Consider the following 123,544-nt stretch of genomic DNA (forward strand, 5'->3'; position numbering starts at 1 on the left):
ATGGAAACAGAGCCATTGAAGATCAGCCGCAAAAGGAAACCATGAATGAGGCAATCGGCTAAGCAAGGAAACGAGAAAGAGAGAGGCTAGGGTTCGGTTGAGGGAGAAAACACCAAGAGAAAGGGTCACATAAGGGCCTTTTATATGTGGGCTTAGGGCTTAGGAGATAATGGGTTTTTGGGCTCAGAACAATGGGCTTCCTCCCGCTTGAGCAAATGGGCTAAGGCCCATTTCTCCTCTAAAGTGGGAATAGGGCTTGTGGCTCGGCTTCTAAAATGGGCTGCCTAAAAATGGTGACAAACTTGGGTTTTTCAATCTTGGGCTGAAGCCTATGAAAATAAAACCCACCCAAAAAAATTGTCATAGCCTTGGGCCTCATTAGGAAACACAAAACCAACAATCTCCACCTTAATTCCTAATGAGGCCAGCACACACAGGCAACATGCAACAAATGCACAATTTAAGCAACACTGGCATGTATTAGCAACAAATGCCTACTCATCCACACGGGAAATAAACATGCAACAAATGCAAAAGATAGGCAACAAATGCTTACAAGCAACAAATGCATGAACTTGCATATTATCCACATAGGACATGCAACAAATGCATAAACTTGCAACAAATGCATGAAGAGGCAACAAATGCATAAAATATGAGCTAGCTCTCCATCCACTTAGGTTTGGATCTCACTAATCCTCCCACTTAGGGTAAGATTTCTCTCATCCTCCCACTTAGGCTAGAATTCCTCCGCCTAGGCTAGGATCTACCTCATCCTCCCACTTAGGCTAAGATTTCTCTCATCCTCTCACTTAGGCTAGGATCTTTCTAATCCTCCCACTTAGGCTAGGATCTAACTCATCCTACCACTTAAGTTAGGATCTCACTTTAAAATGAGTTGGCTAAGACTCTCCACCTTGCTTGAGGTTCTATTCATGACACTTAAAATGCTCTAAGAGTGTGAACACCTCACCAACCTCACCAGGGTCATAGGAAGTCACTACATTAGCCTCTTCTTTTTCTTTTCTCGTTTGTTTGTCCTTCTTGACATAACATTCCTTAATAAAATGTCCGATTTTCCCACAACTATAACACTTCTTACTCTTCCCTTGGGTTTTGGACTTTGACCTACCTTTCCCTTTCTTGCTACCTTTCTCTTGACTCCTTAACTAAGACCTACCCCTCATCACGTGAACCTCACCATATTTTCTCTCACTTTCAAGTTCCATTTCTTTACTCCTAAGAGAATCTATGACAATTTTTGGTGTTAGTGTATCCCTACCATACTTAATGGCATTTTTTACCTCCTTAAAGGCATTAGGAATGTCATTCAAAAGAATTACAGCCTTATATTTCTCACACTTTTTCACCACAATTCATGATATTTGAACCAACTTGTTAAAGACATCTAAGTTGTCATCTAGGTCCCTAGAAGGGTCAATCTTAAAACTAAAGAAACTTTCAAGCAAATAAAGCTTATTAGGAGTAGATTTCTTAACATATAATTTTTCCAATTTTTTCCAAAGTTCTTTAGTTGTGTCAAGTTTTCCTACTTTCCTTAACACTAAATTAGAGAGATGCAAGATTATAGAAGTATAGGCAAGTTCATGTATTTCTAATTTCCATTCAGCTATTGTGTTTTCAGGATATTTGTCATCTATAACTTTTAATACTTTTTGTTGAACTAAAATCCCTTTCATTTTCTGTTGCCAAATAAAAAAATCCCCCTTCCTATTGAACATCCTCATTTCAAAATGTGTAGCCATGTTCACAAAGAATATGTTTAACACACAAATAAGAAGTGCAACCTACAAAACACTAAGTTTTTCACACTGTATCCTAAACAATGGGTATGCACAAAACAGATTCAATCAAGGGGCAGATTTTTAACAGGGATAATACTGATTTACTAGGCACAGTTTTAAAGCACTGAGCAGTTAAAACAGTCACAAGTAAATCACACATAAAATATCAAAACAAACACTAGATACTCACTAAGAGTATAAGAAAATAGATATGCAACCTAAGAAGATTTAAAAAAAAAAAACACAAAGTTTTAATTTAAACAAAACTTAGGCAGCAGATTCACAAAGAATCAAAGATCAATTAGAAACAGATTTTTCAAGCACTTAGCAATTTCAGTAATCACACAAATTAGCACAGATTTACCCAGTAATATCTAAAAAATGCACTAAGCAGTTTAGATAACAGTAAATAAAAAAGAAAACAGCCACTAGAACCCACAAAGGATCAGATCTGAGAGGATTTACTAAGCAGAATAATGAGGACTAAGCAACAACAAAAAAAAAACAAAACAGCCACAAGTAAATGCAGGTTTCACAAATATCACAGATTTACTTAGTATTAATTAAAGACACCAAGCAATTAAATAATCACAAGTAAATCACAGATAATCCTAGTTCTAGTAACAAGCAATGGTTACCATCACAGGGTAACCCCAAATCTAATGGCCACCCACATACGATGGCTGCTAGTTGCTGAAAATTTAACTAGGGTTTGGAAATTTCTCATCGAGCGGCCTGTTTTAACAATCCGTAAGTTTGAACCACTGCCTTTGCTAGAGCCTACTAGCATAGTCGATTAAGGGTTTCCGGTAATGGGCTGTTTCACCCCCAAATCAAGCCCTACACACAGCAACAGACGAAGAACAGATTCGGTTTTCAACGTAAAACCCTTACCGGAAGAGGTTTCTCAATTAGGTCTTGATTTCGAGTAACCCAGGAGCCACACAAGGCTCTGATACCATTTTTTTGTGGAAAATCTCTTCAAAACAGAAAGTGTTAGTGCAATAACATCAAACCAAATTTAATTGAACATAACGACAATACACAAAGTACTGAAAACAACAACAAGAAGATGAACACGAAGTACAAACTCCCTGTTTAAATACGTTCAAGGCTCAGATCTGAAAAGTCCATTCACTTTGGTAACGCCAACGAATAGGAACCACAAGCCACAACGAAACCCTCAAACCAACCCAGAAAGCCCAATACCTCTCGACCGAACTCAACCGAAGCCCTCTTTCACCCAAACGATCAAAGCCACACACAGTAGGTTACCACAGGAGGTAGACCGGTCACAAAGACAGAGGGTAGAAAACACAAAGTAAAGAGAAAAGCTTCCCGAGAATGGATGATCGAAACCCCCTAAATAAGGCATGCGACACCAACAAATCGGCCAAGATCAACAAGGACAGATGTTGTCTCTCAACATGGAAAGAAGCATTGGACCGACATGGAAACAGAGCCATCGAAGATCAGCTGCAAAAGGAAACCACGAAGGAAGCAATCGACCAAGCAAGGAAATGAGAGAGAGAGAGAGAGAGAGAGACTAGGGTTCGGCTGAGGGAGAAAACACCAAGAGAAAGGGCCGCACAAGGGCCTTTTATATGTGGGCTTAGGGCTTAGGAGATAATAGGTTTTTGTGCTCAGAACAGTGGGCTTCCCCCCCACTTGAGCAAATGGGCTAAAGCCCATTTCTCCTCTAAAGTGGGAATAGGGCTTGTGGCCCGGCTTCTAAAATGGGTTGCCTAAAAATGGTGATGGACTTGGGTTCTTCAATCCCGAGCCGAAGCCTATGAAGATAAAATCCACCCAAAAAAATCGTCACAGCCTTGGGTCTCATTAGGAAACACAAAATCAACAATCTCCTCATTCGTTTTTATTGATCTCTGGATTTCCCAACAGATCAATGGTGTTACTTAAACCAATTTCTTCACTTGTTAACTCCAACAACACTTCTAGAAACTCTTCCCAAATCCACAAAGGCAAAACTAAGTATGGAGTTCTTGTAGATTTCGTATACATAATATTCATAATATAACACAAGTCGACCAATTACATTCCATACTACTTTAAACCAACAAAATAAACCATACACGACACATACGATTTCATATACATTATCTATGCTTTTTGTAACTATTCATCAGACCATGGAATATCCAAGTCAACCCAGTTATCTAAAGGAACTCCAATGGCCTTCCATACGGCTTTAGAAGCATCGATAATGTTATTAGGACAAGGGTGCTGATAATAATGATCCTCGTCACATCCCATGGTAGAGTCACACTCATCCAACACCACCACCATGGCCACCGCGGTCCTTCCATTGGCATTGATGGCAGTGTGGTTGAAGCACTTGTTGTCGCCTTTGTACCATCCAGTTGACAGTGCCACAATTGGCAAGTCATCGGAGTGGTAGTTGTCATCGCACTCATGAGGGCCGCCTACCATCTCCTGTTGAAAATAAATGATTCAGCATATAGTGTCACAAATGTATTTTTAAATATGTAATGTTATCTTAAAGTTTAGCCAATTAAAAATAATCTATAAAGTTTAATTTTTTGAGTTATTGGGTATTAAATTATCATGGAATTAATTTGTAGAGACAAATTATATTTATAAATTGATGAGGGTGCAATTTGAAAATATTAAAAACTGTTAATTGCTTTTACCAGTTATATATGGGTTATAGTCCTCAATTGATAGTTAATTTTTAATCTCTCTACATCTCCATCAATAGATAAATTTTAAAGAAATTACGAATCAATTGTAAGATCAAAATGCCCATTTTTTTTATCAATCATAACAATGGATGTAGGTACGATTTCACTTATTATTTATTTTATTCTTAGTGATTTGACATGAATGTTTTTGGGATTTGGGTGATAGTTCTACAAGTGGTATCAGAGCAATTTTCATGTTGAATCATTAAGAATCGTATTATTTTTTATCCATGATTTACTTTTAATGTTATGGTATTTGAGTTTTTTTATGGATTCAGTTTTTTAAAATAAAATTTTACATTCAGTTACGGTGCAGGCTTCTGACTGCACCGATAAGGAATAGCCGCGACCATCTGGCTGCGGCATGAGAAATAAAATGGTTTAAGGTCAACAGTTTAAAAAACAGTGTAGCTCGGTCGTTTGTGGTCATCTGGCCACGACATTGTGTTGGACCATTCCCTACAGCTTCTTAGAATGATCAACAATATTTTATATCATTCATAGACGATTACTCACGTTATGGGTACCTATATCTCATTCATGAGAAATCTCAGTCCTTAGACGTGTTCAAAGTTTTTATAGCTAAAGTTGAGAATCAACTCAACAAAATGATTAAAAGCATCAAGTCTTCTTGTGGTGGTAAGTATTACGACATATATGATGGTTCAGGTGAATAATGTCCAGGACCATTTGCTAAATTCCTAGAGGAATGTGGAATCGTCCCACAATACACCATGCCAGGATCCCCTACAATGAATGGTGTAGCTGAAAAACGAAACAGAACTCTTAAGGATATGGTAAGGAGTATGATAAGTCATTCTACCTTACCAAAATCACTCTGGAGAGAAGCACCAATGACTACAGCTTATATTCTAAATAAAGTACCAACTAAAGCAGCTGTCAAAACACCTTATGAACTTTAGATAGACAAAAGGTCTAATTTAAAGCATTTTCATATTTGGGGATATCTAGTTAAGACGAGGCCTTATAGGCCACATGAAAAGAAATTAAACTCTAAAACAGTAAGCAACTATTTTATTGGTTATTCTAAGCGATCTAAAGGCTACAAATTTTATGATCCCACACTTCGGTCAATTTTTGAAACGGGAACTGTAACATTTTTTGAGGATATTGAGTTTAGGGGGAGAAATAAGGTTAGAGACATTGTCTTTGAGGAGAAATTGGTTTCAATTCCTACTATTATTTTTTATAAAGTGCAGGCTTCTATACTTGTCATTGATCAAGAAAAAAATCAGAAACCTCAACAAGACAATGTTGAACAACCTCCCATTCAAAATGAAGTAATTATTCCAGAAGAACAAACTCAACAACCTCAAGAACTAAGAAGATCTATGAGAGAAATGAGAAGTGCTATCCCAGATGATTACATATGTAACACCCCACTTTTCCCAAGGCGTTAGATAACATAAGATTTCGGGAATATATTTTTCCTACATAAACTCCACACAAATCGTTCCCCGATAATCCCGTTATATCTTCTCAGTATATTAAACTTAATAATTAATAAACTAAGGCAGGTAAATCATCTCAAATGCGAAAGCTAAATCGAAACCTCAAATAAAACATAATCGAAACCACTTTATTTATAACACAAAGCTGAACCATCGTTTTAACATGACATCACCAAAATAAAATACATCATAAACTAACAGTTATGTTACGTACAATCTACTAACAACTGTCACTCCTCGACAATTCTCTTTCCTTTTACGCTGCTGCAATCACCTGGAACGTTTGAATATTCTAGGGATATAGTCCAAAATTAGATGTTGAATCATCTAAGTGAGAATTCAAAACATTTTCATGAATGTATGGAAAACCATAAAACAAACTAAAATATCACGATAAGACCCAACCCAAGAGAATCTCACACAGCACTTAACCCTAACCGGGGAAAATACAATCTCTCTAAAGGTAACACAATCATATCGACACATTGACACAACATCGTCCTAGCTTAAGAGGGGCAACATCAATGCATGAACTCGGGAATCACCCCATCATCATTACGTTCCCACTCAGAAGCATTTTGAATCACGTCAACATAAATCCTGGCCACATGATGATCAACACTATCCCTGAGAATCAACGTACACCTTGGAAACAATGTTACCGCTTAAAGGCCCCGAGGTGGTGTCCACTCATAACCCTGCCACTTAAGCCGATCCGGGGTAGTGTACACTCTCAGCCCCGCCACTTGTCAACTCGCAAGGGTAGTGTGCATTCTCAGCCCCTATCACAAATAGGCATTAATCCTTGGCACGCTTCCCTAGTGCTATCACTCAGGTGCCACATCACAAGTTGACATCCCACATCCCACATGGATAAACACAAAAACATGTCAATGCCACGTACCATAAATCGATGCATCATATAAAATAACATTTCATGTACATAATTTATCACATAAAATTCAATGCACATGCATAAACATTTTAGGATGAATCTCCCATATGAAAACAACCATAACAGGTTCACATGCAATCAAACCGTTTGCATGAACTAAATCAAGTTTAGGAAGAACCAAAATCAAGTTTAAGGGTAGAACCACTCATAAGTCAAAACATTTGTAATAAACTAAAAACCAAGTGTTGGATTGAACCACTAGAAGTCAAAACCAAGTTTTATGTAGATAGAAACACTCACCTTGAACGAACTCAAAACGCCTCAATTTTCATGCAAATTCTCAAGTCTTTTGACCAAACCACCTCCTCACACTCCCTCACACGCTGCCTAAGTGCTCTACGTGTGTGGTGTGCTTTACGTGCTTCTCTTTCTCTAGGAACAAAAGCCTTCAATCCACTAAGCTCGAATCTCTCTCATCTAGCATGAATTTACCACAACTTTTAATGAGAAAACTCTTAGCCATAAGGATGTTATTTATAGTGCTAGAATTGAGTAGTAATCATAACAAATCTTTCCAATCAAATTCTATCTCTAAAATCATCATGAGTTTTATCTTCAAGTGGCCAATCATATGTCGCCACCTTATAAGATCATTATGAACCTTATCTGCCACCTCAAGAGAGTCTTTATGCATCATCATGAGTGCTTACCACATGTTCCTGGCTTGGTGACTAAGCAAACTTGAAGGCTAAGAAAACTTCTATAGCCAATCATGCGTTGCCACCTTGCAAAGTCATCATAAGTCTTATCCGCCACCTCAAGAGAGCCATTATGCATCTTATCTTCCACCTCAAGGATCATTATGAGCTTCTATCCTATCACCAAAGTCATCATGAGTGATTGCCACATGTCCCTAAGTTGGAGACTAAGCAAACTTCTATGGCCAATCACATCTTGCCACCTCGAGTCATCATGAGTCTTTTAATGGTTAGTTGGCCCAATTCGCTACCTTAATGATCCAGTCACGAAGTTTCAATAATTACATTTTAGCCCAAATGTTTCAAGTAATTACATTTAGACCCTTTTCAACCTGGTGTTGGGGCCAATTTTTAATTGCATTTTGTTAGTTTCAAATGATGGAAAATATATCCCAAGAGGGGGGTGAATTGGGATTGGGGTAAATTTTTCGATAGTTTAAAGACCTATTGATTGCAAAACACTATGTTTCGAAATATCAAGGAGTTTGTTTCAAAATCAACCTTTCTATTAAGTATGTTTCGAAACCTATTTGATATGTTTTGAAACCTTGTTATCTATTTTTCTTATTTTGAAACTTTTAGCTTTTAAAAACGTTTCTTTTGAAAGCCTGAACAATGAGAATGGACAAGTAAAATAGTAAAGCAAATGCACACGAGATTTATAGTGGTTCGACACCCACCTAGTCCACTACCTTCAAGCTTACCCACTTGAAGGATTTTCAAACACAATCACTTTTACTAGTGATCAACCACAACAAGGGTTTTATCACGGTTCACTCTAAAACCTTATACATGATGAGTTTTTACTCAACTTAAACCTTACACCACAATAAGTTTTACGGCTAAACTCAAACCTTACAATCAATAATAAGATAAATAAAACTTATCTTTTACAACCCAACAGATTTAATGTAATGAAATATCTTACCAAATGGTTGTACAAACCTCTTGGTATGAGGTGAGAAGAGCTTAGAAAGATGAGACGTCAGTTTCAGTTTGCTTCTCCTTTTCACACCACAATGCACACCAAGGATTGATTAAATGGATCTTCTTTGAGAGCTTGTCGAAATGATTTCGTTCACTTGTACTTGTGTATGTATCAATGTCTCTTGTATGTGTAATCTCGTGTATGTGCTTGTAAGTAGTGCTTCTTGTCTTCAAAGAACTGATATATATACCAAGAAATAGAATTTTGGCTAATTATAATCGTTAGAGACAAGATGTTAAAGTAGGTTTCAAAACACAACTCATTGGTTTCGAAATAACACACTTTTACACTAAGGTTTCGAAACATACATCACATGTTTCGAAACATCCAGCCTTCACAGTTGTTTATGCACTTAGAGACAGAATGAGTAGGAGACAATGTTTTATACTTGATATGATTTTATTTTATTTTCCACTTACATAATTTGAAATTGAAATTATGGAGATAAAACAAAAGGTAAGCTTTTTGAAAAACTTTTGAATATAAAAAGAGTGAAAAGCAAAAGCATCTCGGGTTTTTAAATATTTTGCTATCAGAGACAAATGTTTCGAAACATGATATGAAGGTTTTGAAACATACTTCAAAAACATATTTCAAAACATATGCAACACATTTTTTAAATGCTCTCCTTTTAGAAATGATAGAGATTTCGAAACATATGCTTAAATCTCAAACAGGTTTTGCAATCCTAACAAACATTGAAACCTTATCAAAAAGGCATTTCGAAACATGTATAGAAATATGGCAGAAAGATGTTTTGAAACATGGAAACTAAGTTTCGAAACATGATACATGAATTTTGAAATTTTCAAATATTTGAACATTCGCGCCAAACACAATTCATGTATGTTTCGAAATATGAAAATCTTATTTCAAAATATGAGTTTCACATAAAAGATTTTTCATTATAAGATAAGTTTTTCATCTAACACATTTTCTCATATATTAAAAAATATGATACAACACATTTTAGTCCCTGGAAAAAGAATTAATTACGCTAATACTCCTGATTTTTTGGTAAATTATACTTTTACTCGAATCTCAAAAATTAAGATTTTGCCGCTGGCTCAAAAACTGAATTTTTGTCTCCAAATTTCCACAATCCCTTGAAATAACCTATTTCCTCAAGTATCTGAATCTAAAAATTTTGAGTATTACATCCCTTATGATCATTCAATTTTTCAAGCTGAAAATTAGCTCTATCAAAAACTATCTCTGTTCTGATTGCTTTTAGTGTCATAATTCTTGTCTCAAGACACTTGTCAAGGACATACCTTTGTTCTTAGATATTTACGTTCTGGGGTATTCCCTTCCATCGATTCGGTAATTACTTAATTAAATTCTCAAACTGATTTCTAATTTCTTGAACTTAACACTACGAAATATGGGGTATTACAACATAGTATTTCTCCAAGAATGTGAGAAATATATTGGAATGGTGGATGATGATCCGATCAACTTCTATCAGGCCATGCAGGGTTCTAACTCTCAAAAGTGGATTAATGCCATGAATAAGGAGTACAAGTCTATGCAAGATAATAAAGTTTGAGATCTTGTCCCACCAGAAGGTGAGAAGTCCATTGGTTATAAATGGATATTTAAAACCAAGAGGGATTGGAAAAGTAATGTGGAAAGATATAAGGTTCGTCTTGTAGCTAAAGGTTTTACCCAAAATGAGGACATCAACTACAAAGAGACTTTCTCTCCGGTTTCTACGAATGACTCTTTTAGGACTATTATAGCGCTTGTTGCACATTTTGATCTTAAGTTACATCAGATGGATGTTAAGACGGTGTTTCTCAATGGCAACATTGATGAAACGATCTATATGGTGCAACTAGAAAACTTTGTGTCAGGAGACCCAAAAAAATATGGTTTACAAATTAAATAAATCCATTTATGGGCTCAAACAAGCTTCCCGTCAATGGTACCACAAATTTCATCAAGTAATTATCCCGTTTGATTTTGAGGTTAATGCTATGGATGATTGTGTGTATCAAAAGTTCAGTGGGAGTAAGCATATTTTCTTGGTTTTATATGTTGATGACATACTGTTTGCCACTAATAATATAGGCATGTTGCATGAAACCAAGAGATATCTATCAAAGAATTTTAAGATGAAAGATCTTGGTGATGCCTCTTTTATATTAGGGATTCAGATACACCGAGATCGTTCTCGGCATACTCTTGGATTATCACAAAAGAGTTATATCAATAAGGTGCTTAAAATATTTGGCATGCAAAATTGTAAGCCAGGTGACACTCATATCGCTAAGGGAGACAAATTTAGTCTCAATCAGTGTCTTAAGAATGACCTTGAAGTTAAGGAGATGCAGAAGATTCCTTATGCGTCAGCTGTTAGGAGTCTAATGTATGCTCAAGTTTGTACTTGTCCGGACATAGCATTCATTATTGGAATGTTAGGCAGATATTTAAAAAACCCTAGCATGGATCATTGGAAAGCAGCAAAACCGGTAATAAGGTACTTGCAAAGAACAAAAGATTACATACTTAGATATAGAAGGTCGGATCAGTTGGAGATCATAGGGTATTTAGACTTCGATTATGTTAGATGCCAAGACAGTATGAGATCCATTTTAGTCTACATTTATCTGCTAGCTGGAGGAGCCATTTCTTGGAGTGCTAAGCAGACACTCATAGTATCTTCCACCATGAAAGCAAAATTCATGGCATGTTATGTAACACCCCGCCTTACACGACCGCGTCACTATAAGGAAATTCCTGGGGATTTTTTTTTTTTTTTTTAAGATGTCACACGCGGCGCCATGAGAACAATCTTTACATCCAGATCAAACACCCGTCACATACAATGGTCGACGCCCGCGATGATTCCAAGAGCAATCTTCGCATGCAGGTAAAAACCCCGAGAACCCCAATTTTACTCGTTTAACTAACAAGATCAATAGACTTAAGACTAAACGAGATATGATATAACACAGCGGAATAAATACATCAAAATGTCGTGGCCTACCACGAGTTTCATACAAGGTATTCCCATACCGAAATATGTAATACAAATTATCAAATGATACAGCGTTGTCATACAACTGTTTATACATATACCAAAATAAATACTCACACTCCCAAAATGGTACAACGATTATCCACTAAACACCACTGGCCCTACCGGCCATGTCCTCGTTTTCGCAACTGTCCCTGGCTGGAACGTTGAATGTTCCAGGGGCATAACTCAAGTTAGATGATAAAAACATCTAAGTGATGGCATGAAATAGTTTATACAATGCATGAACAACACATGAGCATGGCATATACAAATAATGACAACATGCAACATGTCTAACTTGAGAAATCTCCTTGATATACTCAACCTCCCATGGAAAATCCATTCCACACACCGTTGGGGTTGACCTTGCCGCGACATACTTAATCTCTCGGGTGCCCTACCGTGTCACCCGTTCACCAGGATTAACCTTGTCCTATTCTCAAGAAGACCCTATCCTGTCCCATACAGACCCAACAACGACACGAAAATCGACACCCCGGTGATATGAAAATACACACCATGCACCGACTCGTTTTAAAAATAAAAACAGTTGATGCAATATTTCACATGTTAAATATGCAAATGATGCCACAATGTACATAAGTGTAACGCCTTTGAAAACAACCCAGGTTCAGGAGGGTATAACCGCTCACTAGAACCGGTCCGATCATGTGAATCCTAAGCTCGGGAGGGTAAAATCACTCACTGAAACCCACTACACACACTCCAAAACACATTCAAGACAAGATAAAGCTAGAATCAAACCACTCACCTTAATTTGGAAAAATCTAATTTTTGCCTCGAAAAATGTGTTGCATCTCGAAAAACGTGCAATCCTTCTTTTCAACACACCAATTGTCTCATATTCACCATTAGGACCTTAGAAATCAATATTTTTATTTTTCCTTAAATTTTCCTATTTTTTCATATTTTTCAAACATTTTTCTCTCTCGAAAAATTATATTAAATACCAAACATCCATTTTTCTCAAATATTTTTCCATAAACCATCCTAAAATAATTTTATAAAAATTATAAAATTAAAATCAAGGAAAACCTGGATCTCATGCGCCCTCACGCGTTGGCGCGTGGGTGCGGCTAGGGCCCGCGCATGCACACGCGCTGTTGCCTTCTCCGGTCTTCTTCTCCGGCCATGGCGGCTCTCCGGCGATCTCTTTTGGTCAAAACAACAATGGGGTCTTGAAGATCTCGATGAGGCGACTTCAATGGACCCCTCACTCATCGGAAAAAGTCGCTGGAAGGGGGTTTAAAACCCAGTTGCAGGTCTCGATCCGGCGGGTCCTGATTTTTCGACCAACTCACTGAAATCCCTCCAAACGTACACGAAACTCTTCGAAACTCTCCAGAAATGATCCTTATGACTTGGAGAACAAAAGCCCTCTAACCTCTTTGCTCGATTCTTGCCAAAATGAGAGAAATTTGATCAATTTGTGCTTTAACCCTCTCGGCCGAGAACTCCTTTTATACTCGACCTCGACCCAAATTTCCACCACCAATCGATTGCTCTTATCCCCTTAACCCTAGATCTAGCCTCCAAACCAATTAAACCACCCCAAATCACGAGCTACAACCTCGAAAGATTCGGTCAAATCGGAATTTTCTTCCGCCATTAAAACCGGTCACCTCAATGCTTTTTTCGGCCAATGGCATGCTCCAATGGTTTCATCATCGCTTGGGGCTACCCTAGCACCTCCCAGGCGACCTTCCCGATGCCTCAGAGGTGGTCGCCAGCGAGCACAGGGCGGTCGGTCAGTTTCCCACTATGCCATTTTTGTTTTTTTGCAGTTTAGCCCCCAACAAACTTCTATTTGCATTATCTCCCCATCCATAGCACCCCTTAACTTCTTGTTAATTCCTTAACTGCCCCCAAGTTCCATAGTTTCCATTTTCCTTAGAAATTTCTGAAGAATTCGTCATTTTGACCTCCATCAGGTAGTTTACAAAATCTGCACTTTTGCCCGAATGCCCCTAATTGCATGTTTTTTACTTCAAACCTTTGAGAATCTCTTGATTTTGTCGAATATTGCTTATCCGAACATTTTTACCTTTATGGGCTTGCTTGACATAGTCCCTCAACCTTCGGTTGTGTTTTGAATATTACACCAAAGCCCAGAACTATAATTAAATACCAAATTTGATTCTGTAATTCCTAAAAATACTTTAATATTAAACATTGGGTATTACATGTTATGAGGCATCCAACCACGGAATTTGATTGTGAAATTTTGTCACTAGCTGCGCATTTTTTATGGTATAGAAAGACTACTTAAGTTATATTGTGACAATAAATCGACAGTTCTGTATTCTAATAACAATATGAGCTCATCTAAGTCTAAGCATATTGACATAAAGTTCCTAATTGTGAAGGAAATAGTATAGAGTGAACAGATTTTCATAGAACACATTAGAACAGACTCTATGATTGTGGATCCACTTACCAAAGGAATACCACCTAAGGTCTTTCATGAGCACACTATTCATATAGGTGTTGTATTGTGTGAGGATGTTATATTTTAATGGGAGTTTGTATTTTCGTTGCTTTATATTCGATTTTGGAAACATTTTTGTATTTGGATATTTTTCTATACAGAAATGAAGTATTTGGTTCATTTCACTCCGTTATATTGTGCTCAGTATCGATCTCACTAAGGAATAAGGTAGGACCAGTTAGAAATAGACATATTTGTATCACATCACATGTAATTTCCATGCTACACATCCATGATTGATCTATGTCATTTGGTTGTATTGGTATACTTGACCATTGATGGATTTTAGTCACATTGAATGTGACGAAGATCGCTTTAATCTTATATCAGTATGATTAATGGACAAGATTGTTCGAAAATACCCTTAATGGTGATAGCAAAATTTTGGAGCTCATAAGGCTGTGCACATTTGTAAGATTATATATGTGGCCCAGTGGGAGATTGTTGAAAATAAATGATTTAGCATATAGGGCCACAAATGTATTTTTAAATGTGTAATGCTATCTTAAAGTTTAGCCAATTAAAAATGATCTATAAAGTTTAATTTTTGGACTATTAGGTATTAAACTATCATAGAATTAATGTGTAGAGAAAATAAGTTATATTTCTAAATTGATGAGAGGCTAATTTAGAAATATTAAAAACTGTTACTACTTTTAGCAATTATATATGGGTTATAGTCCCCAATTGATAGTTAGTTTTTGATCTCTCTACATCCCCATCTATTGTTGTCAAAAATACAACAATTATAATTTGTAATGCAGGAATGCTAGAGTCGCGGTAGAGCGAGGTGAACACCTGTCAGGTGTTTGCTTGTGGAAGTGTACGTTAGGTAGCTCCGGTCTCTTATTATCTCTTTAGGGGTCTCGAATAAACCCCCGAGGGTATTTTTGGTAACAGATTAATCCATCCGGGAGTATCCTCCTGTGTATTTAGAGTATAATTGCGCTCACAAGAACAAGTTAGAAGGCACGCAGGGATTCCTCACCCACGTATGCCCTCCAATGCTTAAGTTAGTACGAGAGAGAAAATAATACAATAAATAAAAGAGATGATTAACAAATATTAATGTGTACCCTTCCTGACAAGAGAGGGTTTAATCATGTCACGAGCACTCGAGTGGGCTTAAGAGGAATCCCCCTGGAGGGCTGAACTACCTAGGGAGTCCTCTAGGAGAAGGTGGGCCTCACGACGAGTTGTTAGAACAGATTCTTGGCCTCTAAGGGGCCTAGTCGAATGAAGCTCTAGGTTGACAGAATACTTATAGATGTTGTCTATTACTCTAAATTTGACATATCTTCGAGATGAGATCCCGATTGTATAAGGTGAGGATTAATTCCTTTAAGAGGAGTCACAATATGATTAATTAACTCTTCCCCACTTAACTTAATTAATTGCTTGCACCATATATAATTAATCAATTATATTCATGTTTGTACATATATTTAAAATAAAGGGCTATTGAAGAGTGCATGGACCAAGCCCAAAGCGTAGGCCCATTGGACACTTAAAATGACTTGATAGACACAAGCATGGTCCATGCACATTGTGTATTTTACTAACCACTTCACATTATGGATAATTTTATATTTGCATGACATATGGGTGTGCATGGTGGGTGAATTGCAATTGAAGGTTATAAGGGATAAGCCACATAGCCATAGTCGTGGGGTCCCGTGGGCACTTGCCTAAAGAATTGGATTGCATGTGACCGAATTAAATATACTTAAATATATGATTGTATGCTGAACATATTCAAATGTGATTTAATATTTATATATTGTTGAGATATTGTAATTAGATAGTGGCAGCGAGCATGTGATATGCCTATAGCCCAATTACATATTATATTTCCAATATACATGCTCATGGGTTGCTATTTGAATATTGGCATATTAATATACACCTTCATGGGTTGCAAGGCATAATATACATTTTTAATATAAGTGCATCCCAATTGCTATTTGAATATTGGCACATCAATATTATATTTGAATATTGTTGAGAGATGCAACAATTGTCCAGAGATTCTGGCCTTGCCAAAAGGAAATAATCATCTTGCCGAGAGGTTATTTGCTGAAAGAAATTGAAGTGTGTTGCAAGGAAATGCTGCAAGCAGGCAAGGAAAATCAATGTCGTGAGGATGAGTTGCCACAAGGAATGCTGCGAGAAGGGCTGCTGCAAGAAAATTTGTTGCACTGCTACCAACCAAGAGTGCTGTAAGGAGATGACTTAGTTGCTGCAAGGCATCATTGTGCCGCGTTGCGGGAAGAAGTGTTGCGGCACACTGCTGCAAGGAAGAATGCTGGTGTGGCAAGAAGAAGGATGTTGCGGCACATTGCCGCAAGAAAGAATGCTGGTGCGGCAACAAGACAAGGAGGTTGCAGCACACTGTTGTAAGGAAGAATGCTAGTGCGGCAAAAAGATAAGGAGGTTGCGGCACATTGCCGCAAGGAAGAATGCTGGTATGTTGCGACAAGAAGACAAGGAGGAGCTTTGAGAACCGTGTCAAAAAGCCCCTTCACTGTTCATTTACTACGCAATTTATAGGGAATAGTGCCACATTTTTCCTTGGACCATTTTGCCCCCAAAATCATGAATATTTGCATTATAAGCGTTACTTGCCATTTAATCATGATTTATTATTTGAAAAAAATACTTTCACTTGAAATTATTCATTAAAAATACACCCGCTTGGATTTATTAATTAGAAACATCCCAGGTGGACATTTTTCGAAAAATCTATGGCACAACACCATCAACAGAGAAATTTTAAAAAAATTACGAATCAATTGTAAGATCAAAAGGCCCATTTTTTTATCAATCATAAGAATGGATACAGGTATGCTTCCGCTTATTGTTTATTTTATTCTTAGTGATTTGACATGAATATTTTTGGGATTTGGGTGATAGTTCTACATCTCCATCTTTCTCAAAGCTGTTAAGGGTGAGCTTGGCTTTCATGTGCTGGGGAACACTTGTATATGGTGTACATATGGCCTTCAACATAGTAGTCTTGAGTCATTCTCTTGGTTGCATTCGTTTGGAGGTGGCTTTTTTCCCCTTATTCTCCCACTTGGCTTACATACGACTCTGCCATTCAACATGCAAACAAGCTGCAATTGAGAGAGAGGCTAGCAGGAGAAAAGATGTTTTGGGGCAAAAATTCTTCAGTCTTCTTTCTTTTGTCCATTTTGTTTTGCAATTTAAATGCTTGACATGTTAGTATTAGTGCCCAAATGCTAGATTTACATTACATGAGATGTATGTATATGGCACCAATGATGTAATCTTGTTCATAAATAAGAGGTTACATCTTCATTCATACTCTCTGTCTTTCTTTATGAGTGAGTCCCTATACTTCTTGATAAAGATTTTATTCTTAAGTGTTAGGAATATGTGACAATGATTTTTAGCTCAGGATTTCTTAAAGTAATTTTCGGTCCATAGATTTATTAAAAAGGGAATATGATTTATCAATTATGGACCGACACATGGACTACTACCATTAATTAGCATGAGAGCTAATGATAATGGATGATGAGACATGTTATATTGCATGAGATGCAAATAGTAGACATGTGGGTAAGTGTTAGTTGAACATCTACTGAATTTGATAATAAATCTAATTACTTTTAAAGAGTTTTGTTCTTTAAGCAGAGTTTTTCAAAATTGACATATAATTTATTTAAAGCATTCAACAACTCTTCATTTGTAAAAGTATCATGATAATCATTTTTAGCATTCAAAGAACTACACTCATGATCATTTTTAATATCATCATTATCATCAAAATCATAGGTAAAAGTAGAGGTTATCTCATCTTCTTCCTTAACCAAGAAGCACAGGATGGGCTTTGAGTTTTCTTCCTCCTATCTTTGTTGATGATTGAATGAATTTTCACCTTGCACAATTATTACTTAGGGCATGTTGTAAAATATGCATAGCTCTAATATTGAAAGAAAAATTCTTTTTGTCATGATCATTTCATTCCATCTTTGGTTTTGAAACAAAATCATTTTCACAATATTCCACAAATAACAATCAATGGATGTCATGAAAATATAAATTCTTTTTCTCCAAAAATCATAAAATGAGTCATCAAAATAGTAAGATAACCTTCTTTAAGAACCATGGATCTCTCTTTAGGTTGTTAGACCTTGAAACAAAGAGTTAGGCTCTAATACCAATTGTTAGGTTTGAAATGCTATGGCACACACCAAGAGGGGGGAGAATTGGTATATAAAAATTCTTTTTCCTTAAAAATTCTTTTGATAAAAAGGAGATGTTATCTATGAAGACCACGGTTTCGTTAAACCTCAAGACCTTGAAATGGCACGATGAGGTATCAACTGTATAAAGACAATCTCGTCTTAACAATGGAGAACACAAGATTGAAAAATATGAAATCTTTTTCAATTAAAGGTTAAATATATTAAGCAAGTGAGGAATATAGAGATGCTTAAAAAGATAAATAACAAATAACACAAGCATAAGAGAACACAAATGATTTATAGTGGTTCGGCTTAAATCAAGCATAATCCACTACTTTAGTTCCTCACTAAGAATTTTACAAACCAATCCATTATAATCTCCTACTTGACCCTAAATAGGCCCTCTAGTCCAAGACTAGGAATTATAATCTCCTACTTAAACAAATAGACCCTCTAGCTACATAAGTTAGGAAATACAAGAGTTGAATAATAAGAGAGAATCTAAGAAATGAATCTCTTAGTTACAATGATCTCTTAATAAAGATACAATGCTTGAATCAAATAAAACAAATTTAGTACAAAGCCTTAGGGAGAGAAAAATACAACAATGAATCACAAAACAATAAATAAACACTTTAGAGCTTGTAGAAATATCACTTTACTTCATTCCCATCCATTAGCCTTCTCTAGATCATCATTGATGTGTGTTTATAGGTGTCCCACAAGGTTCAAGAAGAATATAGTCATTTCTACCCGTTTGGAGCCATTGGGATTTGAAAAAATAGTCGTTGGAGACTTTCTACGAATAGATTTGTTGACAGATGAGATAAAACTGTCAACAGTTTGATGACAAAACATTCTGTCTATCGACAGTTTCTTGACAAACTATTGACAGTTTCATATAAACTGTTGACAGTTGCATATAAATTGTTGACAGATGCTTGCCAAACTGTTGACAGTTTCATGGCATTAAGGAATGATTTCTTTTGATTTAAAAGATATTTTATTGGAAATTCATTTTGAATCAATTAAAACACAATATTCCAAAAAGTCATAAGAATTTTATCACAAGATATTTTAGCATTGGATTTAATTTTCATTCAACAATTTTGATCAAATAGAAATATAATATTTCAATTGTCATCAAGATTTAATTGTATGATGAAATTAATTTTGGTTCTTAATAAATCATATAAAAGAATTTTAGAGCACCAAGATAATAGCCATAGATAAAATAATTTCATCATTAAGATGCAATTGATTTTTATCATCTAAATTGATTTTTGTTTTCAAATCATATTATCAATTTTGTTTTTCATTATCAAAACTAAACACAAGATAAACACAAGAGTAAAACATCACTAGGCGCTAAGCGCTAGGCCTCAGTCTAGTGTGCAACTAGCGCTTAACGCATTTTAGATCACTGTTAATATGTATGGGATACCATTAAGAGTTAACAAGGCACACTATTAAGAGTTAACAGGTGTCTTGATTTCATTAAGAGTTAGTGGAAGGACTATTAAGAGTTAATAGTAGGGCCTAAGTGCAATATATAAAATAAGTGGTGGAAGCTGGCATAAACAATCAACAAATGATGGCGGGATTAATCCTACATGCTTTTAGTTTTGGCCACTTTTGTCGCATCACAACATTAATTGCTCTGATGCATTATTTATTAAGAGAGAGGGTAAAGAGAAGCTTAGTACAGAAGAAATCAAATTGGATGGTATTTTTCAAGAGAGTCTCGATTGCAAGGCTCCAACTGCTTCTTCTTCTTCTTCTTCCTTGCTTCTTCTTTCTCCACTGGTTCAACTTTCTTCTTTTTGCTCCGAGAAGCTGACTATCCCTTTCTTCGTCTCTCTTTGTTTGGTCTAGTTGCGAGACAACCATTTGCAACCCGAGAGGAACCATCACAGCTCTTGTTCACCTTCATCGAGAGGGTCCTAGCATGGCTCCTGTGAAGGGTTTCGAGGCGGCTCAAGTGTACACTAACTAGGTCCTCCACGGTTGAGGAGGCGGGCTCATCACTCGAGCATTATAGGTAAACAAGAACAGATTGGGCAGCAAGAGAAGCTATTGGGAGCATCTATCTCGTTGGATAACCAGCTACATAAATCATCTATTGAAGTATATTGCTAAACCCCTTGTGGATGGCTTTTCATTTTGATGCATATGGATGTTTAAATATCGAGTCTTGCAAGGGTTTTTTGTAATCATTTCCATTGTGCTTTATGTTTGGTTTTGAAAAAGTTTTAAAACTGGTATCCTTTGCATTAATCCACAAAGTGTTAGCTTTTTGGGTTTGTCCCCTTTCATAACGCAAACCAAGTGTTTCAAGGGGAATTACATAAGATTGCCTTAGGAAATGACCCATATTTTGCCCAATATTTACAAGTATACTAATGGGTTCACCAAAAATTGATAGAGTTTCTGAAATTATAAAGAGGACACGCTGCTTGAGTTTCAATCCGAGATAACAAGTAATTAACGAAAGAAAATGGGCGTTCGAGAGGCCTAGACTCTCCTTTGTTTATACTCAATTTCAGGCTACCTTCTCTTTCATTCTCCACCTATTTATATGTTCTTCTTACCCTCTCCCCTACTCCCTATAACAGAATTGGTTGTGCACATGTTGATTATTACACCAGCATGTTGTATTACTATTCTACCCCTCATGCATACACTGATTGTTACACTAGCACATGCCAAATCACTATTCTACCCTCGATACTTGATGTTTGTTGCGTCTCTAGTAGGTTTGATGCACTTTTGGCCTATCATCACTCCTCTCCTGAACTTTCACCTTATCCTCAAGGTGAAAAGTGGGAAATTGTTGTTGAATCATGATATAGGGCTCCCAAGTTGCTTCTAATGGGGGGTAAATCGTTCCATTGGATTAAGACATCCAGACCATGCAAGTTATTACCCGTTCCTAGCCTAACTCCCAACACAGCCTCTAATTCAACCATCATCTCCAGGTTTGCACTAAGTTGACTAGGAATTTCCATACCAGCTTTCGACTCTCCTTTTGCCTCACCTTATGTAGCTATGACACATGGAAACTAGGGTAGATATTGCAGTGTGACGGTAGTGCTAATTTGTAGGCCACTGGTCCAATCTTTTGCTCAATCGCAAATGGTCCATAGAACCTAAGAGCCAGTTTCTCGTTTGGACGAGCAGCCAACGTCATTCGACAATAAGGCCTTAGCTTCAGATAGACTAAGTCACCAACCTCGAACTTCACATCTCTTCTTTTACTGTCAGCCCCCTTCTTCATAACAATTTGTGCCCTTAAAAATTGTGTTTTGAGTTCTTCTAGAATTTAATCCATTTCAACCAATTGTTGTTCAACTGTAGAAATGGGAGTAGATCCCTTTTTGAAGCTCAATAAAGCTGATGGTTCCCACCCGTATATTGCTTGAAATGGAGTTAACCTCAAAGCGGTGTAATATGAAGTGTTGTACCATAATTCAGCCTAAGGTAGCCATATATATCACACCTTAGGTTTGTATGAAGCAAAACAACGTAGGTAGGTTTCCAGGGTTCTATTAAGGACCTCCATTTAGCCATCTGTCTGCAGGTGGTACGCAGTGCTGCGATTGAGTTTCGTGCCTTGGAAGCAAAACATTTCCTCCCAAAATCTGCTCATGAAAACTTTATCCCTATCCGAGATAATGGAGCGGGGCATGTCGTGAAGCCTCACAACCTCTTTGATAACAATTTCTGCCACTCCTCCTGCTGTGAAATGGTGTTAGAGGCCAATGAAATGTCCATACTTACTGAGTCTGTCCACCACCACTAAGATTGAGTCCATATAGCCTGACCTTGGTAAGCCCTCAATAAAATCCCTGGCAATGTCGTCCCAAATTTGATTTGGGATAGGAAAAGGTTGTAGAAGTCCTCCCAAAGTTAGGGCTAAGTACTTGTTTTGCTGACAGATAGCACAACTGCTCAACATACCGATGAATGTCATGTTTCATTCCAGGAAAATAGACATTAGCTACAATCCTCTTATATGTTTTCAAAATTCTCGAGTGCCCTCCTACATTTCCATCGTGACCATCATGAAGTAATAGAGGGATTAGAGAAGAACCTTTAGGTAGAAACAACCGCCCTCTATAAATGAGTAGGTTGTCCACTAATTAAAAGTCTGGTCGGGAAGAAGGGTCACGCTGGAGATCCCGGATACCCCTTGCAAATGGTCATCTTTTTCTACTTCGCAGGCTAACTGGTTTAGTTGAATTGCTTTAGGAACTGTTAAGGCTAACAGGGTTGCGAAATGACTGATTCTGAATAGGCTATCTACTGCTTTATTTTCCAATCTGAGGCGATATTGGATCTCAAACTAAAACCCCATTAACTTCAGCATCCATCTCTGATATTCAGGGCTCGCTAACTATTACTCTAACATAAATTTGAGGCTCTTTTGATCGATTAGCACCACAAATTTCCTACCCAAAAGGTAATGCCTCCATTTTTGTACCACAAACACGATAGCCATTAGCTCTCTTTCATAAATAGATTTTTTCCTTCTCGACTGATTAAGAGTATGGTTGAAATATGCAATAGGCTTGTGATCCTACATTAATACCGCCCCCAATCCTTGCCCCAACACTTCTGATTCCATCACAAAAGGCTTGCCAAAATTAAGTAAAGTTAAAACTGGGAGAGACTCTATTGCAACCTTGAGACATTGGAATGCTTGCTCTGCTACATTATCCCAAAAAAAAATATTCTTCTGTAGTCTCTCCATGAGAGGCCATGCCAATTTTCCATAATCCTTCACAAATCTTTGATAATACCCTATGAGCCCTAGGAACCCTCTCAACTCCTTCAATGTTGTAGGGCTAGTCCAATCTACAATGGCATGCACCTTGCTGCAATCAGCTGAACTCCCTACTGGGATATGATGTGGCCCAAATATTCAATCTCCAATTACCCAAATAAACACTTCTTCCTGTTAGCAAACAATTGATTTTATGCCAATACCTTCAAAACACAACTCAAATGTTGTTTATGTTACTCAAAATATCTGTTGAAAACCAGTGTATCATCGAAAAATACCAACACAAAGCACCTCAATTGCTCCTTGAATATGTCATTCATTAGTGATTGAAAAGTGGTTATCGCGTTCATCAACTCAAAAGGCATGACAAGAAATTCATAGTGGCCCTCATATGTCCTAAAAGCTATTTTTGGAACATCTTTTCCTTTAACCCAAATCTGATGATAACCCAATTTTAGATCGAGCTTAGAGAAAATTGTGGCCCCGTGTAATTCATCTAGCAGCTCCTCGATTACTAGAATTGGGAATTTGTAGAAGACCGTCACTTTGTTCAAGGCTTTATAATCCACGCAAAAATGCCACCCCCCATCCTTCTTCTTAACAAGCAACACAAGGCTAGAGAAAGGGCTGGAGCTCGACTGTGTAATCCCGCCCACTAGCATTTCTTGCACCATCTTCTCAATTTCATTTTTTTGAAGGTAAGGGTAACGATAGGGCCGAACACTGATCGGAGTAGTGCCGGGCAGCAAGTTGATGAAGTAGTCTTTGTTTTTGGGAGGAGATAGTCCATTTGGGTTTGCAAACACCCCCTTAAACTCAGCTAACACCTCTTCAAGACAACGGCGTTTCTACCTGGAATTTATTGAATTTGGCAGTCAACATCCCTAATTCCAACAACACTCCATCTCCGTTTTCCTTAAGGGCCTTCATCATTGCCTTCAAGGAGACCAAGGTCTTACTCAAGTTAGGGTCTCCCTACAAGGTTACTACCATTCCTCCCACCTAAAATTTCATAGTCTAAATATATTGAAATTTCATAGTCAAGGTTCTCCAATCCATATTCATCTTTCCCATAGAAGCTAGTGACTTCATCCCAAGAATCACATCAGAACTCCTTAACTCAAGTTAGAGAAAATCTTCCACTACCTGCAGATTGTCAAGGGTCAGCTTCACTTCTTTACAAATTCCCACCCCTTGCACTACCATTCCCATACCCATTATCACTTCATATCCTACCATTTCAATCCTTGGTAGGCTTAACTGCTGCACCAACTCAAATGCTATAAAACTGTGTGTAACCTCTCCATCAATAAGAACCACCACTAGCTGCCTCTTTATATGTTGGAGAGATTTTCAAAAGGAATTGGTTGTAACCTTTGGTGAATGGTTGTAACATTATCTATAAATATATTGATGTATTCTTGGATTAAAAACACTTGAGAATTCATAGTGTTTTTCTCTCCTTATTCTTCTTACATAAAACCTCATAATTTTCATGCATTCAAAGATCAATTATTTGTATTCTTTTACTGTAGAATTAGAATACAAAGTCTCTTGTTTTGTTATAAATTCCTTGTGTTCAAGTCTATTATCAGAAATTGCACGTTCGCCAACAAACATTAATTTTGATTTCATTGTATCTTGGAGACTTGTTTGGATCCCTTGTGCATTATATTTTGGGACAAATAGAATCTCAAGGAAAGTGAATTTTTGTGCCTTGGAATTTTTTGGTTACTACAACATATTTTCCATTACAACACCACAACTCTTCAACACTATATGCCCCCTAAGTTTCATCGTTTGGGCATAGTCAATCCCACCACAAAATTCATTGAGAGTTCAATTACCTCACCTCCACGCACCAGCTCTTCTTCTACCACCTCCAATGTTTCCCCTCAACCCTAGCTTCTCCTACCTCTTCATCATAGATCATCATGACCCGGAGTTCTTTTTTTTTTTACACTTGTGGCCTATAGAATACTTCTCATCACAGCGAAAACATAAGCCCTTCTCGCACTTGGCTTTCCATTTAGCTTCATTGAGTCGCTTAAATGGGGGGATTACCGATGCCTCCAATGGCTTGAGGCCTAAGTCCTGGTGGGGTCGTGGTTTTGGGGGAGAAAATTAGGCTCCTAGCTTAAACCGTGGAGAGTCAAGTGGTGTTTGATGAAGAGAAGTAGGAATACTTACCCTTTGTTGGCCCAAGTAAGCTAAAACAGTTTTGGAGAGCAACATTCTTATCTTCGATGTTTTGGGCCATTATCATGATCTGCTCCAACCCTCAAGGTTGCAGTACCCGTATCTCGAGTTTGAGTCCATTGATGAAATGGCCTTCCAGAAACACATTCAAAACCTCTACAACTGGCACGACCAACGTCTCAAATAGCAATTGGTAGTCTCTGACAGACCCTTCTTGCCGAAGAGCAAGAAACGCTTCTCTAACGTTCCTTCTTGGGTGGAACGAAACCTGCTTCGAATCCCCTGTTTGAGTTCTTCCCAACTCTAAACCCATTCTGTCTTGTCTCCCATTGAAACCACGCAAGAGCTCATGCTTCAAAACACAGAGCATCCGTCTCGACTTTCTCCTCTTTCGACAACTGATTTACGGTAAAATACCGTTATGCTCGAAAAATCCATTCATTAGGATTTCCCCCCTCAAAAATCGGCATCTCCAACCTTCTACTGTGAACTTTCGGCTACCAATTTCCTCCGAATCCGCCCTCAAACTCCCTACTCACTCCAATGCCCAGTGATACCTCAAATTTCTGTGTGAATTTCAAAGGTCGCTCCCCCCTCTTTCCTCTTTCTTCCTCTCTCTTTCTTATTCCTCCCATCTACTTCTCATGTATGCGAACTAATCCAACATGATTGCAACATTCTTCTCCATTGTCTACACCTCTCCTCTCATGACGTCAACTCCCTTTTACATACCCTTCATCTTCACCTCCAATTCCCCAACTTTGTCCATTATATTCACCATTGGGATCGTTAGGCTCTGATACCAAAATGATGGGTTCACCAAAAATTGATAGTGTTAGTCCCCTAGGGTATGGCCACTTAAGAGGGGAGAATTGAGTAATTAAATTTTTTTTCAATTTTAATAAATATTCTCGATTAATAATTTTATTGAAAAATATATATTTGATAAATATAATAAATTATATTTGAGATTAATAATAAATTATAATAAATGTAAGCCACAAGATATAACAAAAATAAATACAATGAGGCATAAGACAATTTATAGTGGTTTGGTGTTATTGTTGCCAAAATACAACAATTAAAATTTTGTGATGTGGGGTCCACTCAAGCTCGGTGTCGGGTGAAGTTAGGTTGCCGTAAGAGATGTTACTTCAAGGGAGATTGCCATTAGGATGCTCGCCGCAAGGATTTGCCGCTAGTTCTCACCACTAGCTCTCGTCACTAGCTTTCGCCACGAGGTCTCGCCACTAGCTTTGCCACAAGGTTCACCACAAGGCTTCGCCACTAGCTTCGCCACAAGGTTCACCACAAGGCTTCGCCACAAGCTTCGCCGCTAGCTTCGCCACCAGCTTTGCCACTAGCTTCGCCACAAGCTTCGCCGCTAGCTTCGCCACAAGCTTTGCCGCTAGCTTCGCCACAAGATCTTGCCACTAACTTTGCCACAAGGTCTTGCCACTAGCTTTACCACTAGGTTCGCCACAAGACTTCGCCGCTAACTTCACCACAAGCTTTGCCGCAAGCTTCGCCACTAGCTTCGCCACAAGCTTTGCCGCTAGCTTCGCCACGAGGTTCGCCACTAGCTTCGCCACGAGCTTTGCCACAAGCTTCGCCGCTAGGTTCGCCACAAGGATTTGGCCCTGTTAGTGCTGAGAAAATAGGTTAGAAGGCTCGCGGGAATCTTCCCCGCGAAGGCCCTCCGATGCCAAAGTCAGTCCCGAATCCCGATGAATATTCACGAAAAAAATAGTCAAAGTGTATTCAAAGTGATAAGATTTACCGAAGTTGGAGATCCCCATTAATGTCCTATAGCTAGGTATTTATAGGGCACGGTTCTCAAGGGTGTCTGGAGCCGACACGTGGCGATTACTAAATAGGTTGGATTTAACAGAAAATAGGGGGGTTATTATTACGAAGCTGCCATGAGGCAGCTAGGCCTCATGGCAAGGGCTGCCACTAGGCAACTTGTGCCTTGCAGGCAAATGTTGCCGCGAGGCAACTGTGCCTCGCAGCAGAGTGCCGCGAGGCAGCTCGCGGCTGCACGCCGCGAGCCTCCTTCTCGCGGCTAGCAGCCGTGAGGTTGCTTTTCACGGGCCACACGGCCGCGAGCCTCGCGGCTAGCAGCCGCTAAGCTGCGCCTTGCGGCATGGTGCCGCGAGGTGGGCCCTTGTGGCCAGCTCGCGGCTATCTTACCGCGAGCTTTCACTGGTGGGGTTGGCCCTTGCGGCCAGCCTTCATCTTTTTTTATTTATTATTTTTATTTTATTTTTTTTCTCAATTTCGATGGCACAACAATTGCCCCCCACTCTTCTGTTTTGTCTTTAGACAGAATTGAATAGTAGAATATCAGTCAAAAAGCCGGGCCTGGCACCTGAATTCAATCAAAGGTTCCGAGATGCCCGAAGATCTAATTTCAACCAGGGGCTGGAGTACCAAATTATCTCTAGGCAACCATGCCCTTGATAGATAGACTTCACTGTGGAATTCTTGTCGGGTGTCCGAGCTTGCCGAGAGGTCTAGGCGTCGGATCAGCTAAGGAGTCGGGTCTAGCTCGGGAGCATAGCACCGAACTCAGTCAATGGATCCCGACGAGCCCACGGGCACAATCTCCGGAGCGTCCGATGATACCATGATAGGTCATAACGCTCTGGCTATTGTGTTCTCCATGTCCGTCTTTCAGGGTTAGCCTATTTCAGGGAATCTGGGTTTAGCCAGTGGTTCAGCACGGGATTCCTACCAGACATCCGAGTTTGCCGGGAGACCTAGGCGCCAGATCAACCAAGGAGTCGGGTTTAGCCAAAAAGGCATAGCACCGAACTCAAACGAGGGATCCGGGTGAGTCTGCGGGCATAGGCATCGGATGTTCTGGTGATCCCGGGCCAACTCGTGGTCATAAGCACCAGATTCCACCTGGATGTCTCAACTCTGATAAGCGGGGTCATGATAGAGTTGTCACAGGGTTGTTGTCTTTTCATGCCTTCCTTGGGCCAGTCTACCTCAGGGAATCTGGGTTAGGCCAGTGGTCCAGCACGGGATTCCTACCAAACATCCGAGTTTGCCGGGAGACCTAGGCGCCAGATCAACCAAAGAGTCAGGTTTAGCCAAAAAGGCATAGCACCGAACTCAAACGAGGGATCCGGGTGAGTCTGCGGGCATAGGGATCGGATGTTCTAGTGATCCCGGGCCAACTCGTGGTCATCGGCACCAGATTGCCACTAGACGACTTGACCTTCGGGAGCGATCTTATACTGGAGCTATCAGGTGATCACTTCTTTTCCGCCTTCCTAGGGCCAGTCTACCTCAAGGAATCTGGGTTTGGCCAGTGGTCCAGCACGGGATTCCTACCAAACATCCGAGTTTGCTGGGAGACCTAGGCGCCAGATCAACCAAGGAGTCGGGTTTAGCCAAAAAGGCATAGCACTGAACTCAAACGAGGGATCCGGGTGAGTCTGCGGGCATAGGCGTCGGATGTTCTGGTAATCCCGGGCCATCCCGTGGTCATCGGCACCAGATTGCAGCTAGGCGACTTAACCTATTGGAAGCGAGCTATGCTTGAGCTGCCATACCTGCAAGACACATACAAATAATCTGGGCTCCTGTAGATTTTACGTGGTTCGGCTTATAGTTTTGCTTACTCCACGGGAATACATGGGATATATTCTTTTATTTATCGGGGGATGTCATTACAATGGAAAATTCAAAGATAATTCCGGCCTCTAACTGGGTCGAGGAACGCTTCTGACAATAGGCTTGACTCTATGTCTCATGCTTCGTCCTTTCCCTTGGGGCTAAAGCCGGGAAGTACCTTTCGAGGTGCACGGTGTTCCGAGCTTTTCCTATCGCCTTGCTTTGTGGTGTCGGTAGTGTGTACCTGTTGGTGTCTACCATCTTCTGGATTTTGTAAGGTCCTTCGCACTTCAGGCTGGGTTTCCCTTTCTTTTCTATTACCTTCCCCTGAGTCCAAAATTTCTATTTGGGTGACAAACTGTTCTGCTCAGTCGAACAACTCAGTCACCGAATTTGGCTCGGAGAAGGCTAAGGATCTTCTAAGCGGGGCGTAAGTAGTTCCGTTTAGCAGGGCTGACGCTGCCAATCCGATTGGGAGATCCCTTACTTCCTGTGTCGCAACTCTAAACCGCTCGATGTATTGCTTTAGGGATTCATCCAACTTCTGCTGTAAACTCATTAGATATATTGCACTCTTCTTCTTTGGGAGATAGTCGGAGAATGCATCTAAAAATTCTTTCTTCAACTGTTCGAATGATCGTATACGTCCTGCTAGTAATTCAGTAAATCACTGTTGAGCTTGTCTACCAGGGAGAGTGGGAAAGCCCTGCACCTAGTGACCTCATTCTATCCATGTAACACGGCCACTGCGACAAAATGTTGTATGTGTTTTTCGGGGTCCTCCCTTCCTGAGTATACCGAGAGTTGTGGTAGTTCAAACCCTGGTTGCATCGGTCGCCTCTGGAGTTTCTTAGATAGAGGGAATCCTTTCGAGGGAGTTACCTTTGGTATCATCATTACCTGCTTCTGTTCTAGCACCTCTTCTATGAGGCGTTTAATGTCAGATACGCTGAGTGTTTCTTGCTTCTTTTTATTCTGGCAAATAGATGGGTCTTGAGGCACTCCCGAGTAGGTGTTTTCTACTGTCTCTCTATACTTGGGAGCTTTTCTCGCCCTCCTGCAATTTTTCCTTCTCGAGTCCGTTACTTCCGGAACTTGACTATTCAGCCCTGGAGTTCTGATTCTTGTCCCCTGCCGAGGGGTTCTTGAAGGGTTGTCCTGGAATCTCCGATGTTCTACCCCTGTATCGATTTGTCCCATGTGGAGAATACGAATGTCCAGCCTTAGTTCACGTAACAAAGCAGTGACCTCCTGTAGTCTTCTCATATTCTCCTCATTGTTCACCCTGAGCTCATTATTCTGCTGCTTCAGCTCCTCAAAGTTCTTCCGCAATAGTTCATAATCTGAGAGTAAGACTGTGGGTGGAGCTATTCTTGAAGTTCCCACGAGGTTTCTATTTGGAATTGAAGACTGTCCAAATGAGTGTTGTTCCTGGTTAGCGGGCGCTGTATGTGGGACTTATTCCCCTCGCCCTGTAGCGTATCCATCTACGTGTGCTTCTTCTTGCTCTGAACGCTCCATGCCCCCCAGTCCGGCGATATGGTTGCATTCGAGCACAGGAAAGTTCCCGGAACGCACTTCGTTGTTAGGGTGATCTACTGAAAATTCTGGTACTGTAGAGTTCGCCTGGTGGGAGCTTTTCGTGGCTCCCATCCTGGTATGAGCGCTCCTTCGGGTGGGGTCAGGCGGGCTCACCCGACTGGCTGATCTTGTCCCTCTCGGCATTTTATGTTGAAATTGGCTTTTTGTTGCAGTTTCTCACAGACGGCGCCAAATTGTTGTTGTCAAAATACAACAATTAAAATTTTGTGATGTGGGGTCCACTCGAGCTCGGTGTCGGGTGAAGTTAGGTTGCCATAAGAGATGTTGCTTCAAGGGAGATTGCCGTTAGGATGCTCACCGCAAGGATTTGCCGCTAGTTCTCGCCACTAGCTCTCGTCACTAGCTTTCGCCACGAGGTCTCGCCACTAACTCTCGCCACTAGCTTCGCCACAAGGTTCACCACAAGGCTTCGCCACAAGTTTCGCCGCTAGCTTCACCACAAGCTTTGCCGCTAGCTTCGCCACAAGGTTCGCCACAAGCTTCGCCGTTAGTTTCGCTACAAGCTTTGCCGCTAGCTTCGCCACGAGGTTCGCCACGAGCTTTGCCGCTAGGTTCACCACAAGGTCTTGCCACTAGGCTTCGCCACAAGCTTCGCCGCTAGCTTCGCCACAAGCTTTGCCGATAGCTTCGCCACAAGCTGTTAGTGTAGGTGCTCTAGACCCAATAAGATTGGGCATGTTGTACACTGACAATTGTAATCATGTTATTATTTGAATAAGGAGTTGTTCAAATTCACAAGAAGTCATTCTATTAGTTTCTTGTTATTATTGTAATAACCGAATGAAACTAGATAGAAGTCCATATGATGTATACTGTGAATAATCTATAAAGATGTGAGATGATGCATCACAGTTTCTAGACATCATTAAACGTCCTAAGTCATAGCAATGTCAAGAATGGACATTGACAATTGCGGTAAGACTTGTAGGTGCTATGTTTTTGCTATGTGATAGCAATGGGGGTCTCACACCCATAGGCATGGGGATGCCTAGACAAGTACATAGGTGACCAATGTTGGAGAACGTGTCACTAGACATGACTCGCCATGAGAATCCATTTTGGTTATATGTTGATGGAATTCTTATACGAGATGGGTGTAACTAATCCTTGGACCTGAGGTTGTCATGGTCATCTCATAAAAAGACCGATATGCTTTGACATCGTTTCAATGGGCCTAAATAAAGGCTGCACGTGGGCGATCGTTGGGCATCTCGTGAGGCTTATGGAGATGGGTGCATAACCAAGATGGGACTCGTCTATCCCTTGATAGAGGATGATGTATCTAAGGCGCCTTCGATGGATATTCACTTTAAATCCATGGTCATGGTAAAAGAGATCAATAAGGAGTTATTGATTTACTTTCTATTAAGTGAAGATATCCAGAAGACCGAAGAAAACTCATGTGATCGTTATCAAGCAACACATCGCCATACTTGAGATCACATAAGATACATTGACGAGAGGATCGAATTACACGGTAACCATGCTCGTGAAAGGTTATTTGCGGATTATGAATCCTTCTGAATAATTGGGTAGGCATGATGCATTGCTAGAGGCCAATCTTGTCTTATGTGTTTGTACCGACACATTGCCAACATATTCGGAAGCCTAATGAGTCATACGCAATAGGCACGGTCCCTGGCTTAAACTAGGAAAGTGGACGTATGGTTAAGTGGGACACTTCGGTAAGAAGTTATGCCGTCGTAGGTTCTCACGGGAAAAGAACAACTAGACGTAATGACGTCGATATGACGAGGAGTCGTCATAATGGAAAGAGTTTCCTAAAATGGCAATTGATTAAATTAGGAAAGAGTTTCTAATTTAATAATTTTCTATTTGTTGGAGTGGCAAATAGGAAATAAAATATTTTTGGGCTTAAGTTAATATTTGGACTAAATTAGATTTGGGCCAAATATTAAATTAAATATTATATTTGGACTAAATTGGATTTGGGTCAAATATTAAAATAAATATTGTATTTGGACTAAATTAGATTTGGGCCAAATATTAAATATTATATTTGGACCAAATTAGATTTGGGCTAAGTATTAAATAAAATATATTTGGGTTTGAATTAGATTTGAGCCATAATATTTTATTTAACCTGTAAAAGGATTGGGCCATTTAATTATATTTCTAGTTGGACTAGAATAAGCCCACTTAAGATTCTAATTAAATTAGAATTAATGGGCTAGCCCAATCCATTAGGGTTTTAGAAACCCTAGGATATTTCACTATAAATATCCTTTTATAGGTTGCCCATGATTGTAGCGATTTTTGGTGTCGTTTTTCAAGAGTTGAAAAACGTATTGCCGTTCACTCTTCTCGTTTTTTTTTTGCATCAATTTGAAACGTGGGCGTTCTTTTATCGTCCATACACAAGCCGCGCAAAGGAGAAGGAGCTAGCACTCCTATTCCGCTCTCCTTGCCAACGGACGCGTGCCGCGTATCACGAGTTAGAGGCCGGACGTTTGGACGGATCGAATCCGCGAACGACTCGGTAATCTAAAGGTTAGATTTATTTACTTGTTTGTGAATGATTTAATTTCGACGTTGATCCAATCGCCGGGATCGGGGTAAAGTTCAAAATTTTGAACTACGCTGCTTGCCCCGTAGCGATCTTTCTTTTCTTTCACAAGCTTCGCCGCTAGCTTCGCCACAAGCTTTGCCGCTAGCTTCGCCACAAGGTCTTGCCACTAGCTTTGCCACAAGGTCTTGCCACTAGCTTCGCCACAAGCTTCGTCGCTAGCTTCGCCACCAGCTTTGCCGCTAGCTTTGCCACAAGCTTCGCCACTAGCTTCACCACAAGCTTTGCCGCTAGCTTCGCCACAAGGTCTTGCCACTAACTTTGCCACAAGGTCTTGCCACTAGCTTTGCCACTAAGTTCGCCACAAGACTTCGCCGCTAGCTTCGCGACAAGCTTTGCCGCAAGCTTCGCCACAAGCTTTGCCGCTAGCTTCGCCACGAGGTTCGCCACTAGCTTCGCCACGAGCTTTGCCACAAGGATTCGGCCCTGTCAATGCTGAGAAAATAGGTTAGAAGGCTCGCGGGAATCTTCCCCGCGAAGGCCCTCCAATGCCAAAGTCAGTCCCGAATCTCGATGAATATTCACGAAAAAATAGTCAAAGTGTATTCAAAGTGATAAGATTTACCGAAGTTGGAGATCCCCATTAATGTCCCGTAGCTGGGTATTTATAGGGCACGGTTCTCAAGGGTGTCTGGAGTCGACACGTGGCGATTACTAAATGGGTTGGATTTAATAGAAAATAGGGGGGTTATTATTACGAAGCTGCCATGAGGTAGCTGGGCCTCATGGCAAGGGCTGCCGCGAGGCAACTTGTGCCTTGCGGCAAATGTTGCTGCGAGGCAACTGTGCCTCGCGGCAGAGTGCCGCGAGGCAGCTCGCGGCTAGCAGCCGCTAGGCTGCGCCTTGCGGCATGGTGCCACGAGGTGGGCCCTTGTGGCCAGCTCGTGGCTATCTTGCCGCGAGCTTTCGCTGGTGGGGTTGGCCCTTGCGGCCAGCCTTCATATTTTTTTATTTTATTTTTTTCTCAATTTCGATGGCACAACAGGTGTCTTCACATACACCTAGTCCACTCTCCCAATGTCTAATCACCTTTGGGGTTCCACTAAAATAATTTCACCAAGATTTCCACACTACCTTACCTTGGAAACTAGATGCATACCTAGATTACAATGGGTTCTAAGCAACCACTACACCAAGATTTTCTCCTTAGGTTACCTTGGATACTAGATTTACCTAGATTTTAACATATCTAGGAAACCTATACAAGCCACAATAGTAATCTAAATGTTACAAATAATTTATCCACACTTTGACACAAATAAGCAATTAAGAACAAATTATACAAGGCAATAATATTTAAATAAATAAATAAACGATGACCTTAGTTTGAATGGAGAAGATCGGATTCGGTTTTGCGATCTCTTTTTTTCCTTTTGCCTTGTGTCTCTTTGATAGATGAACAATGAATTTTTGAGAGCCTTGAAATGTTTGGAAATTAGTTTGAGAGCTTTGGATATGCAATATGTGTAATAGATACTCAAAAAATAAGTTTAGAGGTATTTATAAACATTTTAGCCATTAAGAAATGATTAATATGAAGTTTGAAATTCAAAAAATGTTTAGACTTTTTCAAACAATAAAAAAACATGTATCACCTTTAATTCAAAATAAATTTACTTTTTGCATGAGAAATCAATATTTGAAAATTCAAATATAGACTTTTGAGACATAAATTATTAAAAGAAAAAAACATGTTTAAAGACAATCCACCTTTAATTCAAAATAAATTTACTTTTTATACCTACATTTAATTCAAAATAAATTTATTTTTTTTATATGAGAAAGAAATACATTTATATCATGAAAATATTTTTGTTAATCATCAAAATTTAATTAATATGAATAAGTTGGCTCAACAGATAGAATTTTTGAAAATGTAAAAGGGACACACTGTTTGAGTTTCAATCCGAGACAACAAGTAATTAACAAAAGAAAATGGGCATTTGAAAGGCCCAGACTCTCCTTTGTTACACTCAATTATAACCTACCTTCTCTCTCATTCTTTGCCTATTTATATGTTCTTCCTACCCTCTCTCATGCTCCCTATAACAGAATTGGTTGTGCACATGCTAGTTGTTACACCAACATACTGTATTACTATTCTACCTCTCATGCACATGTTAATTGTTACACTAACACATGTCAAATCACTATTCTACCCTCAATACTTGATGATTGTTGCGTCTCTGGTAGGTCAGTTGCACCGATGGCCTATCACATACCTGCAACCTTCCTATACTTGTCTCATTAGGACTATGGTTTCCAAATGATAGTGATAGTCTGCATCCATCAGCATAGTTGTCAAGCCCTGCTGAGATTAATGTATTTTGATATGTTTTCCATTTTGTGGAAGCTAAGGCCAAGGCCAACTTAAGGGTCATGAGCTATGCAGCCAAAGAAGTCATAATCCCAGTCTGAAATAAAGAAGAACTATATTTTGTCTGTTGTGATCATTAGTTGATTTAAGATTAAGGACCTTTGACCATCTCTTTTTAGAAAAAAAGGGACACTACAAATTTCCCTTCCAATTGAAGACACGACACCTATCACAATCCTCGTATAGCAACAAATCATTTAGCCACAACGAACAAGGATTAAAAAAATAAATAAACTCTACATGTTCTCATCCTTACCCGCCATATAGATAAATCAATGAATAACACATTGCAGCTTGTATGTCTAGTGAAGGTTTCTGCATTTACTTGAGTGATTCTTGCATTTGGATTACATAATAAATATGTGTAAACATTTCATTGTTCAGAAAGAACTATGCCATGAATTTTGCATTGGTAGTTTGCATATTATTGAGCGGGTGAAGACATAAATACACCATTCTAATTTATCAAAAAAGTATTGTGGCACCCTAAATTTTCAAAACGTCCTACTAAACACTTGTAGTTCAAAAAATATCCCATTAAACACCTGTACTTTAAAAAGGTGAAACTATTAAACACCTCAAAAAAATAAGTGAAAACACGCGCTAGTGATTACCAACACGTTCTATTTACACCTTCACTCGATCCAATAGCCATGTTTCATGCGCTCAATAGCGCATGTTTTCACCTACTTTTCTAAGGGGTTTAATAGTTTCACTTTTTTAAAGTACAGGTGTCTAATGGAAAGTTTTTTGAAGTTCAGCGTGCCACAATACTTTTGTAGTAAAGTACAAAGATGCATTTATGCCTTCACCCTTATTGTGGCGCCCCAGCCCCCACTACCGGGTGTCACCATAACCCACAGTTACAATCCTGGCCTATCTCGAAGGACGGTTATACCCTACCAACATCAAGTATTAAAATAATATGGACGCTCTGAATGAGTTTCAAGCTTTGTTGCCTTTGACTATCAAGAACTTGGGTTTAAAATACATAGGCAAATAAAATTTACCTGTTTCTCGTGCTTGATTAGGCTTTTTAAAATTTAAATCCAATTTTTGCAAAAAAAATCAAAATAAGTACCAACATGCTTAATAAAATACTCCAATAGTCAAGCATATTTTATAGTCCTGATTGCAACTGACCGATTCACATTCCCAACAAAACGCACACACTGAGTTACTCATGCCATGAACCTTAATTTGATTTTAATCAGATTTTATTTAAGTCGTAGTTGTATTCTGTAGTCAAACACAAAGCGCGCGCACGCGCACACACACACACATATATATATATATATATTACAAAAATGACATAAATATGACCCACATCCTCACTGTCTACAATCACTGTTAACCAGCGACTCTTCCACCAACATTGTTTTCCCTTTCTTAAACCCCAAACCATCTGTTGGGTTAGTGGGAATAAAGGGGTGAGTCCTAGAACTCAGTAAAGGCAATATGCAATGCAGTAAATTAATGAGCATAACATTATAAATAAAAATAAAGTGCAGTGTGCATGTCCATCGCACCTATCTCAAGCTCTAAGTAGCCCCTAGTGGTTCCCTCTATGACCCCGTCTTAAGACTCTCACGATCAGAAATCTATCGCCCCATGACTAGTCACTCCCTTAACATCTTATACAAGCCATGCTAAAAATAATTTACACACAAAATATATTAAACTCTTATCTCAAAATACGTGCCCTGATAATTTTTTAGCTTCAGCATACTCTTCTAACCCCAAATAAATTTTCAAAATTTTTTGAAATTTTTCAAAAGTTTTTCCTTTTTTTTTCCATTTTTCCTCCATTTTTTTCTATTTTCTTTTCTTTTTCTTTTTCTTTTTCTTTTTCTTTTTCCTTTTTCCTTTTTCCTTTTTCTTTTCTTTTCTTTTTTTTTTTTTCTTTACTTTCTTTTCTTCCTTCTTCTTCCTTCTTCCTCCCTACTTCACGCACGCACAGTGCACTGCGCACACAACCACCACATGCCAGCCACTACTCCACCAGCCTCACTAGACCACGTCCACACGCCCCTGCAGGAGCCCACTGTCGTGCTCGCTTACTGTCGCGCTGCCATCACCGCCATGGCCGCCGCTGCACAGCAACTTGAAGCTACTATTGCCATGGCCGAATTCGGCCATTCCAAGCCACATCCAACCGTGCCCAGCCATCATTGCACCACTATTCCTCGCAGCTGCTTCCATGGCTGACATCGCATCTGTTGCAACCGACCACCTTGGTTGTTGTCTGCCCGACCACTCATCTCTTTCTTTCTCTCTTTCATTTCTCCTTCCACTCCCTCTTTGTTTCTTCATTTTCCTCCTTAATTGCCCCTATTCACCCATATTTATACATACATTTTACTTCGGCATCACTTCACATAGCCTATGAAATTTCATATGCACACGGGCACCCAAAGACTTTGGCCACACATATACATATATAATTAGATATTATATTATATTATAACTATATAATATATTATGTAATATGATATCCTTAGAAAATTATTCGTTTAATTCCCAAATTTCTTTATCATCTTGCTTGGGTATTTTCTCTAATTATAATTATACCCTCAAATATTTAATTAATTCTCATCGAAATACTTAAAATTCAAAATTAATAATTCAAGACTTACTCGATAAATACGTTTTTGCGCCAGTGTTCACACAGGACCTTTGGTTCATCCCTAAACCACTTCAGAGTTGATCTTACATAAAATCGGAGTCTCCTCAAAGTTCCGTTGACTTTTCATAAGTCTCTTACGATCATTCAGTTTTTCAGGCTACATCACAATTGTATCGAAAATTGTTCCCATTTTAATTTCTTTCAGCGTCATAAATCTCGTCTCAAGACGCTTGTCAATGTCTTACTATTTTTCATTAATTTTTTCAAAACCGCACATAACTTAATAAATCACCTTAAAATTCATAAATTAATTATTTTCAAAGCCAAAGATGTTACACTTATTGAGCTCAAAAGTTCTAACTTATAAATGCTATCTTTTCCTAATCTCCATTCCTGACCACTGAATGAAGCAACAAATCTTTCTCTAGGAGACAACGCAAGTAAACATGGTAATCACTACCACAAACATGAAAATATTTCTCCATCTTTTCCGTCAAAAAAAAAAAAAAAAAGCATTTCTTAAGGGGTTAAGCAGTATTTATCTTGTGAGAGTTGTAACAAATAAGTAGAGAATCATAGATATAGAAGCATATGCGACAGGTTGAAATGCATGCAAGCGATAGATGGTAAGAATATTCAGCCAATACAAGGGTTGCTTGCATACAAATTCAACCATTCGAAACCAGAAATGTGAAGACTTCATTCTCATTGTGTTTTCAACTTATAAATTCTAGTTTACAGCATCACCCTTACCTTTATTCTAAGGAGGAGAGCTTACCTTTAAAAGGCGACTGTTGCCCAATGCAACTGCAACTTGAGAAATTTGCACTGCCTGTCTTGTCTCTAGTGGGCCAATAGTGTTGGAATCATACCACGATTCTTACGAATCAATCATATATAAAAACGCAGCGTAGCATACAAGGTTGGACAGTTGCATGCTAAAATTTCAGTATCAATAATCAGTAGACAAAGAGAGTAGCGCTAGGGAAGGGTCGTTTTTCTTACGCAGCCTCCTTTTGCAAAGAGAATGTTTCCGTTGTGGACTGATCTAAATTGTATAAAATTTACCTGTGCGCAGATTGATCTTCTAGATTTGGCCGACTGCTTGTTGCCTTTTATGGCCTCAGCAGTCCAATCCTGAGGGGAAAAAACACAAACACAAACCTTTAACACTGTATTGAAACTAGGATTTGGAGAGAGAGAGTGAGAGTGAGAGAGAGGGAATTAATTCCAAAGGGAGGATAAAGGGTATTTAATCAAGAATTTATTCAGGACACATAAAATAGTGTTCTAGTGTTGTTCATCTGAAATTGTTGAACAATAACTTATGATGCTGCTGAAATAGTTAAATAGGTTAGGATTTAATGCTGACATGGAATTAAAGTTGTCAAAGTTGTGTTAGTCTTGATCTAGTCTTCCAGCTATTTTTTAGAAATTTTATGTTCTGTAACGTGTAACAGATTTGACTGCTTTTATTATGTTTTTTATGTTTAAATAAGCTATATAAATAAGTGATTGAATACTCAATAAAAATTAGCTCCATCCTTTTCTTCTTTCTCCATAAAGAATACCAACAGAGTGATATCAGAGCTTTTTTCTTGAGGGACCTATAAGTTGAGAGAAACCCAAAGAAAAAAACATATTCACAAACACTCAAATTCAAGCAAACAATCTGCAAATATGGAAGATTATGTAGTCGCTGATTTGCCGACCAATCCAACTGTAAACCAAATAAAGATTCACAAGGAGAGGAAGACAAGGAAGGCTAAAGCCATGGCCTACTTGTATGCTATAGTTTCTCCAATATTTTCACAAAAATTATGAACCTGCCTTCAGCAAAAGCCATTTGGGATCGTCTCAAAGAAGAATACCAAGGCAATGAACGAATGAAGAATATGCAAGTGTTAAACTTGATCAAAGAGTTTTTTAATTGCAAAGAATGAAGGAGTCAGAAACTGTGAAGGAGTATACTGACATGTTGCTTAGCCTTGCTAACAAAGTGAGGTTGTTAGATAAGAATTTTCCTGATCAAAGAATCATTGAAAAAATACTTGTTACACTTCCAGAGAGGTATGAAACCACTATCTTTTCTCTAGAAAATGCAAAAGATCTGTCAAGCATTTCCTTGGCAGAGTTACTTAATGCTTTACAGGCTCAAAAACAAAAAAGCTTGTGAGGATAGGAGAAGCCGTCAAATGAGCTTTGCAGGCACAAACAAGGCCCACCAGTGAAAAAAAGGTTTGGAATCACAACAAGAAACTTGCAAATACTAGAAACAACAATATTGGAAATTATCCACCTTGCCCATATTGCAAAAAAACCAATCATCCACAACACAAGTGTTGGTGGAGGCCCGATGTAAAGTGCAACAAATGTGGTCAATTAGCTCACATCACAATTGTGTGCAGATCACAACAACAAGAAGGAGAAGCTAGAGTTGCTGCTGACCAACATGAGAAGCAGGAGTTATTTTAACTCTACTCAACAAAAAAAAAAAAAAATCATATCCATCCCTATGCCCCAAAAAATGCTTATGCCCCAAAACTCATAACCATACATATGCCTCATAACTATAAATCATAAAATGCCCATATGTTATATCCAAGATATGCCAAAATTAAAATGCTTTGCATTTGCAACCTCAAAGTCAAGGCAGCAGTGTTGAATAATGACTTATGATACTGCTAAAATAGTCAAATAAGTTAGGATTTAATGCTGATATGGAATTAAAGTTATCAAAGTTGTGTTATACTTGATCTAGTCTTCAGCTATTTTTTAGGAATTTTCTATTATGTAACGTGCAGTAGATTTAGCTGCCTTTTTTATATTTTTTTTGTTTAAATAAGCTATATAAATAAGTGATTGAATACTCAATAAAAATTAGCTTCATCCCTTTTCTTCTTTCTCCATAAAGAACACCAACAGTGCATTTTATGATTTAGCTCATAACTCTTTAGATCCCGCCTGGTTTTATGCACATTAGGGTCTCTATCAAGTAAGCTAAGGGCACCATATCTGTCACTTGATCCTCTTTTTGCCTTTTTTTGTCCTATAGCACATGCTTCCAATGCATTATATTAGTCTCAACCTTACCATCACACCCAAAAAATATAGTTGTAGAGTTCTTGTTAGGTTGACAGTACATCACTATACTTTTAATCGTGTTCAGAATTCAACCATAAAAATAGTTTCATTAGGGAATTTAGGTTGACAGTACATCACTATACTTTTAATCGTGTTCAGAATTCAACCATAAAAATAGTTTCATTAGGGAATTTTCGAAGATTTCCTAAACATAATTATGCATAATACAACAAACAGTCCACCGATTCATTCCATAGACCTTTAGAATACAAAACAACAAAAAAGAACACAGTCAATACACGTATGATTTATTATACATGATTTATGTTGCAAGTAGATATTCTGAAACTATTCATCAGACCATGTTATATCCAAGTCACCCCAGTTATCTTCAGGAATTCTCAAGGCCTTCCACACAGCTTTAGAAGCATCAACAATATTGTTAGGGCATGGGGGTTGATAATCATGATCCTCGTCACATCCCTTGGTAGAGTCACACTCATCCACCACCATGGCTACCACGCTCCGTCCATTGGCACTGATGGTGATGTTGTTTAAGCACCTGCTGCCGCCTTTGTACCACCCGGTTGACAATGCCACAATTGGCAGGCTTATCGGAGTGGTAGTTGCCATCGCACTCACTTGGGCCGCCACCATCTCCATCTTTCTCAAAGCTGTTAAGGGTGAGCTTGGCCTTGGTGTGGCTTGAAACTGCTGGGGAACACTAGTATGTGGTGTACATATGGCCTTCAATGCAGCAGTCCGAGTCATTCTCCTGGTTGCATTGGTCTGGAGGTGGCTTCTTTCCCCTTATTCTCCCGCTTGGCTTACAGCTTTGGCCTTCAACATGCAAACTAGCTGTAATTAAGAGAAAAGCTAGCAGGAGAAAAGATGCTTTTGAGCAAAAATTCTTCATTTCTCTCTATTCTTGTCCTTTCCCTCTCTCCTACTCGTTTTGGACTTTGAATGATTGATGCATGGAAAGTGTTTCAAGGACCCATATTTGTAGGAATTGCCTTAGGAAAGTACCCATAATCTGCCCAATATTTACAAGCATACCTGCAACCTTCCTACACTTCTCTGATTTGTATTTAGTTGTTAGTACTTCTGCCAAGAAAGAAACAAGTCAAAGGTCAAACTACAAAATGTGATTCATGGATTTCAAATGATAGTCATAATCTGCATCCGTTGGCGTGGATGTCAAGCCCTGCTGGCATTACTCCATTTTGCCTCTTTTGCATCATGTAGAAGTTAAGGCCGGTTGAAGGGTCATAATTTTTGTAGCCTAGAGCCAAATGAGCAGTCTCTAATAAAGAAGTGTTGAAGAATGCATATTTTTCTGCAGATAAGAATAAAAAAATCAAAATATGGACAATTTTTTATCAAGATATGATTTGGTTGGGTTTGATCAAGTCAGTAAATGATCAGATCAGATTATATGTTATTTTTTCGGTTAGATTTTGAATTAGGATAGAGTTTCTCCATGTTAGTTATTTTTCCGTTGTATAAATATCAGTTTCAATCAATGAAAAGAGATCAATTCAGTCTTATTTGTGGTTTTTTTGTTGAGTTTTCTGAACTAAGAGCCTGCAAGATGTGTATTGTCTTTTGCCATAGGTTGATTTGCGATTTGGGAGCTTTAACCATCTTTTGTAGAAAAACAGAGACACAAATTTCTCTTCCAAATAAAGATAGGGGACATGTCATAATCCTCAGATCAAAACAGATAATTTAGCCGCAACCAACAAAGAAAAAGAAAAAAAATAACTCTACATGTTCACCTACTCACCATGTAGATAAACAAATGGACAACAAATTAGTTAGCTTGTAATGTTCAAACTTATTATTGCTAAGAAAAGATTATGCCTAGAAAAGATTATGCCTTTTCACCAGTTCTAGATAGTTAGCATATTATTGGGAGCTGAAAAGTTCAGAGTATAAATGTTGTCTTTTCCTAATCTCCATTCCTGATCAATTGGAATCACTGAATGAAGCAACAAAATATTCTTTCGGAGACAATGTAAGTAAACATGATAATCAGTACAATGAAATATTGAAATGACATATTTCCCTCACCTTTTCCTTCAAAAAAGAAGCATTTATGAAGGGATTAATTAATATATATCTTGGGAGAGGTGCAACAGAGAAGTATAGTCATAGAAAGAATCAGATTAATTAGCAGAAATACACAAAGAACATTCAACCAGCAGGTAGCTGCTAACTTACAAATTAATTAGCAGAAATACACGAAGAAGCTTTAAATTTACTGCTTCATATCTTGTTTTTCCCAATATTCATTTTCCCATATCTCCACTTGCCTTGTTGACTTAACCTTCTCATCAAAGAGAACTTTGAGAGCTGCAGAATCATAGGGTGGAGGCAAAGTGCATGGATCTGTATTACTGGGAGACTCCTCCAATGACTCCATCATGAACTTCTTCCACACACCATCGGCTGCGCACACCATTGCCTCCGGGCAGAGTTCCACTGCTTGCGGAGGAACAGATGGCTTGAACTTCAACAGCTTTGCATACTCATTCAACAGGTGAAACATGTAATCATACACATACTCCATCTTCAAATCCTCTTGGATATAGTTGCCTGATGCTTCCCCAATTGCCTTAGCCTAGTAATTTCCATAGAATTCAACCATTCAAAACCAAAGTGTGAAACATGAAGAATCCTATATATGAGGAACTTTGATGTATAATTCTAACTCAAGAAAGACTTCATTCTCATTGTGTTTCCAACTTTGAAATTTTATTCTACAGCATCAGCCCTTACCTTTAAAGGGTGACTGTTGCCCCACTCAACAGCAAACTTGAGAGATTTGCACTTCTTGTTGTCTCTGATAGGCCAGTAGTGTTGCAATGGTACCATTCCTCTTATGAAGAAATCATAGTACCGCGGTGTAATATACAAGGTTGGGGAGTTGCATGCTAAAATATATTTTTCACTCACAGACCACGCCCATCCTTCTATGTATATCTTGTACCTAAGATGCACAGGACAATGTCAGTATCATTAATCAGTATACAAGGAGAAAAAAGCTAAAAAAAATAGACATCCCAGTGCCTGAGACTCCCCACTTCACCAGAGTCTAGAGAAAGTTGTTTTTTACACAGCCTTTGCCCTTGCTTTACAAACAGACAATTTCCAGTGTGGACTGATCTAAATCATGAAAAACTTACCTGTGGGTACATTGATCTCCTAGATTTGACTGCTTGTAGCCTCGCAAGGCCTCTGCTTCCCAATTCTGAAAATTAAATAAATAAATAAAATTAAACTTTTAACACTACATTGGAACCAGGATTTGCGGGAAAAAAGGAGAAGAAAAAATAATTAATCTCAAAAGGAGGATAAAGAGTATTTAACTAAGAATTTACTTGAACATATAGAAGAGTGTTCCAGTCTTGCTTATCTGAAACATTACACCTCATAAGATCCTGCCTGCCATTATACACATTAGGGTTCCCTCTCCAGTAAGCTAAGGGCACCCTATCCTCCCATTTGATCCTCTTGTTGCCTTCTTTTATGTCCTTTAACAAATGTTTCCATGGCTTTATATTAGTCTCAGCCCTACCATCACACCCAAAATAATTAGTTTCAATTAGCAACCAACCCTACATATTCACATAAATTTTTCATCAAATTTCAAATTCACATGTACAGATTTGATTAAGTCAACAGTGGCCCAAGATAAATCCTATTCCATCTTCAAAATTTGTCAAAAAATAGAGGCATGGCTGATGGCTCTTTCAAAAATATCTGGACACATTACAAAATAGAATTAAAATACAAAGTCACTTTTAAGTTGCATTTGAACGGAGTAATTTCAAATTTATGTTATTTAAAAATTGTAATTTTAAATACTTTTATTATTGAAAATGACAACTATACATGTAACATACTAAATTTTTTTTTTTTTTTAAATCCGCCCTTCATTTGGACCAGAAATCAAATGTTTTTGAAAAATGTGTATCCAAACAATGAATTTGAAATTCCAAATTCAAACTGATATGGTCAAATGGGAAAGCTTGATAAATTGATATCACAGTGATATTAAATAATTTTTCATAAAATTGAGTACCATTGCAAAGGAGGAAAAAGGTTCTAAATTTAAAAAAAAACAAAAAAAAAAGAACCCTGGAAGTATTACCAGCCCCAAAACGACCAATCTGGGAAGACAATGTCCAAACTTCCCCAATCCGAACAGTAACGGAACAGCGGCGGCGGGGCGGAATTCGGGGCACGATAGTCCCTTGCTCGGACGACCGGCCGATCGTCACAGTCGAACATCAGCTCCAGATCAGGCAATCTTCCAGGGGTACCATCGTAGCAACTGTGTGATCCCCCACAGGGTAAACAAATCTCTGGTCTGGATCGACTTCCTGAACTTCTCGACGTAGGCCTTACCGTCGACGATGATCAGTCTGAAGTGGGCGAACCTACGTGCACCCTCCACCATCTCCCGCGTGATTCCCCGATCTCTCCAGTGCCGTAGATCTTCGTGGATCCAACGGAAGTGATTGGGGCACGTGTTGTTTGATGAAGGGTGGAGATTGGGGGGTTTGTGTGCCGTTGGATGGGCTCTGGGGCATGTTTCTGTCCGGTTCCATGCAGTGCAGTTCAGCGGAGATAAGAGCTGCTCTGGAAGTTTGGTTTGAGAGGGATGATGGGCTGAAAATATTATGGCCTAAACGAAACAAATGCAAGATAATTAATTTTAAATAATAATTTATTGATCAACAATTCAACGCAATGCAATACTAATAATAAAATACGATTCATAAGCTTAAGCCCACTCACTGTTACATTGTTATTGTTTTTCAGCCATTTTGTACTCAAAAATCAATTGAAATTGAGTTTTTTGAGTTTGAGTTTAGGTAATTAATTCCATGCAAATATATTATTTTTTTGGCTTAAATATTTTATATTAATTAAAAAACACAACCTTGAAATTTCACTTAATGACAGTTTACTCCAACAATTCTAAAAACTATACTACTTTTTCATGGGTCAAATATTTATGTAACTTTATAAAGTTTTAGGTACAATTCACTGGGTGACATAAATCTAACAACAATAGCAAAACCAATGAGTGCAATTTCTAAAAGAATAAGAGAATCAATGTCACTCTCATTGTAATTAAGGGGTAAAGACTAAAGGGCATGACTTTTTGAGTCTTGAGCCTTTTTTTCTTTTGGGGGGGGGGGGGGGGGGTTGTTGTGGCAAAATCCAAAGTTACAGTAGTAACGGAAACAATCAAATTATCTCTTACTGATACACCTAGAATTCTTAGTTGAATTACTAAAGCAGCTAACGATTAACAGCTTGCCTCTTCTTAATTGAATGAAAGGATTAGTTAATGCAACAGAGGGGCATGCAGATGCATGGCGAATTAAGGCTTTCATGGGGAATTAACTATTCATTTTTAATAGAACAGTGGTGCTTACAGATGCAGAATCAGTCCAGCTCCGGCGGTAGTACAAAACCAAGGCAAAAGCAGCAAAGAAGAAGAAGAAGGCACAGAAGGCAACAGCAGCAGCAGCAGTGGTTGAAGAAGCTCCCATCTTCTTCTGCAATGCCGGCTGCTGCTGCTGCTGCTGCTGCCTGCTCCTAAATCTACAAACCTGCCTTAGCATCTTCATATGCTTCTTCTCTTTGTTCTTGTTCATGCTGCTGCCTCTCTCTCTCTCTCTCTCTCTCTCTCTCTCTCTCTGCAGAGCTCAGTTTGTCAAATTTCCTTCACGAAAAGATGGGTCCAAAGCTTGCTCAAGAGCCTACCACATTTAACACTAATGGAAACTGAAGGGAGAGGAGGAGAAAAACGAGGCCTACGGCTTTCCTTGCTTAAATTCCAAACCTTCTTGAAACCCTTTTTTATTCTTTTTTCATAGTTGGGATATATATATATATACATACATATATGTTAGGATAATTGGTTTATAATTCAATTCCTTTTGTTCTACTTCAAATTATTTATAATATTGCCTGTTGTCATAATGTTTTTAAATGAAGATATATGTTAATAATTTAAATTTTTTTCAAGTCAACATGTGTGTGCATAGATATATTGGACAGCAAGGGATCTTATTTTCAAATAATAAAACCAAACAATGCATATGGTAACAAGTTTTTAAATGTTCATTCATTATTATTATTAAATTAAAAGCCTTTTGGAAAGATATATATATATATATATATACTTTAAGCCAATATGGCAACTCGTAATTGGGTCAACATTTAATAATTAGGCCGTACTGCAAAATAACTCTAACCAAACCTAGTTAGGCGGGTATGCATTAATCAAAGCTTCCGGTTTTTCTCCAATATGGGCCTCCTTTTCAATTACTAATGCCTAATCACCTATTCATCTCTAGCAGTCGCATGCAAAAGCTTCAAAAGAAGGCCACTGGCCAGTCAAGTCAGCCAACCCCCCTGCTCAAATTTTAACCAGTGATGGTTCAAATTTAACTCTATATTTCGACCCAATAACATAACAAACTTTAAATCCTGCTATCTGGTCGGTTACAAGAATTCTGATTTACAAACCATTTTTTATCTGGCCTAAATTAAGTAAATGGTTCGCAGAGGATCCATGATGGACCATGCCCATGCATGCTAAAGTTTGGCTGCAAAGCGACTTTAACCGCAACTGATAATTTGAGCAAGTCCCGTCACATGGAGGGTTCCCTGCAAATTCAATATCAGAAGCAAAAACATGAAAGGAAATGTGAGAGTGAACCCCATAAGAGGCACAATTTCTGTGAACAGGGAAGCATGTATTTGATCCCTCTCGAGTGACGATCAGTCACAAGCTTGTTGTGTATGTATGCATTCATTATCTATACACAACCCATTTGTATTACTTATGCCTAAATACATATATGTGCTTTTATAGGTGCAAAGTGAAAATGGAGAGTGGGTACTTTCATTTACTCCGTAGTTTGAGGTGTGTATCATTCGCGTTCATGGACACGTGCATCATTATAGAATTGAGTAAATTCAACTAAATACGCCTTATAAGAATTCATTTCTAACCCGTCCAAAGCAAGTTTGGACTCAACCAGGAAATAAGGAATGCCCATTCAGATATACATGAACTTGGAACCCTTCTACCAGACTCAGGCTTCTTGACAAAGGCCTGCCTTTTCTCCACATGGGGACTAGTCTTAAGATTCTAGGACTTCGAATGAATACCCAAAGGAATGAATAGTAAAGTAATCAATGTGTGATGAGGCAAAGGTAGCATAATCACTCAGCTACAATTGTGCTAGCTTTAATTGCTGTACCTATTCATCTTTTCACCATAGCTTTAAAAGTTGATATTTTTTTTTTTTTTTTTGTCTAAAACATAAACACACCAACCCATCGGGGGGGTTTGGCAACATCAATTCTTCTATCCATTACCATATCTTCTTCCAGTTCCATGTTATTAATAACGAAATCATATCCCTGACAATAGCAGAGCGGGCAGGCAGGAAGAACCATTGATAGGTTTTTGATCAATCGCTAATTAGTTCCACATGTTTAGAACCTCTATTGAAACTGTTAACTACTTCCAGAAAATCAGCTAATTATACATATTACAACTCACCTCACATGAAGAAGGCCTCAAGGTTTAATGGTTTCACAAGCCAAGCATTGAAAGGCAGACTTCCTCTAAAAGTTTTTGAAGTCAAACAGTATTCTTTAGCTCTTTCCTGCAAAAGGGTTGACAATTCAGACTTATGAGAGACGCAAACTACCATTCAAACTTTGATTAGGGGGTGGAAAGTGAGGCGAAATTCCAATTTCATGAAATTTCAATTCTCATCCCACTCCTTAGGAATTCCTATTCCTTAATTTCAAGAAAAATCTTCACTTTTTGAATTAAGATGGAATTTGAATTCGACGAAATTAAAAAACTGTTTGATAGAATTTCTTAAAATTTAGATGAAAAACCCTCATTTTCCACCCCTATCAAACGCACCAAAGAGTCTTATCCTATTCTAGGGTAAGGCTGACCAGTGCACATTCAAAAAAGTATGTGTGACTTTTCATCCATAGAAAATAATTATGTACGCACAAGTAATACACAATCACAACTATATTTGATAACTTGTCCAATACACCTTCAGAAGGTAGTACGTGCGACTTTTCATCCATAAAAAAATAATTATTTTAGTTAAAGATACATAGTTGTAAGATTTTCTATCCCAAAGATAATTATTTTAGGGGTTTCGCACCTAAACCCGAAACAGTCACAACTATATGATTGGTAAAATCAATACACAACCAAAAAACGTCCTCCAATCTAAATACATCTTGAGACAAAACTTCAGAACCTGTGATATAAACATCAAATCGAGAAAAGGAAGACTTAAAAAGAGTACTTGATTCCACAATGCAATTGCAGAAATATTACCACCAGCTGAGCCCTCCAATTTCAAACTACAAGATTAGGTTATAGTAAGATGTCAAATGGGTTGGGCGGGGCCATGATGGCCCAGCACTGTGCGAGCCAAGCCAGACCCACTTTTGATAGGGGCCTGGCACAGCCCAATGGCAAGCCTGGACCAGGCTGTGGGCCTTGGCAGGCATGCCCGATCTATTTTATTATTTTTAAACTATTATAAATTTTTTAAAAGGATAAATTACCACCAAAAAAATAAAAAACTTTTACCCTTTCCCTAGTTTGGATTGAATTTTTAAATTTATCAATAATAGCATCCAACTTTAATTTTGTTTCAATTTTCGACTGCCGTTTTACTTCCGTTAATAAAAACTATTAAACTCTGACATGGCATAAGAAGTTAGATTAGCTTTGCTGCCATGTTAAATTAAAAGGCTGACGAGACCTAAATAAATATAATGTTGACTAAAAATATAAACCAAATATATATAAATTAAAAACAATGCATCAGCGGTGTCCAGTCAGCCACCCATTTACAATGAGGGTTGCCCCAATGAGTAGGGGTGAGCAAAAGTTCGGTTAAACCGAACTAACCGAACTAAATCGAAAAGTTCGGTCGGTTCGATTCGATTTTTCAAAAAGAGCAGTTTGGTTCGGTTATATTTTTCTTTAAAAATCGATTATTCGGTTCGTTTTGGTTATTTTGATAAAAATACTCAAAAAACCGAACCGAACCAGATGCGTAGCAAACTGCAAATTCCCAACTGAACCAGCCACACCCCCTGCACAGACCAAACTGGCCGCCCCCTCACGTGGGCGCGACACCTCAATGGGCCTCTGTACTTGTCTTCGTTCTTCTCTATCTCTCTCTCTCTCTCTCTCTCTCTCTCTCTCTCGCGTCTCGCCATTTCGTCTTCTCTTCCCCTCGCTTACCCTTCCAGTCCACTCCGATTGAGTCTTCACAGATCTGGCGATGGCAAAGACGAAGGCTCGTTCCCCTTCTAGATCGAGTCTTCACAGATCTGGCGATGGCAAAAACGAAGGCTCATTCCCTTTCCAGATCAAGTCTTCACAAATCTAGCGATGGCGAAGACGAAAACAACGGCAAAGACGAAAGCTCTTCGATGGCGATGGCCCTTCCATATCGAGTCTTCACATATCTGTGTTTTCTTTCATCTCTTCTCCCTGCCTCTTCATCTTCATCTTTTGTCTCTCCCTCCACCATCCATCACTGTCACTGATGGCGAAGAAGAAAATGAAGGTCGGAGACGAAGACGACGCCGATGGTTTTTTGATAAGTTTTCCGATTACTTCTCTTTTACATTGAAAGTTTGAAACCTAGATCTACTGAAATCCAACCATTAGATCCTTTTAATTTTTTGGTATATGAGTCCGTGGTTGGGGGAATCCGATGATCAGTTCCGATCATCAAAATCGTCGGCCGACAGCAACAGCAAGGCCGGTCTCTTGGTTATTTTGTGTTACCAATTCGATTTTTGGTTCGGTTAGCACGGTTTAGGTTTCGGTTAGTTCGATTTGATTAGTTCGATTTGTTGGGTTAGTCAGTCGATTCGGTTCGATTATTGCATATGGTTCGATTCGGTTCGGTTCATAATTTTTGGTCGATTCAATTCGATTATAACCGATTGCACACTCCTAACAATGAGGCAAATGCTGTTGTATTCTTTTAATTGATATATATATATATATATATGCGTGCATGTGTGTGTGTACTTTACATACAAATTTAGTTTATATTTTTGTTAAAAATATATTTATATTTTTAGTATTTATTAGTTTAAACAATTATATATTTTTAAAGGGTAAATTACCACACAAAAAAAAAAAAACACTCAAACTTTTACCCTTGTTCAATCTTGGAATGAACTTTCAATTTTATTAATAGAAACACCCAACTTTAATTTTGTTTCAATTTTAAACCAAACATTCAATTTTGTCAATAATAGCACCCAACTATAATTTTGTTTCAAATTTTTACTGCCAGTTTTCTTCTGTTAATAAAAATTATGACATGTTGACATGACATACGAAGTTGGGTTAGGTTGGCTGCCACGATAGATTAAAAATGCTGACATGACCAAAATAAATATATTTTTAACAGAAAATATAAACCATATATATATATATATATAAACTAAAAACAAAACACCATTTACATAGATAGATAGATAGATAAACCATATCTATCTATCTATCTATATATATATATATAAACCATTTACATATATATATAGTTTATATTTTTTGTTCAAAATATATTTATATCTTTAGTATTTATTTAGCAACATTTTTTTTTTTTTTATCTAAGGTGGCAGTTAGCTAATCTATCTTCGCAGACTATGTTAGCATTTAATAGTTTTTAGTAATAGAAGAAAAATGGCAGTTCAAAATTAAAAAAATAAAATTAAAGTTGAATGCTACTATTGATTAAATAAAAAATTCAGTCCAAAATTAGAAAAGGGGCAAAAGTTGGATTTTTTTTTTATATATAAATTACCCTATTTTAAAATGACTTTCACCTTAAAATTTAAAATTAAATTTTATTCCCATATTTAAACATTTTTTTTTATCCATAATGGATAATCCATTTCAAATCTTTCGTATTATAATTTAAGCCATGTATGTGCAAGTATAATAAACTAATTAAGACTGCGAAACTTACTTCTCCAAAAAAATATGTATTATAGTTTCATGATGATGTGTAAATATTGTTTTATTACTTTCTAGAATTGAATAAGAAACGTGCATCAGTCCATCTACATTCAATATAAATTTTTGTTGATTTTTCCAAATTAATAGTTAACTTTGCTTATAAATCATAATAAAATTAATGATAAGTTAGCTAACAACACCATAAAGAATAAAAGAATTTGTTAAGTGAATTCATTTTTATTATTTTTTTCTAAATTTAAAATTGGCCAAGCTCATGGGCCATGCCACCGAAGCCTAGAACCCCTAGGCTAGGCTAGGCTAGGCTCAGGTGGCCCGGCCTGTTTGACATCCCTAGATTCCACGGCCTATGTTAATTTAGATTACCCTCCAAAAACACAAGGATAGTTTCCACAGGGCTCATAGCCCAATTGTAATCAGTTTAAAATTTCAATTTCACATTATTATTACTTTTATTACAAAAATTCAGCATACTCCATGATACTTTCAGCATAATCTCAATTTTCAGGCTGTCTTCACTGCCTAAAGTATTCAAAATCATAAGAAAAGCAAAAACTAGTTCTAAAATTATGTAAGCGCACATTCTTTGATTTAATAGTTTTTTTTTTTTTCTTTTTCTTATAGTTGTTTATCTTATAGCCAGCATTTACGTTATTAACTTTAATAAGTATTCCTATGACTTCTTTAATTTAGATGGATGGATGACATTAAAAAGGGCTTCTATCTGATCACGGTTGGGAATCTATATCTGCTGTTACGCTAGGATAAATAGATAGTTTTTTAAGGCACTTCGAGGTGTCATTGTAATCCGGGCCCTGCCCAGGATACCTCACCAGGGTATTATTGGGGTGGGTCGAGGACGGGCAAGGTCACCCCGCCCCATTGCCTACACTATTTATGGACTATGAACCAAAAACACGGATACAAGGACATGGGATATGGAGACCACGACACTTTTCACAAAAGTAGGGGCACGAAACATGATCGGGATACATTAATTAATAAAGTAATTGTTGATAGTTTTAATGCTGTAATAAAGTATAAAAATTATATTCAAATATGCATTTAAAATTCTTAAGCCAAAATTCTAAATAAATTACTCTAAAATTTAATTATTAGCAATCAACTCACAGTCAGTATTCTTTGTCTCTCACAATCTAATTGATATTTATTTGAATCATGCTAGATGTACATCACTTTTGTACATCTTGAACTACATAAGGGAGTATTATGACCTAAAATACTCTTCGTCTCACGCGTCTCATGAAGAACTTTTTTATCATTAGTATACCTTTATGTAATCCAAAATGTACACAAAAGTGTACCAATAGCATTTTCCTATTTATAAAGCCACGTAATAGAAGTGTGAAGGGTATGAAAATTGATTGATTACGCAATCAAAACATAGGAAAACAAAAAGAATCATATAATTGCCAAGTTGGAAAAGAGTAAAAAAGAAAGCATTTTTTAGTCTTTTTAAGTGGTCTCATAGGGCACACACGTGTCCTACGAGTGTAAATTTTAAAAGAGTCAAAAAGAAAGCCCTTTTTTAGTCTTTTTAAGTGGTCTCGCAGGGGACACACGTGTCCCCCACCCATAACTTTTTAAAAGAGGGTAAATTTCACACTACACCCCTAGCTTTAGCCGAATTGCACCAACTACTCCTGTGTTTTTGGATGTTAAAAGATAGCTAAAGTACCTTTTTACCCTTCTTTGTATACTACCTACCCCAAGCTTTTTCTCTCTCTTCTTCGTTCTCTCTCTCTCTCCCCTCTCCATCTCATGCTGACGTCCGGCCAACAAGTCTCTGTTCTGAACTCTCTCTCTCCCTCCTATCTCTCCTGTCATCTCCCTCTCTCTTCTCATGAAACCCCAAAGGGGTTTCCGGTAAGCCCATCAGCGATGGCGTAGAAAGTGACAATTCAACAGTCTCTTTCTTTCTCTTTCTATGTCTCTCTCTCTCTCTCTCTCCCCTTTCTGTGTCTTTCTCCCTCTGTCTCGTTGTCAATGGATTTCTCTCCTTCTTTGTCTCCTTTCTCTCCCTTTCTCTCTCTTTATATGTGACACTCCATAAATTTATTGATAAACATTGGAAGAGGGTCCCAACATGACACTTCAAAAGGTGAGGAGCTATTCTTAGTGGCTGAAACAAAATACGGAAGGTAGCAGCCAAGCAGGTGAAAAACCTCAGGTAAGCATCTGAATTTAAATCAGTTTTTGGGGACTAAATTAAGAGATAAATATCTGCATTTTTAATAGTTATTAGGCATAAAAAGAGGATTCCAATGATATGGAAAACTAAGGGGATTATGGTTAATTAAGCAAGAATTAGTGAAGTTCCAGCTATGGGGAAACTGCAGAAGGTTTTAGAAACATGGTGAGGTGGCTGAATTGCTGAAGCATATAGGTGAGATGTCTTCCTACAAGAAAGGCAAATGCCACCCAACAAGAGCCAAGTGGCAGCCACCAGTGCTTCAGTTGAAGGTGGCAACAAGAAAGATAAAAAGGTGGCAGCTGCTTCAGTTGAAGCAGATATAGCTGGCTGTCTCAGCAGGAAAATGCCACCTAACAAGAGCCAAGTGGCAGCCACCAGTGCAGCCATGTACTCAGCTCCTTCAGCAGAGTAGGCTGCTTCCATGGCCCATAAATAGGCCAGACCACCTTCACTTCAAAAGACAACTGAAATGAGAGTGAGAAGATCTCCATCAGAAAAAGTGCTAGAGTGAGAAAGTTGAAGCAAGCAAGTTCTGCTGGAAAGTGAGGAAGGAGCTGATAAATAAGAAAGACCTGCTAGAAAGCTCAAGGAAGCGTTAAGAAACTAAGACTTAAGTTGAGGTAAGTGCATGCTTATGGTTACTCTATGTTGGTATTATGCATGAAATGATTTTATGGCAGCCTAATGCATAAAATGACGTGTTCATGATATGCGTGCATAATGTGGGCATGTTGCACAAAAGTATGAGTCAAGTATGCGTTGTTAATGAAGGTTCAAGCCATAATGTGCTGTGTAACGATTGATGTTAATTTTGGCCAAGGGTGGAGCCTTTAGGTCATGTGAATGATGCCAAAGGATAGTGGGAGGGCTTGAAACTAGGAGAGGGAGCAGCTGGTGACGGGAAGAAGGGTATGATTTGGGGCTGCCTTCATGAAATGTGTGGATAATATTATGAAGGTGTGATTGCGTTGCCATGAGATGCCTTGTGGAGAATTATATTCTAATGCATTGCATTTCAACATTCCAAACCATGCAAGGGATGGGGAGATCGACACTAACCAAGGATTAGAGGATGAAAGGAAATATACAAGACGTTATGTTTCTACTTTTGGTAGAATGTTTTGTACAACTTAGACGCCGTTGTACATAGTTGAATATGTGATAAAAACTACTACGTTATGGAATCATGCTTGGAATTAAATTACTCTTATCACTTATGAGTAAGTTTGGTTGGAAACCGAAATTCGAAACCAATAGAATAAAAGGGGACATTTCTATGAAGGAGATGGAGCAGGTCTTACTCAATGAAGTAAGGACTTTTCATGTCAACACAAGTCAAGGATGTACCTTGGTTTTGTGACAGGTGGATCAACGGGACATGGTAGGTTACGACCAAGCTGATACACTCAAAAGTAAGTCAAATAGGAGACATACCTCATCATGGAGACAGGGTGCCACATTATATTTCTCTATCAATTTCTCATCTCTGTATCTCCATCCCTCTAATATGGGTTTCAATCGCACGGCTCCCATTTCCAACAGTCATCAATGAGGAAAGAAACCTCATCTATCTATCTCTATATCCGTCTCTCTCCCAATGCATGTCCTCTGTGTGTGTGTGTGTGTCTCTCTCTCTCTCTCTCTCTCTGGGTTTCAAGTGATGGGAAGAAACACTATCACTCTGTCTTATCTCTCCCCTTCTTTATCTTTGTTTCTCGGGGTTCCCTTGACGATCGAGAAACCCAACCTCCCTCCCTCTTGTTAGCGAACAAATTAAACTATAAAGAAAACTTGGACCAAAATCACACACACAAAAGACCAAATTTACGTGGTTCGACAAAAAATGCTTACATCCATGGCCGCACTAGGTGTTTTTCACTATTTAAGAATGTTACAATTACAAAAATTATACTCACGTATTTATATACCAAGACTAAGATAAAAGTAAAACTCCTAATTTGAGCCTGTTTAGGTTTCAGGACTGTTTACCGGCTCTGCTTAAGTGTCATAAATTGAATAAGGCTCCACATCACCAACACCTCTCCCTCTCTCTCTCTCTCTCTCTAACATGGAGGTGGTCAGCCAGCGATGGCCATTCCCAATATTCTGTGTTAAAAAAATGCTAACAGCCGTTATTTAACAGAAGGGGGTTTAATGTTACGCAATATAACGTCAAGGGAGGTTAATGACATATTTGAGAACACAATAGTAGTTGGGGCAATTTGACCAGACCTCAGGGGCAGTGTGTGAGATTTACCCTTTAAAAATTTTCAAGAAAGTGTTAGACACGCCACATTGGCATGTTCGACACATATCAAAGGCGTGTCAGCATGTCGGAAGTTGTCAACATTGATACAGCAACCCCTAGGTAGTGCTCGTGGTTTATAGTTTATGGGCTTTTTAAGGGAATCACCTCCCATAACAGAAATCCCAAGAAATTACAATACTTGGCATGACACCCCATACTTATCCATGATTCGGGTTTTAAAATGTTTATAATCTGAACATATGAAAATATTCTCTCTCTGATTTTTACCTAGGTTCTTAGTAGTATATTTCTTATGCAGCTTTTGGGTGCTACTAAGCTAACAAGTCTTGGTTACTACTGCAACATTATTTCGGTTACTGCTGCAGCTTTTTAATTCTCTGATGATATCATTCAACATGTGCAAGCATGTAAATTATGGTGTAGTTAATTTGAAAAACAATCAGCAGGTGATCCAAGATGGTAAAGATTACCTTGATTTCTCTATAAGAAATCCTATTTGTTGAGCAGTCAGCTGCCAAGTCATGCTTTAGTGACCAAAACAACTCCAATAATCGCTTCCTGAAACATTATTAACACAGATGATTTCCCCATCAAAAGGACAAAAATATGATAACAATGATGATTTCCTATGTGCTCAACAAGTAAATTCCTGAGCATACATTTTTTGCCATACTTGCATAAAGATGACTCAGTAGAAGGGTACATTGCTCCTTTTGCAGAGGTTCCCTGCTTCCTGCCAGTAGTTCCAAGAATTACTTCATGCAATCCAGACTTGTTCCAGCATATCGAATACCTGCAAACCAAAGAATGAATAAAGCAGTCTATCAAAAGGGTATATACCGACTTCATAATTTCCACATCTTGGTCTAGTCAAGAGAAGTAAGCTTACCCACATGTTAAAGTGGTCACAGCAGTCTCAGAATGCTGGAACTCCACTGGTGGTCTAGGAGCCTCATAAAATAGTGGCTGCCAATTGGTAAAATACAATCCATCAGTTGTTCACTTCTCCAACACAAAAACTGGTTGTGCACATTACCACCTTGTTCACTTGAAAAGGACTCAGTATTCTGTCTGATAATGGTAGGATTCGCTCATATAAAGCTCTTCTCAAGTGATCCACAACAGGAATATTTTCAGATGTGCTACAGATTTGCCCCACGGTTATGGAAGAAAGGTAAACTGGGTGAAGAAAGTAAGAAAGTAAAGCTCCTACAGGAAGAGAGAAATAACTTGTCATTTTGCAAAACAGTTACAAATCATCCATGTCATTAATGTAAGTGGTAAAACAATCTAAATTTCCAAATATCAACTGTATTGATGTGCAGATAAATACCCAATTCTGAAAATCTATAGAGCATCATAATTGTACTTAGATACCAAAAAGAAATGAGGAAAACACACATGTTATATACTTTAACACAAAGCTATATCATTTTGCAACAGTCTATTAAAACAAGTAATTTTACTTCAATGGACATGTCTGGGAGATAAAGCAAGAAGTAATAAAATATATGTAAGTAACCTTCGCCCTCTCACCCCACCCCCACAAAAAAGAAAAAAGAATACAGGTAAGTTCTGGATTTGGATAACAGTAACAGAAGGTGGGTACAATTTTTTGTTTGAGGTGCAACATGACCTTGTAAGCAAATAATAATGATTAGGTTAAAACCGTAAAATTATTATTTTTTATTTACAATGTACTATTACTTTTGTTTGCATCATTACATGTAGGAGCTAGGAAATGAAACAGCAGGTACAATTTTAGTATGAAAGATAGATCCTAACACTAGACCTATGTATCAGTACTCACAAAGGATAAGAGTTTAAAATCAAGAAAAAATGAACAATAAACAAAGAAGAAGACCAAAACAAGTAATGAACCTTGTACTCCAAGAACGTTCCATCGGGCAATCTTATCAGAGCAGCTTACAGATTGAGTTGTATCGCCACGACCAGGCTTCCTCTGAACCATGCCAAAAAGGTTTGAAAGATCACCTAACATGAATCCACCCATATATACCTTCAATTAGTAAATAATGGATTGCTTGGTTTTTATCATATTTTCTTAAAACTAGCATTGACTACCAAAAATATGCATTCATAGGAAAAAGCAATCAACCCAAGCTAAAACTCATTCTCACAACCAGTTCAGGTGAAGCCAAGAAGAATAACCCATATAAAGAAGCAATATATTGATAAATCAAATCTTAACAAGAAATAAATCTTAATATCAGTTTTTTTCTCCATCACTACCATTTTTCTCCAAAAGTTCATCTGAACTATCAAGTTTAGTCATCGAAGACTGCAAGCCCCTTTCTTTCAAAGTACTGCATGAGGCATCCCCACCTACAAGAAAGAAGGGCAACAATGTACCAACCAAAAGAAAGGGTTAAACCTTAATACAATAATAGAAGGGTACAGGAGGTATCAAACCCTACTTACATGGCAATTGGGATATGTATAAATGTAGTTTCCAACCTGCTCTCATTTTGTATTTACTTTTACAAAGGCCATCTGTGTCCAAACAAAAAAGTGAATTTTTGGCATCGTGACCTTGTGACCGTGCGCTGCCATTAGTAGGTTGCAGTTTACTGTTAATGTTTGTCAGGCAGTGAATCTCTGCATAGAAGTACCTGGTAAAATTTGAGCATTCCTTTCGATCATTTTATTTGGCAACAATTAGTTTCTTTCTCTTTGCACCATCAAATATATTATACATCTCGAAATTTAATCGTCAATGTTAAATCACATAAAATAAATAGAATAGTTCATGAAAAAGCTTCACCAAGGATCAGAAAAAGTGTACAGAAAAAAGAGAAGAACAATATAGTATATGCCTATAAAGGTCTTCTTAATTTTGAAACAGCCATAAAGCAATTGAATTCTGCTAAAAGAATTGGTAAATTCATGCATGACCATAGGAGCCATGCAAAAGAAAATGCCCATCAATCAACTGAATAATTTTGAATTTGTATAAATTTGTAAACTAATGGTCAGCCAACTAACCCTCAAACCAAATCCAAAAGATCGAGACCAAGCTCAACTACAAAGCAAACAAGGTCCAAGGACTCAGAAACATGGCCTTAAGACTAGGACCCAGAGACTATCCCAAGGGTGCAACCCAATGGCAAACCAATTAAGGTTTCTAAGCTGCGACAGGGATTCCTGACAGAGCTCTCTGCAATGTAGAAAGCAGGCAGCAGGAAGAATTTGGCAGTGGCCACAACACAGTGCAGCAGACAAACTACAAAAAAGAAAGAAAGGAGAGTTGGGTGGTAGTCAAAATAAGAAAGGAGGAGAGAAGAAAAGGGACAGACGCAAAAAAGTGATGATGTGACAGTGCACCAATACAACAGAAAGGGAGAATAGCTGAAGATCAAGGGTTCTATAAATGGAACCTCTGATCACCAGAGAAAAGATAGAGAATGTATGTCTGCACGATTGAGCGCGCACGCATGTGTGTGTGTGTGTGTGTGTGTGTGTGTGAGAGAGAGAGAGAGAGAGACAGACAGACAGACAGAAAATGAGAAAAAGAATAACCAAGAAGAGAAGCTTACCTTCAGTCGACCCAACATGTGCAAAATCACCTTCCTCGTACAAATTCAAGCTTCAGTTGATAGACAACTGCCCTTTGTGGCACTGAATGGCCATGGCAAGGCCCTTATCCCCTTCCCCTTCTCTTCCATCTACCCCTCTCTCTCAAACATCTGAGCCAACCAAAACCCCTAAAGGGTTTGTCCACTGCAAAATAAAAGGGGGTGGCTTTTAAGCCCCAAACCCAACCCAAATACTTGACCCTGACCTAAAATCAAGTCCTAAACTGGTCAAACTGAGTTTGACCTAACCTAGAGAAAAAGAAATCATTTTTGTCCCAAAAATCCAAAATAATCCAACCCAAATCCTTAGGCTCTACTTTTGGAGCATCTCAAAAAAATAGAGCACTATATATTTATCTAGATCCAAATAGAAACCTTCAAACAAAATCACATGCCAAGGAGCCACTACAGGTGATTTAAATACATATGATGCCTTTTTGGTTAACCAGTACCATCATCAACATCCAAAGCATTCATGAAGAAAGCTCCTAACTTATTTATAGAAAATGTTGATACTATATTCGGCCATGACATCTTAGTTTATTCCCCCAACAATGTGAAATGTAAACAATCTTCAAACTAGTTCAACAAACATTGGTGGAGAAAGGTTATACAGTAAGCTTAGGAGTTAAAGAGCATTTCCATTCCATTTGATTTTCAGAGAAGGCATATCATTGATCATACAAAGCTGAATTTTACATAAAACTTGAAGAAGCTGACAAATGGATGGAAGTTAGAAATCATATCCCATTTGTTAAGCATTACAGAAGGTTTCTTCTGCTTGTGCTAAAAGAGAGCATTGTGTTTAAGTGGATAGATGGGTACTGAATACAAAAGATCAAAAACTAATTGGCAATGGTTCCTTCACTGTCACGAACTCTTCAGTATTTGTCATAGACATTTATTCATGCAAGTGCTAGGGCCCACAATAAAAAATCACAAGGTAATATTTAAGGAGATGCCAACCAATATAAAACATCTTATATTTTTCTCCACCACAAGGCCATGTCTGAAGTACAATTATCTAATCTGACAAATACCAGCAATTGAACATAGCCAAGCCAACAAGTAGACTGAGGACATTGTGAACCAGCTATCAAGCAAAAGCGTTTTCTCCAATTTTTTCGGATGCAGATGCATTATATTATTAGCATAAGAGATCGGTATAGGAAGCCAAACATTTTCAAATATTATGAAAAACTCAAATCCAGAATACAGGATGAATACTAAAATGTGCGGAAAAGGTGGATAGCAATCTAAGATTTTGCTACCAAATTCTCAAGAGCCAAGCCTTCTAGAATAAGGGAAGAGCTGCAGTATTGAGAGAACAACAGAATGAAGTTCATCCACAAGGAAGTGCATAAAAAAAGCATTGCTATTGTATTAACAGACAACAAACACTCCCTCATGTGCCCAAACTACTCTAATAAATGAGGAAACATTATAAATAAAGCTTAACTATACTTGTGATACTTGATCAGAATGCAGTCCATACAACATCAATACAAGAGTAAATCAAAAGAGGCAATGCAGAGTCAAGAACTGAACACCTCAATAAAGCTCTCCGTGCTATAATCTCAGCATGGGAATCGTTCACAATGTCACCTCGTGGACTCATAAGTGAACACCCAATACACTTAGTCCCAGTTCCCAGTGCAACCACTTGCAATTCTGAATGAAATACAAAGCATCAGTACTGAGAATTTTTAACATAATACCACAGAAGTACTAAGTCACAAACCAGTTGAGTATTTTGATGAAGAAAATGCAAGAAAGACAGATCTTATTAGATTCTAACTTGTGAAAGCCAAAGACAGATTATTCTAATTCACCTCATAGTATTGAAGTCCGATTAAAAGGAAGCAAAAACAAGGCAATATCAGGTATCTTTTCCTTTCTTAAGTACTCTTGGCACTGAAGAGAAAGCAAGAAAATATAGATTTTTATAACTAGTTGGGGAAAACACAAAGATAAAGGTTTCCAGTTTAGTTAAGCGTCTAGGTACTGCAACCAGACCAGAAAGGAAGACAAAACAGGGGATGTCTAGCAATTCTAATTTAGAAAGCCCAAAAATACAGAATACAGAAGGTTTCTAATTCAGTTCAGTTAAGCGCATCCCGTTATGGGAGTCGGGCAGGTCTAGGGTAATATTTCCATTCTATTCTTGACTTGTCTTCCAATACAGGCCACAAATACGTTTCCGGCAAACCCTAAAAGGTAGAACATTCCAAATTCGGTCGATTCAACATCCCACGAATGCAGTAGCCAGACCGAGGAGGAAGATTAAAACAAGACACGAGTTTAAAGATTTTATTCACTCTCCTTCATTCTCAGTCTTCTCAGAGACCAAACACGGGGAAAATGAAAAGGGGAGGTTTTGAGAAGGGAAAGAACCTTGAGAAGGAGGGGAGACGAGGAAGGCGGCCAAAACGGTGACCTCGCGGCCCTGAGGCTTCCCTTTCTTTGGGAGAGAGTTGTAAACTGACAACACCGACTCCGATACCTTCTCTCCCCAACTCTTATCCGGCACCGGTACTGCCGCCGACGGCGATTGGGACGAAGAAGGAGAACGAGTGCTCGGTTGCAGGTCTGAGCGGGAATCCATCTATTTGGGAGGCCCGAACTACTCCCTGCCTTGGCATCCTTAATTATTAGCATTTCTGATATTTATAAATTGAATAATAATGCTAGCATTATTAATCTGAAGTAAGATTAATATTAATTTAATCCATCTTATTTAAATTTTAAAAATATATATATATATATTGTTATGTGTTCATTATTTAAAAACACCACAACTCATAAGTAATTTATAATATCACAGAATGACATAATATCAATATTAAATTCAATATTTTTTCTAATACAATATCTTAAACAAAACTTCAGAAGGCCATGCTGTCAAATAATTCAAAGGGATTAATTACTTCTTGGTACATATTGGTCAACTTTGTAGTTGCCAAATTTTGTTGATTAAGTCATTAATATTCTCATTTAAATTCTTAAAATCTTATTGTATGAGACCATGTATTAATGTTAGCATGAGCTATTAAAACTGAAACTAGAATTTTGTACTCCTAAGATTACATTTTTACAGACTTTCCTGCCAAATGTTTGTGACATGTGAATTGAACCGTCTAAAAATCACTAATCAAATTAAATTGAATCGATCGACAACCCTAATATAACCAAACTAACAAAAATTGAAATAATCGAACTCTAAAATATGGTAATCGAATTGAACCAAACCGCTAACCGATATTTCATTAAAAATACTAACCAAACCAATAACTAACATCTATATAACTGGATCGAACCGGCTAGTTCGGTTGGTTGGATAGTTCAATCTAATCAAGCCTTTGAATAGCTAATGTACTTTTTTAATGTCCTATTTAACTGAACCTCTGAATAGCTAATGTACTCTTCTAACCTCTTAGGTAACAACTATACTCCTAAAATTTTTCAAGGGAAAACAAAGCATGAATAAACATCTAATTGGCATCGTTTCATGATATAGTATATAGATTATGCCAACCATATTACCCAACATATATATATATATAAAAGATGAATTACGGACATGTATACATAATAACTACAAAAGAATCAGATAAAAAATGCCATAAGAGAAAAAGAAACTAAGGACAATCTCATTTCGTGTATACCTCCATTTCTTATAACTCAAAATAAAACTCACATGTATTCAATAGGAGAAAAAAATAAGAACAATCTCATATAGATATCATTAAGAGTCTGGCTCGTGTTATTGTATAAATAATGACACAACAATCATGGAAGCTATGTTGCACGGAAACAAGAAACGATATTTTTCAAAAAAGTTAGGAAACAAAAACACGGGATAAACTGTAATTTTAGAAAATATAGGGGTGTATGTGAAATTAATATATAATTTATATACTATAAATAATATTAAGTTATAATTTTGCAAACCCTAAATATACTATTACAGTATTACCCTAAACTATTACCCGCAAGCTCTCAGAGACCCATGCTGCTTGCTGTCAATGGCTGACTGCTGCCGCTTCCTCCGTCTGCCACCGTCGCCGACTTGTTGCCTCTCTTGCCGTCGAAGCGTCTGTTGCCCTCGCACTTGCTGTCGATCTCGCCTATCTCACAATCAATCTCTGCCATCGTTGCTGCTTCTCTCGGTTGCCATCAACGAGTCTCTTGCCCTCACCCTCGCCTTCGTCTCACATCTCTCATAGTCGAACCGTCTTTGCCACCGTCGTTCACCTCTCTCGCCATCAACGAGTCTCTTGCCCTCACCATTGCGTTCAATCTCGCCTCTCTCACAGTCGAAGCGTTTCTGCCACAGTCGCTCGCCTCTCACCCTCGTCGCCGCCTACCACCATACACCATCTCTCACCTCAACCGTTGCTGCACACTCCATATCTCGCCTCGTCGTCAACCGCCGCCGCCTCACCTCTTGGTGACCATTGTCTTCCTCGCTGCAGGTGAGCGACCGTGGTCGCTAGAAACACGTTTCCCACATTTTTCTATAAATTACGAAGCAACCCCCAGAACGTTTCGCAATTTATAGAAACGTTCTGAAGGCTGTTTCGGGCCGTCTTCGGGTTTCCGAAACGGGAAATGGTTCGGAAACGCTGAAACGACACCTTTGAGCCGTTTTCGTGCTTCATAGCATGGAAGACTAATTAATTTGTAAAATATTGCTATGCATAATTGGATGCATTATTAATTTATTTAATATTTCAAAATAAATATTTGCACTCTATTTTTTGTCTATACATAAATAAGTGTCATCAACTTTATCATAAACATAGAGAAAATTTAAAAATGAATAAATGATACATGTGAGTTCTTTTAATATAGTAACCAAGAGTCTAACTAAATTCTTATGTTGCAAGTGACCAATGGCCTCAACTTTCGCTACAAAAAAAAAAGGTATTTAATGAGAGAAAATTAATAAATGGACAAATATCCCATCATTAAGAGTATAATTTTTATAATTATAATGATAAATTATTTATCTTCTCGTTAAATATGGTGTAAAATTAGTTTTTTAACAACAAGTTTCTAAATTTATAACTATTAATTAAGAAATCCAGTCATTATTGTCATAATCATAAATTATTTTATTTTTATTATTTTTTAAAAATTATTTTATATTTTATTTAACAACTAAATGTTTCAAAAAAATAAAAAATAATGGCAAGAGATGTCTCGTCTTTCCCTTGGCCAAATCCCCAAATCTCTACTGCCTTCATCTCCCTTTCTCATATTCTCGTCGAAGCCATCTCTAACCCGTTGTCATCATCGTTGCCTCAAGCTCCATTATAGCCTCCTCGTTGCCTCAATGTCGATGCCTCAAGCTCCATTGGAGCCTCTTTTCTGGTACTACAATGCTCTATTTTTATACTTACTTTTTTATCATATGTTTCTGCATGATTCTCCTTTGAGATTGATGCTTATAGGGCATGTGCAGTAAACTTTTTCATGTGAGATTGGGGAGAAGCTAGTCTGCATTGGTAGACAGCATTTAATTGTTCTTGTATATGCAACCCATACTTTTATGACCATCAATGACTTTTTTGTAATCTACATTGAAAAAATTAAATTTATTATTCTTGCACGCCTTCTGACTTTATATGGATGAGATATGAAATGGCAAAACCTACCCACTTGATGTCCTGTTTTAGTTTGATGCTGTCAACGTTTGGGATTGGTCAATTGGAGTTCGAGAACCCGCGGTGAAGCAACAAACATGAGACTAAAAGAAATAACAAAATAAAACAAATAATAAAAATCACACAAGAGGATTTTTATGTGGTTCGGTCTGAATGATACCTGGTTTGCGACTGTTTCTCTGATTATTCTAGCAGAGTAACAGTATAGTATTGTTTGTCACCTTTTACAATGATGATATTGACCCATCTTCATAGAGTGGGGTGTTTACAATTTGAATAAATTCTAAATGTAGAAGGATTCTGCTTCGTGGATGGCATTTCCTTATCGTCTTCGAATTATCAAAAATGAATGTCACGATTTTAGGGATTTGATTTGCCTCAAATAAGGCAAGTGGATATCGCCTCTGACTATTTTGTGGTCTTTTTATTATGCGAGTTGAACGGTTTGGCCAGCAAATTGAAAGCATCCCTGGGAGCTCGCTTGGTTTCGCAGTCTGAGCTCGAGTTTCGATGACGTGCGACCTTGATCTGATGACCTCGGCCTTCGAGAGATTGGACCGACCTACTGGGTCGTGTCCAACCCACTTAATTCTATTTGAAAAACACCCATAACAGATGCTTTGTCCTTATCTTGTTTTAATTCTATTATTATTATTACTATTATTATGGAAGCAAGCCATGCATACATTGCCTTGGTTCTTGTTTTGTTTTACCATGGTTTCTACCAAGCAAACAATACTTGTTACTTGGCTGTGAATGGTTGTAATGGTAAGAGTTTGAAGTAGATATATTGTGAAAGGTTTAATATTTCATGTAAAATAATAATAATAAATGCTTCAATTGAATTTCTTTCATCTACTCTCGATGAAAATGTTCATGAGATTCTATTCACTTCATATTTTGTAAGGATTTATTTTTTTTTTATAATTTTATGGTGTAAGACTATTTTTAAATACATAATTACTTTTAATCCTAAGGTTTTTTTTTTTTTTTTTTACTTAATGGTTTAAATTTTTGCAAGAATAATGTTCAAAACTAGACCATATGAAATTTTTTCGACAACTTTTTATTAAATAGGCAATACATTCTTAAATCTCCTACATAAGATTTATGGTGAATCTAATTAATTGCTAATAATATTGATTATTGTGTAGAGATAGTTTTAATTATGAGATTAATGAATTCATATTTTTATGGAGTTTATTGAGTAGAGATAGTGTTAGAAATTTAGTATTGTTATTATGGAGGATGACGAATAATATGATTTTTTTTTTTTTTACAATTTGTAGGTACTTGAAGATACAAATCGAGCAAGGAACACTTGATATTGGTTGTGACTAATATATGGATTATAGTGACACTTATAACAATTTTTTTATTTTGATTATAGGGAGAGATTAAGATAATATGAAACCCATGGTTTTTTTTTTTTTTCCCTCTCATTTTATGATTGTGAAGCGTATGGAAGTTCTTAAAATGATTGTAATTAGTACATAATCAATATTAATGATCGTATTTTGCATATATCTTGTTTTTATTAAATTAATTGATAATCATATTTTTATTATTTTTATCTCTCTTGCCAAAATTAATAAGTACAAAATAAATTCTTATATAATTGTCAAAATGGCCATTAGAATTATAATAATAGTAATAATGACACATAAATATAGATATAACGACATGATATATTCATTTTTGATATTATGTTTAGTGATCAGTAAATATAGCTATAACAACGAGACTATTCATCATTTAGATTATGTTTAGTTATCGGTAAATATTGTAATAATGACAGGAATATTCATCATCGATATTATGTTTAATGATCAATAAATATTGCAACAACGATGGAATCATAGAAATATCCATTGTTAATATTATTTTCAACGATTATACACATTGTTATAATGACGAAAATATTCGTCATTATTATTTTTAATGGCCGAACTTATGTCTCTCACTGCTTATATTAATGACGGTCTTTTTCTTTTCGTTGTTAACACTTTTAACAACAGAAGCTTTAATGACAGACAACAATGAGATTTTTCCCTTCATTAAAACTTTGTAACGACATAAAATTGACTTTTAACAACCATTTTTTCCCTCGTTAAAATTTTTTTTAGTGAAAATTTAGCATTAGTTTTTTGAAAATTTAAAAGGATCAATATTTTTGTATTAAATTTATTTAAGGAATTCTTAAAATTAAGAAATTTTTTTGAAAAACCCAATTCACCCCTTTTGGTGTCTATTTTTCTCACATAAATAAAAAATAAGGGGAAAATATTTAAATATAAGGTTATTTTGTAATATTTAGTGGGAGTTAATTAATGGTGAGGTGAGAGGAAAATTATAATATTATATTAAATCTCAAGAATACTGCCTCTATTTCTCAAATATCAAAAATATTTTTGTAATCAGCCTAAACCTTATGAATACCATGAAATTTTCACTTTTTTTTTTTTTTATACATTGGAAACAAAAAAAAAAAAAAAATCGAACTATCAAACAAAAGCAACTTCATTTCAATCCACATCGAAATAAAAAAATATTTACTGAAAAGACCTTAAACTAGTGATAATCGAAACCGAATGTGTTTTTTATTGGGTGGTTAGATGTTTTAGGTTCATTGCACCTTTCAAGAATCGTGACTTTTCATTTTAGATAGTATTTATTAAAATGAGTAAGATAAAATTATATTAATATAAAATTAAAATATTTTATAAATCAAGATATGAAGTGACAAAGATAAAGGTGAAAGTATTTTAAAATTTTTATTAAATTTTTTGTTAAATTTTTTGAAATATACTAAAGAACACATGCGCCTTTTTTTTTTTCTTATTTGTAAGATTCAAGATAAATTTATCTGAACGAGAGAGAGATAAATTTATTTAAAAAAATTCAAATAAGAAGTCGCATAATTTATTTTTTAAAATTTTTTAAATAAATTTAACAAATATAATAGAAAATATTTTTGTTTGGAATACTTTTCATATATATATATTTTTTAGTCTATATCTTGATTAATAAACACTATTTTACGTAAATTTTTTATATATTTTTTAATTTTAATTTTCTTTAAATTACTTCGTAAGAAATGCAAGAATTAAGAGCTAATTATTGTTATCTAAAATCCGATTGTTTAAAAAAAAAGAAAAAATTCAAAGGCCAGTCAGCCATTGAAATTGTGAAAAGAAAAATACAATTAAAAAACAAAAAAAAAGAAATCAACAAAATATCTGGTTAGAGTGCCGACATCGACAAACAAGCCCCGCGAGGCGCACATATATATATATATGTGGACAGCTCTTGGCCTGTTTAAGTCTCGCTGGCACGCGATGCGGCCCACTGGGCCCACCTTGCTTTAAGGGGAGTTCACTCGATGATGAGAACATGGAGGATGACGCTCCGAAAGCAACAGCCCCTCTTATTATTAATTAATTAATTAATAAAAGTAGCCGAATAGTATACAGATAATGATGCTGACGTTGCCTGTCCTTCCCTTCCCTAATCCATCTATCTGTATGCCTCCTGGCTGCCCCACCTCACGCTCCTCTTCCTTGTCCAAATCTCTCTCTCACCATCTATGTAAAGGGTGAAATCTCTTAAGAATCCGTACATATTATTTTATTTATGTGAGAAGAATTAATCACGATACACAATAATATATTAAATAAGAGATATAGTGTATGATGCTCACAAAAAGTCACATGTATAGGAGGGTGAAACTCCCACATTATGATTGCTATACTCGAATCTGTATTTTTGGATGCAATCTGTTATCTGAGAATTAATTGTGTTATTGCTTGTGGGGTTCTTCTCTCTCTCTTTTTTTTTTTTTTTAATTTTACGTTACTTGAGATTTAGGTACGAGAGTAACGTGACACTTACCACACCCAATAAGCAAAGAAATAAAAAAAAATTAATAATATTTTGAAGTTAATTATCACTAAATTTATTCAATAACTATATTTGTAATTGATTTCTCTTAACTTTGAGATGTTCTCAATTGTTCTCAACCTTGAGTTTGTTTGAGATTACTTAATTTGAAAAAGGATAGTGAGGCTTAGTCAGTACATAATAATAAATGAAGTAACTTATTATTGAGAATTTACACTTTTGTATAGATGCATTGTGAGGCCATTAAAAGACTATATTTGTATTACAGAGATGATTATATGTTGTTTTTGTGAAAGACTACCATCGTGTTATATAGATGATTGGATTTGAATTCAATGGTCAATTTTTAGTTGGCAAGCGGTGTGGGATTCGATCTAAGTTTATGTTCAACTTCAAATGAGATTTGGGTTTTGGGTTTGGGCCCAATCTTGATAAAGGGCATTTTTGTATTTTCTTAAAAGTTGGGATGCCCCGTTATCACACCCTCACGGAGATAAATTTCACTATTCGATGTGGTGATACAATAGTATTAGAAGCGAGGGGTAAAATAATAATTTTGTACGTTAAAAATTAGGAATAAGGGTATCTCTATTCTAGGATGTTCAGCCAAGCCTATTGTGGAGACGAGCTAAGCTTAACCCTTTCATAATAAATGCCGGGCAAAGCCACGCGCGGGCGACGCTGCATTCAACTCGTTTTACCTATCGGCGTGAATGAGACACGATTCTCTGCATCCAATTCTACTCCGTCTCGATGCACCTGCCATTGATCAAAATTATTAAATCTTATTTAGCGTGCCGTCGGAATTTTCTTTAACCAATTTCATGCCTTGGAAAATATACTTTATTTAGTTTACACGATCATATATAGGAATACTGTTGAAATCGTATTCAAATAATTATAAAATCATGACGTGTGAAGTTGGTGTTGTGATCTTGCGCTCTAGAACCGGTTGTACTAAATTCGATGTTGCACCGGAACATCTCCCATTGCGTGTATATAAACGCACCGATGGCCAGTCGCTTGCAATTGGCAATCCTGCTGGCTATTGACAGACTGTAGATTCGGAGCGGAGTTTGGCGAAACGTTATGGAGACAGGGGGAGAGCAAGAAGATAGCGGCCGTATCGGCGCCGGAGCATCCGCCAAAGGTTGAAGTTCCAAGCGACGTATCCGAGGAGAAGGCGTTGATTCCGCATCCTCATCCACCGGCGACCGAGGAGAAGGCCGATGACTCCAAAGCTCTTGCCGTGCCTCTGAGTACTCTCTCTCTCTCTCTCACACGCACACACACATCCTTTATTCTATAATTAGCTGTTTGGTTGCCGAGAAAGCCTAGGAAATCACCGTAATTTTTACTGTCCGCTTTCTTTTTGTCCGGCGAGGCAAATTGGTGATGACTAGTGGAGTTGTCCGTCCAAGACACTGGCAAATTTGGATAAATCTAAAGATATATGAAAGTTGGAAAAGAATAAGATACTCTCTACGTGAAATAAAATATGCTTGATGTTTGGTGAATTCTTGGAAAATAATTTACTTAGATAGTCTTTCTTTGTCACCCAAAAATATGAGATATAAAAAATATTTTAAATAAAATTAATTTTTATTATATTTATTAATTTTTTTTTAAAAAAATCACTCTTTATCTTAAAATTTCAAAATAAATTTATCCATTCCCTCTCTTCTTATAATTTATCTTAAATTTTACCAATAAATTATCTTAACAAAAATTTATTTTACTTATTTTAACAAATATTAGATAATTAAATAAGCGTAAGAAAGATCACTGCATCAAAGACAATTGTAATAAATAGCACCTTTCTAATTTAATTATTTTCTAATGGCTAAAATCTTACACAAGTGTGTACGCAGTAAATTCTTCTGAAGATATTTGATATTAAAAAGCTATCAAAATTTCCAAATATTTTACTCAGAATAGTTAGATTGGTGGGCGTATGCAGGTTATCATTGTACTCCTGAAATTATCTAGATTAATCAAAATCACAAATCAAATTTTTATCTAAAAATTTGTCCAAACTACTAATTTCTATATTTTCTTAGGTCCTAATATTTTATTTTACATTTCAATTTCAACCCTTTCCTTGCTATGATTTTTTTGTAAGATCTAATTATCGTGTAGGTAATGCCATTCATTGTTATGTGGGAGGTTAGGATTTATTTATTATATGGAACGAACTTGAAAATTTTGCTGGCAATTTGAGGCCAAGCAACAGTATGGTGGTACTAAATAATAAGAAAAATGAAAAATTAGCCTTTTTTTAATAATAAAAGTAGCCTATATTTGTAGCGTCATGGACGGGTGAGAGTAAAAAGTAAATGGGAAAACATTTTCACTGTAAGATACGGTGGCAGGCGAAGGGAAAGTGGTTTTGAAAACCCTAGCTATATATATAGAGATGATGGGGGAATTGGGTGATCCGAAGGGGGCGTGGAGGTAGAACGAACAGGGATGGTCGGGAGAGAAAAAAGAGAGAGGCGGCGAAAAGGGAAGATGAAAGCGGCAAACAGAGGAGAATATGTGGACATGAAAGAAATATCTCTGAAAAATTGAGGGGAATGTTATTGACATCGTGATGTCTTTCGCAATAGTTTTCAATCTGAATTCTACTCAATTGCCGTTACATTTTCCTCCTCCTCGCTTCCTCTCTCTATACATGTATATGCGTACATACATATGCTCGCATACGCATTGTCTCTTAATCTCTGTTGAGTTCGGCAATCGCCCCCCGGACCCAGTGATGATCTAGCTCTGAGGGTTCCCTTGTCTCTCTATCAACACTTCGGGTTTTCACATCCTTTTTGCCCCAGATATTTTGTACTTCTTTTTGGTCGGCAAAATGTTCTGTTCTAGACTTCTAGTGTTTTTTATTGTCAAGCTTTGATACAAATTCTTTGATTTTTCGTGCTTTTTTACTTTTGTAAATTTCCGAAATCTGGAAACCTTCCAAGATTGGACTCGAAAAGGAGTAAAAAAAACCTGAGACGAGGGAATCCCTCTTCTGGAAGGTACAAGATAACATATCAAAATCATGTGAAGCTACACAAATTGCCGTATTTATCTCCATTAATATGCTTAAAACCCGTTGCCCTTATACGTATCGTAGTTTATGTTCTTACATTTTCTGATCTAACAGAGCATGTGGTTAATTAATCTCTTTACAGCATCAGTTTTGCCTTCGCTAAATGTACTTTTAGAACAATAACGAGCCACTAGGTGGTAGGGTACCTGGTCCTTAAAAGACTTATGCAATCGAGCAAAAAAGCTAATTCTATGTCCAACGGGTATCACCATCTTTTTTTTTTCTTTAATTTTTCGTTTTTGGGGAGCCAGGCGCACTTAAAATTTAACTTTGTTTAGCTAAGCACTCATGTAGGTAAATCATTTCGGAGCTGTATGCCATATCTTTATGTAATCAATAATTAAGCGACTGTTTGATGTTACATATGTCTGGTAGTCGGATTACATGGACTTAACTTTTTTTAAAGCAAAATGCCCCTTTACTAAAAGAGCCGTTAAAATTCTCTGTACCCCAATTAATATGTACCTTTTTCAGCAAGTTCCCCAATTAACATGTCACTTTTATGAAAGGGTACCTTGGATTCCAATTGCATCTTAACAATATTGAATCATCGACAAAAGTCACAAAGGTTCCCTACTAATTTTTTTTTTATGAATAAATTCTTGTCATATATCATTGGTTTGGTAAAGACAATTCAATAAATTAAAATTATTCCAATAAACTAAAATTGTGTTGTTTGGGTCTTTGATAAATTTATTATATTGTCACAAAATTGTTTAAAGACATACTGATAGCCCGGTAAATAGATAGTCGGCCAAGAACAGTGAACTTTGATCAGGGTATAGTCCTAGCTACCTAACTTCCTTTGGGCCGATAAGTCAATGGAAGAGGAGGGTTCTCCTCTGTAAGTTATGGGATTATAGAAAGCCAGCATAATGCATGTTCCAACACTATAATTGGGGTAAGGTAGACGAGTTAGATGTGCATGACTCATGTCACTCATCTGTGATAAGACTTATAATATCTTTGTCACGTTGTTTTAGCAGATAGCTATAATCTCATGAAGATTAAATATAACAAGATTTGCCATTTTCAATTTCCCCCCTCTTCAACAAGAGATGAGAGGTTCCACTGGCTGATTTTATTGGCATGAATGAAAATGCCAAAGCTGGTTTCAAATGGTTCCTAGTTTTTGAGTGACTTCTTCTGGTTTAGGCTCTTGTTACTTGACATTGCCTCCAATTATTGGGTTGTATTAAGCAATAAGCAAAGTGCAACCTGACTTGACTGCAAGTCATGCTATTGAAGCTATGCTATCATAAGGTACTCCTTGGTGCTTTATCTGTCAAATCTGGAGGTTGCACGGGAGAGGTTTTCAATCCCAAGTTCGAGCATAGGGAGCTTTCCCTGCTTGTACAATTTCCCTTGCAATACTGATTGCGCAATCATATTATGCCATTGACAATACAAGAACTGGCATGAATTATCACTGCTTTCCTAGGATGAAAGATGCTTTCATGGTTTGACCAGGGCATCCAAATTCACCTATTAGATATAAACTGATAAATATTTTGCTCTAGACATGTTCATAAGGAAAATTTTGTTGTAACTGTCCAAATATTTTTTCTGCAGAAACTCCAGATCCTCCAGCAAAGAAAATATCAGGCGGATCAATTGACAGAGGTAGGTTTCCCAAAGCAACCAAGTTTGCTCCATTTGATTTGAATTTGGTGATGTCATTATAGTGAAGCATGAAGTATCCTGTAGAAATTGAGTGAATTGTTTTTTTTTTCCTCAAACACTTTAACTGGATCTGAGAAAATCCTTATGATTTTATAATAGGCATGACAAAATTTCTAAACAGAGACCAAATTACTAATTTAACTTGAATGATTGTGCATGGTAAATCACATTTGTCCAGTTTTTATTTCCATGGGATGCATATATCATTTATAAATCCTTTCTAAATGCATGACCCTTGGCATTGTGTCTTCAGATGTAGCCCTCGCACAGGTTGAAAATGAGAAGAGGATATCTTTTATCAAGGCATGGGAAGAAAGTGAGAAGGCAAAAGTGGAGAACAAGTGAGGATTTCTCTAAAATGTTTACTTATTTTTCAATGTTCAGCGAGGCATCAAGTTTCTCAGTCAAGGCCTTAGTGTCTAGTTTTTGCTACTACTTAGTTCTGAAGTTGAAAGGAGTCTCGTACCTTTTCTCCAGGAGTTCTTATTACAGTTAATCAAACCCAAGTTTGGTAAATGTTTTGATAGGAGTTTCTTAAGTACCATAAAAGTCTACAAATGTTCATTTTAGCTTCGATCTATGGAACTGGTAATCTTGAAATGATGTCACTCAGTTAGCTGGAAGAAATCAGGAGATTATGAAAAGGAACAAATCAAAATATTAAAACAAGGGTATTAGCTTCAACTAATCTTGCTTATGAGCCACTTCAAGTGTGTGTCTTGTAGAAGCTGAGGCGAACGGGAACTCAGCTTAAGCTTTGTGTAGCTAGTTAATAATCCCACGTTCTTTGTTCAGATAAGCTGAAATATAGTACGCACAGTCATTTCCAAAGTTTGCTTGGTTGTCAGTTTAGATCCTTTTATTCAACTGTTAAAACTTTCATATTCATTGCTACTAAAAACTACAATATCCTGTTTAAATTTCACTCAACAATCTTAGTTATGTGAAGATTTAACCAGTTTGATATAAAACCAAATATTATGTTTTCAGTAGAATGCACGACCTTGTGCTCCTCTTTAGGAGCTGGAAAGTAATTTTACTGTGTTCAGTGTGCGTATCTCTTCCAGAATAGAGATAATTTTGGTTTATGCTATGGATGTTATTTTTCTGCTGAGATTTTGTTCTTGTTGAAATAATGAAACAGGGCTGAGAAGAAGCTATCTGATGTAGCTGCGTGGGAGAGCAGCAAGAAAGCAGCCATTGAGGCTAAGCTGAAAAAGATGGAGGTAAGCAGCTCCATACAATAATCTTTGGCTATGTCTGGTTTCCACATTACATTTTGCTTATGTCTTTCTGCTTAAACATGGACGAGAAATGGTGCCACTTCATAGAATTTGCCACTGTAGGAGTTCCGTCCATTGGTATGGCGATGTTGTACCTTGTTGATCTCCCGCTCTTATAACTGTGATGCCATGTCATTGCGCTGACATTAACACTATATGACGTGATATATCAGAGTTAATTGAGTATTTTCTCGTGTTAGAGACTTTAACGCCCGAATAGTCTAAAATTCTTAGGCTATTTCCATAAATTAAACCATTCTTCTACTTTGGAGCAGGAGGAACTGGAGAAGAGGAAGGCGGATTACGCGGAGAAAATGAAGAACAAGGTGGCTCTAGTTCACAAGGAAGCAGAAGAGAAGAGAGCGATGGTGGAAGCAAGACGAGGGGAAGAGTTTCTCAAGGCGGAGGAGATGGCTGCAAAATATCGGGCTACTGGACATGTTCCCAAGAAGCTCCTTGGTTGCTTTGGCTGATGAAGATCTCAGCTTTGAGCTTTCTGTCTGTTTTGAGCAGTAAATTTTGTGTGTGTGATTGAATCTTCTGTTTTTTAAGACAGAAGAAGTTAAAAAAGAACTATATGTTTGTTGAAAGTGTGTTTTTTTTAAAAAAGTGGGGGCATCTGAATGTGACAAAACTGATTTCTTTTATCCTTAAAGATGCTTTCATTTTGTAAATTGGCAAAATAATAATATATATATGTGGAGGTATTGTGTTATTGGCTATCAACATTTAGGCTTTTTGCATCAACTCCTAAAATTATTTCCTGTTTTGTTCTCTGATGATCTGATGTCTGGCTTACATTTCAAAAGTATTTTTAACTAATTTCACGTAAGATTTACAAAAACTAATTTCTATCTTATTTTTAGAGATATTTTGTCTTCTGTTTTGCCATGAAAAATTGAACAACTATCATTGATTGGGATTTCCTAATTTGAGCTCAAGCTTACTGCATGGGGAAGCTAAAATTCGTCTACCCAGTAGAAAATGGGGTATGATCTGTTGAACTGTACTTAGTATTTATTAAGAGCTGGCAAGAATCATGTCCAAAGCATAAATTAAAATCACAATCTAGCGGTGCTTTTTCAGTGACCCAGACATGGTAGATTGATTTATCATTTGAATTAACTTATAACAAAGCTCACTCTCACCTCACCTTACCTCAAATAGACCAATTTAGTAGCATTTCCACAATGGCCTGGTTGGTTGGCGAATATTCCCATCTATCTCCCAAAGAAGCAGAGCAGCGTACATGCATATACGGCAGTCAAGGTCGCAATTTTCTATGGGAAAAATTTATCTTACTCATCAAAGCCCACCAGATTAGGCAAAGCAACCAGAGACACAAAAACTGCAAAAAGATTGTTGGAGCCAGCCAGCCAGCCAGCCAGGCCCCCACGCCTTTCAAGTCAAAAGCCAAGTAACAACCAACACACTTGACCCATTTTCAATAAAGGTTGCAGGAACCAGCAAGACTGAGCTCCAACTTCTTGCCCCAGGAACGCATTGATGCCAAATACATTTATGTTAAAAAGAAAACAACAAAATCAGTTCAGCTAATAAAAAAGACTAACAGAAGCTAAAAAACACCATCGGCTACTAGTTTGTCACAAAGGGAGACAATCTTTCGTTAAACATGTTGACAGAAACTGTGCCGAAAAAAGAGAGAGAGAGATAGGGGAGAGCAAGATGAGACAACAGTTGAAACTTCAATTTATCAAAATATAGAGAAATGAAACTCCGACAGCGCCCAAGGGCATGGACTTCCCACTCTGACGAGCAAACTACGTGGAAGTGTTACCAGATGAGATGGTTTACAAAGTAGAGGCAATTGTCAAGAGATCCCAGAATAAGGCTGGGTAATATGTCACCCTAGAGTTATCTGGGTCCCGTGTAAGTTTCAGGACTACAGAAAGCCAGAAATACAAGGAAAGCACACCAAGGACTATGTGCATCTGTCAGAACAAACAAAGTCTTCCCCAAACTCGCACTACTTCCAGAATGCACCATTCAGTTCAGTTGTTATATAAGATCTTCAATCACCAGCACCGTTGATCCTAGAATAAGACACTGAATCCATATAAGTTACAAATTGGAAAATTGATATATCATCACACACATGCAAGAAGTAATGATATTTGATCCCCACGAGGCAAAATTAGACAAACTTGAAGGGCACAGGGAATGTGAGACCACCTCATGATTAAATGAGGGCTCCTTCTGTACCGTCACATATTGAGTGGATTTAATGGAAAAACTCGATCAAAAACATGCTTCAACAAATTATCAACTATAAACAAATAATTCATGAAAGGGGGCAAATGATCAACACATTATTCATAAAATGAATTTTACAACAAAACTGAATGACTAGAGACCGGAATATTAAATGTCCTATTACACAATATGGTTTCAAGGGTATATCTATCATCGCAGGATTTAAATTCCATTAAATATTGAACCAATTTCATCATAAAGTTTGTCATTCATTAACTTTAAAATATATATATATATATATATATATATGAATTCCTTGCTATGATCATGTAGCAGAATTTTGAGAACGAAACAATCAAGCACTTAGAAGCTTTCTCACATCAGCTGATAAACCAAAGGGGATGCCTAATTTTGTTATTTAGAAATCAAAAAAGATGAAGAGAAGAAACTAACATAAAAGTACATTGTTGTATATATATCTTTAAACAATAATGGTAGACACATTAAAGAATCGTCCAACATCCAACGTTCACCACATTTAGACTTATCACTTTATCTTCATTTCAACCATGAAGTAATAAACAACTAGCATTGTACGGTGTTTCATAGCATAAAACCAAAAACAGCTTTATGCATTAACTTATCAACTACTAAATTGCTTAAATAGCTCAGACCTCAGACCATAACACAACAATAATGACAAAATTACCATTAAGCCTGGTTACAAATATTCCTTGTTATCACTAACCCATGTTTGGAACAGGAGATTTTTTTGAGTAAAGAAAAAGGAAAAGGAAATGACACAAGTTGTGTACATATATTTTTGTAGAACGTTCATCGTCTTAATGCAAATCATATAGTTACCAAGGGCAGATAAAGGAACTGTGTGGGAAGTTCCCATGGTAGTAATAAACTGAAATGCAGAGATTGAGCGAACTTCGTTGTCACTCACATTATTGCCAATGACTAAAGGGTAGACAACTAACACAGGTCACTGGCAGTAAATAGCCTGGTCAATGTGAGGAGGAATTTGCTTTATCTCAGTGCCAAGTTCTTGCTCAATCCTATACCTGTTGAAAATAGTAAGCCAAATAAAAATGAATATGAAGCCCTAATTCAAAATTAATAAAATAAATGATTAATAGTACTTTTCTCCTCAAGGGAACCACAAACATACAAATTGAAACGGTCCTCATAAGTGATCAAATTCACTGCTAATCCAAGGTGTCCAAATCTCCCTGATCGGCCAACCTAGCAGAGATGAAATGTGTGAGAAATAACACAGCTTTGCAAGTAGTTTGCATAGGAAACCATACATAACTTACCCTATGTAAATAAGTTTCTGAATTCTTGGGGAAATCAAAATTAATCACGACATTAACTGCTTGAATGTCTATCCCCCTTGTAAACAGATCTATAGTTCCACCCAGCGAAAAGGAAAAGGTTAATGAGTGTAAAATCTTAAACAGACAACAGCTTGTAGTAAAGATTCAAAGTAAACAATAAAACATGCAAGACGAGTCATTTAGTGGGTCAAAATGAGAATTGGTAAAATAGCCAACATAGCAACATTATCTTTTTTTTTTTTTTTTTTAAATATATGTATCAGAAGCCATAGATCAAATTGATTGGTGAACTTGAACTCATATAGCCAACCCCAACCTAGTGGGATTAAGAAAAGTTGGTGGGAGATCCTTAAAGATGACATAGGATGGTCTTACAAAGGATATGGTCATTGCTAGAGATGGTTAAAGGTCTAGCATTCATATAGCTGACCAACCTAGCAGGATTAATGCATGTGATTGTTGTTGTATAATTACCAACATCGTAAGTTGTTGCTGTAGTTAAAGGTACCAAGGACCAGCACCCAAATCGTATGTGTATTACCAATAATGAATTACATTATCATGCCACGCATTAAGTGGCTCCCAAACTCATGGAAAATATAACAAAAGGTATCTGTGTCAAGTAAGAAAGGGAGAAACAAGAAGCATATTTGTATCTGATTAGCCCCTGATCATCACAGGAAAGTATTCATTTTTTAGATACCTCAAAACAAGGCAATATGAAATCAGGGTGCTCCTCAAGGAATAATGAGTTCAGTTATTCTTAAGGGGGAGGTAGGAGGCGTTACAACATCAAAAACAATTGATAGCTCATGCTTAGAATGAATAGGACTGTACATTAATATTCTTTAAAGTACAGAATAATTTTTGACAGTCCATCTATGATTATGATCCACACTAGATGGATCTACCATCACATGAATTTCAGTTTTTATTTTTTCATGTAGAAGAGGCCTAGGGTCATTTTTGATAAATGAAATATAGATGGGTGCCCCTAGTGCATGAACTCCTCTTTGCGACTGTCATCTTCGTAAGTAGCATGCCTAGCCCTTGCTTTGCAACAACGTTATTTCTACCACTAAAACCCATGACCTTCTAGTACCAAGGCTTGGCCTCTTGATAAAGAAAAAACACATCAAAAAGTGGCACTATAAACAGTACAGACCTACAAACCAAAAACTCACCCAGCAGCTGTGAAATGAGAAATAGCCTGAAACAAAAACAACTCATCGAGAAAATGAGGAAAATAAATAACAGGGAAATGAGCTAAATCCACCCACTAGAGAAACAAAGAGAGGAGAATAGAACCCTAAAGGAAATGAATTGAATGCTCCATGCCTACAAAGGCTTTACGGGTGCCACAAAACAGAAAAAAAGACAAAGAAAGCGAGTCTCCTACACAGACCAGAAGTTCAACAATGATGCCAGCATGAGCCATTGCAGATTTCAAGGTGGGAAGAGAGATACTACAGTCCTCTAGCAAAAAGGCAGAGTAGTAGTAAGTGGTCCATCGCCGATTGCTCAAACACTGACCTGTCTTAAGCAGGTTGTCAACTGTGAGAATGGCCACTTAGATGGCCAGCGGAAGAAAGAAGGCAACCCTAGGGGGCTTTCAGCCTCCAGATAGCTTTCTATGGAAGAGCCTCTGCGCCTTCACCAAGAATACTACAGAAAGCATTTACAAGAAAAAGAGCTTCTTGACAAAGACCACCAAACTCGTGTGTTCTACCTGACCAGATAATATTATTTCACAAGAATAACATAAAAACCTATCAAAGAATCCAATTCCAACTCCTGAAATTTTCTTGAAAAGCACCATCAGAATGGGAAGTCTGGAAGCAATCACTAACAACAATCTCCCATTGTGAAAGGGGTCGGGGAAAGAAAAAAAAAGAACATAAAGGACTAAGTGTATACCAATTAGCTGACTAGGTTTTCACCAAAACCTAGTCCTTGTACCGTTACCAATCTTAAAGTGAATAGACCTCAAAAAAGCTTCCCACTGGACAAAATGGCTCTACAGAACCATGACTTTCTTGATCTGTCCCGTGAGCCATGGAGCAACCCAAGAGCACTCAATCAGATCCTACATTTCTGTATTCATCCATGTACTCATAACAACTTTTAGTTAGAACACATTCTCTGGCACTTCAAAATTATGCAATATGGGCAATTTGATCATCATCCATGTCAGACACTTGCTGACTTGTATATCATTTTAGGGAAACAATCAATCATAATCAAAATATGATAAATCTACTCACAAGTTAGCTAAATCATATTAAACAAGTTACGTGTAAAATAATAATGGATTCCTAAAAATCTCCATCATGAAGAAACCTAATACATACAGAACTTACAAGCATGCAACAATAACACAGTAATTTCAAGGACATTGTATGGTCACACTATCAACTCACTACTTTGGAAAATAAACTCAATTCAGAACTTTCTGGCTAAGGAACCCTGTCATACTTCAGCTAGCATCCAATATTTGGCATGTTCTTCATGCCTGTCAGCTGTCGCACTGTTTGTGATTGTTCTTGGGGTTGAAGATCAAGGGTTGTAATTGTCCTAAACCATTTGAGACCGCATGTCTTTGGTTCAGTGTAGCTTATAGATATGGCTGTTGATAGAGATGGTTGGAGGGCTAGGATTATGTAAGCCAACACCAGTTAGTAGAATTAAGGCTTGTGATTTTTGTTGTTATTGTTGTATGTTCATTAGGCCTAGCTTATCCTTTCCCTGTTTGTGAAGCTGTAATTATATAGTTAAAGCCTGTGTGGTATGTGTTGTGGATTGACTAACACCTGGAAGTTTGTGCTTATCTGCTTCTCCAACAGTTGGCAGAGTTCTACTCTCAATTGCACCTATGTTTCTAATTACAAGCCATATACATGTATGTAGGTCTAGGAATTGTTGATTTTTAGCAGGAGTGAGTGAGGGTATTCCACATCGCAAAGAGACCAGAAGATCAGTGTATTAGTAAATGCTAACTCATTCTCAGACTTCACCTTAATGCTCTAGTCAATCAGAAATTATGTAGCACACTGATCTAAACACATTTAAATCTTTAAGTAGGAGTGGTCTATGATGACAGCTTATGGTATCCATTAAATATTTTATTTTACAAGCATGATGAGCATGGGAGGTGCATTTTATTTAATAATCACCAAAGAAGTTGCATACAACAACACAACAACAATCATGAGCCTTAGTCCCACTATACAATTGCACAAACATGTTCTTAATGTTTGTTACTAAAGGAACAAATCAAATATGCACGCCATGTAGATCACTATTTCTCTCTATCTTTCATGTGGGTGCAGGGATAGGGGGAGATAAGCTCTTACATAGCAGAAGCAGTTATGCCAAATGAAACAGAAAGGCTAAAAACCTACCCGTGCAAACAAGATTCCTGCATGCACCATTACGGAAATCATGAAATACTCTGTTCCGATGATCTTGAAGCATCTTTGCGTGAATATAGAAGCAAGAATACCCAAGCTCTGTGATCTTCTTAGCCAGCAATTCTACCCGGTTCACCGAATTACAGAAAATGATTGATTGGTTGATTTGGAGCTGTAGATGCCAACACTGTGATTTATCCATTAACAGAACATGTAATTATGCATGTTGAGGTCAGAGAAACAAACCTTTGAGAACAGAGTGTTTAGACAGTGGACTTTCTGCCTCTCTTCAACAAAAGCATAAAATTGTGTTATACCCTTGAGAGTAAGCTCATCCATAAGGTTAATAATATAGGGCTTCGGTAGATATCTATCCTTAAAATCCTTAACAGTAACAGGAAATGTGGCTGAAAACATCAATATTTGACGATTTGGAGTTAGAAAGCGAATCAACTGCTCCACTGAAGGTTGGAATTCTGGAGACAATAGCTTATCAGCCTGAAAGCCATATCCATATCTATTAGATTATTTGACTATAGATGTTAAAGTAGGTAGACAACAAAGAATAGAATCAGACAACTCTAAAACTACATTACTTCAATCTTGTATCTACTTTTTGTGCAAAACTTCTAAATAGACAAGCCCAAGTAGACAAGCACAAGGAGCAGGGCCCAAGGAAAGCCTGACTTGGACCATAATATTAAGGGAATTGAAAATCTTCAAACAGAGTGGGTAGAAAAGGTATGAACCGTATTCTGTTCTCTTATGTGAAAACCGTATTCAAATGCTGATCATGTCTCTATCTTCAAAGTGAATGGCCAGACAATGCCGTCGATCATAGAGAAGAAAATGCAACCGCAACCTTGAGAGTTTGGCATTACTTAAAATATTCCTTCCCACAGCAAAACAAGTTTAGTGACTATAATGGTAGAAGAACAATAGAAAAACCATCACTAAAAATTTGGCCATTCTGAATTATCATTTCTTTTAAAAATACAGCCATTCTCTCTTAGTAGTACATTACACTCACAAGTCCTGACCTTTTTACAGACACGGGACAAAAGAAATAAAGAAAACAAACTAGGATAACCAATCAACAAAGTTAATTCATCAATGAAACTGATGACATCAAGAGAAACATGCATACCTCATCCATGATGAGCATTGAGCAATCTTTCAAAACACAAACACCTTTTTTAGCAAGATCTAGTATTCTTCCAGGAGTTCCGACAAGTAAGTGAACTGGTTGATACAAACGCATTATGTCATCTTTTAAGCTTGTTCCACCAGTGGTAACCATGACTTGAATTTTGAGGTGCTTTCCAAGCTCCTTACAGACTTGGGATGTTTGTAGAGCCAATTCTCGAGTTGGAACAAGTATAACAACTGTCTCGTAAAAGACATGGATCAGGTAAAACCCCATAATAACACAAACAAGAAGAAAATCAAGCAAATGCCAAGAATGTACTATTTAAAATAACACCAGTTGCAACAAAACAATCAAGTATCATAAGTAACAGACAGATGCGTGATTCAGAATCAGACAACTCCTGACATCAAGAATAAATGTTTTAGCAACCCATACAATGGTTTGCAACACATGAAAGCATTTGTTATGATGCAGACCTGTAGTACACCAACTCGAAACCCACAAACAGTATATTGGCCTGGGAACAAACTCAAAAATTATATTCCAGTCATCAAACATTCCAGGGTGCATATATTGATAATAATACCTTGATGACTTCAATGACATAATTGAAATATTAATTTATATAGATGTTTAACCAGATGTATTTGCAAATTCATTTACCCACATCCAACTTTTTTCTTTTTCAACAAGTATCGTCCAAATCCAATTTTTACTACAGAAGAAAAACTCTCTTCCAGGATTAGAAAGGTAGTGAATTTCAAGAGAAGACACTGAGTTGCATGCCCTTGAAAGAATGAAACCAAACAAGAAAAGTTTTTTATTTCCTTTTACTAACATGTCACTGCAAATAGCACTAAAATAAAAATATTCCACATCCACAAAAACTATGAAATGGTTGAGATAAAAACCTTGGATAACATTGTTATCTTGATCAATTTTTTCCAAAGCAGGAATACAAAAGGCAGCAGTTTTTCCAGTTCCGTTTTTAGCCCTGGCAAGAATATCGCTCCCTGTTAATGCAATCGGAATGCTTTCCTCTTGAATAGGAGATGGTCTTTCAAACCCTTTCTCATATATGCCCATCAGTAGCTCACGCTTAAGAAAATAGTCTTCAAACTCATTGCCTTTAGTGGCTGTCACATCCTGGCAAGAAAAGGGTGACTCAGGGATTGAGCTTATATCATAAACCATGCTATCTCTCAAACATACAATCCAAACTCGCACAATGACATGCAAACAATAAGAACGCCCCCATCACTACAATTTTTTTTTTCTTTTGCTGTTTTGATAACTCAGAAATGCCTCTCGCTACATTCCAAACCAAGAAGGATAACCAAACTCAGGGAGTCAAGCCAACAGATTAAGAATTGCAATGCCTAAAAGTGTCTTTTAAATGTGTCATCACCTCTTACCCATCACCAGACACTGCAAACTTATAACAAAAAAGATTGTACATCAGCTGTAGCTTAAATTTTTTTTTTTTCAGTTGTCAAATAAAACATATTAACAAGTTTGCACATAAGCAAATAATAGATTTGCAACAGCAACCCATGCCACCTAAGCCTGGAAAGTTTAGCCAGTATGTTCAATTTTATTTCATATTTAGAATTTTCACAATCAGTAGAATATGCTTGAAAAACCAGGGAAAAAAGGACACACACACACACACACACATATATATATATATGCATATGCATGTGCGAGCAATAACATATACAAAACAAATATTACTTTGCGAGCACATTAAAAAAGAAAAGAGGAGAAGAAAGATAAGTATGCATTTATGGAAAAAAAAATGATAATAAATCTCACTTTAAATGGATAGTGATGGTCAAAGAAAAGAGAACTTAAAATGTGTTTGCAGTAACGGGGAAAAAGACAAAAACAGGAAAAGGGAAACAATATAAAAAATCATAATAACAATAAGAAGAAGAAGAAGGGATAAGAATACTCCACTTTTACAAAAACATATTTGGAAGGTGATGGTCAACAGAAGGGAAACACGAAACACTTGAGTTATGAGGGAAAAGACAAACAAGATAGAATAGAAACTGACCTTTCTACTATCTCTCATAATGACTGTACTTACTGCAGAAAATATTAGGGAGAAGAACAATAAATATATTTTCGTATAGATTACTGAATACATTCCCAATTAATAGCGAAGAAGATTACACTATAGGAAAGTTATAGAAAAGGAAAAACAAATATGTAGTACACCATACAAGGAAACTAAGGATACAATTACAGAATTAGGAAACTTCTTAAATCAGGATCTAATCTTGGAGAAGATATCTATCTTGACTTTAGGGAAGTTAGCTCACAATCCTCTAATCTCCTCCAATCTTCATGGATCCTCTAATCACTCAACATAATCTCCGATAATATTCTCAAAATCTCCACTCTCCCCCTCAAGTTGGGCTTAATATATTATTCAGACCAAACTTGCAGCTTAAATCATCAAATATTTTTCTTGGTAAAGGCTTTAGTGAGAATATCTACAACTTGACTGTTGGTAGGTGTATAGATAAGCTGAAATACCCCTTCTTCCAACTTCTCCTTGATGAAATGCCTGTTAATTTCCACATGTTTTGTTCGGTCATGATGAACTAGATTCTTAGCAATGCTGATTGCAGATTTATTGTCACACAATACCTTTATTGGTCTAGCAACATTCATTTCCAAGTCTTGTAGTAATCTTCTCAGCCATATTCATTCACAAAATCCTTGAGCCATAACTCTAAACTCAGCCTCAACATTGCTTCTAGAGACCACAGATTGTTTTTTGCTGCACCAGATTTCCACCCTCACAAATGAGCAATATTCGGAGTTTAACCTCCTATCAAGGATTAAGCCAGCCCAATCAGTATCATTATATACTTCCACCTCTCTGTTTGTTATTTTCCTGAACATCAGCCATTTGCTTGGAGTTAACTTTAGATACCTTAGAATGCGATACACTGCTTCCATGTGTTCTTCTTTAGGATCATTTAGGAATTAACTCACAATGCTAACAGAAAACCCTATATCCGGTCTAATGTGTGATAAGTATATAAGTTTTTCCATCAATCATTAATATCTCCCTTTATCAATTGGAATACTTTCCTTGCCAATATCTAACTTTGTAGTAGATTCCATGGGAGTGTCCGCCAATTTGCAACCCAACATACCTGTTTCATTTAAGAGATCTAAGATATACTTCATTTGAGAGATTAAAATTCCATCTTTTGACCTTGCAACTTCCATGACTAAGAAATATCTTAGGTTTCCTAAATCTTTGATCTCAAACTCCTTTGCAAGAACTTCTTTGAGGCATCTTATTTCAAAAATTTTATTTCCCGTGACAATGATATCGTCCACATAAACAATAAGAATAGACATTTTACCTCCTGAGGAATGTTTGACGAAGAATGTGTGATATGCTTGGCATTGACCATATCCATGCTTTTTGATTACCTTTGTGAATCTTTCGAACCAAGCTCTAGGAGACTGTTTTAGTCTATAAAGTGATCTCTTTAGTCTACATACCTTGATTTTTGTAATATTAGTTTTGAATCTAGGAGGAATGTCCATGTAAACCTCTTCTTCTAGGTCTCCATTTAGAAATGCATTCTTCACATTTAATTGGTGGAGAGGCCAATCCAAATTTGCAACTAGAGAAAACAGTAGTCTGATAGTATTTAGCTTAGCCACTAGGGCGAATGTCTCTTGGTAATTGATACCATAAGATTGTGTGAACTTTTTTGCCACAAATCAAGCCTTATATCTTTCAACCTGCCCATCTTCTCTATATTTCACTGTAAACACCCATTTGCAGTCCACAGGATGTTTTCCAAATGTAAGTCTGTAATATCCGAAGTCTCGTTCTTCTCCAAGGCTTGAATTTTCTCAAGGACACCCTTCTTCCACTTTGGGTGTTGAAAAGCTTCCTGAATGTGTCATGACCCTAGGGTTTAGCTAGGGTCTAGGAAGGAATTTGGATAAGAGGTTGAGGAGGATAGAGCAAGAAAGAGGGCAAGGAAGAGTAGAACAGAATTGAGGAAGAGAGAGAAAAGCCATGGGAGAGTATTGAGAGAGGGAATTGAGATTCAAATCATTCATTAAGATGCCTTCCTCTAACTACTCAAGCCTATTTATAGGCTTACAATTGAAGATGCTAACAATAATAGAAAATGCAACTAATAAAGAAAACACATGACATGTATTACTAATATATCCTTGGGATTCCTTAGGGTTGTGACAATCCCCACCCCTTCAAACAATTCTTGTCCCTAAGAATTGACTACTGCTGACCCTATTATTCAGCGAATTCCAGCCTTAATAATATGGTTTCTTCTTCGCCTTTTCTTGTTCTTATCTCTTACTTTTCTTTTCTTTTGTCTTTCCGTGTCTTTTTCTCCGAAAACAGCAGTACCATGATTTGCTACAGCACCTGTTCCAACCATCAACCCATTCCTTGTTGCTCTCAAAATTAATTCCATTTGACCTATCACGCCTTCCGCCATAATCGCTCTAACTGTAGAGAGTAAGTCAAACTACTTTGCAGGCCGAAATTTGATTTGGTGCTGCTGCTTTTCAATGAAATTGAGGACTATCAAAGCAGCGAAAGTCTCATTTCCTTCCACAAAGGATTTCCCCACCATCATCCCAATATCTTCTTTCTCTTTAGTAGAGGTATCCTCTATTGGGGTATCTTTAACTTCCCGATTGTTGGTGTACACTAAATACCCACTTCCAGCAGATTTTCTGTCAATGGAACCTTGATAGCTTCTTCAACAACTACCATTACGTTCTTGGCAGCCTGAATTGCCTGATCCAATTCAGGTTTTTCCTCATTCTTTGCAGCTACCGTCCTTATCCTTAGGTCTTTATCAGCTTCATACTTTTCCTGAGCTGCATGAACTCCAACTTCCCCTTCCATAGCTACTACATCCGCTCCCTACACTACTTGATGAGCAGCCTTAGGAACTCCTACGACAACATTAGTTTTGGGCCTTTCTCCAAACCGAATACACAAGGTGTTTACAAACTGTGGCCAACTCCATTCTACCCTTCCCCAACTCCAATTTTGGAACCAAGCGTCTGCAACAACATCCAAATAAGCTGCAGCCATTTTCACTTTCTCCCCTTCCACTACTCGGTGTTGGTAGAAGATCCGTTCGCACCGTCGGATCCACCACTGAGGTCTTTCTCTTTCAAATGGGGGAATGTCCAATTGTGACTCTAGAATGGTGGAGTGATTACTGCCAACCCCATTCTACCCTTCCCCAACTCCAATTTTGGAACCAAGCGTCTGCAACAACATCCAAATAAGCTGCAGCCATTTTCACTTTCTCCCCTTCCACTACTCGGTGTTGGTAGAAGATCCGTTCGCACCGTCGGATCCACCACTGAGGTCTTTCTCTTTCAAATGGGGGAATGTCCAATTGTGACTCTAGAATGGTGGAGTGATTACTGCCAACCCCTTGGTCCCAATTATCCTCCTCTGCCTCAGCTTTGTCCTCTGCTTCCCTCAGATTCTGTGACCTCTGTCTATGCATTGGCGTAGTTAGAATGGGTGCCGAAGAAGCCCTGGGAGTGAATTTCCTCGAAAGGCGGACATTAGGTTGCCTAGCTAACATGCTCAAGGCTTCAACTGCTGGCTGATCTGCTGGCGGAAACCCAGCAATTTCCTCCCGAAGCCCGCTAGAGGGTAAATCTAGATTGTCCGCATACTCCGATTGGCTCCAGCTGATCTCTTTTTGAGCTTGCCGACACCCCATCTCTAAGGTCTCCAAACGGTCATCCACCTGCCCTTGGTTCTGGCGTTTCCCGCTTTTAATAGCTTCCCATCGGAATTCCATCTAGTTCACCTCGTGTTGCTTTCAATTCTGCCTTAGTTAAGATGCAATAGCTAAGAACCGTCGCCTTCTTAATCTCAACTTTTGGACCCGTTTCCAATCCAATAACCCACTGCGCCACTCTAATTTGCCTTCCTCGAATATAAAATCTGCACCCTAAGTTCGCCCAAACTCACTGCGCACGCAACGATTAGACCTGGAATCGCACAATTGAAATCGTCGGTTTACTTCACCTTCCAAAATCGCAACAATCACATATTAATCGGCTTTGCTTCAATTCACCCTGAGCCTATATCCCTTTTTGCCCAATCACCAACCAAAAGCTTCGCCTGCTATTTCCATACCTGGATCTGCTCCAAATTTGCCTCCGAAAATTGCCTAATCCAGCGGCTCAGGATTCACCGAGATCTAAGTCGTCTTCCTCAAAATCGAAATCAGCAGCCCTAAGTTTGCCTCAATCAATTGTACATGACCTCCTATATTTGCAATGAGCGATGATCAGCGTGCTCAAAGATCTGCTTCCAACACTCGCCTTACTTCTCGCTATCTACTCACGAACATAGCCGATAATCACAATGGATAAACACCCTCAGGCCTTGCTTGCTATCGCTATAGATTCAGCGATAGTCCCCAACCGCTTCTCCTTCTCCACAACCGAGGTCACCTTCATAGCCTTGGCCACATGCACGCCTTCTTTGATCGAACAATACTTCCTGGATTTCTCAAGTTGGAAGCCTAGGCCTATTCCACCTTCTATGTTGGTTGATTCTGCTGCAACCCATAAAATGTGCCAAAATCAAGTCAGAATTTGTCTAGAACTCACCTCTTGCTCAACTTCCACATCTGAATTGAAATCGAGCAATTGAGAATCGCCGCTTGCGAAATTAACTTTTGAACCGTTTCCGATCACTCCTGCCTTTCGCCTCAATCACATGCAGCGAGTTTGCTAGAATCAAACTGATTTAAGGCTAGCCCCAGCAGAGTCGACACCCAATCATCGTCCAACGTCTTGCTTTTGAAAGCAACTTCCGCTACGTAACTCCTTACCTGATTTGATTTTGTCACTAAGAGCAATAGCCTATGGCCGCATGCAGATCACGGTCCCCCTGTTCCGCGTTTGATTCACAGCGGATTCAAGATTGCTCGAACTCGACCGCGATCGTTGTAGCCTTCGATCGCTCCAATTTGCTTCTCTTTGATGCCTTAATCTTCGTTTAAATTGTTGCTCGATCAATTGCCAAAAGTCGCTTACACTCTGGCCAGTTCGATCCAATTCCACGTAAGTGGTGTCTTCCGATTTGCTGCTGCTCACCTCGATCAATACTCATGGCAGTCTCCTGAGAACCGATTCTCTTTGTTGATTTGCTGAATTAACTTCACGGAATTGCTACTCTGATGCGCCTCAATATTGGCCAAGAATTTATTTGCTCTGCTTTGTTGGACCAACTATTAGAAAGTGTCGGAATCACATTCGAAAATCACCTGGTCTACTTCTGCTTCAAAAGTTGAACTAGAATGGCCAAAATTCACTGCTGATAATTGTCGAAATTACTCAACAGAGAAAATCACCAAGGACGATAGCTCTTATACCAAATGTCATGACCCTAGGGTTTAGCTAGGGTCTAGGAAGGAATTTGGATAAGAGGTTGAGGAGGATAGAGCAAGAAAAGGGCAAGGAAGAACAGAACAGAACAGAATTGAGGGAGAGAGAGAAAAGTCGTGGGAGAGTATTGAGAGAGGGAATTAAGATTCAAATCATTCATTAAGATGCCTTCCTCTAACTATTCAAGCCTATTTATAGGCTTACAATTGAAGATGCTAACAATAACAGAAAATGCAACTAATAAGGAAAACACATGACATGTATTACTAATATATCATTGGGATTCCTTGGGGTCGTGACAGAATGTTGTTAGGAACTTGCACCTTGTTCGTACTTGAAACAAATGCACTGAAGCCAGGTGAGAGACCCTTATATAGTTTTGAATTGGGTGTTGTGCGCATGATCTATCCCCTTTTCTCAATGCTATGGGCTAATTGAGGTCATCATCAATAGCTTTATCATTGGAATTACCTTCACTTATCATCAGATTCGGGTTAGTGTCTTGGTCAGTCCTAGGATGTGTTTGTTGTTCAATCCCTTCTTGATTGGACTTCCTCTGAGAGTAAACTTGAAATTCATTGGTATGGGGATGTTGAGGGTGGTGGCTGATGGAACGATTTGGATCAAGCTGCTGCTGTTGACTAGAGACAAAAAGACTAGAAATGGAAGGAATGTGCCAAAACTGATATTCTTTAGGATTATTTAGAGTGTTCTCCCACTGAAAAGCAGTTTTGGGATAATATGGCTGATTTTCAAAAAAAAAATTGCATCCATTGAAGTAAAAAACCGTTTATATTCGAGGGAGTAACATTTGTAACCTTTTTTATGAGGAGAGTAGCCACAGAAAATGTATTTGATGGATTTAGGATCAAGCTTGCTGCGAAATGGGTGATGGACATGGACAAAGGCAGAACAACCAAAGACCATTAGAGGAATGTGTGAGAGAACCCGAGAGTGTGAGAAAGATTTAAGAAGAAGTTGACTTGGTGTTTGGTGGTTGAGAGTCTGTGAGGGCAATCTATTGATGAGATCGGTGGCTATAAGAATGGCTTCACCCCAAAATTGTTTAGGGACATTAGAAGAAAACAAGAGTGATTTGGCCACTTCTAAAAGATGTTGGTTCTTACATTCAACAACCCCGTTTTGTTGGGGTGTATTAACACAAGAACTCTGATGAATAATGTCTTGATTTGAAAGATAGTCTCCAAGGATTGAGTTGAAATATTCCTTGGCATTATCGGTTCTCAAGATTTGAATCTTGGCATGAAATTGACTTTGAATCATTGAATTAAAATTCTAGAAAATTTGACCAACTTCAAACTTTTCTTTCATAAGAAATACCCACGCAAGACATGTATGATAATCAATAAAAGAGATAAGCCAACAATAACCGATAACATTTTTGGACTCGAGAGGGCCCCCACATATCACTATGAATCAAAGAAAAAGGATAGGATGCTGTGTAAATTTGGCTAGGATAATTGTTCCGAATATGTTAAGAATATTGACAGATTTCACAAATTGAAACAAATGTGAATCTTTATTCTTAAACAATGAGGGGAACAATTTCTTAAGATAGACAAAATTGGGGTGTCATCAAAACCAAAATCAAAATCAAAACCAAAACCAAAATCAAAAACAAAATCAAATTGGTCAAGGCCAAAAACAAAATCAAATCCAAAGTCAAGGCCAAAAACAAAATCATAGATTAAGGATTGGGTCATGGAACATAGGAACATTAACAGACAAAGCTATGGAAGTGGTGGATGTGATGATTAGGAGAAAAATTAATATTATGTGCCTTCAAGAGACGAGATGGGTAGGGAAAAAAGCAAAAACTTTATCAGAAGCTGGATATAAAATATGGTACATAGGAACTGATCGAGCGAAAAATGGAGTGGGGATTATTACGGATAAAAGCTTAATAGATGAGGTAGTGGATGTAAAGAGAATAGGGGATAGGATTATTATGGTGAAGATTAGTCTAGGAAGAATGACTATGAATATCTTTAGTACATATGCACCACAAGCGGGGTTAAGTGATGAGATAAAAGCAAAATTCTATGAGGACCTAGAGGGACTCATACAAATGATACCAAGAGGAGAGAAAGTGATTATAGGAGGTGACTTAAATGGTTACGTGGGTAGAGACGGAAACGGATATAGAGAGGTACACGGAGGGTATGGATTCGGGGAAATTAATAATGGGGGTAAATCTATCCTAGATTTTGCTATGGCATATGGGCTCATTATAACCAATACTAGGTTCAAAAAACGGGACGAACACTTAATCACATATAAAAATATCACCTCAAGCACCCAAATAAATTACTTCCTCATGAGACAAGAGGATCGGTTATGTTGTAGGAATTGTAAGGTGATACCGGGAGAGTGTTTGACTACTCAGCATAAACTTCTAGTACTTGACGTCCAAGTAAGAAATTGGAAGAGAAAAAATCACATAAAACAAAATCTAAGAATCAGGTGATGGAATTTAAAAGGGGAGAAACAACTAATCTTCAAAGAAAAATTAAGGGGTAGAAGGGAATGGAATGGAGAAAGACAGACAAACCAAATGTGGAAAGAAATGGCTAATGCTCTGAGAAGCACGGCAAAGGTAGTCCTTGGAGAGACAAATAGTAGAGCCCCTAACCTTAAGGAGTCTTGGTGGTGGAATGAAGAGGTACAACTGAAAATTAAAAATAAGAAAACTTGCTATAAGGCGGTATATCAATGCAACAATGAAGAAAATCAAAAAAATTATAAAGAAGTAAAAAAGGCAGCAAAAAGAGCTATTAGTGAAGCAAGGTCAAAAGCATATGAGAATCTATATAAACGACTTGATACAAAAGATGGAGAAAGGGATATATATAAATTAGCTAAAGCAAGAGAAAGAAAAACACGGGATTTAAATCAAGTGAAATGCATAAAAGATGACAATCAAAATGTTTTAGTAAATGAGGGAGCGATTGAGGAGAGATGGAAGGAGTATTTCACAAAATTATTCAATGATGGTGGTGACACAAGAGTTAGGTTGGGACATCTTAGTAACTCCGAAGGGAATGTGAGTTACATATTCTATCGACGCATAAGTTCAAATGAAATAAGACAAGCATTAAAAAAGATGAAAAATCATAAGGCAGTGGGACCAGATAATATACCAATAGAAGCATGGAAATGCATGGGAGAAGAGGGCATCTCCTGGCTAACGCAACTATTTAACGCCATCCTTAAATCAAAAAAGATGCCAGATGAGTGGAGGAAGAGTACTTTGGTTCCTATATACAAGAACAAAGGAGATGTTCAAAACTGTGAAAATTATAGAGAAATTAAGTTAATGAGTCATACCATGAAACTCTGGGAGAGAGTAATAGAGCAGAGGCTCAGAAAGGAAACAAAGGTGTCAGAAAATCAGTTTGGTTTCATGCCTGGTAGGTCAACAATGGAAGCTGTATATTTACTGAGGTGTCTAATGGAAAGGTATCGAGATCATCAGAAGGACCTACATATGGTGTTTATAGATCTAGAAAATGCCTATGATAGGGTCCCTAGAGAAGTATTATGGAGGGTTTTAGAGAAGAAAGGAGTCAAAATAGCCTATATACAAGCCTTTAAGGACATGTATCATGGTGTAGAGACAAGGGTCAGAACATGCGGAGGGGATACTGAATCATTTACAACTACAATAGGACTGCATCAAGGTTCTGCACTAAGTCCATACTTATTTGCCCTAGTAATGGATGAACTCACTAAAGATATTCAAACAGATGTGCCATGGTGTATGCTATTTGCAGACGACATAGTGTTGGTGGATGAAACAAAAGAAGGAGTGAACACTAAGCTTGAGTTGTGGAGAAACAATTTAGAATCTAAGGGATTTAAATTAAGTAGAAAGAAAACAGAATATATGAAATGCAAATTTAGTAAAAATGCAAGAGTGGATGATGTTATAATAAAATTAGAAGACCAAATCTTACAAAGAAAAGACCATTTTCGATATTTGGGATCAGTGATTCAAAAAGATGGAGAAATCCACGAGGATGTCGCACATAGAATTAAGGCAGATTGGCTAAAATGGAGAAATGCATCGAGGGTGTTATGTGATGGTAAAATCCCATTAAAATTGAAAGGAAAATTTTATAGGACAGCTATAAGACCAGTCTTGCTGTATGGCTCAGAATGTTGGGCAGTCAAATACCAGCATGAGCAAAAGACGAGTGTAGCGGAGATGAGGATGTTAAGATGGATGTGCGGACATACAAGAAAAGATAAAATTAGAAATGAAGTTATTCGTAATAAGGTAGGAGTAGTGCCAATCGAGGAGAAAATGAGAGAGACTAGACTAAGATGGTTTGGTCATGTGAGAAGGAGACTAAGAGACACTCTTGTGAGGAGAGTTGATGAAATGGAACAATTAGTCATAAAAAGAGGTAGAGGTAGACCCAAAAAGACTTTAGGAGAGACATTAAAATTTGATATGAAATATATGGATCTAAATGAGGATATGACAAAAGATAGAAATACATGGAATTCTAGAATTCATGTAGCCGACCCCACATAGTGGGATAAAGGCTGGATATGTTGTTGTTGTTGTTGTAGACAAAATTGGGGTGTCCTAACTTGCATCATTATTATCAGAATGAAAATTAGAGGGACAACTAGAACATTCTATGGAGAAGTAGCTACTAGGATGAATTTGTATGCTTCAGAGGTGGTTCTTTTTTAGGAGATAGAGTCCCGAACATGCCTCAGCACTGCCAATAATCTTCCTCGAAGTCTGATCCTGAAATTCACACAAATTATTTGAGAACTTGGCCACACAATTATGATTAGTAATGAGTTTATTGATTGACAATAGATTGCAGTCTAAATTAGGAACCAAGAGAACAGATTTCAGGATAAGATCCTTGGATAGAGCTATAGAACCTGTCCCTACTACCCTTGAAGGGAATCATCTGCAATCTTTATAGTCCAATTTTCATCACTGGGTTCAAGGATTGTCAATAGCTTGATGTTTCCTCACAGGGCTTAAAGATTGTCAATAGCTTGATGTTTCCAATCATCTGATCAGATGCTCCTGAGTCAATAATCTATACAATTGATAATTCACGTTTAGCAGTGAAAGCACTTAGGAAATTACCTTTGTGGGCTATGGAACCAGAGGCAACTACTGAAGGCTAAGTGATTTGTGACTGGCTAAACATTTTTTTCAGCCATTCCATCTGTTCCTTGCCGGAAAATTTTGGTTCAGAGGTTGTATTAGCCTCCTCCATAAAGGCTATATTGCCTCTACTTTTCCTTTCATGAGTCGGTTTTCAATCTACTAGTTTGTCGTGTATTTCCCAGCAAGTGTCCCTAGTATGATCTATTTTATGACAGTGATCACACCAAGGACGCCCCTTTTTCTATCCAGTTGGTTGTTGAGTGCCCCGAGTGGTTAGGGCTAAATCTTCCAGACTTGGAGTGGCTGTTTTCAGCATTATTTTCATCATGCTTTCCTCTCAATGTACTTCAAAAAAAGCCTCCCGAATGCTTGGTAGAGGTTTTGTACCTAGAATTCTCCCTCTCACTCCATCTAGGTTTTTGTTTAAACCTATAAGGAACTTGTATAATCTCTTTGTTTCAACAACCTGTTTGTATTTGGATGAATCTTCTAATCACTTCCACTGGATTGTATAAAACTTATCCAACTGAAGTCAATACTTGTTGAGTGAATTAAAGTGCTAGGTAACATGGGATTCTCTCTGCCTCAGATCATCAAGCATGCTTTCAATCTCAAACAGCTCGGAAGTATTTTCAACATGTGAGTAAGCCTCCTTAACAACTTCCTAGATATCTTGTGCAGTGTCATACAACAAAAAATTCTCACCAATTTCATTAGTTATGGAGTTAATAAGCCAGGACATTACCATGTTTTTTTTAGATTTCCACATCCGAAACTTTGGGTGTTCCTCCCCTAGTTTGCTTATGGCTCCAGTTAGGTCGTCATCCTTCCCTTTTTCCGCAAATAAACATCATGACGGATTGGGACCACTGAAGGTAGTTTTGCCCATTCAACTTGTGACCAGTGATAGTAAACATATTGTTGTCAACGGCTCCCGTGTTGTTGGCTGGACATGGATGATATCCGAAGACTGATTGCTTTTCTCGGCCATGTTGTGATTAGCAGATTTGAAGGTTGCAAGAGTGAACAATTGAAAGGCGGATGGCGTGGCAGTCACTACCTAGGGTTTAACAAAAGAGAAGGATTTTTTTTTTTCCTGCTCTGATACCATACAGAAAATATTAGGGAGAAGAACAATAAATATATTTTCGTATAGATTACTAAATACATTTCCTATTAATAGGGAAGAAGATTATACTATAGGAAAGTTATAGAAAAGGAAAAACAAATATGTCATATGCTATACAAGGAAACTAAAGATACAATTACAGAATTAGGAAACTTCTTAAATCAGGATCTAATCTTGGAGAAGATATCTATCTTTGACTTTAGGAAAGTTAGCTCACGATCCTCTAATCTCCTCCAATCTTTATGGATCCTCTAATCACTCAACATAATCTCCGATAATGTTTTCAAAATCTCCACACTTACCATCCAAAAGGCTAATATAGAATCTACCCTAGAAGGGCACCTTCTATTTCTTCTCTTAAAACTCTTTCTGTCTCCCTCCCTCATAAAAGACAAAATGGAAATAGCCACATGGATATGGGCTAGGTGAGAGTCAAAGCAAGTACATAGATTTGATAAGGATGTGTGAGTAAAACACACACCTGGCTTGGACTTATAAATAAAAACAAAATGAGAAGCAAAGGAAGGGAAAAGAAAAACATAGCGAGTAACGAATTGTGCGGAAGTAAGAAGAATCTAGGAACATACTAATCTAGTAAGTGTCACAACCCCAAGGATCCCCGAGACTATAATTGTCATTATAATAGTAGTTAGCTTATATGCATTACTATATTGTACTCTAGGTTGCTAAGAATAGTTGTACTTCTCAATTAGATAGGTTGGAACAACCTATAAATAGGGTAAGGTAGTTAGAGAATGTATGTTTGAATTGATAATTGAATTTAGTCATTTCCCCCTCATCAATTTTCTCTCAATTTCCCCCTGATCCCTCTCTCGATCCCTCTGATTTCTCTCTAATCTCTCCCTTTCTCTATTCTATCTACAACTCTCCCTCATTTCTATCTATTATCTCTCCCATTTCTGTCCAATTCTCCCTTCAATCCTTGTGTTCTTGGTCTGAATTACCTCCGATTCTTCCGATTTCCAATCCAAACACTAGACAAAACGTACATGACCGTAAGTTAGTTTGTATATGCCTGTTTTATATATTTTGTTTTGTACACTTATTTGTCATTATGGTACTGAGCTGTTATTTTGATAATGCAACAATGAAGTTGCTATTCTGGCATCAATACAAATCTGTGAAACATTCTGTTTGTAGTCATGTACACTATACATGCATATACACATTTTGGGGATAAAGTATTCTGGGAAGAAATAAAAACAATTTACTCCCCTATACCATGACTTAGACATCTCTGTGTAAGTGTGCATAATTTTAGCATTAATTTACTGGGTTTCTTATATAAAAACTCACTCATTTGTTATGTTTATGTCACGATCCAAGGGCAATTTTGAAATTTTGTTAAGGCAGTAGCCACTGGTATTAGTTAGTTGTTGCTTTGTTGATTCTTTTCCCTATGGTTATGCTGTTTAAGCCAGTGGGAAGAGCCTATAGAAGGCTAAGATGTAAGAGGATGGGGATTCATGTTGAGAAATAACAGAATTCTTTCCCTCCTATCTCTCTTCCCTCTCAACTCTCTCTTTCAAATTCTCCCTCCAAACTCTCTCTCTCTCTCTCTCTCTCTCTCTTGATCTTTCCCTAATCTCTGTTCTGTTCAAGTCTCATCTTAGAGACTTGACAGTTTAGAGTTTCCAGGTAATGCCCCTCCCATCATACTGTAAGGATATGGGCTAGAAGACTAATATATATATAGATACTACTGTTTTAGAAAAAATAAAAATAAAAATGTGATATATCACAGTCATCTAACAGTTTTATTTTATTGTATTTTGAGTTGATGTAACATATATTATGACTTCACTTCAGCAGTAGTTTTTTGTCCCCCGATTTCTGTGCAGTTTCAATTTTGAACCTTGCTAGTGTTAGCTGACTTTTTTTTTTTTTTTGCTAGACTAGCGTTTATTTATTTAATTGTTTCTTTGGGCCACCTACTGTTATCAAATCCCCTAGCAATCGAAAATGAAGACTTTTGGTAGCAATGCAAATGGAAGTTTTTGGTTCTTTATCTAATATAAAGACTTCTTGATCTTTGTACTTAGGTTAATTTAATTTGTTAAATAGACCACTATCATAATCTATATTTTTTATGGAAAACCTAATGAATCATTCTATATGTGTATAAATTATCTTGCACACCATACATTTTATAATAAAAGGACATTTATGGCATGCTTAATATCTCTGGGTGACTACAGATTCTGCTTTTGGGATACAAGCCATAGTAAGTCAATGAGACTAGGATGACTTCACAACATGCCCTTTGTGCCCTAGAGTCATCCCCCACTTCTACCGATCTTGGCACACTCACCTTATACACTTATTTGGCCATTGTGTACCTTTTACCTGACCATCCCTGTGAACAATATTCCCAGCTGGGACACTTCCCTGAAGAGTGCTGCCATCATTGAAAAGAAAGAAAGCAAGGGAAGCAAGGGAAGTAAGGAAGGAAGAAAAAGAGTGAGCATCAGGTGAACTTCTTCTTCTTCTTCTTCTTCTTCTTCTTATTATTATTATTATTATTACATGCCTACCCTTCTGTGATAGAAGTATAACATGGATGGCCATGTAAGCGTCCAAGGCGGTGTCACAACCCTAAGGGTATACTCATCATTAGGCTGCTGTTGAATTAGCTGGTTGTACCTTTTAGTTACTGCTGTAACTGATTGTACCTTTTCAGTTAAGACATTACAACTGAAAGGAAGAGCCTATAAAAAGGCTAAGTGTAGAGGATGGGAATTATGTTGAGATTAATACAAATTCTTTCCCCCTCTTTCTCTCTCTAAATTCTCCCTCCCTTTCTATTTTCTCTCAGATCTTCTATAATTCCAGCCATCGTGACATCGCCCAGGCCTCAGTCTTAACATTTAGGTTTCAGAGCCAGCAATCCACAGCCATAGAATTGAGATTGAAGCGAGTAGAGAGGTGCAAATTAGGAGCCGATCGGAGAGATCGGGATCACAGCGATTGCAATCAGATTGAAGAAGAAAGCTGATCCACGGCAATCTGGATTGGAGTTGTGGATTGCTGAGCCACAGCAGGTGCAACTCTGATCAGTGATAAATTGTGGATTGTAGGTGGAAATTTGGTAGCAGATCAAAGGTGATTGCAGACCAGACTGTTGAGGAATGGCTGAAGGTACTATATTGAAGCAACTAGACGCAAGGATGGAGGCGTTGGAGTTTGGGATGCTTCAGACTCAGGAGGCAGGTTTGGCCATATGGGAGAGTGTGCAATGAGATCCTGCAACTCGAGAGAGTATGCAGAGGGAATTGAAGAAGAATAAGGAGACCATGGATCAATATGGCCAAAGGATTAACAGCATGTTCAATATGCTGTCATCACTGCCTCAATTCTGGTTGTCACCGGATTTTCCCCCGAGGACGATTTCAGATCCAAGCCTGGCAATGGCATTCTTCGTAGAGCCTCAGGAGTGCAGGAGGCAGAGGAATTTCCAACCATGGAACCAGCAATACAGGTAAGGGGATCTTCCTCTCAATCCCCTAATTACACCTGCATGCCCAGGTTGGAGATACCGGTGTTTTAAGGGATCAAAACTGCGGTGGATCCACCGATGTGAACGGTTTTTCCAGTTTTATAATGTGGCCGAAGGGCAGAAAATTAACATGGCAGCAGCCTATTTGAATGATATGGCTGATTCATGGTATCGAGGGTGGCTTAAGACGAAGAGGTTTGAGGTCAGTTGAGCTGAATTTGCTGAAGATCTGTGTGAACGTTTTGGGGAGGAGATATCCATGACAGATGTGATTGAAAAATTTAAAAAGTAGAGACATGAAGGATCAGTGGTTGAATATCAAATTCAATTTGAGGAGTTAAGATCCTTGATGTAGAGTTCACAACCAGCACTAACGAAGAATTACTTTGTGTCCAGCTTCATTAGTGGCCTTAAGGATGAGCTGAGGCCCATTGTCAAAACGATGCAGCCTGCAACAGTAAGGCAGGCTGCTGAAAAGGTGAGGTTACAGGAACTTGCCTTGGAGGCTATATTCAAGAAGCATAAAGTCCTACCGAGACAAAATCATTCTACCAGTCAACCATTGGGAGGAGAGAACTGGGACTGCGCTATAAATGTGGGCATAGATACAGTCCTGGCCATCAGTGTAAGAGGCAGTTGCTTAATATGGAAGGGTCGGATGAGGAAAAAGAAGAAGAAGAAGAGGTGGTTGTAAAGGAGACTGAAAATGCTCAGGAAGAAATGGAAGGGGATGAAGGTGGAGAAATCTCTTTCCATGCATTAAAAGGAGGCCCAACAGGGAAAATTAACAAGGTGAAAGGACTGGTGGGAAAAAGGAGGCTCATGGTGTTAATTGATAGTGGCAGCACCCATAGCTTCCTGAATGAAGCCACTGCCAAAGATTTGAAGTGCAAACTAACAGCCACTACACCCTTCTCGGTGACTGTAGCCAATGGGAACAAAATGTACAGCCACTACAAGTGTGTTGATTTCAAATGGCTGATGCAGGGACAAGAGTTTATAGCACATTTAAGGATTTTGGAACTAGGAGGATGTGATATTATGTTGGGGGTAGATTGGATGAGGACAGTTAGCCCTCTGGTTTTTGACTTCAACAAATTGGAAGTCACGGTGGAAACTGGTGGCAAGAAATTGACATTGGTTGGGAGCCTCGAAACCAGAGAATGCAAGATGATAACTGCAGAAAGTTGCAGAAATTGTTACAGAAGAAAGGGGGGACAGGTATCACAACTGTATTCCATACAGGCTGTGGAATTGGATGAGGAAGATATTGACAAGGAGGAACACACCAAGGCTGGAAAATCTGCTGTCCTTCAACTCCTTACTGGGGTACAATTTTCTGATGCTTTACATTTATTTTTGATGGAATTTAAGGATCCATTTGCTGAGCCAAATTCCCTACCTCCCACCAGACCCTTTGACCATTCCATCCACCTCAAACCAAACTCAGAACTGGTAAACATCAAATCCAATACCCCCCCTATACAAAAGACAGAAATTGAGAAGCTAGTCAAGAATATGCTAGCAACTTCCATCATACAACCCAGCCAAAGCCCATTTGCTTCACCTGTTCTTGTAAGTAAAAAAGAAAGATGAAACATGGCGGTTTTGAGTTGACTACCGCCAACTCAACGCCATTACTATTAAGAACAAATTCCCTATACCTATTATCAAAGACCTACTAGATGAGCTAACTGGTGCTACCATTTTTTTCCAAGCTGGACCTCAAGGCCTAGGGTATCACCAAATTAGGGCGTTTAGAACACATCAAGGCCTCTATGAATTTACTGTTATGCCGTTTGGGCTCACTAATACCCCTACCACTTTCAAGCCTTAATGAACCACCTTTTCAACCCTTACTTGAGGAAGTTCATACTTGTTTTCTTTGATGACATCCTCATCTATAGCTCCAATTTTAATCAACACATATCCCACCTAAGAACAACCTTTGAGATCCTTAAATCCAATCAATTGTATATTAAGTTATCAAAATGCACCTTTGCTAAGGGAGAGGCAGAATACTTGGGTCATGTAATCTCAGGAAAAGGAGTCAGCACTGACCCTAAAAAGATATCAGCCATGGTTGAATGGCCTAGGCCCACAACAGTCAAGGAATTAACGGGATTTGGGGGGCTGACAGGGTATTATCGGAGATTTATACAGCATTATGGTATAATCAGCAAACCCTTCACAGAGTTGCTTAAAAAGGACAACTTCCATTGGAACCCCAAGGCTGAAGCAGCCTTTTTGACACTAAAGAGGGCTATGACTCAGGCCCCGATTTTATCACTGCCTGATTTTTCTAAACCTTTTGTGGTAGAAATGGATGCTTGTGACAATGGAGTGGGAGCTGTGTTAATGCAAGAAGGAAAGCCACTGGGATACATTAGCCAGGCTCTTGCCCCAAAACACTTGGGATTAAGTGTGTATGACAAGGAGTTGATTGTTGCGTTGGTAGCAGTTGATAAATAAAGACATTAATTCATTATCAAGACTGATCATGAAAGCCTTAGATTTCTGTTACAGCAAAGGCTACACACACAATTGCAAAGGAAGGGAGTTTCAAAGCTGTTGGGCTTGAATTATACCATACAGTACAGAAAAAGAAAGGAAAACATGGTGGCTGATGCTCTCTCAAGAAGGGAAGAAAAGGGGTCCTGCCAGGCCATTACTGCTGTGGTGCCGGATTGGGTGAAAGATATATCTGAAAGTTATGAGAAGACCAATTGGTTGAGGGATCTTTTAACTCAACTAACCATCCAACCAGCTGGAAATCCAGGTTATACACTCTCAAATGGGTTAATCAGGTTCAAAGGGAGGCTGGTAGTGGGAGATGACAAGCTGTTGAGAGGCAGGATTTTGCAGACACTGCATGGTTTCACCCTTGGGAGGCCATTTGGGGGTAAGAGCACCTTATCACAAAGTAGACAGTTATTCTTTTGGGCCAGCCTAAAAAGAGATGTGGTTGATTTTGTGTTAACATGTACAGCCTGCCAACACTGCAAGCATGAGCAAGTTGCCTATCCAGGTTTACTACAGCCACTAGCTATTCCAGAACAAGCTTGGGAGGGAATTTCAATGAACTTTGTAGATGGGCTGCCGAAGTCTGAGAGGAGAGATGCAATCCTAGTAGTGGTGGACAGACTAACTATGTTTGCCCACTTCCTGTTTTTACTGTTTTAACTGTTTATTGCTGTAATTTTTAATAGAATCCTAATAGGAAAAGGAAACTTTTCAGATTCCAATTCTAATTATAAATACTAAATGAACAATAAATCAAAATAAAAAAAAACAAAATAAGAGTGACAACCAATAAAAAAAGAAAGAAATCTGGGATGTGTTTTGCTGAAATTTACAAGTGCATAACTTGTTTTAATATTTATTTTTAGTTAGTATATGTTGAATTTTTTAATTTTCTTAATAACATGCTTGTGAATATTAGGAGTTAGCACCTATTTTATACCTTATTCTTCAACTAGGACATATATTTTTCTTTTCATTTTTAGTTAGCATGCGCCTAGTTCCACCAGGTGCGCATATTGCCTTGCACCTTGTATCTCAAGCTCCAACACCCTTGTATGCTTTAGTGCGCCTTGGGCCTTTAATAACACTGCTCAGTCCCCTACTCGCAGATTTGACTACAAATTGTGAGTCTGATCTTCTTCATAGAGATTCACTCCATGACTTGACCATGGGACCCTAGAAAGATGCATCAAGATCCACACCCCTCTTCTTTGGGATGAAGAAGGCTATGAAGCAGTTCATCCCACAGGACAGATGGTAAGCCCTTGGCAAATGGTATTTGGTTTTTGTTCTCTTGGCCCTGCATTGTTCTATGTTGCCTTTAAATCTTAAGAGTCTTGTATTTCATTTTTTGTTCTGTCATACCTGCCAGGGTTGGTTTTTGTTGTATCTCCATAATGTAAGCTTTCTGTGTTTGGCTGGCTTGGTATATGCCTACGTGCCAACTGAGGGCCCTGTTGGGTCACCTTCCTTTTAGAGGCAAAAACTAACTTGTTTAACCCCCTGGCCATACGATGGCTTTGTGCCCTCCTCAGCCAATCTCAGATGCTCCCAAATTAAGCCTGCTTATGTGAGTCTTCTGGTTGTTCTTGGCTGCCCAGTGGTTGATGCTGGTGCTTGGTTTTGTTTGTTTTGCTTTTTAGCCATGTATAGCCAGTCTATGTTGTCTATTTCTCACTTTTGTAGTCTTCAGACTTAATTTCTAACGTGTTTATATAAAATCTCACCCGTTTGTTTATTTTAGACTTTCCAAGCAATGCCCCTCCCATCATACCTGCAGGATATGGGTTGGAAGACAAATATATACATATATACTAATGCTTTAGGAAAAAAATAAACGTCTATATATCACCGTCCTGTAATAGTTTTATTTTATTGTATTTTATTTCTTTTGAGTTGATGTAACATAAATTATGATTTCATGATATCAATTTTCTGTCCCCTAATTTTTGGGCAGCTATTTTGAACCTTGCTAGTGTTTGTTGATTTAATTATTTCTTTTGCTATCTACTGTTATCAAATTCTCTAGCACTTGAAAATGAAGACTTTTGATAGCAACATAAATGGAAGCTTTCAATTCTTTATCAAATTTCCTAGTAACATAAATATAGACTTCTTGGCCTTTATACTTGGTTCTATTAATTTGTTAAATAGACAACTATTATAATTTATCATTTTGACGGAAAACCTAATGAATTAGTCTGATTAATGCAAATTATCTCACTGTACATTTAGTAAGAAAAGTTTTGTTGGAGTAAAATAGTACCTGCTCACCGGTACCGTCATGACTCAAGAACCTAGTTCTTTTTTAAACCAAAAAAATACTATTTTAATGTACTAGAAATGAGTACCCAAGAACACCAAAAAAAAAAATTCTAACTTTTGAGCCATCACAATGGAGCTACCACAGATTTATCATGTGCTTGTGCACAAACTCAGTTAATTTGGTTAAAAATTTAAATATAAACAGAAAAACAACAAAAGAGATATGCTCCACTATCAGACTAACAGAATCAGAGTCCACAAAGATCACTAAACAAGAAAAAGAAGGGTGTCCTGAGGGCAGAGGGCTTCTTGCTTTCGGAGGGTCAGGGGACAATTTTGTATCCTGCCTTACCCTTGCTTTGCGAAGAGGTTTCCACAACTGAAACCAATGACTTCTAGTAGCTAAAGGGCAACCTTACTATTACCATTACCACTAAGGCTCGCCCACCACCCAAAAGAGATAACTTTCAAGTATCACATGTTCTAGTCACATACCAACTCAACAAGAATGGCATTCATCATCATGACTGTCAAACTATGCTACATGGACTTCGACAGTGTTTACAAAAGTGCATTTTAAGCACAAAACATAGGCTTTCGATGTGTGAAGCTCAATGACTTTAGCTGAGCGCGATTAAAATAGTTACCAAATTCGCCCCCCCCCCCCCCCCCCAAAAAAAAAAAAAAAAACAAAAACAAAAAAAACCAGAGAACTACATTTCAGTGAATGCTCAGTAGAATGCAATGTGTTGGTGCCTTCGAATGCCATGCAATGCGACCCAATTCGTTTAGATTGAAGACCCAGATCTCTTATGCTCTCTTTCTTCCTCTCTTTGCCTATGTTATGTGGACTCGACATTTTCAAGTGTTGTACCTTACAAGATACGAGCCAAAGTCACTCGAACCCATATTTCGGTTGCACAAACCATATATACCTATTTGGTGTTGTGAGTTGGCTCAAAGCCAAGCTATCTTGCTTCAAATAAGATCTTGGCTTGCAATGAACATGTATGGCAATGCTTCTTGACAACTACTTCCGACTTGCAAGAGCTTCTCCACAAGCTTTTCAACCTACACGGCTACATCCAAGTCACTGACACCTTTACTCTGTTTCTCAAAACCCTAACTGAAGCAATTCTTATGTCATAAAGAGTAAGAGAGAAAAGAGTGAGAGGTGGACTTTCTTATTTGTTGGAAGAGTTGGCTTTTCATTTGGGTTGCTAAAGGCAAGAAGGCCAAATAGAAAAAAGAAATATATTCTTTTTATGATTAGATGAGAATATATAACTTCTATAATTTTTTAAAAATATTAATTCAATAAAATTTAAATCTCAAATATAAAATCAATCCATTTAAATTTACATATATATAGTTATCTATTCATGGATCCTAAATATTCTATAACCTTGATTTTTAGTTACAAAACCATATTACCTCTTTAGGGTTTACAACGTTTTGTTTGTCTTTTGGAAGACATTTAATGCATATATGTAAATACTTTTAATTAGTTGTATAATTTATTGGTATGTTGAAATGCATCGTGACCCACAGTGGCAAACTGCAAAAGCTTACACCCTTGTATTGAGTTCCAAGCAAAGTGGTGTACCACACCCCGCACCACGCCAACTAGGTAAGTATGGTCCAAACGTAGGACATGGGTAATGAGGATACAACACAGAGAAAAATAAATTTCACTAACGGACTAACCCACGCCAACTAGTTCTATAACTAAAAATTAAGGTTATGGATTAATTAGGATCCATTAATTGATAACTATATATATGTAACTTTAAAAATGATTTCTTTTATATTATAAATTTAAATTGTATTGAATTAATATTTTTGAAAATTATAAAGGTTACATATATTCTCTTCTAGATCATAGAAAGAATTTTTTTTTTTTTTTTTCCTGTTAGGCCTACCTATCTTTGGAAGTGCAAATGAAATGCTCACTCTCAACAAAAAGGAAAGACCACTCTCCCAGCAATAAGAAAGTTAACTTATTAGTTATTTATCACTTATTTCCTTATGCTCATGACTTTATAGAGGAGTTAGGGTTCTGGAAAGAGACTAGAAGAAGCAGGAACAACTTAAGCTGAGAAGCTCGCCAAGAAGATCTCATCGACCAAAAGTAATTGTCAAGAAGCATTTACAACATGTTTGTCACAAGCCAAGAACTTGTTCAGAGTAAGGCAATTGTGATCCGAGCCAACCCAAGATGCCAACCAAGTACAGTCTGCACAACCCAGATGAACCCAGATTAGGTTGCACAGACACATATTTGGGTTTGCCAAAACTCAAATCTGGGTTTTCCCTCTGAGATAAGTCAAACAGAGCCTACCGTGCCAACCGAAGATATGTTGGCTCCAATGCATATCCGTACCAATACCAGTGTTGTATCATGTTAAAACCAATACAGTGCCTAATAGTGTTGAGTCCATGTAACATAGCTGTCAAATACAATTTTTTGGGCAAATTTATCATTGATAGAAGAATACTTTCTTCTCCTAAAGTATCTTGCAATGCTCTGTATGAGATAACCATAAAAACCTAGAGACCAGCAATATGGCAAAGTAAATGAGAATACATCCTTGTAAGTTGTAAAGACTTTCAACTGACCCAATAATACAGTGGGCCAGTTAAGGCTGCCATATTTAAAAACCTTTGTAGAAAATGTCAGTCAATGGTAAGATATGCTAAACTTTACCAGAAATTTAGAGCACAGATTTGATAATTAACTAGAAACTATATCCTTCCTTAAGCTAATGTTCAAAAAGAGACCCAAGTAAAGTAACATATAAATAGTACTACTTCAGTATTGGACTTCATCTGTTTGTCGCTTTCTGTCTTCTTAACATAGTGATAGTACTACTTCACTCCTGGAGTTCTATTGTCTGTTGTTGTTTTTCATCCCCCATATTCCATCTATGCCTTTCTGCCTCTTATTGAAAAAATAAAAACAAACAACAAAGTGAGAGAAAGAAGAAATATGACACAATGTATCTTGGGAAGAAATTTTACTAAGAGGAAGCTATAGATCATCCTTTCCTTGTGGCCCTGTCAGATTAAGAGTGCACCTGTCACAAGGACCCTATTTATTGTATGCTCCATGATATAGAACCCAACTATAGAGTACAGGTGCTGTATTTGAAAGATATGCACAAGTCATCTCATCATCAGGTAAAATTTTTGCCCCAATTGATTTGAGTTGGAATAAAAAATTAGACAAATGCTTAGAAGGCTGTTGTGGCCCACACAACCTGTCACAAGGACCCTCATTTATTGTACACTCCATGATGTGCGGTCCAACTCTAGAGCACAGACATTGTATATGAAGGATATGCACAAGTCATCTCATCACATCAGGTCAACGTTTTGCCCCACCTGAATCTTGATTTCAGTTGAAGTCAAAACATGAACAACCACTATATTTTTTAGAACGCTCTTTCACTAATAAACAATGATTTGCATAGTTGTCAAAGGCTCAAGGTGCACTAAGGCACTAGAGTGCTTGGAGCCTTAGCACAAGGCGCAAGCCTTTTGGATGCAAGGTGCACATTTTAAAAATCTGTATAAAAATACTTATACATCATTATTTTCAATATATACCTGTAAAGAGGTAATGCAAACTTAGAAATTCATAAATAACACATAACCAACACTATTTAACTAAATAATGGGGTGTCTTATTGTGTTATCAAATTTGTTTTAATTTTTTCTTGTTATTACTGGTTAGATTTTAACAAGTCCAACAAAAAAAATTACACAGGAGTAAAAGTGTGCACCTTGCACCTTAGGGTGAGGCGCACCTTAGCACTTAGGTGCATGCCTTATAGAGCGAGGCATCCTCAGCCGAGCCTTGAGCCTAGGCGTGCTTAGGTATGCCCCATGGTGCGCCTTTGATAACTATGGGTAGATCCTAATGAAAATGCTAGCTCTTGACTGGAAATAAGGTTTGAGACCAACATCCAAGTGAGGAAGAACTATGTGATGACTCAGTAAGCCACAAAACAAGGTCTCAAATACTGCAGAATCAACTGACGGTATCGTAAAACTAAAAAAGCGGCAACTAAGGCAAGAAAGAGGAGATGAAAATTTTCCTTAGGAGATATCTTAATAGCTTGCACCTTTACTTACAGGTAAGGGAACTAGGTAATTTTTCCACACCACAGGTGTACTAACAGTAGCAGTATTCATCATTCAGTAAAGAAGATGCCTGTCCTCCAAACATAAATATTCAGATAAAAGGAAAGGTTCAACCCTTTGGCAGAAAAGCTCATTTATCTCACAGAGAGAGTGTTTTGCAACCATGTAAGATCAGTGATTGGGAACTGTGGGATATTTAAAACTGGACTTTAGTTTCTTGTAATTCTCTTCATTTAGGATTTCATTCTTCATAGGACATATCATACTTCTGTCGCATCAAAGTTTCAGCATTTACAGCAAATGGATTCAACATACTAGGGATAGAAATTGCTTCTGTACCATATGGCACCTCCAAACACAATCAAACATGTAAAGTGGGATTCCAAGGTACAGACTCCGTAATGAGTTGAAACAGAAAAGTTCTGACATGTAAGGAGTTGGTCAGGCACCAGATGGATATAGCAGGTTCGACAGTACAATTTCAAAAGAGAAGCTACAACCAAGATAAACATCTGGAGTAGTTAAGAAGAAAGACATCTAACAGCAATTTTCAGTCTCCAACAAAATCAAAGAGAATAATAAACAGAGCAGATTCCCTTGAACAGAAAGAAAAGGGGGGGGGGGGGGGGGGGGGAGAGAGAGAGAAAGAAAGAGTAACATTGAATAAAACCAAAGAAATTCAAACCAACCAGCATTAAAGGACAACAAACACACACACATACAAAACAGAGGGAGAAGGATGAGACCACAGGGAAACAAAACATGTCTTGGCAAGACTGCAGAAGACTCTTAATTACAACATATATAACCAGAAGTAGAATAACTTATCCAAGTCTAGGAACTACAGGTGACAAATTCTACAGGACTCCAGATATCAAAAGCAATTATAACAACACTGACAGAGCGCTTCAGTTCTACTATATTGACAAGGATCTATTTTCAACAGATAGGCTCTATTTTTTTTTTTTTTTTTTCGGCAAAGTCATAAATAGGCTTTTAATGCAGCTGAAAGGAAATTAGATTTAAAACAACCTTAGACTGATGTGCTGCACTAACTCAAAAGCCAGTGCACCCGCCAAAGAGAAGAACCACAAAAGGAGTGAAACCAAAAGACACTATAACAGAAGTTCAGGAGTCCAAACAAATTGCATGAACACCCACCCTCGGGATAACCCTAAAAAAAGATTCAATATAAGCATTATGCCAACTACAATTAGAAATATGTAGACAAGCAAATTGTTCATAATCATACCTCAGTTCTGTACCGAGTATCAGGTGGAGGAGCCTTCAACCGTGCCTTCCAATCTTGTGAACTGCAGGAAATGAAGAAAAGAGAGAAATAAGTTAGGATCACATGTCAAGTACAAAATGATTTCATAAAAAACAACAGAGTCCCCCCTCCAGACGCCCAAAAAAAAGTGTAATAAATATTCTTGCTCACAAAGTTTTGAGCATTAAAAAAACAAGGCAGCATGCAGCCCTAAAAATTCGCAATTTTCAGAAAGCAAAATTTTATAGGGCCCTGATAAGACATTTGAAGAAGGGAGTCAAATAATGATAAAAAATATCACCTCAATTTTGCAGCTCATGAATGAGTTAGGTATCAAACACCTTTTGCAAGAAGCCTAACTAAATACTAAACAAAATACCAACCAATATTCAAGCCAGAAATTTGCTGAAAGGTGTCTAAATGTGTCTTTTGCATGTCCAACATTTAAACAAAATCTAAGCGTATTACAGGTTTTGAAGGAATACGACAAATTAATTATAAAAGGAAGACAACAGAATTTATATTTATTAGCCCTCAATCTTTTAAACTCCTAATTGTAAGAATTTGGAACTCCAAAGTTTTTACGACTAAAGTTTTTAAAGTATATATGAAGAGTTTACAATCACTTAATTTCTCAACACGAAGAGTATGAATTACTATCGTGTATACATATACAAATATAACTTATTGTTTGAAGTGTTTTTATATTGTCAAGTCATATTTTTTTGAACATGACTATAGAGGCATTTTCTTGAACATATTTATTAATCCATATTCAATTAGCCATACGTGTCACATCCTATTAAGTGGAGGCCATGTCTACATTATATCACAATTTTGGAAGAGTCCATGTAACGTAGATATCAAGCAGTTGTTTTCGTTCAAAAAATAAAAACAAATTAAAGAGCAAATAGTTTAATAGATTTTCAAGCCTGGCATGGAAATGAATGTGTAAAAGTAGATTTTCCAACTTCAACTCTAGCATGCAAATATATTCAAATATACATATATAGCATGTCTTTTCATATTAAATGAAAACCAGATTCAAAGATATACATGTTGAAATGTTTGCCTAAGCATTAGACACGATAGAGTAAGGTCGGTTAGAAGGTATTAGAATAAGTCTTCTAGAAGTCTGTTAGTTAGGGGTATATTTGTAACTGCAGGCAGTCAAAAGTGTCCTTGTAATTCCCGCCCTCTATAGTTTATAAATAGAAAGGTTCGGGGGGTCTCATCTCTCATTCTGTTTTGCGATCTATCTTGTGGAAGGAGAATGTACTGTGTATGTGCATGAGAGTAAAGGGTTTTACTTTGTAATCTTCGGGTAGTGCAGCTTGTATAGGGCTAAGAGAGAGTCAACAGTGCATGTAATCTTCGTTTTCCGGTTTCAAGATAGTGAAGAGCAAAGTCATATTAGTCTGGATGCAAGTTCTCTTTCAAGGAGTTCCGAACCACAATAAATTCTCTGTCTTGTGCGTGTGAGTGCTTTGATTCTGTGTTAATTCTTGTATTCCTATTTCTGTTCTAAATCGTGAGTGAGAGATTGTGTTTGTCTTGAGAGGAAATCGAGTGTGTGTGTTGGTGAGAATTATTACAACAATACATGAAACGATAACTGATTATCCCTTTCTCCCAAACCCTCAAATTTGTAACTAGCCAATTAGAGCTGCTATAGACCAATCAGAGTAATGTGGGGTTAGTGATTTGGAAAGATTTAAATGACATAACAAAAGCTTTCCAATAAAAACTTTTGAAGGTTAGGCTAGGAGCCATCACATGGGAAGCATATAATAATTCTTACTCCCAATGCATGGCAATCCCCTAGCACATGCCCAATCAATCAAGATATATTTACCCAATACGATTCACAACATTTTGTAATAACGGAACAGGAAGCACACACTAGGTATTGAAGAAACTACTGGATCCTTGCCTTCTTGTCTCTTCCTTTCTATTTCCTCTACTTCCCATAGTTATCAATACTACATCGGTCAAGGTAAAAGATTTGCCACTGGTAGAGTATCGGTATCGATAACGAGCAGTAACAAGGTATTGTTTCGAAGTTATAATAAATTAATACTATAAATTGTAAAAATATATAACATTATAAGCATAATATAGTTTTCAACTAAAAAATAACATAACCTAACAAACAATGTTCTAAAATGCGCTAAATGCTAGTTGGGTGCCAAACCGGGGCCTAGCGCCTAGGTAGGGCCTAGGCAGACTGCTCTTTTTTTTTTTTTTTTTATAAAGTTTTTTATGTAACGAAAACTTATATATATATATATATAAATTGACGATGGGTGATGGCTATATGTACCGAAGGGTGGAGGAAGAACAGCCAACAACGAGAGAGACAATTGGCGGTGACGACCAAGGGGCCAAGGGAAAACGGGAAATCAGGGGGCCAACAAAGACGACTGGCGGCGACAGCCAAGGGAAATTGGGAAATCATGGGCCAAGAGAGATGACTGGCGGCGGCGACAGCAACGAGAAACCCTAACTCAAAACTTAAAAACCCTAACTTAAAACTCTTGAAAATTAGGCAACCCAGGCAGCTAGGCGCCGCCAATGACCGATTAATCGGATCGGAGCCTAAGGAGGCCGATTAGCCTATATTCACAGTGGCCAGAGGCTAACTTAACGCCTCAGCTGATTTTTAGAACACTGCTAACAAACATACATAATCTAAATAAAATAACAATTTTGCCTATGCAAAATAAATAATTTCACCTAAATAAGTAATTTAACACAAGCTAATTTAGTTGAAAATTGAAGAAACACAACCCTTTGTAGAAGCATAAAATAGTAAATTGTGAAAATTGAAAAGAATATAAAAATTAAAAATTCAGATCTAATTTTGGGGGTACCAACCTGAACATGGTATCTATTAATTTTGGCTAGTACAGTCGTATTGAGACCAAAACGGTACTGGGCTAGTTTCATACCTTTTATTATAGGTATTAAGCATAATATGGCATTAATAACTATGCTGCTTCCTCTCCTCTCCTTTGTTTGTGTACTGCAATTCTCATTTCTGACCACTGGCATCGTAGAATAGATTTAAAAAGAAAGGGATAAATTTCCGTCTAAAATGTGAAACAGCACCAAAAAATGAGAACTGCCAATGAGGAACTATAAGCCTTGAAGTTCCCTAAGCCATAAGAAAATCATCTGGTCCAACAATAAAACCAACCGTTTCATTTAAAAACTAGAACAAACAAACGGGAAATACTAGCCGCATTAAATGACAGACTAGCCACAAGAAATGGCCTAGTAGCTGCATTCACTAGAAAACTAGCCAAATAAAGGGCCTTCCACCAACAAAACCGCATTCACCTGCAAACTAACCAATATAAATGCTTCCTACAGACAATAGCAGCCGCATACTCCAACAACTAGTCAGTTAAAGTTAAACACGCATCCAATTCATCTTACACTGCAGCTTTTCAATTGCTACAATCCCACTATCTCCTCGCTCTCACCCAGAAATGTGACACTTTGAAATTAATCAGATATCATGGGGCTAATAATTCATTCATTTAGGGAATTAAACTCGTTTGTTTAGGGAATCAGATTTTCTCTTCCCATGAGCCTTAAGTACACAGTCAGTATATCCTTTTTAAACTAGAATAAAACTTTCTAAAACCAAACAGCAACCAAATTCAATTCTCACTTCACCACTGCGGGGAAATCCCACAAATATTATAAAGTGATGCATGCATGTACTTCATCTGTCTTTCCTTTTTCTTCTTTTTCTGGTATACTGAAGAGAGGTAACCAACAAACATACCTTGAGTCAACAGCCTCCGACTGTACGGTCTTTTCGACCTCATCAATGCTCGACTCGCCCCCTAATTGGTTCCTCCTCAGCCACTGCTGCTGTTGCTGGCTCTGAAACAGCTGATGGTTCTGCATTGGACTCCTTTGCACGTACTGTTGCTGGTGAGGGTTCCTCGCCTGAAAATTAGGGCTGGCACTGCCGCCTCCCCCGCGGCCACCAAGGCCGCCGATCCCCGGCGGATACCGTCCTCGCGGATTCATCCCAATGATCACGCCAAAACCCTAGCAACTTGATCGAATTTCTCGAGCCAAAACCCTAACCCTTCTGAATCTGTACGGATCGGATATGGCCAAGGGATTTCGGTGATTCAAAGCAGAAACCAAGTGATCAGAGAGGGAGAAAGAGAGGGGGGGGAGAGAGACAGAGCGAGGGAGAGACAGCGAGTGTGTGACAAGCGAAAATGGAGACACGCCGACGTTTAGGGCGTATGAGGAGTGGCTAAATTGCAAAGTTGTCATTATATTTACTGATAATTCTAGAAATGTCTAGGTCATCCCTTTGTTAAATTTGCGCTGCAAGGCATTGAAGTTTCCGATACGGCAGTTGACTCCTGATAATTCTATGGTATTTCAGATTTGCCCCGCCTCGTCAAACTTGTCATTCCACCAGCCACCCTTGATCAAATGTCTTTGTTGATATAATTATAACACTAGGCGTTATTTAGCGTAAGGCGAGGGTTTCTTTGTAATTAGATAATAGTGATGTTTAAGTTATATTTTTTAAAATATTGTTAATATTAATTTTAATTTTGTTTGGAATAAATCTTTGCTTGAAATATATTATAGATTTTATTAGTTATATAGATTAGTGTGAAATATTTTATGTTATTTTATTCTTATTGTTTGATTTTTTTTATATAATATATATTTTTAAAAATTTTAGTATTGTAGTAGTTGGATGATTTGTTTATTTTTTTTTTTTGTAAAATTTGAATTGGGTTTTGATGAGGGAATATTTACAGGGGGCAATTTTACTGTACTACTCTTGGGAGGTTACCATTAACTCGGAGTCATGTGTGCCAGTAAAGGCCAATATGCGATCGCCACGTGTCAAGACTTAGGAGCTCCGCTTATCTTTATAATCTTTATTATGATTTTGAACTGGAAAGAGATAAAGAGGAAGATTAAGTCAACCAATGATATCTTTAAATATCTCAAGAATTATCTCTATTAGGGAAGATTATCTTTTCTCCCCATGGAAAGGGGATCAACATCTCTTTTTGAAATATATCTTATCTCCTAAGGGAAAGGCTAACGGACATCTATAAATAGAGGACAGGCTCTACAGGTATAGGATCTGACTCCTAAGGGACTCATATATTATTTTTCCATTACTATTGTACTCCTCGAAAACCCTATGAACTGACTTGAGCGTCGGAGGGATCACGGGGAGCAAGTCCCCACCCTTTTTGCAGGTACTTGGTTCAAGACAGAAGAAGGTGATCGGCTCCACTTCATCAATTGGCGCCCACCGTGGGGCCTCGTTTTTCTTTTTGTCTGCCAAGTATAATCTCAAGCCACTCGAAGCACAATCAGATTGAGTGGGAAAGAAAAGGTTTCATGTATGTGGCCTCATTAACGGTATGCTCCCTGGTTTAATATTTATACATCGATCACTGTTACATAAAAGGAAAAAAAAAATAGCCGGAGGCACTATGCGTATCAACTGTTAATTTATGTGTGTAAAGATCAATTTTTGTATGTGTCAATTTTCGTTGTTTTCCCATAAGCTTGGCTCTTATGTGACCTCATTAACGGCTTCCGAAAAAATGGGAGAAGAAATTGGGAGCGGTAATCCAGGAGAAAGAAGATGTTCATCTTATTTTATAGATCCTATGAGGCTTGATTTTGCCATCCTATGCGGCCTTATGTTAAAATAAAACCTTTTAGAGGCTGGGAAAAAAAGACAAGCAGAATCAATGGATGAAGTTTCACGGCAGCAAGGTACTGCTAATTTTTCTAATCCATTGAGTCTATGTGTTTGTTTATCACCGTTGCTTATTAATTGCACTTGTTGAGGTCAAAAACCTCAAGATGATGAAGCTTGATTTTGTTCATGCTGTATACATTATATTTTTTTGGCTTATCTTTTGGGCTACAACGTCAATAAAGGGCTTTTCCAATAAGCATAGCATCTTTTTCTACCCATGGGGGTTTTATTCCATGACGGCAGCAAGGGCCAAATTGGGCTAGCTCCGAACCCTCAAAGAGATAGCCAATGGTTAGTAGGATGCATCTTTGCATGACAAGACGGTAGAGATGGCTATCGCGGACGTAGGCATCAAGACCGAACCGTGAAAATAAAATATGAATATTATTCTGGATTGCGGACGTAGGCATTTCGCCGAACCGCGAAGACAAAATACGAGCAGTATTTCGGAATACGGACGTAGGCATCAAGACCGAACCGTGAAGGCAAAATATGAACATTATCTCTGATTGCGGATGTAGGCATCAAGCCGAACCGTGAAAACAAAATATGGATGTTATTTCGGATTGTGGAAGTAGGCATTTTGCCGAAAATAAAATATGGATATTCTTTAAAATCCCGTCATCAACTACAATCCAAGCCAGCATGTGCATATGAAGACCGAGGGTCTGAAATGCCTCGACAACGCAAAAATAAAGGATCAGATGTGATCCTTAGGGGGCCCTGAACCCCCGAACACTCAAAAACAAAGGATCAGATATGATCCTCGGAGGGCCTCGAACCCCCGAACACTCAAAAACAAAGGATCAGATATGATCCTCGGGGGGCCCCGAACCCCCGAACACTCAAAAACAAAGGATCACTTATGATCCTCGAACTCTTGACAACTCAAAACCGAAGGTTCAAAGGGGACCACCCCTACTAATTAAGGCACCGGTTCGGAGGCTACAAACCTCCGCCAAATGAAGACCAAATGGGACCACCCCTACTAATTAAGGCATCAGTTCGGAGGCTATGAAACTCCGCCAAATGAAGACCAAAGGGGACCGCCCCTACTAATTAAGGCACTAGTTCGGAGACTACGAACCTCCGCCAAATGAAGATCGAAATGCATCAGTTTGGAGGCTACGAACCTCCGCCAAATGAAGACCAAAGGGGACCGCCCCTACTAATTAAGGCACCAGTTCGGAGGCTACGAACCTCCGCCAAATGAAGACCAAAAGGCATCAGTTCGAAAGCTACAAACCTTCGCCAAACGAAAACCAAAGGGGACCATAGCCTCAGCCAACGGCCCCGAAGGCAAGGCGCGCAGCCTCAACCAACACAGCTTCGGCCAACGACCCCGAAGGCAAGGCATGCAACCTCAACCAACACAGCTTCAACCAACGGCCCCGAAGGCAAGGCATGCGGCCTCGACCAACACAGCTTCGGCCAACGGCCTCGAAGGCAAGGCACGCAGCCTCGACCAACACAGCTTCTGCCAAACGGCCCCAAAGATAAAGCAAGCGGCCTCGGCCCCCACAGCCTCAGCCAGCGGCCCCCGAAGACGAGGCACGCAGCCTCGGCCAGCAACCCCGAAGATCAGGCACGCGGCCTCGGCCACCATAGCCTTGGCCAGTGGCCCCCGAAGACAAGGCACACAGCCTCGGCCAGCGGCCTCGAAGATAAGGCAAGCGGCCTTGGCCACCACAACCTCGGCCAGCGGCCCCCGAAGATGAGGAATGCGGCCTCGACTAGCATAGCCTCGGCCCTAGGCAAAAAATAACAATAAAAATATATATGTACTAATTTAAGAGCTGGCCCCTTTTCTACTACAGGAAAATTCTTGAACGTCACTATCACCTTGAGCGACCTAATCACCCTTTGCATGGGAAGACTGAAAAGGCACCGGGAGACTTAAGAAGCGAATTCAGCATCCGAGACTGCTAACCCAAATTTTTAGCAGAATTTTTTTACAGAGGCTCAGAAAAACAGTGACAACTACTCCTTCAGCTGCCCAACCTCCTTACTCGATCAGCTCAAGGAGTGGGGGGCAAGTGATGAGGGAATATTTACAGGGGGCAATTTTACTGTACTACCCCTGGGAGGTTACCATTAACTCGGAGCCATGTGTGCCAGTAAAGGCCAATATGCGATCGCCACGTGTCAAGACTTAGGAGCTCCGCTTATCTTTATAATCTTTATTATGATTTTGAACTGGAAAGAGATAAAGAGGAAGATTAAGTCAACCAATGATATCTTTAAATATCTCAAGAATTATCTCTATTAGGGGAGATTATCTTTTCTCCCCATGGAAAGGGGATCAACATCTCTTTTTGAAATATATCTTATCTCCTAAGGGAAAGGCTAACGGACATCTATAAATAGAGGACAGGCTCTACAGGTATAGGATCTGACTCCTAAGGGACTCATATATTATTTTTCCATTACTATTATACTCCTCGAAAACCCTATGAACTGACTTGAGCGTCGGAGGGATCACGGGGAGCAAGTCCCCACCCTTTTTGCAGGTACTTGATTCAAGACAGAAGAAGGTGATCAGCTCCACTTCATCAGGTTTGTAAAAATAAATAGTATACTTTTAGTTGGAAAAGGGCTTTAATAAACATAAAATTAATCTAGTACAATTATAGTTATGTATATTTTTTTATTTGTAATTAATTTTTAGTATAGTACCATTGTTTTAGTTATGCACCATTCAATATTTTCATAGTAAGTGGATGTGTATTATTAAGACGTGACTATTGACATGTCTTTTGTTGATAAAGGTTGAAATTTAAAGATTTATTTATTTGAATTGTGAAAAATTAAAAATATCATAAACTATATTTGAATGATAAGAAATTAGAAATATTATAAACAATAGAAATAACATATATTTTGGTTACTCACCTTGAGCACTTAGGCATCTACAAATTATAGAAATAAGATACGAAGCCTAATACTGTAAATAATTTGCTAACTGAATTGAGAATTTTGGTTTTAGATGAGAATTCTAAAAGAAATGCGAATTGTATTAATATGTAACATGTAATAGTAATCATCGCATATTTATACATTTAAACCCATACAAATAATATGACTATTATAATATATGTCATATTTGCAAATCGTCACTGTTAAGGCATCACTACTGTCATTATATCCAATATCCCAACTACACATAGATTTTCTGTCATAAAAGTTTAAGTAATAATATATTAACAAAAAATTTAGATAATGATCTGTAATAAAAGAGTATATAGTTTAGTATATTTATTAAAAATACTTAATAAAACTTGAAATTAAACTGAATTTGTAGTCACATATCATTAAATTACAAAATATTTCTCATAAAAGTTATAATACTCTATCTTATATGATATCTAATTCGAGTAGATTAATTTTCTCTTTTTGTGTTTGTTTGGTTGTTCATATTCGTCTTCATTGTCTTAGTCTAGGTCCACTTTGTCCTTCTTTTTTTGTTCTCAAATATTTAAAATTTCCAAATAATACTTGGACCTATAATTTTTTTAATTGAAAATTTTGTAAATAATTTTGTTGAGTAAGAAAATTGAGTTTAATAAATAAATAAATAAATTACCTCAATCATTCGGGTTCTTAAAGCTCAAATTCTTTGTTTTCTTTGACATGCAAATGATGATTAGTAATGTACAATTTTTAAATAAAAAATTCATATCATAAGTTTTTTTTTTTAAATATTGAGAAAAGCATATTGTTATATTTTTTGCTTGTTGGAAGCTATAGTTTGATTCTAGTTTTTCATTTGGTTCATAAATTTTCAAGATGGTGTAGTTTCCCATTCATTTCTTTAAATTATAATGATTGACTTCTATTTTGAATACAAAAGTTTTGTTAAGAATTGAAACACAAAATGAATGAGTACACAACAATTTTTTGGGATTCATCTAAATAGTAAAATATAAAAATGAACGTATTGTCACGTATTAAAAGAGAAATACTGATATTAATCAAAATATGTCCAAGATTAATTAGAAATGTAACTAACTCACAACTCTTATGATTGACTCCCAGGTTACAACTTTATCAAGCAGTTGTAGCCATAAACTCTGCTTCAGTGGTTGAAAATGTGACTATAGGTTATTTACTCGAGGACCAGGCAACAACTCCAGATCTTAACATGAAGACATAACTTGATGTGCTTTTTATGTTTTCTAGATCTCCTACATAGTCACTATCTGTATAACCAACCAAACCTTCACACCTTCCCTTCTTGTAAAAAACTCCAAGTTTAGTGGTTTATTTCAAGTACCTCGGTATCTTCTTAGCTGGCAGCAAATGCAACTCGGTTGGTTTAGCCATGTACCTGCTAATCAAGCTTACTGTAACACATCAAGTCCAGCCTCGTAGCTGTTAAGTATATGAGGCATCCCACTATCTATTTAAACAAAGTCTCATCAACACCAACCCTATTCTCATATTTAAAAAGTTTACAACCTGGAACAATGGGATTATGAACCGAGTTGCTATTCTCCATCCTAAACCTCTTCAACACCTCCAAAGCAAATTTTCTCTGGCAAATATAAATCCCATCTGACCTCTGTAATACTTCTATGCTAAGGAAAAACCTCATTCTCCCTAAATCGGTCATATCAAACTCCATCAACATGGAATTCTTAAACTCAGCAAACATCAATTCATCATTGCTAGTAAATATTAAATCATCTACATATAAACTGACAATGAGAATCTTACCTCCCTTATTTTTTTTTAATGAACAAAGTATGTTCACTATAACAATTCTCAAACCCTTTACTTATGAAATGTGTTTCAATACGACTGAACCAAGGTCGTGGTGGTTGTTTTAGTTCATGGAGGGCTTTCTTCAACCTGTATATTTTCTGAGGATTGTTCTTCAGCTCATAACCCTTAGGCTGCTCTACGTACATTTCTTCGCATAAAGGCGGATTTGACGTCAAATTGATAGAGAGTCCATCATTTTTGAGTTGCTAGAGCCACAATCATTCTCACTATATCCATTATCGCAACTGGTGCAAACACTTATGTGTAGTATATCCCTTGTTGTTGCACATACCCCTTGTCCACCAAACGAGCCTTGAATTTGTCCACTTCTCCATTCTCCTTGAGTTTGGTCTTATGAACCCATTTTACTCCAATCTTCTTTACACCTGTAGGTAGATTAGTGAGTTCCTATGTGTTGTTTCTCTCTATAGCCTTCATGTCCATTTCCATAGCTATCCTCCAGTTGTCATGCTTCACTGCCTCCTCAAAATGCACTGGATTTGCTGAAGCAAATAACGCCAAATTAACATTTGTATCTTCTTCCTCCAAAAGCCCTTCCCCACTTACATAATTTCTCATCCACCCTGGGGGCTTTCTAGCTCTTCTTTCGTCAGAACTAGATGATTCTCTTCCATTCTCACCAATTTGAGGACTACCAACTGGTTCTTCAGTGACTTCTTCTTCTTCCCCATTTACTGTTTCATTATTCTCTGCATTCACTGCTTCATTATTTTTTTCATCATCATATTCCAGATCAACCATTATAAGTTCTTCATAACTCTTATCCTAGTTTCAAGACTTATCTTCCCCAAACACTACATCCCCACTAATTACAACCTTTTTTGAAACTGAATCATAGAATTTATATGCCTTAGACTCTTCACTTACTCCAGATAACACATAGGTGGAGCTTTTTGCATCTACCTTTGTCCTTCTCACATCAAGAATATGCACATGTGTCATGCATTCGAAAACCCTAAAATGCTCAACTGAGGGTTTGCTTCCTGATTAGTGGTTAATTTTGTAAAAATTCTGTTATAATTACACCCTTCTTTTGATCTTAAAATTGACTTAAATTAGATATTAATACATATTTTATGGTTATATAAAAATTTAAATTGAAAAATAAATGAAATGAAGTTCTAAAGTAAAATTTAAAAATAATAATAATAATAATAATAATACATACATACATATTAATACATGCGTGCATATATATATAATATATAATCTATTAATAACACTCAATTGGTTGCTTGCAGGCGTGAAAAATGTGGGCTTGGAGACTCAAATTGGATTGAAGAATGAAGAATTCAAACGCAGCCCATGAAGAATTCAAGTCT

At 37.6% G+C, this 123,544-nt stretch overlaps 3 protein-coding genes and 2 pseudogenes across 6 annotated transcripts; 1 reads left to right on the forward strand and 4 right to left on the reverse strand.

Moving 5' to 3' along the window:
* Nucleotides 1-3,855: 3,855 nt before the first annotated feature.
* On the reverse strand, nt 3,856-25,687 carry LOC127802117 (putative ripening-related protein 1; annotated as a pseudogene).
* A 15,782-nt stretch (nt 25,688-41,469) lies between these two features.
* Nucleotides 41,470-42,611, reverse strand: LOC127802717 (kiwellin-1-like; annotated as a pseudogene).
* A 46-nt stretch (nt 42,612-42,657) lies between these two features.
* LOC127802714 (uncharacterized) lies at nt 42,658-63,089 on the reverse strand. The gene is given in 15 exon segments (XM_052338701.1): nt 42,658-43,903; nt 44,062-44,272; nt 44,469-44,533; nt 44,664-44,856; nt 45,437-45,603; nt 45,605-45,973; nt 57,321-57,408; nt 57,524-57,643; nt 57,740-57,816; nt 57,890-58,059; nt 58,732-58,845; nt 59,104-59,196; nt 59,329-59,483; nt 61,997-62,117; nt 62,841-63,089. Coding segments are annotated over 15 exon segments (2,517 nt in total). The 5' UTR covers nt 63,052-63,089; the 3' UTR covers nt 42,658-43,540.
* A 7,935-nt stretch (nt 63,090-71,024) lies between these two features.
* LOC127802118 (remorin-like) lies at nt 71,025-76,807 on the forward strand (the record flags this gene model as incomplete). The annotated part of the gene is made up of 5 exons (XM_052337810.1): nt 71,025-71,274; nt 74,688-74,738; nt 75,052-75,139; nt 75,943-76,024; nt 76,357-76,807. Coding segments are annotated over 5 exons (669 nt in total), but the record flags the coding sequence as incomplete, so codon positions are not given.
* Nucleotides 76,808-77,658: 851 nt separating this feature from the next.
* Nucleotides 77,659-115,929, reverse strand: LOC127801169 (DEAD-box ATP-dependent RNA helicase 8). Of its 4 annotated transcripts, none has more exons than XM_052336061.1 (10): nt 115,458-115,928; nt 111,644-111,704; nt 85,113-85,347; nt 84,199-84,437; nt 83,298-83,549; nt 83,043-83,223; nt 79,621-79,709; nt 79,473-79,546; nt 79,248-79,365; nt 77,659-78,135 (listed from the first exon to the last, which is right to left on the reverse strand). In XM_052336061.1, exons 1-9 carry the CDS (start codon nt 115,706-115,708, stop codon nt 79,287-79,289), a joined length of 1,461 nt encoding a protein of 486 aa, XP_052192021.1. In that variant the 5' UTR covers nt 115,709-115,928; the 3' UTR covers nt 77,659-78,135; nt 79,248-79,286. The 4 variants fall into 4 exon arrangements, 2 of the variants coding, with proteins under 2 accessions (XP_052192021.1, XP_052192020.1); XM_052336060.1 differs by having other exon boundaries at nt 77,659-78,148; XR_008022970.1 differs by lacking the exon at nt 79,621-79,709 and having other exon boundaries at nt 115,458-115,929.
* Nucleotides 115,930-123,544: the final 7,615 nt, after the last annotated feature.

This window comes from Diospyros lotus, chromosome 5, assembly GCF_014633365.1.
Source record: "Diospyros lotus cultivar Yz01 chromosome 5, ASM1463336v1, whole genome shotgun sequence".
Taxonomy (NCBI): Eukaryota; Viridiplantae; Streptophyta; class Magnoliopsida; order Ericales; family Ebenaceae; genus Diospyros; species Diospyros lotus.

Coding starts and splice junctions, on each gene's coding strand:
- LOC127801169 (XM_052336061.1), bottom strand. CDS start 115,708: ATGAATCCGCGAGGACGGTATCCGCCGGGGATCGGCGGCCTTGGTGGC. Junction 79,710..83,042: donor CAGGAATCTTGTTTGCACGG/GTAGGTTTTTAG, acceptor GTGGAACTATAG/ATCTGTTTACAAGGGGGATA. Junction 79,366..79,472: donor TATGAGGACCGTTTCAATTT/GTATGTTTGTGG, acceptor TATTTTCAACAG/GTATAGGATTGAGCAAGAAC.